At 42.3% G+C, this 118563-nt stretch overlaps 1 protein-coding gene and 2 long non-coding RNA genes across 4 annotated transcripts; all 3 read left to right on the top strand.

The window, feature by feature from the left end:
* The first annotated feature begins 22380 nt into the window (after positions 1 to 22380).
* On the top strand, positions 22381 to 95843 carry lhfpl4a (LHFPL tetraspan subfamily member 4a). Of its 2 annotated transcripts, XM_079681214.1 has the most exons (4): positions 22381 to 23593; positions 57595 to 57831; positions 58509 to 58525; positions 95705 to 95843. In XM_079681214.1, exons 1-4 carry the CDS (start codon positions 23188 to 23190, stop codon positions 95756 to 95758), a joined length of 714 nt encoding a protein of 237 aa, XP_079537340.1. In that variant the 5' UTR covers positions 22381 to 23187; the 3' UTR covers positions 95759 to 95843. The 2 variants fall into 2 exon arrangements, with proteins under 2 accessions (XP_079537340.1, XP_079537341.1); XM_079681215.1 differs by lacking the exon at positions 58509 to 58525 and having other exon boundaries at positions 95705 to 95826.
* Positions 95844 to 112169: 16326 nt separating this feature from the next.
* On the top strand, positions 112170 to 113593 carry LOC307039297. The gene is made up of 2 exons (XR_013808199.1): positions 112170 to 113369; positions 113458 to 113593. It is a non-coding gene; the product is annotated as an uncharacterized lncRNA (long non-coding RNA).
* A 758-nt stretch (positions 113594 to 114351) lies between these two features.
* On the top strand, positions 114352 to 116694 carry LOC307039296. The gene is made up of 3 exons (XR_013808198.1): positions 114352 to 115510; positions 116048 to 116204; positions 116310 to 116694. It is a non-coding gene; the product is annotated as an uncharacterized lncRNA (long non-coding RNA).
* The last annotated feature ends 1869 nt before the right edge of the window (positions 116695 to 118563 follow it).

The following is a 118563-nucleotide window of genomic DNA, read 5'->3' as shown; positions in this document are numbered from 1 at the left end:
TTAACCGCATGCAAAACATAGGTGTCATTATACCAGTTACTGAGCCCACAGACTGGGTCTCATCTATGGTGGCAGCACACAAAAAAGACAAGCAGGAAATAAGATTGTGTATCAATCCACAAGACCTCAACACAGCGCTGAAAAGACCACATCACCCTATGAGAACAGTAGAAGAAGTTGCAGCACAGATGTCAGGAGCAAAAGTGTTTTCTGTGCTAGATGCTAAAAGCTCCTTCTGGCAGATACGTCTCGACAAGAAATCCTCCATGTTGACGACCTTCAGTACTCCATTTGGGCGGTACAGATTCCTAAGGATGCCCTTCGGCATTAGCTCTGCTAGTGAGGTATTTCAACGCTCGATGGAACAGCTGCAGGTTACCCATGTTCTGTCATCGTTGACGACATCATCATTGGTGGCCGCGGAGTTGCTGAGCATGATGCCAACCTCAAGAAGGTGCTGGAACGAGTGAGAGAAGTCAACCTAAAGCTGAATCCAGCCAAGTGCAAGTTTCGCCTGGATCATGTAGGATATGTAGGTCACATTTTCACAAGTGAAGGCCTAAAGGCAGACCCTTCTAAGACAGATGCAATCACTAACATGCCAGTCCCCACAGACGTTGTCTCACTACAGCGTTTCCTCGGTATGGTTAACTACCTCGGCAAGTTCATCCCGAACTTCAGCGACATCGCAGCACCACTGAGAAAACTCATCCACAAGGACACTGCATGGTGTTGGTTCCAGCAGCATCAGGATGCATTTGACCTTCTTAGATCATGCTTATCAAGTCCACCTGTCCTGTCATACTATGATGTCAGAAGACCAGTCACGCTCACCTGTGATGCGTCGTGCTACGGACTTGGAGCAGCGTGCATGCAAGATGGCAGGCCAGTAGCGTTTGCATCACGCACCCTCACTGACACAGAGACAAGGTATGCACAAATTGAAAAAGAACTGCTAGCTGTCGTGTTTGCCTGTACAAAATTCAAAGACTATGTGTATGGAAAGCCTGTAGTGGTGGAGACTGACCACCAACCTTTAGTGACTATCTTAAAGAAGCCCATCCACACAGCCCCTGCCCGTCTGCAGAGAATGTTACTCCGGCTGCAGAGCTACGACATCAGTTTGGTGTACAAAAAGGGCAAGTATATGTATGTAGCAGACACACTTTCACGTGCCCCAACCACACAAACATCTCAAAGCCCTGCTGAAAATGATGCTTATGAAGTTATGTCTGTGAGCTACATCTCCACAGCCCGCTTGGAAGAACTCAGAAAGCACACAGCAGAGGACGAAGATCTGCAAGCCCTCAGTGCAGTCATTAATAGAGGATGGCCCATCCGACAGAATCAGCTCCAACCTGCTGTCCGTCTCTTCTTTCCCTACAGAGATGAAATGACAGTAGAAGAGGGAATTGTCATGAAAGGCCACAAAACTGTCATTCCTCAATCCCTGCACAGAGAGTACATCAAAATAGTGCACAGAGGGCACCCCGGCATTGAAGCAACCAAACGCAGAGCAAGAAGCATCATCTTTTGGCCAGAAATGTCTAGAGACATCACTGAGGAGTTGCTTTCATGTGCGGTGTGCAACAGCACCAGATCCCATCAGCAAAAGGAGCCCCTCCAGCTTCATCCTGTGCCAGATCTCCCATGGTCCACAGTGGCAACAGACATCTTTGAGTGGCATGGAAAACGGTATCAGGTGCTGGTTGACTCATACTCTGGCTGGTTTGAAATCGACCTTCTCCGGGTTGTGACCTCATCAACTGTGATAACTAAATTGAAGAGACATTTCTCTGTTTTCGGCACACCACACACACTCATCTCTGATAATGCTGGACAGTACGCCAGTCAGCATTTCAAGGACTTTGCAAAACAGTGGGACTTTGTTCACATCACCAGCAGTCCTGAATACCCACAGTCAAACAGACTAGCAGAGAGAGCAGTTCGCAGTGCAAAGCAGCTGATGGAACGTTCACACAGAGATGGCACAGATGTCTTCCTCAACCTGGTAAATCTCAGAAACATTCCCCGTGATCTGACGTTAGGCTCTCCTGCTGAACGCCTGATGTCGCGACAAACACGTGCAGCCATCCCTGTGAGCACCAAACTGTTACAGCCAAACCCAAAAGATGCACAACGAATCAGAACACAACTCCTCAACAAGCGGCTCATCTTAAAGCGCCACTATGACATCTCAAGTTCTCCTCTAAAACCCCTGGCAGAGGGACAAGTGATCAGGATGCAGACCCCAAAAGGATATGATCGGCTTGGCGTTGTCAAGGACGTGAGCGAGAAACCACGCTCTTACATAATCCAAGCCAACGGGACTTCATACAGACGGAATCGTCGTCACATCATTCCTGTTCTCGAGCCGTTGCTCCAGCAACAGCAGCCTCAAGATTTCGACCCTCAAAACACTGACCCCTCTATGATGGACTGTGTACCCCACACACCACAAACACCTGAGAGAAACAGCAGGCTGACACAGAACAGTTCCCCTTCACTACCAAGACACACATCAAATTTCCCTTGCAACAACAGTGACACACCATACATAACACGATCAGGTCGCACATGCAAACCAAACCCTAAATATGAGCAGTAACACTGTTGGACAATCTTGTTAAAGTGATATGTTTAGTCATTTCCTTTTCCTGTTACCTGGTAAGGTACTTAGTAATGGTTTATTATTTGTGTCACCAAATGCTAAAGGAATGTTCAATATCCTCTGCCTTAAATGTTATTTACTTTCAGATAGAAACATCAGCTAAAGAGAAGGGATGTAGATCATTCTCATATGATTAAGTTTGTCCGGTGACGTGTTCCGTAGATGGTGCGCCACCCGGTGACGTGTTAAGATAATAGGCATTCAGTTGTTAGTCGGCATGCAACGTACATGTTCACTGTTCATGCTGTGGTCATAAATAAAGCCACCACTTGCCTATGCATTGTGTATTCCTTGTACATACACACATGCATGTATTAAGAAGTATCGACAACTTCTACAATTAGGTACAGTAGAAGCCCTTTTTTTATCAGTAACGAATTTAGCAGTTGAACATAAAAGTCAACTAACTGAGGGTCACTTGCAATGACAGTGTTGTGTCAAACTGTAGGCCTAAGCTTGTCACTCAGAGTAACCTACCGTTAATTTAGCTGCTGGAGAAGAAAGATCAAGGGGGAAGGGGGGGAGAGAGCTGTGGTTGATGGGCCATTAGTTGTGTAAATACACAGCTGAGAGCTGCCGTTTCATTCAGACTGTTTAAAAAACTGTAACAACGGACTATTTTTCTTAGCGGATGCATGTGAATTTAAATCAATACATACAACTATTTTTTAAATCAATACATACAACTATTTTTTAAATCAATACAAAATAAAAATAATAAGTGTATTATGTTGTTACATCGTTTCAGATGTTATGTTTCAGTTGTGCTCTGTCTATGTTCAGTGATGCAAACTTGTCACCTTTCGGCGAAATTCGCCGTTTTGAATCCAAAATAAGTCGTTTGTGTGATTCATGTAGATCTGCAATACAAATATTTTTGGGGAATGCGGGGGGTTGGGACCCGGAGTAATCTGCGGCCGTGAGCTGTTATGTGCCATCATGACACGCATGGTGTTCTTTTTTTATATGTTCAGAGCAGAGCTCCCTGTCGGAGCGGCAGAGCGTGATGTGAACTGAAAAGTTTTTCTGTGGCAATATTATTTAAGGAATCGTTGAGCTAGCTAGCTAGCATACATTGTCACTATCTGCTAACGTTAGCTTTAGCCTTCTATTTCTAATAGTTTTTTTCATAGGCTATAAACAGAGGTGGTATAAGTATATAGTACTTGAGTAAAAGTAGAAGTACTCAGATCTTGTACTTGAGTAAAAGTAATAGTCCCAGAGTGTAGGAATACTCTGTTACAGTAAAAGTCCTGCATTCAAAATGTTCCTCAAGTAAAAGTAGAAAAGTATTATCATCAAAATATAGTGAAAGTAGCGACAGTAAAAGTAGTCATTGTGCAGATTGGTCCATTTCAGAATAATAGATATGATATGTTTTATAATGATTGATCATGAAAGTGTTCTCAAAGCTGCTAAAGGTGCAGCTAGTTTGAATGACTTTGTATACTGCAGGGTAGCTTGTGGATTTACTCCAGGTGGAACTAAAGTCTGATTTAACACTTGATTATATTTCACTTAATTAATCCAGATCTGTGAAGTAACTAAAGGTATTAAATACATGTAGTGGAGTCAAAGTACACCATGTACCTCTGAACTGTAGTGGAGTAGAAGAACAAAGTAGCAAAACATTGAAATACTTAAATAAAGTACAAGTATCTCAAAATTGTGCCCAAGTATAGTACTTGTTGAGTTTATGAACTTAGTTACTTTACACCATGTGGCTATAAAGATAAAAAGACTTAAGCCTTGCACAGAGGCCTGAAAATACATTTTCAAAATGCTCAACAGTGCTGCCAAAATTATAAACTGACTGCTCCACAATTTGAAATAAATGCTTTTATATATTTCTATTATGTGACTCTTTGGCATTTCTGTTATTATTAACACTGCTGCTTTAGTTGTTCTGACTGCTAAAATCCTCTGTCATTCCGTGGGGTGGGGGAGCCGGGGGCTCGGATCCTTGTCACCTTTTTCATACCTGATGAGTTTGCATCCCTGTATGTTAAAAAGCCTCAGTCACCTTAATTCATGTAATAAAAACATCTCAGGTCAGTAACACTCAAAGCTAAATGTGCAATACCATGTTCAGCTATGTTACTATTTATAATGTTATTGTTGTTACATCATTTATTTATTTTATTTTTTATTTAACCAGATAAAAAGCATTGAGATAAAATCTCATTTACAATGCTGACCTGGCCAAGAAGGCAGCAACGTTACACATAACACATAACACAAACATATAAAATACAGAGAACATAACTAAGAAAACAAAAGACGAAAAAAAGCAGTTACTACATTGTGCACATTAGGACAGTAAGAAAGGCACTACTTATTACTGCAAGAGCAGCTGGTGGTAAGGACTTCTGACAACTTCAATTTAAAACAGGCTATAGAAACAAGTGCCGTCAGTTTGAGGCGTGATTGAAGGTCATTCCAAGACCAAGGACCATAATAAAAGAGACTCCTTTTTCCAGCCTCAGTCCGCACAGCAGGAACCTGGAACCGTATCAAGGCACTGGATCTGAGGTTGTAAAAGTCACAAACTGGAGCAAATCTGGCACATATGTAGAGTGGAAGATTTCCTAAAATGGCTTTATACATTAATAAAAACCAATGCTGCATCCTACGCATAGTGAGTGAGGACCATCCAGTTAGGCTATACAGTGTGCAATGATGAGTCCTATAGGGTGCATTTGATATATAACGCAGTGTAGCATGGTAGAGTGGGTCAAGTTTGGCCAAGACAGTGGGACAGGCAAATCTATAAATGGTGTCACCGTAGTCCAGCTGGGACAGGAATAAGCCAGAGACCAACCTTTTACGGGATGAAGTTGAAAAACAACATTTAAGTCTGTAAAGGAAGCCAAGACTGAATTTCAATTTCTTTGTTAGAACTTCGATATGGTGTTTGAAGTTCAGATTACTGTCCAACCAAAAGCCAAGATATTTGTAGATATCAACAAACTCCACAGAGACGCCATCAAGGGTGTCAATGGAGAGGCAAGAGGACGCTGACGTGGGACCAAAAAGCATTGCTTTGGTTTTCTTACTGTTCAAAAGCAGTTTGGAATCAAGAAGTGCATGCTGCAGCGTGATAAAATCAGATTTTAAATTGGAAACGGCCATGTCCAGAGAAGGAGCACATGAATATACAATAGTGTCATCAGCATACATATGATAGGTAGAAAATTGCATCTGATTACAAATATTGTTTACATATAATAAAAAGAGCAAAGGCCCCAAAATAGAGCCCTGTGGAACGCCCTTCTCCAAGGTGACAGGGTCAGAGACAGTGCTACCCAACCTGACGCATTGAGTACGGTCGGTTAGATAACTCTGAAACCAACAAATGACATTATGACCGAAACGAGACACCAACATAACATTAGACATAATGTGGTGATCTACAGTATCAAATGCTTTGGCTAGGTCAATAAACAATGCAACACAAACAGATTTGTTATCCAAAGCAGCCTTGATATCATCTAAGACTTTCAGACTGGCAGTCACAGTACTGTGCTTTGATCTGAATCCAGATTGCATAGGGTTAAGGATGTTGTGTGAATTTAAAAAAAGTTTTAGCTGAGTAGAAACTAGGGACTCAAGAATCTTTGATAACACAGAAAGATTTGAGATAGGAAGATAATTATTTAACTCAGTGGGATCACCAGCTTTCAAGAGGGGCGATACCAGAGCTTGCTTCCACAGAGCTGGCAGTGTGTGAGTGGACAGGGAGAGATTCAAAATATCAGTTACTGGTTGTGCTATAATCTGAGCTGCAATTTTTAAAAAGAATGGGTCGAGGCCGTCAGGCCCGGCAGACTTTTTAGGATCAATTGAGTGCAAACCCTGTAAGACTTCAGAGACCGAGAAAGAAGCAAAATCAAAAACAGGGGAGCTCATCTCTTGACTAGGGCTGTGAGTACGACCATTTAGAGAGTCATGACTTTGCTCATCAAAAATGTGACCAGCCTTTTTGAAGTGAGCATTGAAAGCATTAGACATACCATCTGAATCTGAAATAAAATAATCACTGACCTTCAGTTTTTGTGGGAAACTAGAAACTTTCTTGTTCTGAAGTGGTTTAATTGTTTTCCAGAACTTAGAATGGTCATTAAAACAATCAGTGGTTAAGCTCAGATAGTAATCAGTTTTAGCTTTTTTAATAAGGGCTGAACATTTATTTCTGAGGACACGAAAAAGAAGCCAGTCATCACTAGTGTTAGACTTTCTAGCTAAAGACCATCGCTTATTTCGATCATGAATTAGATCAGATAGTTCTCTAGTAAACCATGGAGTGTTCCTATTCTTGACTCTGAATTTTCTAAGGGGGGCATGTCTATTAATAATCGATAAAAAGTGATCAATAAAAAATTGGACGGCAACATCAACAGATGGAATTAACGCTATGAAGTGCCATTTAACCTCCGCCAGATCGTGTAGGAAAGCCTGCTCAGAGAAGTGTTTGAAGCAGTGCCTGAGGACAATAAGGCCCTTGGCTTTGGGCAACTTAGTGCTCCTAACGCAAGCAATAGTGCAATGGTCACTGATATCATTAGGAAAAACACCAACAGACACATACTTATGAGCTGCATTTGTTAGAATGACATCTATAAGGGTATCGTTATTGGGTTTGGCAGGGTTTATTCTAGTGGGACTATCAATAAGCTGAGTTAAGTTCAAAGAATCACAAACCTGCTTAAACTGTGAAGATTTATCACTCAACCAGTCCCAATTTAAATCACCCATTAATATGATTTCAGAAGAAAACATAGACAACAATTCAGTAAGGCTAGTAGTTGCATCCATGATGGCCGATGGAGGCCTATAACAGCCAATAACAGTGAGAGGAGCATTTGCTATAGTTATTTGGACTGCTAGCAACTCAAATTGCCTTGGAATTGAAATAGAGTGAAGGACTGAGCACTGTAGTTTCTCAGCAGTGTATATTGCAACACCACCAGCTCTGCCCTTACGATCCGTTCTGAATACATTATATCCATCAATGTGAATAACAGTGTCAGTGACAGACGGTTTTAACCAGGTTTCAGAAACTACAACAATATCAGGTTTAGCAACTAAAAACCAGGTCTTGAAAACATCTAATTTGGGCATAGGCTTCTAGCATTAACATGCAGAAAACCCAATCCTTGCCTACAGCTAAACTCATTCGGAGTTGGCAAATTATGCAAGGAAGCAGAGAAACACTCAGGACCAGGGTTAATGTTAACGTTACCAGAGAGTAGTAGCAGTAACAATATTAACAGTCTGGAAGATGATTTTTTCACATGGGCTCTGGACGCGTCGCTCCTCGGGGGGGCGGGGCTGCTCCAATCCTTCGATATTAGCGAGTCCAGAGTAAATAGGGCAAACGGGAGAGCGCATTTCGTGCCATGAAACATCAGCTTTTGGTAAAAACTATCCGATGGAGTCAGCGCTCCAGAGGTTCCACCATCTGAAAGTCCGAAGTGAATAGAGATATTGCTGGGAGGCAACCCGTCAGTTTTGCCGACATGCGGTCTGACAATTAATCCCAGGAAGAAAGCGAACACAAGGGTAGCTTTAGGCAACATAGTGCCTTAACACACCCAATTCAGGATCCGCAGCTCAGGTGAATCCGCAGCTCAGGTGCATCAGCCCCCGACAGCACGGCAGGACAGACAGCGATCCAGAGTCCGAAGGAGCGAAAGCTCAGGCAGAGAGCAAACAATCCAGTCACAGCGAGGCACCCGGCACAAAACAGCCCAAAAACTCAAGCTTTTAAAACGTTTTTAAAAGCGCAGCAGACCAATTTAAAAACGGGTCTAAAAAGCTAAATGAAAATTATAAAATGTCAGTATGCACAAGAAGAACGAGGATGAGACAAACACTAACAGAGACAGAAAACAAATCAACGTGCTGTCATCTTGGGAGGCGTGGCCACATTGCACTGATTCCCTGAAATCAGAAGAAGATGTACATATTGAAATGATTTCTTAATTTACAGTAGGCTATTTTTTACAATGTGTGTTGGAAGGATTTATTAAATTACAATGAATATTGTCATTGTTGAAGGCTTTTAGAGAAGGGTGAAATATAAGCCTGAATTACATAAAATGTTAAACCTAAAAACATAAAAGCCACAATAAATAAGTCACAATTATTGTAGTTATTTTTACCTCCCGTATTGCTTTCAACCCACCAGCTTTTATGGTGTTGTTACGTCACTAACTGTAAGCTTGTCACATACAGATGGTCACTCAGAGTAACCTACTGTTCATTTAACTGCTGGAGAAGAAAGATCCGGGGGGGAGGGGGGGAGAGAGCTGTGGTTGATGGGCCATTAGTTGTGTAAATACACAGCTGAGAGCTGCCGTTTCATTCAGACTGTTTAAAAAACGGTAACAACGGACTATTTTTCTTAGCGGATGCATGTGAATTTAAATCAATACATACAACTATTTTTTAAATCAATAATTTTTTTTTCTAAATCCATAAAAGCATTTCAATTAATATTGGGAGTCATGTCGTTACTTTGTTGAGAATGTGGCCATGTAATAAGCGGGATAATTTGCAGCGACTTGTTCTTTATGGGGAAAATAACACCCTTCATCCAGATGAGGATCCCTCCGCTACACTTTGGGATCCTGATCGACCGACGAAACTCCATTAAAATATACATATTTTTGGTGAATTACTGAGTTTAGGCACGTTAATAACGTTTTAATGAAGTTGAATACAGTATATTCATATGTGTCAGTGATTTCATGTCAATTCGGCGAACATAAATGATCGTGGTGAAGATGATGATTAAATTAGGATTAAAAATCGAGAGCCGGGCTGCATTTCCTGCCGTTCGTTTTTTTCGAATAACAAAATTATTTTATTAAATAACAACATGTTGATGTTTTGTAAATGATTACATGTGTCTTATTTAGCACAGAGTATGATATCCGTGACATATGGATCTTAACAAAGTTCCGCTGTACATCCAGCGTACTGTATCTGACTTTATTTCACATGAGCTCCAGTGTGGAACCCCACTGCACCTCCTGGTGGATCAATGATCCATTGCAGCTGGCTTCATTATAAATACATTTATCTATCACGGGGGCGGTCTCAAGTCAAGCTGGAGGTTTTCCCTTGAGCGAGGGCAGATCACGTACCAATCACGGCCCTCGCGTTTCAAACTGTCCTAAATGAATCGCTCCATCTGTACGGTCATAATAACCCATGAGCGCCTGTATAACGCCTCATGGGGACAGCACTGCACACACCTCCACTCATCCCCTGAGCGTGTACACTAGAGATGTTAAGATTCACCAATTCGCATCGGTGCACCGGCATAAACGTTCAAGATGCGAGTGCACCCGTTGAAAGAGTGTACATCGGCTACAGTTTGGGTTGAACCGGGTTGAACTCGCGATGCATCGATTGCGTAGCGTCTTTGCATCGGTAAAAAAACGATTCATTCATATAAAATCCCCTCATCTTGTCAACGCTCAGCAGAGATGATCTTTGATATTTGCTTCACCACTACGGAGAACGAGAGTCTCAGTTATCAACACACACAGAAGTTGAGGAGAAAGAGAAACAAAGCGCACCGAAAAATACCTACAAATCAAACGTTTGGCAACACTTCGGATTGTTCAAGAAAGACGGTGTAATAGTCATTTATGCTATATAGTTGACCACAGGTCATGGAGAGTAATAAGGAATCCGTAGACCTTTGTATGAGGTATCTTTATTACTTAACAGGTCTACAGCCATGATACATATCCGTCCTAGATGCGGACTTGCATACACACAGTATCACTCTGCAGCCGCACCCCATCAGTAACGTCCTGATGGTATATGTGCGCGGCACCAGTGCTTGAATTGGGCCGGTACTCACCGGTACGCAGTACCGGCACTTCTGATTTTTACCCTTGTGGTACCGGCACTTCTTACTGAGTACCGGCAAGGTGCCGGTACTCAGTAAAATGCCGGTACTCAGCCGCCGGCAATATACGTATATATTGTAAACGCAACGCAGCGCAAATGTGGGTCTGACTCTGCCTCACAGAGGGTGACTGGCTGTCTACATGACGTGGCCTGCCGACATTGCCACTTTCATACAGATCATACTAATGCCCTCGATTGGTCTCTGTGTGTCAGTCAAGCTCGGGAGGGTGTGTGTTGGTGTATGTGTGGTTACACCGGTTACGTGTATTGTTGTTAGCATCTGGTGCTAGCTAGCTGCGCTAACGGATATAAGGACAGGGGTGAAAGTGGTTTGAAATTCTTGCAGGTACTATAATGCTACCCCGACCTTCATTGGTTCATATTGTTCTCCTCCCGCCCCCAGCTTCATGCATCCCTGAACACAAACTTCACATTTTTAATGTCTTTATGGGGTAGAAATTAGAAACACTTGACAATATGTATAGTCAATTATTTATTTTCAATTGTGCATACAACTTGTGTCAAAACTTAACAGACCATTAGCAAGGCATGTTGAGGGAGGTAAACTACACACTTTTCCACATTTTCCACAGAGGGCTGAAGTAGCTCTCCTTTTCTGTGTACCGGCGAGCCATGCAACTTGTTGAGTGGGTTGCTCTTCTTCCTTTGCCCAGCCAGGTCTTCACATAAGGCAGTGGATCCCACTGTCTGCATGGTGGTCCCACAGAGCTGATGAAGAGGAGATTTGCTGCATTTTTTGTTGTAGGTTTGCTCCTATACTCAGTTATGATGTTATTCATTGTGCTGAACCCCCGTTCACAGTCAGCATTGCTTGGAGACAGTGCCACTGCCATGAGCAACTTCTTCATTTTGTTGGGAATGTTTCTTCCTCCACTGGCCTTGTATTCTGTGAATCCAAGATGGGCCTATTGTTGGTTCACATGTAGGACATCACACAAAGCCCTCACCTCATTATCTCCAAATCGAGGATTGTCATGGTCCCAGTTGTCAGGGTTGAGGACTGCCATTTGATTGATAAGGCTGTTATAAGCCTCTTTTCGGTTGGCTGCAACACTGGCCTGTGCTCTGTTTGCTGTGGTTGTGAAGAGTCTTTCTTTCATATTGTCTGCCACTGCTTGGATGAACTGAGCAGAGTCAATGATGGGAGACCTGCCAACTCTTAAATCCTCTCCCTTGAATTCCATCACTTCCTCTGCCTGACTGGCATCAACTGCATGTTGTCCTGGGTAGCGATTGAAACTTTCTATGCGTTTGACATACGTCGTCATGATGTCATGGGCCTTTGGGAGTGTGGTCTTCCTGTTCTGAAGAATTTCTGACAAGTTCTTAAGTTCAGTCAGAACATCTGCCATCAGTGCAAGACTTTTCAGGAAGTTGATGCACCACAACTTAGAAAGCAGACCTTTGAATTTGGCCCTCTCTCTGCTGTCCCTTGTATCATCCTCTGATGCCTCACGGAAATGTTGTGCCAAGGCTGGATAAGACTGCCAAACTGCAGAGACTGCCCTCCATGAAGAAGCTACCCAGCGAACACTGAACACTTTTCCAATCCTCCTGAGGGCGATGTCCAGGTTGTGAGCAAATTCACTCAGCTGCCGCATGTTTTTTGGTGACTGGCTATATAATGAATCTAGGCTGTCCATGAATGCCTGGAAGTCCTTTGTTCCCCCTGTCACATCCAGTGCCTGGTCAACAGCAAGCTCCAGTCTGTGATTAAGGCAGTGCCATAGTATGATGCCTGGGAAGTCATCCTGGAGCAACTTCCCAACACCTGACTTCACTCCCAGTATGACACTGGCCCCATCACTGCAAAATCCAATGAGGATTTCTCTCAGCAACTCAACAGTGAAGCCATTTTTAAGCAAGCAACCCATAATCTGTTCCTTGATATGAGCAGCAGACATACTATCCAGCTCAACCAGGTCCAACGGAAAGGCAATGGGCTCCATGTCTCCATCAACACTAGCCTTCAGGAACACAATTAGTGTTGATTTGTGCCCAACACTGGTTGACTCATCAGCCAATACTGTGATTTTGCTCTTGGTCTCTATTATCTTTTTTAGAAGTTCCTTTTTCATCTGTGATGACACATGCTCAATTATGTCAACACAGACAGTTTTGCTATGCAAAACACGCCCCAAATCAGCAGAATTTGCATGCTGCAGGTCAATCAGAATCTCAAAGTCTGTGAAAGGCTTGTTGTTCTTGCCCACATAATAGGTTGTCATGAATACCTTGGCAGTAGACTCAAACACAGACTCCTGACTACTCGCGTTCATGTTCAGAAGATTATCTTTATTTGCTGTCTGAATAATCTTGACTGCTTCATTATGGGCTGCAGAGTTCTTGTGTTCACAGATTTTTTTGCGCCTGGGAGCGCCTTGGGATCCCCCAGTCAGAGCTGGTTGATGTGGCCAGGGAAAATAAAGTTTGGGGCTCTCTGCTGGAACTGCTACCTCCGCGACCCGACCACGGATAAGCGGGAGAAGATGGATGGATGGTGATGAAAGCTGGACATCCCTTGATGGACCAGCTGGGATTATCTTTCCATCAGCCCACTGAATAGCAATATTAACACCACGGGAGGCCATGACACCCAGATCCTTCACATCATGGCATGGGGTACAGCCTAGCCTTCCATTGTGAGCATACATCCATTCATCGTTCTGTTTGAACTGTTCATATTGTTCTTCTTTCCATATAGAAGGGTATGCAGTAGGGCTAGCATCACCTGTGGTGGCTTCTGAGGGACCTGCTGCCACTTCTTCTGGCTGAGTCTCCTCTTCCTCCCTCTGGGCCTCAACTGTTATAAATTAGAATAAAGATGTATAACTAAATTCAGCAGACAGTCAAAAATGTACAAGTCTCTGTCTTTCTTTGAATTTTCAGAATATTTGTTACATAAATTAAAATACTAATAAAATAAAATGTATGCCACAATGTGCAGATTAAAATAGAAGATATCAAAGCAAAATATTTAATGTTAAAATAGTATGGTGTGAACATGTTGTGTTCTGAGTAAGATAGCCATTGACTATATAGAGCAGGGGGGCCCAACCTTTTTTGAACCAAGACGGCGGCGATCGTTGACGGGGGGGGGGGGGTTATTAACTATAGTTATTTGACCACAATATTTGAACACAATTACAGTTTATTTTATTTTCAACTATATTCTTCTTCTTCTTCTTCTTCATATTACTACTACTACTATTATTATTATTATTATTATTATTGTTATTGTATATGTAATATTTTTCACTCCCTTCTCTTTTTCAAGTGAGGGTGCTTAACATTCAACTGGGACCCTTATGCACCCCCGTAGAACCGGGCCTGGAGGTGGCCAAACTACGGCCCGCGGGCCGCATGCGCCCCGTTGATGTGTTTAATGTGGCCCGTCCAATATTGGTATAAATGAGCCAGGGTTCCCGCGCTGATCTTAAAAAGCCTTAAAGTCTAAAATACAACGATCCAATTTTTATTTATGTTATCCCCCACACGCGCCGCGAAAAGTCCCTTCCTCCCTGGTCGTCGCAGCTGCGCGTGGACGTCACCCCTCGCGCGGGAGAATGAGATTAAAACAACCCTCAGCCCGACATGAATCAAGACGGAACCAAACAATGCCCCCCGGCCCGGCTGTCACATTGATACATCATTGTGGCTCCTGAGCCAAAAGGTTTGGCCACCCCTGTTGTAGGACATTAACGATAAAACAGAATATTGTTGTTCTACTTTTAGACATCTCGAGATCGACTGGGGATCGACTGGTTGGGCACCCCATATAGAGATATACAGTTTGCTAGTTAGCTAACTTATTATATTCATCATGGCCATGTTCATGTCCATTCTCTGGGCTAAATAAGCATCATCACCTGTGTCATCTGTGGGCGTTGTTTTTCAAATTTTAAGCACATTCTGAGTTTCTTCATCTCTCTCCTTTCTCTTAAACATCTGAAGAGTCGTCGTTTGCATTTTTGCTTTAATTACCACGTAGCCTAATTTTCTAGCTGTCATTCAGTCACTCCATTCCATGTCAGTATTCCACATGCTGACGATCAAACAGGTGCTGGAATGTTTTCACCAGGACGACTGGTTCACTTCCACCTGAAGGATGCATACTTCCACGTACCCATCATCCCGAAACACAGGAAATTCCTGCGTTTTCCATTCAGGGAATATCAGACCAGACAATCGTCTGCCGTTCGGATATTTCCTGGCTCCTCGCATTTGTCTAGAGAAGGCTGGAGCCACTACACAGAGGAGGGATGAGAGTGTGGTTTTCCTCTGGACGACCTGCTATTTGCTGGCTCGCCCCAGGGAGGAAGTCGCTTTAAAGACGGTACATCTCGTATCGCATCTGTCAAAGCCTGGGTTTCATAATAAATTGGAAGAAGAGCTGTCCTCTTCCCTCTCAGACGATCGTTTATCTGGGAGTGGAGTTAAACTCAGCCAGCATGAGAGCGCGACTCTCGCGGCAGCGAGGGGAAGAACTGACAGCTCTCCTCCGGCGTGTCACAACCCACACAGCCCTCTCCGTGACGCAGCTGCTCGGCGTCGGCGTCAGCTGGTCACGTGATGATCCCCCTGAGTCTCTTCCAACAGGGGGACACTCCAGAGGTGGTTCATTCGCTGCAGAAGCCTGCTGTTTTAACCTATTGGTTTATAAACTGCAGAACGGCATTCCTCTGTCCCAGATATGCCTCCTACACACGGTCATAATAACCACGAGCACCGTTATAACGCCTCGTGTGGACAGCATGCACACACCTCTCATCCCCTGGGCGTGTACGCGCCTCATGAGGAGAGACGGAGTGAAAGGCAGCGTGTGGAAACTCCCTCGCAGCCCTTTTGCCTCACGGGCAGCGGCGGCGATGGCGTGGCTCGTCACCATGAAGACCATTACGGCACTTCACAGAGAAGCCTCTCCCCCCAGCAGTTCCATGGGATACAAGAAACACTCCTGTCATCCCAGGAACAGTGTCTTGCGCGGTTTTTACCCCCGCTATTTTTCTAAATCTCCTCTGTCCGGTGCGCGCGCTGTCCTGCTATGTGGCGCGCACGGCGGCCTGGCGCCGTTCTCAGCGCCTGTTCGTGCACTATAGAGAGAGCTTGATCGGGCAACCTCTGTCTGCACAACGGCTGTCACACTGGCTGTGTGAGGCTGTGTCACAGGCATATGTCTCCTCTGGGGTGGAGCCCCCGGAGAACATCAATGCGCACTCCACCAGAGGAATTTCCTCCTCCACGGCTTTGCACGGAGGAATGTCAGTGGAAGATATTTGCACGGCTGCATCTTGGTCTTCCCCCTGTTCATTTATTCATTTTTATTTGAGGGATGTCTCCCATTCCTCTCTGACACACCCTGTACTGGGTGTCCTGTCGGGGTGAGTGACGTCAGGGAGCCAGCTGTGCGCCTCTCTCCTGCCTTTTGGCACGCGGAGAGCGGCCCATTTCCCCTCTTATAGGAGGGATGTTCCTTTTTCCTCTAACACACTTTGTACGGAGTGCCTGGTCAGAGTGAGTGACGTCAGGGATCCAGCTGTGCGCTCTCCTGCCTGTCTGCACGCAGAGAGCTGCTGTTCCCCCACTACGATCGCAGGACGAGGTGGGACTTTCGTCTCTACTTTCTCACAGCGGCCGGTATGTATTGTTCCCAGCCTTCACCCCGTCGGGAAGATAGGCATGTTTTGCTATGTTCCAGGTACGGTGATGAGCCATTACGCATGGCACAACAGGCATGGGGTGTTATTGAGCAGGTATGTCTGTGCTTCTAGTGCCGGGCGGACCCAGTGGGGCGCAGACTACATCATGCTTCGCCCTTAACCCAATAGCGATAGCCTTAGAGGGCGAAGCCATATACGAAATAGAACTAAGGTTACCTACTGTAACCCCAGCCTCTATGAGTAAATGGCGCAGCCCTCTAAGTGTGGAGCCCCACTGGCTCTACGAATAGCTGAAGAAAAGTTATGTTGTATGGGAGCAGATTGCCGGGCCACCTTCCTATTTATACCGGAAGGAGGCCCGAGGGTGGGGCCCACCTTGCGGGTGGGCGTGGACTAAAAGTGTTTCAGTGCTGCGCGGGGGCGCAGGGGGATTACCCAATAGCGATAGCCTTAGAGGGCTGCGCCATTTACTCATAGAAGCTGGGGTTACAGTAGGTAACCTCAGTTCCCACTACTGACTGTAGTGAATGAGTGCGCTCCCGCTCACCGGAGACTGCTCGCGCTCCGCAGCAAACAGCTGTGGGGCGATTTTAAAGTACGTTATGCTGGCCGGGGTGTCTAACCACTAGGTGTCCCTTTATATCAGCTGTGCACAGTTATGGTGTAAATACAGCCTATCTACCAATTGACCTTTCGCAAAGCCACGCCCCCTCTTGGTTACTGTTGCTAGTCCGACAAGCTGAGAGCCAGATGCGTTAAACAAAGCCATAATGGAGGGTCTCCGTAACGTCGGAGTCGCCTTAACAGACTCCTTTTGGAGCAATAACGCAGCAATATCCTCCAGGTCCCGACAAAAGGGGCTACAATACGCTATGGAGGGTTATAGCCACAGTATAAACATTAGAAAAGAGGGAGGCACAACATCAATAGAGGCACTTGCATACAGTTCGCAGTGCAAGAGTGAAAAACCACATGAGCTGTATGTCAAATTCGACGGAATTATTATTATTATTTTGGAATAAAACAATACAATCACAAGAGGCATTAAATGTTGTAGTTTGTCTAAAGTTACCTACCATTTCCTTGGTGGCTTTCTGCATCCACCTTGTTGTTCCTTTGTGGGGGTCGGGGTGCCCACTTGTGCAGCAGGATTAGGGAAGTCGGCAGTAGGCTTTCCATTAACAAAATGCTACAAAGATTAAAGCAAAATATAAATGAATGATTGCCTGTTGGCTTTCTTGTTTGTACTTTGACCACAGGTAGACTAATAACGGAGCTCAGCTGTTCAGACATTATTATGCATCAAGTGATATACATGCTCAAAACGACCTATAAGCACACAGCTTACAGCTGTAGCCGTGTGACTTTAGCTAACGTTAGTTAGTGAAATTAGTTAATTAAATTAGTTAGTTAATTTGTGAATGTAATCTTTGCTAGCTAGCTAGCTACGTTAGCACGTATTTACCTTGGAGCAAACGTATTTGTGTTTGTTGATATTCGCCATATTCAGCTGGGCATGGGGCCTGCCGCATTTCTTTATCCACTGGCGGCATCTCTCCTCTCAGGTTTTGGGTTTAGGAAACGGGTAAAATATCACCCCCCCCCCCCTTCTAAGCTTATGGGATATCTGCTATCCGATTTGCAAAGAACATAAGCACAACGCTTCACCATTTTCGCAATGAATTTGAACGCTAAGCTTGTCGGACTTCCACAGGGAGCCGCGCACGTGATCGAATATGATTGGACAACGGGCATTTAGGGGCGTGACTTTGCGAAAGGTCAATTGGATCAAATATAAAAGTCAGCTGAATTAGTGTTGATATTGCAAGGAGACGTATTGTGTGAAAAGAAATGTAAGATGTTGTTTAATTGCTGATATATTTATGATCCACGTCACGTTTTCAGTTCCTCATGTTTGTCTAGAAGTCTTCTCATCAGGGCTCTATAAATAGAGAACTACAGCAGATATGTAATATTTAATGCAGCCGAACCGTGTATTACAATTCCGTTATGTGCCTCATTGCCCTTACAACTACAATAAGCATTTAAATTTTAATCTACAGCTCCGGCGATCCACTAGCACCGGAGTCTCCACCTGCAGACAACTACTGTAGTGTCACCTTGGATACGAGTCCAAACAACTCACAGACACACAGGCCAGGGCGCTGACAGGGCGCCCTTTGAGCATCAGATCTGACGACGCTGATTGGCTGAAATTATGTTTCGGCGGCATAGTTTAAAGATAGCATCAGTCAGCTTGTTGGCTGCTGCTGCTCTGGCTGAGGGCTCCTTTCTACCGCCCGGACGAGAGAGGATGATACACGCTGCGGCCAGCCAGGAAACATGTGACTTATCAGTAACTTAGACATCGTACAACAATTTTAAACGAGATTTTATTGTAGATTATACATTTTACTGATACCAACTATATAATATTTACCTTGTTCTTTAAAAAAAAAAAATATATATATATATATTTTTTAAATATATATATTTTTATTTATTTTTAATTTTTAATGACAATCAAACATGTGGGAAGAGGGGGGGCGGCCCTATGGGCCGGTCGCCACTGGTGATGACTTTCAAAGAGAAAAGCAAGCACACTCGGAATAAAGTATTATTTATTTATTTTTTAAATGTTTTCTGTCTGTTTCCGGTATTTGTTTATGACGATGTGATATTTGAGACTCAATTTGTGTCTGTCTGGGTTAGTATCTATGCCACAATTTTTGATGCGGATTTTGTTGAGCTAATACGTTTGCGCGGGGAAGGGGGTAGCAATAAAGATAACACCATTAAACAATCACACAACATAACAGAAATAATATAGATAGCAGCGTCCCTAGCAACCACAATGAACAACAATGAACAATGAAAACGTTGTATGGACACAATTTCCTGAAGTAATCTTCGTAATAACTAGCAAACTAAAGATCATGTGCATCCACTGCACACATAATCTGAAATAACAACTCATATTTCTCGCATCAAATGACATCAAAACGCATTTTAATGGCCAAACTAACTTCAAAATAGGCAGTTTTTGTAGAAATACTACGTCCTACGTTGTGGACCAACGTAGTTATTACACGTTTTTTTGTGAGACTGGGTTGGAACACCAAAACAGATATAATAGGACTTGTTTAACATAGTCGGACATGATAACCTGTGTAGCCCATGTAGGCTATTGATTCCATCTGATAGCTGCTATAATGCAAAAAAAACGTCTGCCTGCTCTCCACAATGATCAATAACAGCGAACGGATGGTCAAAGTAAGATACAAATAGGCTATACAGAATCACACGAAGCCTGGTTAGTGTTGCCTGACTTTATAAAGTGTGTGGTCGCGTTCTTCAGCTTTGCTCAGCGCTACTGCTTGATACAACTTGTATTTGCCGTACTCGCGATTAACTGTTATTGCTCAGGTTAATCTCGCCCCCCTCCGACGTAAACGTGACGTGAAGCGCTGCGGTGGAAACAGGAAGGCCCATTCCCAAACCGCCCCCTACACCCTACACCAGGGGTACTCAAATACAAATGTTAAAGGTCCAAAAAAATGTTTTTAATAAGACAAAGGTCCGATGATTACGGTCATTCAACATTTTAAACAATTGCAACAAGATTCTTAACACGAGGTTGCAAAAACAAAAATAATCTGTGTGCAGCAGTTTTCATTGTTATTGCGTCTGTGCTTGATCCCTCAGAGTCGCAGAGCTGCACAGTTATGAATAAAGGCAGCCGCACCCTCTTTCATTCAGCATTCCCATCATTGCTTTATAAGTGTCTTGCCCCCTTGTGTGTCCACTGAGGTTCGTCAGGCCCAACACATCTTCAACAAACTCCCCCTTTGCCTCATCATAAAAACTCACAAACACCAGCAACTGAGCATTGTCAGTGGTGCCAGTGGACTCATCCACAGCTAAGGAAATGCACTGTGCATTTTGTATTCCATCACAAAGCTGATTAATCAAATCACCAGCCAGTATTTATGTTCTTCTGGTTGCTGTGGAATCTGAGAGGGGGATTTGCTTTATTTGACCTGTCATTTCCTCTTTTTGTTTGCCTTCAAACATGGTCTCCATCACTTCAGTCATGCATTATTTTATACTTCAGTTATTATCCAGTGGAAAGTCCTTACCTACTGGCCTAGTTAAAAAAAAGTGGTTACTTTTTTTTGGCTGGGCAGTGTAGTTTTACACACCGTCTTATTTGACTTTCTCAGGACTTAGAACAGTTTTTTGGGGGCAGACCCCCACAAAGAAAAAACTCGTAAGGTCATCATCTTAACAGTTTTGTATGCTCATCCCGTGAGCAGAGCATCATCTCTATTACAGCTGAATGCCGCGATTACCATTTTGTTCAGCAAAACGCCTCACCAAATTAGTAAGATCCAAAGCTTTAGTGCGTTTTGATTTAATGAACAGCCATTGATTCAATGTACAGCCAAACTTGACAGTCTCTTCTCTGTCATTGTAGACCGCAAATACCTCATTCCTTCAGTACTTAGGTCCGAATCAGTCTATGGTCCGAATGCTTCTCGTTTTGCGCCGTACCGTTCAAATGAAATCGCCGCCAATCATATTTCAACGCTCGCGCCATGGGTTGACGTGCGTTACAAGACGTGTGTCTTGTGCTGCATTCACTTGCACTCGGACATTAGAGACGTTCTCTCATAAATGTCCGATGAGCCACAACTTTTCTTTCAAAACAAAGCTGCCAACTGGGGTGGCAAGGCCTATTTTTAGGGTGGCAGTTGCCACCCCATGCCGCCCCGGGGTCCCCGGTAGGTGAAACTAGGCTGCTAGCTACAGTACAGATGCAACTAGATGAGCTGTTAACTCTCGCTCTGACTTTTTTTTTTTTAAACACACATTTTTCCCACCCGCATTCCGCGAAGACCCGCCCTACTGTGCCTCTGATTCGCAGAGTGTTGGTGGGGGGGAAAAAACGCTGACGGGATGCTGAATGTGATTGGACCAATGCGTTGACAGACACACACAGACACACACAGACAGACAGACAGACAGATAGAGCGCTGTTTGTACACAGCGGAGAATTTTGACTCGTTGCGTTGTCTCAAAAATAACACAGATAATACAGATAATACATATGAAAAGTATAATTTCGCTCAGAGTCCAGAGACAGTTGTCGTTCGGTCCGGATCCGGACCGGAGTCCGGACTTTGAGGATGCCTGCCCTACACCCTACACCCTACCCCTCCGTTTCCATATTGAGGGCTGTTCCAAACCAATGAGTGTGGAGCGGTGTGGGCTATCAAGCCCTCAAACAGCGAGTCCGCAGCGGTGCTGACTTGAGACCGGTCTCTACCTGACCGGAGTCACGCTACGTGTGTCCGTCAGGAAACAAGCTGTTTACAAGTAGTTCAAGCAAACATCCACTGATAAACTGCGATGTTAACAACCTCATGATAACCTCATAATGTTTTAATTTAGGATCATACCTGTGTTTAGTCTAGAAAAAGGTAAATGTGTGCATTTTATTATAAAGTTGTGTATATTTACAGACTGTTGCAAAAACTAAGAAGCTTATAAACATCAGGTTTAAAATTAAAGAGCTTTACAAAAAAGTAACACAATGAAATATGTTTGGAGTTTTATTTGAGTTATTAATTTACATTTTTTGTCAAAGAGATGCTGATTTGAAACCGTTGTTACATACAGTAACGGCATTTCCTTTTTCTGCCGGAGAGAGGGGAGTCCGTCCCAAAGCTTGCTGCTGTATTTACTCTCTCCATCTGACAGGAGGGAGCCTCGTTGAGCTGCGAGTGTGGCTACAGACGGAGTTCACTCCGTCACGGAGGGGTAGGGTCGAGGGAGTGGTTTGGGATTAGGCCGAAGAACCAGAACTAAATCAGGCTTTAACCCGGAACTGGCCCTGGAACCGGTTTGGTGGAAAAGGGGCAATAATGTAGATTTTAATAAAAGGGGATCTTTCAGTTTGCATTATTATAAATAAATAGGCTAGTAGGCCTATCTTTTTTTTTATTGTATTTATTATATATATCATTGTATAAAATGATATATCATAAATACATTTTAAATAAACAATATATGCCTATACTCTTTAAACTATTGGGGAAATCACTTAAAATAAATGAAATAAACCGAACTTTTTCCTTTTATGAACTATTGAGAAAATAGTCAAATTCCATGCAGCAGTATATATTTTATTTTGTCTAATTGCAAAACTTTGTGCCTACGTTACCCAAAATGCATCTCATTCTCGGAGGGATTGAGACGGGGTCCAGCTGCAGCCTCACAGCAGAGAGAGAGAGAGAGGGCTGTGGAGGTGCTCTGTTGGAGGACTGATTTATATTTTGTATTTTTCATCCGTAGACGGAATTCCGTTGAACATAATGTGGTGTTTGTTTGTTTTTTAAGTTGAACTGCTGAGGGAAGCATGTCAGAGGCTGATTCAGTGTCTGTGTGCATTTCTGTTGGATTTTAATTAGCGAAGGATTCCTCATCATCTCCGGAAGAGTGGACCTCTGAATGTTTCTGTATGCAGGTCAGAGCGGACACCGAGCGGCGGAGGTGAAGAGAGGCACGCTGCTGCTGTCCACCGGCCGCTGGATCCGGCTCCGGGAGCTCCGCGGGATCTTTACGCGCTGAGCGGATCACGCTTCGCCACAGAATGCTTGACTGATCTTATGGGAGGACAGAGGGGGAGGTGGGAGCATTTGGATGTGAGACTACTGTTAAAAACGCAGGATCCAGGTCTTGAGCTACAGGGGGAGAGGGGGGACAAATCACGGGACTTTGTTGATCCTTTTTATATCTATTATTTTCTTAGTATGACATCCTTTCCTGACGATAGAGGAGGATAGACGAGAGGATAAGGGACAGGTTGCTGTGCAGGGGGGATCCGGGGGTGAGAGAAAAAAAATGCTGCCTTCGCAAGAAGCGTCCAAAATCTACCATGACAACTACATGCGAAACTCCAGCGCCATCGGGGTCCTGTGGGCCATATTCACCATCTGCCTGGCCATCATCAGTGTGGTGGTGCTCTTCCAGCCTTACTGGATCGGAGACAGCATCAACACCCCCCAGGCCGGACACTTCGGCTTGTTCCACTACTGCGTGGGCATCGGGAACTCCGACCGGGAGCTCATGTGCCAGGGCAGCATCTCCGACTTCAGCTCCATCCCGTCCGGAGCCTTCAAGGCGGCCTCGGTGTTCGTGCTGCTGTCCATGGTGCTCATCCTCGGCTGCATCGGTTGCTTCGCCCTCTTCTTCTTCTGCAACACCGCCTCTGTGTACAAGACGTGCGCCTGGATGCAGCTGCTCTGCGGTAAGGACTTGTTGGATGGAAGGTACCTTGGTGTGTTTTTTGGGTAAGGGGTTGATGAATAAGGGGTCTTTCCTAACAGTTTTTGGTGGAGGGACACCTTAAAGAGGAGCATCAGTAGTGTTAGGCTATGTATCTCTGTATACACTGTTCTACAGAGGTTAAAGAAGTACTCAGATTATTTACTAAAGCAAAAGTAACAGTACCACAGTGTAAAGTAGGTATTAATATCAAAACGTACTTTAGGTACCAAAAGTAAAGTAACTCATTGTAATGCATAATGGCACATTTAAACTCAAATTATATTTAAAAGGTTTTTTATTTTTAAATTATTGGTGTATATGCATTACATTAATGCACACAATGTTCAGCTGCTTACTGCACATATTTCTCATTTCACATTTCATATTTTATATGCTATAATTCACTCATAATTAATTTAGCTGTAAATTACTGCTATATTTTATTGCTATCTAACTATATTTTATTACAGTGTCCTTAAAGATTTTTTGTTTTAGAGTTTTGGTTTATATTTTATGTATGCACCATGACATTAAGTCAAATTCCTCGTATGTGTGAACCTACCTGGAAACAAACCCGTTTCTGATTCTGATTAATGTGTTCATCACTTCAATGTTGCACTTGGTCAAGGTGGGGTTTATGTGAATTATGTTATGGACTACTGTATAGCTTAAACTGTAATAAATTATGATAATATATGTATACTTTGTATTAACCTAAATCTGCCAAATAACTAGTAACTAAATATGTAAAATAAATGTAGTGGAGTAAGGTACAACATGTATTATGGAGTAAAAGCATAAATGAAAATACTCAAGTAAAGTACAGTTACCTCCATTTTTTACTTAATACAGTACTTAAGTAAATGTAGTTAAATTACACCACTGCTGGTTTATCATCGCTAACCCAAAGAACAAAGAAAAGTCCCAAAATATATCCTGAAGTCCCGTGGTGCAGTCAGGATCATCTCGTGAGAGTTTGGTGACCTGCATCAGTAGTTATAATGATACTGTTTCCATCACATTAGTATGCATAAAAAAGTGACAGGTCACACCTCCCCCAATTATGCAAATGAGCTAAGTCCCACCTCCCCTTTGTTCAAGGTGTGAGATCCCAAGTAGGTGTGATATCCCAGGTAGGTGTGAGATCCGTCGATAGGAGGGGGGTGATGTGTATTCACAGGTGTGAAAAGCCCCCACTGTTGCGCCTTATGGTGTATAATAAAAAATGTTTCAATCACATTAGTATGCATAAAAAGTGACAGGTGGGCCCGCCCCCAAGTCTAATAAAACAAAATGCCGCTTCCATCATATTAGTATGCATAAAAAGTGACAGAAGGGTCCGCCCCAATTATGTGATGTCAGAAGACCCAGGGGGTGGAGTTAGATAAAAAAGAAATCCGTGCAGATAAAAAGCCAGTCATTTCCACTCATCAAGTCACCTTTCCAAAAAGAAAAAATGGCCAAGAAACGCCTCGATATGGGTTTAATCAGCGAGACGCCTGTGACAACTTACATCCATCCGGGGGGAGCGCCAATCAAGAAACGGATGCAATGTGCCGGGTTCAAACCAGTGCTTGAATTGGAATAAAAAAGGTGCCAGTACTCTAAATCAGCAACAAGTATTTGGCACAAAGTCATAGTATATCCTATAATGCTGGTGGGTTTGTCTCTTTACTGTATATTTTAGAAAGGCTCACTGTACTTAAACAAAATGACTCAGGGTGCATCTGAGATTAGAGGGGGTGCAGTGGTAAAGTGCTATTTTTATAAGTGGGGAGTGGACCTGACACCCTCTAGTCTAGGGGGGTCCGGGGGCATGCTCCCCCGGGAACATTTTCTTTTAAATATTGAAGTTAGATGCATCAATCTGGTGCAATTTGAGAGAAAAATGAAGAGATATATGGATACCTCTCAACATCCATAATGAAACAACTGTAAACAGATTTACTTTTTCTTTATGGATATAAAAGAAAGTAAAGCTTGACTCCTACTGGCTGGTTAAATGACTCCTCGTCCCTGAGGCCACTACCAGTTTTTTGTGCCATTTTGCTGGATTTATTTGTCAATAGCGTTGCTGCACAAAGTGATAGCAAGAAACATATGGAGATGGGTTACTATTTAAAAAAAATTGCAAATCTATTTGGGAACAGTGGAGCCGGGCCTCAAATCCTATAGGGGGGTCCGGGGGCATGCTCCCCCGGTAAGATTTTTTTTTAAATGTTGGACTTAAATGCATCAATCTGGTGCACTTTGAGGGGGAAATAAAGAGACTACACCCATATGAAACAAAAATGTATACATTTAAATAATCATAAAATCATAAGTACATGGCCATAACCAATAACATACAATATTCAATATGAAAAAACATTGAAACTTGTTTATTTATTTGTTTTTGGTTCATTTATAGTTGTGAGTGTGTCTGGGCTCCTGAATCGGCCTCTCCTGTCTCCCTCCTCTCCCCCCTGCTCCTCTTTGAGGCAACAGCAAAGACTAGTTTTAGCTCTCAACAAGTTTATCTTACCTTTTTTCACCTAGTTAACATTTTGTTTGTATTATTCATGCATATTTTACTAATCACTACCCCCTCAAATGGAAATATGTGTTTACATAAATGGAGACCGAACCGTTTGAGACCCACTGAGATAACTTAAACTAAGTTAACTATCTAAAGACTCAGAGAGTAATTTACCTCACCAGAGCTGTAGTTATCAGCCTCTCAGTCTGACAGCAAAGGACCCTCCTTCCACCTTGTTGTTGAAACAGCTCCTTATACAGTGTTGAAAGTGTGCCGGTCCTACCCGGTCCTTAGTACCGGTAAGAGATTTCCAGGCGGTCCGGAGGACCAGGAAGAATTGACAGCTCCACCCGTGGAATTTATACTACGAAGGGCAGATATTTTGGTTTGGATTACTGGTCTGGGGGAAGCTCGCGAGTGTGTGTGTGTGTGTGTATACGTGTGTGTGTTTGTGTATTTTTGCGTTTGAGCGTATTGTGTTTGTGTCCCGGGGAAAACACTAACGAGAAACACCGGCTGCTGTTATGCCTGCTGTGACCTCAATTTACTCCGTTCTCCGCTTGTAATTATGCCGTTACAAGCTTCTAAGTTGTATTTATCATCTGAATTTGCCGAAACAAGTTTCATATTCTGAAAGCCAAGACTTTGTTTATTTAAAATCAAACAAAACACCCGAACCCCGAAAAACTATTTTTTTACGCAAATCCACGTTTATTTTGAAATGAGCCGTTGCGACTTCCGACTGATTTCGATAGAGCGGGTCACATATTAGCTTTTTCCTACTTGATCAGAACAGCGGGAGGAGAAAAGAATGGAGTGACTGAATGACAGCTAGAAAATTAGGCTACGTGGTAATTAAAGCAAAAATGCAAACGACGACTCTTCAGATGTTTAAGAGAAAGGAGAGAGATGAAGAAACTCAGAATGTGCTTAAAATTTGAAAAACAACGCCCACAGATGACACAGGTGATGATGCTTATTTAGCCCAGAGAATGGACATGAACATGGCCATGATGAATATAATAAGTTAGCTAACTAGCAAACTGTATATCTCTATATGGGGTGCCCAACCAGTCGATCCCCAGTCGATCTCGAGATGTCTAAAAGTAGAACAACAATATTCTGTTTTATCGTTAATGTCCTACAACAGGGGTGGCCAAACTTTTTGGCTCAGGGGCCACAATGATGTATCAATGTGACAGCCGGGCCGGGGGGCATTGTTTGGTTCCGTCTTGATTCATGTCGGGCTGAGGGTTGTTTTAATCTCATTCTCCCGCGCGAGGGGTGACGTCCACGCGCAGCTGCGACGACCAGGGAGGAAGGGACTTTTCGCGGCGCGTGTGGACAGTGGGGGATAACATAAATAAAAATTGGATCGTTGTATTTTAGACTTTAAGGCTTTTTAAGATCAGCGCGGGAACCCTGGCTCATTTATACCAATATTGGACGGGCCACATTAAACACATCAACGGGGCGCATGCGGCCCGCGGGCCGTAGTTTGGCCACCTCCAGGCCCGGTTCTACGGGGGTGCATAAGGGTCCCAGTTGAATGTTAAGCACCCTCACTTGAAAAAGAGAAGGGAGTGAAAAATATTACATATACAATAACAATAATAATAATAATAATAATAATAGTAGTAGTAGTAATATGATGAAGAAGAAGAAGAAGAATATAGTTGAAAATAAAATAAACTGTAATTGTGTTCAAATATTGTGGTCAAATAACTATAGTTAATAACCCCCCCCCCCCGTCAACGATCGCCGCCGTCTTGGTTCAAAAAAGGTTGGGCCCCCCTGCTCTATATAGTCAATGGCTATCTTACTCAGAACACAACATGTACACAGCATACTATTTTAACATTAAATATTTTGCTTTGATATCTTCTATTTTAATCTGCACATTGTGGCATACATTTTATTTTATTAGTATTTTAATTTATGTAACCAATATTCTGAAAATTCAAAGAAAGACAGAGACTTGTACATTTTTGACTGTCTGCTGAATTTAGTTATACATCTTTATTCTAATTTATAACAGTTGAGGCCCAGAGGGAGGAAGAGGAGACTCAGCCAGAAGAAGTGGCAGCAGGTCCCTCAGAAGCCACCACAGGTGATGCTAGCCCTACTGCATACCCTTCTATATGGAAAGAAGAACAATATGAACAGTTCAAACAGAAAAATGAATGGATGTATGCTCACAATGGAAGGCTAGGCTGTACCCCATGCCATGATGTGAAGGATCTGGGTGTCATGGCCTCCCGTGGTGTTAATATTGCTATTCAGTGGGCTGATGGAAAGATAATCCCAGCTGGTCCATCAAGGGATGTCCAGCTTTCATCACCATCCATCCATCTTCTCCCGCTTATCCGTGGTCGGGTCGCGGAGGTAGCAGTTCCAGCAGAGAGCCCCAAACTTTCTTTTCCCTGGCCACATCAACCAGCTCTGACTGGGGGATCCCAAGGCGCTCCCAGGCGCAAAAAAATCTGTGAACACAAGAACTCTGCAGCACATAATGAAGCAGTCAAGATTATTCAGACAGCAAATAAAGATAATCTTCTGAACATGAACGCGAGTAGTCAGGAGTCTGTGTTTGAGTCTACTGCCAAGGTATTCATGACAACCTATTATGTGGGCAAGAACAACAAGCCTTTCACAGACTTTGAGATTCTGATTGACCTGCAGCATGCAAATTCTGCTGATTTGGGGCGTGTTTTGCATAGCAAAACTGTCTGTGTTGACATAATTGAGCATGTGTCATCACAGATGAAAAAGGAACTTCTAAAAAAGATAATAGAGACCAAGAGCAAAATCACAGTATTGGCTGATGAGTCAACCAGTTTTGGGCACAAATCAACACTAATTGTGTTCCTGAAGGCTAGTGTTGATGGAGACATGGAGCCCATTGCCTTTCCGTTGGACCTGGTTGAGCTGGATAGTATGTCTGCTGCTCATATCAAGGAACAGATTATGGGTTGCTTGCTTAAAAATGGCTTCACTGTTGAGTTGCTGAGAGAAATCCTCATTGGATTTTGCAGTGATGGGGCCAGTGTCATGCTGGTAGTGAAGTCAGGTGTTGGGAAGTTGCTCCAGGATGACTTCCCAGGCATCATACTATGGCACTGCCTTAATCACAGACTGGAGCTTGCTGTTGACCAGGCACTGGATGTGACAGGGGGAACAAAGGACTTCCAGGCATTCATGGACAGCCTAGATTCATTATATAGCCAGTCACCAAAAAACATGCGGCAGCTGAGTGAATTTGCTCACAACCTGGACATCGCCCTCAGGAGGATTGGAAAAGTGTTCAGTGTTCGCTGGGTAGCTTCTTCATGGAGGGCAGTCTCTGCAGTTTGGCAGTCTTATCCAGCCTTGGCACAACATTTCCGTGAGGCATCAGAGGATGATACAAGGGACAGCAGAGAGAGGGCCAAATTCAAAGGTCTGCTTTCTAAGTTGTGGTGCATCAACTTCCTGAAAAGTCTTGCACTGATGGCAGATGTTCTGACTGAACTTAAGAACTTGTCAGAAATTCTTCAGAACAGGAAGACCACACTCCCAAAGGCCCATGACATCATGACGACGTATGTCAAACGCATAGAAAGTTTCAATCGCTACCCAGGACAACATGCAGTTGATGCCAGTCAGGCAGAGGAAGTGATGGAATTCAAGGGAGAGGATTTAAGAGTTGGCAGGTCTCCCATCATTGACTCTGCTCAGTTCATCCAAGCAGTGGCAGACAATATGAAAGAAAGACTCTTCACAACCACAGCAAACAGAGCACAGGCCAGTGTTGCAGCCAACCGAAAAGAGGCTTATAACAGCCTTATCAATCAAATGGCAGTCCTCAACCCTGACAACTGGGACCATGACAATCCTCGATTTGGAGATAATGAGGTGAGGGCTTTGTGTGATGTCCTACATGTGAACCAACAATAGGCCCATCTTGGATTCACAGAATACAAGGCCAGTGGAGGAAGAAACATTCCCAACAAAATGAAGAAGTTGCTCATGGCAGTGGCACTGTCTCCAAGCAATGCTGACTGTGAACGGGGGTTCAGCACAATGAATAACATCATAACTGAGTATAGGAGCAAACCTACAACAAAAAATGCAGCAAATCTCCTCTTCATCAGCTCTGTGGGACCACCATGCAGACAGTGGGATCCACTGCCTTATGTGAAGACCTGGCTGGGCAAAGGAAGAAGAGCAACCCACTCAACAAGTTGCATGGCTCGCCGGTACACAGAAGAGGAGAGCTACTTCAGCCCTCTGTGGAAAATGTGGAAAAGTGTGTAGTTTACCTCCCTCAACATGCCTTGCTAATGGTCTGTTAAGTTTTGACACAAGTTGTATGCACAATTGAAAATAAATAATTGACTATACATATTGTCAAGTGTTTCTAATTTCTACCCCATAAAGACATTAAAAATGTGAAGTTTGTGTTCAGGGATGCATGAAGCTGGGGGCGGGAGGAGAACAATATGAACCAATGAAGGTCGGGGTAGCATTATAGTACCTGCAAGAATTTCAAACCACTTTCACCCCTGTCCTTATATCCGTTAGCGCAGCTAGCTAGCACCAGATGCTAACAACAATACACGTAACCGGTGTAACCACACATACACCAACACACACCCTCCCGAGCTTGACTGACACACAGAGACCAATCGAGGGCATTAGTATGATCTGTATGAAAGTGGCAATGTCGGCAGGCCACGTCATGTAGACAGCCAGTCACCCTCTGTGAGGCAGAGTCAGACCCACATTTGCGCTGCGTTGCGTTTACAATATATACGTATATTGCCGGCGGCTGAGTACCGGCATTTTACTGAGTACCGGCACCTTGCCGGTACTCAGTAACCATTGTACTATACCATTGTACTATACCATTACTGTATCCACGCAACCATTGTATCGGAAGAAGTAGTGCATCAAGAAACCACCGTGGAACCATTGGTGTACAAGATATGTGCAACAAAAAGCAAAGAAACACAAACAGAAAGCGTGATCAAAGAAGAGTTTTCACCGCTACCCCTCGATGTGGAGGAAAAAGAAGGAAATATCCCCCCGCCGCCAGAAGTGAGAAGAGTCCTGACAAGCACCGTCTGGGAAACTAAAAGCGGACCATCTGGGCGATGGTATTACTGCGCAAGCCGTTTGATGACGCGGGGGAAGGACCCCTCTGATGATTTTGTTCTGGAGTATTTCAACTCTACATGTGGGGTTTTTCAAACATCCTTGCGGGTGCCTCTGACTGCTTGGCTGAAAATGATTGATGAGAAATCTACAAAGCTTAAAGAACATTTTTAACAGAGTCAGACAGCGATGGACATTATACAAGTGAAAAAGACTCTTGGGAATAAAGACTTGGTTTTCACCAATATGTGCAGTGGGAGTAAGAGGGATTTGAAATCTGATGAAGGTTTTCAGTTTTCTAATTATTTTTGGTAAACCTTCATATCGCTTCCTTTCTACAGTCATAGAAGTGTGTTATGGTTAGTGCCTACAGGGGTAAACGCGATACAACGGTCCAAAACACTTCCATTAGGAGAAACGCGTTGCAGTTTAAAAAAAACGATGCAAATATTACAAAAATAAATCATAAATGTGTAAAAAAACATGCAAATGAAGAAACAGCTTCACCAACTTGACAACAGAGGATCAGCATTCAGAAAACATTTGCCAAATGTGTGAAGCATGTAACAGTTTGCCAGTTTCATAACTGTAAGTGTTTCGACAGTATATTTGAAATGACTAGGTTAGCTAGATTAGCTAGCTAGCTATCAGCAGTTCTGCAACTTTATCCCAAGGAATCATGTGATCACATTGTTGGCTAATCAAACTTACATTTGAGTTCATTTAAAGTGACAGTTGGCCAACTTTATAATCCCAAACGTAAACAAGCGCTCCGGTCACAGCTGTGTGCGTCACTCTTTAGTGTCCCCAGGAATCCTTTGAGTGGCAGCGCTTTGTGTTTTTAAAGCATTTTGTTTATGCAACGCTTTTTTGTAAACGCTGCTCATGTTTCGTCAAGCTGGTGAAGATGTGCGTGTGTTTTGGCACATTTGTGTTTATTTATTTGCATCGTTTTTAAAAGGGCAACTTGTTTCTCCTTATGGGAGTGTTTCGGCAGTTGTAACACATTTGTAACTGTAGGCCACCTTAGTTTCCTGTCTCTGTGTGTAATTCCCGTCACTGAAACAGATTGTATCAGTTCAGGTGGAAGAGCTCAGTGACATCAAAGAATGCCCAGCGGATTCCTTATCACACAAACTGCTAATTATCTAGACGTGATGCACATGAGACTGCTAAAAGGTGCAGAGCGTGCTTTTCAATATTTAAATATGACATTTGATATGCCTTTTTGTTGAGTTTTCCCTCTGTACTCAGCAGAATTATCACAAATCATCGCTCCACTGTTCTCTCTGGCAGGCTCCACAGTTGCGTGCAGGGAGGGTAAAATGAGCATTGGTGTGGAAGCGCTGACATTATCTAAGAGGAAGTTTTAGGATTATCCATTCCTACGAGGACACAGAACAGAGAGAGGCAAGAAAATAAGAGACAATGCAAAGAGACGGATGGGCTGAAATAAGAAATAAGGAAGTATGGAATAAGGGAAGCAAAGACAAAATAAAAGGATGATACACAGGTTTCCTCTTTCCAAACACAGCATGTGACCAACCCAACCTGGTCTCACCAGAATACGTGACTCCACCACGTGGGATGCAAGGAAGAAACAGCAGCCTATGGTAATGCTTATCAAGTCTTTACACAAAATAAGCTCAGGTAGTGACAAAGTGTCCCAAAACATCAACCAACCGAGGTAAAATCACAGACGCCCCCCTTTAGCTATGTAGTTCTAGGATGAAATCTGAAACGTTCCTTAGCGGTTAGCGTTTAATGTTAATAGGCATAGATAATAAAAAATGTTTTTTTGATCAAGGAAGCACATGGCTGCACTCCTCCATGTTGGATAAAGCTCCTCTCGACATAGTCAATAACAGGGAGGAGGTTCTAATAGCATGAACATGGAGAGAAAATCACTATGCTGTTTCTTCTGAATAATATCTTTCCAGACCCCTGTGATAATTTGCTAATTCTGGGTTATATTCAACAGCATTTCCATATTGCTGAATTCAATTACAAAGTATAATTTGATTAGTTTGATTAATGGACTGTAGGAGAAATGCACCGCAGCAGCTGCTGTGGTGAGATGAGAGGGATCCAACCTTGCGGAGTGAAGCTATGTTCTTGATATTAAACGTGGGGTAGGTAATTTTGGAGAAACCAGCTCGAGTGCGCTAGAATTTGAATATACACAACCGGAAAAAATCTGCCACTTCCTTACAGAGCCCCTCCTCCAACACACACGAACGCGCACATGACCAATGAGGGTACGAGATAAGTTTGTGCACAGATGGAAGGCTGACAGGCAGGTAGGCCATCTAGTTATTTTAGCCGGGCCGGCTCAAATGATTGGTCGTGCTTTTTACAGCGCTACGACTTCCACAGATGAATTTTTTTTATGGATTTATTGTCAAAGCATTTAATTCATTGCTATCGGGATGTTAAGAGCATTCCATGGAATATAACAAAAAGTGTTTCTAAAATAAATTACATACCCTACCTTTAAGTGTATTAATATTTCATACTTTAACTTAAGGCTGAAGGAAAGTGACAGTTGTGTTGCCACATTTAGTTTGACAGCACTAAGAGAAATCATGTTATGTTGTTGTTATGTTTGGTCCAACTTTTTATCGTACACAGATCTGCATGCAAAGTGAAATGTAGTCATTGAATTTAACCCATCCAAGTATTAGGAGCATTGGGCAGCTACTCTACAGCACCCAGGAGGCAGTGTGGGGGTGTAGTCCCTTGCTCAAGGGCACGTCGGCAGTGCCCAGGAGGCAAACTGGCTTCAAGTACAATTTTGCATCTAAAATAAACTTTAGACAGAATAGTACATTATGCTCAGTCTGTCCTAAGAGAGTTATAGTAATAGATGTTGAGCCGCACCACTCACTCATTGTGATGGCTCTCCTGGTAGTGATAGATCTGCAGGAAACATTCTCTTATCTCTCCACTTGCAGACTTTATTTCAGCTGCTCGTCTTTGGTCAGTCCCTCCACCATAAGCATCTTTTTCAGCAGGCAGCTGTCTCTGGGGAAAAAAACCTGCAAAGCCTCTGTCCACTTCCTGCCCTGCAGCAAACAGAGACAGAGACACAGACAGAGACAGAGACACAGACTTAGGCTCATGATGAAGACTCAGGCTCCTGATGTAGACTCAGGCTCATGATGAAGACTCAGGCTCACGATGAAGACTCATGCTCATGATGAAGACATGATGAAGACTCAGGCTCATGATGAAGACTCAGGTTCATGATGTCGACTCAGGCTCATGATGAAGACTCAGGCTCATCATGAACTCAGGCTCATGATGAAGACTCGATGAAGACTCCGGCTCATGATGAAGACATGATGAAGACTCAGGCTCATGATGACGACTCAGGCTCACGATGAAGACATGATGAAGACTCAGGCTCATGATGAAGACTCAGGCTCACGATGAAGACTCGATGAAGACTCCGGCTCATGATGAAGACATGATGAAGACTCAGGCTCATGATGAAGACTCAGGCTCACGATGAAGACTCGATGAAGACTCCGGCTCATGATGAAGACATGATGAAGACTCAGGCTCATGATGACGACTCAGGCTCACGATGAAGACTCAGGCTCACGATGAAGACTCAGGCTCACGATGAAGACTCAGGCTCATGATGAAGACTCAGGCTCATGATGAAGACTCAGGCTCACGATGAAGACTCAGGCTCATAATGAAGACATGATGAAGACTCAGGCTCATGATGAAGACTCAGGCTCATGATGAAGACTCAGGCTCACGATGAAGACTCAGGCTCACGATGAAGACTCAGGCTCATGATGAAGACTCAGGCTCATAATGAAGACATGATGAAGACTCAGGCTCATGATGAAGACTCAGGCTCATGATGAAGACTCAGGCTCACGATGAAGACTCAGGCTCACGATGAAGACTCAGGCTCATGATGAAGACTCAGGCTCATAATGAAGACATGATGAAGACTCAGGCTCATGATGTAGACTCAGGGTCATGATGAAGACTCAGGCTCATGATGAAGACTCAGGCTCATGATGAAGACTCAGGCTCATGATGAAGACTCAGGCTCATGATGTAGACTCAGGCTCATGATGAAGACTCAGGCTCATGATGAAGACTCAGGCTCATGATGAAGACATGATGAAGACTCAGGCTCATGATGAAGACTCAGGCTCATGATGAAGACTCAGGCTCATGATGAAGACTCAGGTTCATCATGAACTCAGGCCCATGATGAAGACTCAGGCTTATGATGAAGACTCAGGCTCATGATGAAGACTCAGGCTCATGATGAAGACTCAGGCTCACGATGAAGACTCAGGCTCATGATGAAGAGATGATGAAGACTCAGGCTCATGATTCAGACTCAGACTCATGGTGAAGACATGATGAAGACTCAGGCTTATGATGAAGACTCAGGCTCATTATGAAGACTCAGGCTCATGATGAAGACTCAGGCTCATCATGAACTCAGGCTCATGATGAAGACTCAGGCTTATGATGAAGACTCAGGCTCATGATGAAGACTCAGGCTCCTGATGAAGACTCAGGCTCACGATGAAGACTCAGGCTCATGATGAAGAGATGATGAAGACTCAGGCTCATGATGAAGACTCAGGCTCATGATGAAGACTCAGGCTCATGATGAAGACTCAGGCTCATGATGAAGACATGATGAAGACTCAGGCTCATGATGAGGACTCAGGCTCATGACGAAGACATGATGAAGACTCAGGCTCACGATGAAGACATGATGAAGACTCAGGCTCATGATGAAGACTCAATCAATCAATCAATCAATCAATCAATCAATCAATCAATCAATCAATCAATCAATCAATCAATCAATCAATGTTTATTTATATAGCCCAATATCACAAATGTTACATTTGTCTCAGTAGTTTTCACAGTGTGTAAAGAATATCAGTATGACAATACGACACCCTCTGTCCTTAGACCCTCACATCGTACAAGGAATACCTTCCAGACAAAACCCCACAGTTTAAAGGGGAAAATGGGAGAAACCTCAGGGAGAGCAACAGAGGAGGGATCCCTCTCCCAGGACGGACAGACGTGCAATAGATGCCGTGTGTAAATCGAAAAGATAATACATTTACAACATAGGTAGTCCAAATGTTTGGAAATGCATATGTCTATAATAAGAACATGAATCCACGAGGATGTCAGCAATCTTGTGGCAGTCATCAGGGAAGTAGTATGGTGAGAGTCTGGCAGGACCGCAGAGACAGGTTCATCCACGACTCGAAGTCCAGGACTCAGATCCAGTGCTCAGGATAGAGGATCCAGGACACACGACCACAGCAACAGGATTAGCCTCGACTCAGGATCCCGGCGTAGATATGGACACAAAAAAGAGATTTGGGGGAAACTGGGTTAATCGGAACATGAGAGTACACAGGCAGGGGCGTAGCTGGGGGGGGGAGGTTAGGATGATTCCAAGGGCCCAGCAATGGGGGGGGGGGCCCAGAGAACACTATTATTATCTTTTTATTAATATGGTTTTATTATTATCCTAAAGTAAGTTAATGTAAATGACTCAAAAGTATAATTGCCTGTATTAAAAAAAAACGTCCCAAAAGAAACAAACAGGTGCTTGTTACTCTGTTTGACAGAATGAGCACCCCTCCCTTCATTCATTGCATGGTATGGGCGCCTGAGCAATGGAGCAAGCGGAGCAGGTGCATCCCCACAATTGACCTTGGGGGAGCAAATTTGTGCTTTTGCACCCCCACTTTTTGATCATATGAAAAATATGACATTTCCCCCCCAATATATCACTGTAAACATAAGTGTGTAATTTCAATCGAATTAATAATACGCAATGAAAGAACTTGTGCTGATTATAGACACTTAATAGCGAGTTTTTAAGTTTCCGAAGATTGTGACCCCCCCCCGCATTTCGCTCACAATGGTTTGATCAACTGCCTCCCACCCACAGCAGTCCTGATGCAGGTAGGCTGAGTGTAAATCACCGCGAACAGTCTGTCATTGGTGGCAGACCTTTTCAGTAAGTTGTTCAAACAAAGAATATGTTAGACATGTCTTTACTTCTACCACTCAATACAATAAAACACATTTATAATCATCACCTTCTCTTCATTTTCGCTGCATTGAATTACAGGTCACTCTTTATGTTAGCTAGCGGTTAGCTGACGTTTGCTAGCTAGCTAGTAACATCAACCAGTGTGTGTGTTTGACTAGCTAGCTACCTGGTAGATCGAAGCCCATTAGAGTTTGAGTTTATTAGGATCCCCATTAGCTGTTGCATGACAACAACTAGTCTTCCTGGGGTCCACACAAAACATAAAACATTGCATTCGACAAGACTTTTACAGAACAGTAAATACAAAATAAAAAACTTTTCCGAAGTCCATTTTCCTTCAAGCATTGACTTTCATATTTTCCATCATATACCACTTATTTTCTGATTTCATTTCATTGGAAAGAAAATAATGATAATAAAATAAGAATAAAGTACTTATATCTATCTGCATTTACAGATGCCAGCCTTCAATTCTCTTAAGGTACAACTACCTGAAATGAAAATAAAAGAAGAATGAATTATAGAATGATAGAAGATAATATGATAGAAGCCCATCTCCTACTGTAACTAACCTGCACACTGTGTGTGTGTGTGTGTGTGTGTGTGTGTGTGTGTGTGTGTGTGTGTGTGTGTGTGTGTGTGTGTGTGTGTGTGTGTGTGTGTGTGTGTGTGTGTGTGTGTGTGTGTGTGTGTGTGTGTGTGTAGCCAGCCAGCCAACCAGGTAGAACATGGCATAAAAAATAAAAAATCATGTATTCAACCCAGTTCAGTGTATTCATACGTGTATTGCTCTCCTGTGTAGAATGATGTGGTAGTGACAGTGCAGACTCAGGGAGGAGGCAGAGAAGGAGAGAAAGAGACACAAGAGTTACAGGTAATGGAAATATCAGTCAGCTTAAAGTGTAGGATAACATAACAAATTAAGACACAAATACTTGGATAATATATTCCCCCCTCTCTCCCTTTCTTTACAGAGTAGCATAAAGATTGTGTATTCAAACCAGTTCAGTGTACTCATAAGTGTATTGCTCTCCTTAATGTAGAATGATGTGGTGACTGTGCAGACTCAGGGAGGAGGCAGAGGAAGTGAGAAAGAGACCTAGGATAACATCCCTAGTCAAAAAATGCTATAGGAATCTCTATACGTTTTTGGAACCCTATAGGAATCCTTTAGGATCCCATAGGATTTTGAGACAGTTCTGTGCTCTATATTGCAGGAAATTGCACGTACAGGTGTTCATTAAATTAAAACAATTCTGCCATGGAGGTGGTCGTGCCTGACCCACTCCAAACCACCCCTTGCCTGCCAGTTACTAATCTTGCACCCCCACTTTCAACTATAACTAGGCGGCACAGCAGTGCACCAGCAGCTTGCAGCTTGAACAGACTGACAGGAAAATGTCCTCTACAGCTCATGAATCAGGAGCTCAGAAACGAAAGAAAAAACGTCAGCAAGAGGAAAATAATAAAAGAGGTCGACAGATAGTCACCAAGTATTTTCACAAGAAAGGTATTTATTCACAGAACTTGTTTTGAAGCCCATAACAGCTTAGCCAACATTTTGTGGCTGACGTTAGCTATCTGTTGCTATCAAAAATTAGATGAGTGTCGATGAGCCCAGTGAATTTGTATCCAGCAGCTATGCCCTTTTGCTATGGCTAGCTAACCTAACCTGTATAATGTTACATGCTAATCACATCTGCTCTAATGCACAGATGCGGCTTCAGGATCAGTACCCCTTCCCTCAGGCCGGTTCCCAGTTGAAGGAGAGGGAGGTAAAGCAGCAGGGCTTGGGGTTAACAAACAGATTTTAAATATGCTTACCATGCATTGAATACAACTTTAGGTAATATTCACATTTAGTTACTCTAGTTCTTCCAGTAATTGCAATACCATTGACCACTGGCACATTAAATTGAGGTTGTTACAGTAGCTATAGCTTTTTTAGATTTGAGCAATTGAAAAATATCTATACAAATGATTATTATTATTATTATTATTATTATTATTATTATTATTATAACAATTAAGAGATAGCTCGAGCTGTACTGTGTTATTACTATTATAGGGCATTTTATAAATTATGTACACTATGGATACTCTAGAGCCAGGGCCTTCGAGCAAGGCAGCCAACGAGGAGAGCAGAGGTGAAGAGGCAGAGGTACCAGTACAAGAAGAGGTCGAGGACCATGAAAGCAGCACAGATGAGGAGGAAGCAGCTATGGACAGTCAATGTCAGGGACAAAGTGAGGCTCCGACACAGGATGCCACAGATACTGAGCCACCTGTAGTGGTGTCTGAGGTAGAAGATCTGCTATCACTTGACCCAGGGTTGTTCCCAGCTAGGATGAGTGACAAGGACAGGGCAACTATTGTAAAGAAATTAGCAATGCGAGAAACAGATCAAGAAATTCCACATGATTCAAAGGGAAAGAGATTTCCAGATTACTTGAAATACACCAAAGCAGATAAGGGTAGGGGAAAAGTGAAAAGGGACTGGTTGATTCACAGTGAAAGTGCAAATGCACTGTTCTGCATACCATGTGTTCTTTTCTCCAAGGAGCAAAAAATACCCTCTCTTAGTGCTTTGAGTAGTGACCAGGGATACAAGATGTGTGACGTCGAGTGGCGTCGCATGTATGATAAATTCCCAAGCCATGAAACAAGTAGGAATCACAGGGACTGTTATTTGCGATGGAAACACCTACAGTGTTCGGTTATGACTGCATGTGGCGTTGATCATCAGTTGCAGAGAGAGCTACAGTCTGAAATTGAGAAAAACAAAGCTATCTTGCAGAGACTCCTTGATGTCACTCTGCACTTGGCAACGAGGAATTTAGCTTTCCGAGGTAAAACGCATGCTTTGGGCGATGTCCACAATGGAAATTTTGTAGGTACGCTACAACTTTTGTCACGATATGATCCACTCTTGAAAGACCACTTAGACAAAATCAGGACATCCAAAAAAGGAAGCCAGCTAACTCATTATCTGAGCCCAGACATCCAGAACGAGTTTATTGAATTGTGTGGGGGAAAGGTTTTAAAAACCATTCTGACGGAAAGGGAGGATGCCATATACTATGGAATCATTTGTGATGCAACGCCTGACATTTCCCACACCGACCAAATTTTGTGCTCATAAGATATGTACATTATAATGAAGACACAGGCGAATGGGAGATCACTGAAAGATTTATTGAATTCAAAGATTTCAACGGAAAAACAGGATGTGAAATAGCAGGCATGATGGAGAGTGTGCTTCTGGATCTAGGGATAGACATTAGTGATTGCAGGGGGCAAGGGTATGATAATGGGGCGAATATGTCAGGGAAAATCAAGGGAGTCCAAGCACAAATACTGAAAAAGAATAATCTTGCTACTTTCTCACCTTGTGCCTCCCACACGTTGAATCTGGTAGGCGTGCATGCTGCAGAATCGAGCCCTGAAGTATCCAACTTTTTTGGTTACATTAACCGCCTCTACACATTTGTAAGTGCCAGTCCATCTCGTTGGTCTATATACAAAAAGAAAACAGGTTGCTCTGTACATAGGCTATCTGACACTCGCTGGAGTGCGAGAATTGATGCTGTGAAACCTGTAGCAAAGCACCTACCTGGTGTCATTGAAGCCCTTGCTACCATACTGAGCTCATGCAGTCTCACAGGTGAGGCCAGATCTGAAGCTGTTGGTCTGAGGAACTACCTCATGTCATTTGATGCCATTGTCCTTCTCACCATTTGGGTGAAAGTATTGCAATCTATTGATGACAGAAATGTGATACTCCAGTCAGGGAAAATCTCAATAGAGGTGGAGGCAGGTAATGTTGCTGCACTAAGAGATGAGATGCAGACTCTCAGAAATGGATGGGATGCTATTCTGTCTGAGGCATCAATGGTAGCTAAGGAAATGGAGGTTCCACCTCATTTCAAAAAAGAACTTTGCCGTGAGAGGAGGAGGAAGAGGTTTCATGATGAAACTGCTGAAGGAACAAGTCAGGAGGATAGGCCAGAAACAACATTCCGTAACACTGTGTTTCTCACTGCCATGGACCAGATCATAAGTGACTTGGACACTCGGTTCCAAACAACAGCAAATATTGTTGAAGAATTTGCTGCAATACTTAAAATTGGGAAGTTGAGTGACAGTGTCATGGCTTCTGTGTGTCAGCCACTGAGGGAGAAATACTCACAGGATCTCACAGATCAGTTTGAGAGTGAGATAAGGCATCTCAATAAAATATTTTCTGCCACTTTCCCCCCTGATTGTAGCTCTCTTGATCTACTGAATGCAATATACAAGATGGAACTCCAGAGCATTTTTGGAGACGTTTGCATTGCCCTCAGAATTTTCTTGACGCTCCCAGTTACCGTAGCTGGTGGTGAAAGATCATTTAGTAAGTTGAAACTTATCAAGAGCTATTTAAGATCTACCATGTCGCAAGAGAGGTTGAACAGCCTTGCAATGTTATCGATTGAAAGCAAGCTGGCTCTGTCACTTGATTTCAAAGAGCTCGTAAAAGATTTTGCCACCAAGAAGGTCCGGCGATTGGCGTTCGGGATTTAGGAATAAAAATCCAGTCTATGACAGGATTGTGGGATGTTTCCCTATAGTAAGCTGACAGGCTACAGCCCACATTGTGAACAATTACTATCTGATGCATAGTCCTCTCGCACTACATTTTTCATTGTTTGCTGTAAGTGTGTTCATGTCCTGAGAGTTTATTGTTTTATAATTATGTTCAAATCTTCAGTTAATTTATACTTTTGTCCTTGTGTTGTTCAAATCTTAATTTAATAAGTCAAAGAATGTTGAGATTTTTTGTTTGTTCATTCCTGTATTGGGTGTAATTTTCAATTAAATAGACAGAAGATAAAGTTGATAGTCAGTGCATGTTGATTTCTTGCAGTCCATTACAGTTCATTAACTTCAACAGGGTTTTCGAGGTTGGGTTTCATCGTGTCGTTTTGGGGGTGGACGCAAGGTTCTGACCCCACCAGTATCCAAGAATCCTGAATTGTCCCCACCAATAACTCAACACTTGTCACTCGCGCCTCCTCGAATTACTTGCGCGTGTAACAGGTAGGGCTTTAGCACTCTGCTGAGAAAGGCAGCAACCCGGCCGCTACAGCAAAAAAGCTAGTGCTCTGCCCGCAACAGTTCAAAATCTGCTTCGTAAAAGGTATATCCAAGCAGGGAACGATTGTATACTACAGAGCACATCAAAATGTAAGTGTCTGTCAACCTAATAGTGTGCTTGAGTAGACTATTTGTGTTGGAGATGGGATTACAGAGAGACAGGACAAGTAACAGCTTTTGTATGTTGAGTATCAGAAAACATTGTCACAAGAATAGGGGAAAATATGCCTAGCTAGTGCAACTCAAGGTTGTTTGGTAGACTATTGCATTGGTCCATTCATTGAAGATGAACGCAATGCGACATCCTGAACTGGTGCTGAACTGCTGATCCGAATGTATAGGTAAAAACCATATTATGCGTTTTCATCAATAAATAAATGGCCACATTTTTTTTAGCGTGCGCGCTAATGCGCACTCGCATGGATTGGGGGCCCACAAATAGATTCTTTCATGGGGCCCAGAATTTCCAGCTACGCCCCTGTACACAGGTACAAACAGCCAGAAAGACGGAGTAAGGTGCCCCCCCCAACAGTCCAAGCCTATAGCGGCTAAACTAACGTGTCTACATACATGCACTCCCTTAGGATAGGTTGAGGGAAAAGGGTAGCAAGTAAGAAGTAGGAAACAGAGGTGGAGAGGCACACACAGGGAAAAAGGTCCCCATTGGAACCTGAATTTTTCAGAGGTAGGAGTTGGTCAGTGACTACGTTCCACACTCCCCGGCCGGACTAGGCGTTCTCTGCAACCTGTTACCCTCTAATAAACCTCGAGAGGTCATAGAGGGGAAAGGTTTGGATAAAGTTTTAAATATAAGATCTAAGTTTTTAGGATTTAAGTGAAAGAGTAAGAACTAAAATGTATAGGTGAAGAGGCAAAGCGTATCTACGTCAATGCACTCTTAAGACTCAGGCTCACGATGAAGACATGATGAAGACTCAGGCTCACGATGAAGACTCAGGCTCATGATGAAGACATGATGAAGACTCAGGCTCACGATGAAGACTCAGGCTCATGGTGGACACTCATGGATGGAAACGTTGTTGTCAGATATATCTGGTGCAGCAGTGTTTCCTGAACAGCCTCTGGCTCCGGGAACATCTTTTCCCCCTGATGATTTCAAACACTGTTAACAAAACGCGCGTGTCCCCTGAGATGCAGAATCCCAGCATCACATCACTTACATTAACATGTGAGCTCTCTTTGTTGTTTGCTCCATATTCCATGAGTTAATGAGCGAGTATAGAGAATAAAAGATAGAGTTAAAAGGGAAATGAGAGAAACTACCATGCCACTAGGAGGTTGTAGTTATTTGTGTCTAATTAGCCCACTTTCAAAGAGATTTGACCATCACTCATTCTCTTTTTTTTCCATAACTATTGCACTTTGCACAAATTGCACAAACTTCTTAGCACAAATTGGCTTCGTTAATGATCATTTGTTTCAGTTTAGGTGAGCTGTGTTTGGTTCTGAATATTGAATAGTGCGTAAAAGGAGAAGAATAATGAGATAGAAATACCAAGTTCCCGACAGAGATTACTCAATATGCAGAAACATGCTGTCAGACAAATAAACAACAGAAGAAATTGTTCATTTGAAAAGCGGATCTGAAGAAGTCACAAACCAGCAAAGAATGATCTCCCACCCTGCAGTATGACTCGGCTCTACTGAGCGGTTTTCCTTGGTCCTCCTGCCCTGCTACAACATGGGTTCATTTCCAGCATCTGTTGTTTCACATAGGAACTTATGAAAAGCAGATTGTAAGCTTCCTATTACAACAGAAAAATAACAAGCTGCTGTGGAAAGTAGAACATCTAGCAGCTCACAAACAGTTTCTCAGTCTACAGAGCAGAAGATAATGAAATGATGTTCCATAGAAGAAGAAGAACATTCCTTTGTCAAATGGCAGATACCAAGAGAAATGTCCTCTGAGCAGAACACAGGCAGGGACATAATAATGAGAAGGACAAACAGAGATTCATTTTTAATGAGCAGATTATTATTGCTATTTGTTTTGTGGCTTTTCAAACATGTATATTGGTTTTAAGAGCGAGCTCACAGTCAGTTCTTTTCAACTACGTAAACATTATGAATTCCGAACATTTTATTAGTCAAATTCATATTATTTTTGATCTCGGCATCGTAAAGTGCCATTAAAATATCTTACACAGGTTCCTATGCTGCAATAATACCGCTGACAGCGCAGAAATGACATTAAACCAGAACATTATCAATACAGTTGAGACAACACTCGGCAGCAACAAATGGCTTTACATATGACAACAACAAAACAACAACACGCCTTCATACCCATGGAAACACTAAAGAATCATTATGTTGACATAAAAGTGGAATATGAAAACACCCGCCGTTTATGAATGAAGTGACCTTGACATTTGAGACTGTGGATCCTCATGTAGTGTTTGATCCGAAGCAGAGGATGAAACGTGAGCATGTGACTCGGTGTGTGTCTGCGCTCTTAGACACAGTTCACTGAACACAACCAAATCAAGACGTTACGTAAAGACACTCCACCTACAGATATGATGGCCTATTTGCTTCTCTGGAAGCATTTTGTATTTTATTTGTCTGTGACACAGACACTTTGTTTGTACTGAAGATGTAAAACTATTTAAAAAGGGGGTGTTGTTCAATGTGTTTTTTTTAAATCTCTGTAATGTCATTAAACAGCTAGTAAGTGTAGTTTTTATCAAACAGGACAACATCATAACATAAATGAAGAGTATTCACCAGCTATCATAAACTCTGCTGACAGAGGCAGGATCAGCAGCTTGGAGAGCGACAGATAGAACGGCCCCTCCCGACAAAGTGTTTGTGTTGGAGGTGAAGAATTGTGGTGCTGAAGTCTGCTGCTTGACTAATGTAGCATTTAAAAGTTATAGCCTATACAGAGGAGTGCACATGAAATGACTTAATGGTAAAAAGATAGTATCGACTAGATGAGATAATCAGTCTTAGGCTTCAGTAACTGTTGACTTAGGATTTGGTGAAATGGTGTGACGGTACTTTGTTTAGGCTTTGGCTCTAAAGGCCCTGACACACCAGGCCGATTTAGGCCGTTTTCGTTAGTCGGAAGACGAAGCGTATCCTGTCGCCCAAACTCAATTTGGTGTGTCCCGCACCATTGGCTGTGACACGCCTAATGCCCCTTTCACACCAACGCGTTTTCAGCTCCGGCTCGGAGCTGGAGCCTGAAAAGTACCGTTTTTTCCTGTTCACACCGCAGCGGCGCCGCCTCTTAGCTCCGGAATCCGGTTCACTTCCAGCTCCAAAAAATTGTCGCTCTAGAGGCAAGAGCTTCGGAGCTAAGAGGCGGCGTCGCTTACGTCGAGGCTTGCAGGAAACTAAACCCACCTCCCCTGAACATGGGTCGACTGAAGAGTCTCGTCATGCCCAGTGTTGCCAACTTGATGACTTTTTCGTTAAATTCGGCGGCTTTCCAAACCCTCCGGCTACTTATTTTTGTCAAAAGCGACTAATGACTAATCTAACGACTTGTAATGCTGTTATTAGGGACTTTTCTGATGTTTGGAGACTCACGTATTGTTCAGCAGTTAACGAGCCGTGGGTGCTGCCGTGAGCCCCTCTGCCCTCCCATAGTACTCACAGGCGCTAGTTGCCTCCCGCAGCAGCTCTGCTGCAGTCAGAGCAGAGAGGAGACAGCCACACCCTCCCACGTCGAGACTGTAAATGAATTGCGCATGCGCCAAGCCGTCCTGGTTTTGAGCGGGATTTAAATGTAAATGTTTCTTCACTGTCACACTATAATAGATAACTGCCTTTGCTTTGCTTTGACTCGCACAGCCTCAGTCACTTAATCACCTCGTCCACTTTGTGTGTGTGCCTCTTTGTGACAAGCTAAACATTCACGTTGGCCATCATGTCACAGTCTAACCTGTATTCACAAAAGTACAGAAAGGGGTGGGAATCAAACCCTGAGTTTAAAGGATGGTTGAAGCCATTTATTGGAGATGACACACGGGCATACTGCCTTAATTGTAAGGGAGATTTCTACTAAAAACTATTAAAAATATTTCTACTTTCTACTTTGTCTAATAGAGACATTTCTGATCTACTGTCGTCTGGATTTACTCTGGTGGTTTTGAGTTTTGATCCTTGAAGGGGGTGGAACGTTTTTTTACCGCCATTACATGATATGCAAATTAGGCGATGACTTCATTTAGGGACTTCTGGTGACTTTTCGGACAGCCAATAGCTACTTTCCTTACTATGGAGTTGGCAACACTGGTCATGCCTACCTACAAGCAGTAGTGCTGAGCAAAGGGACTAGAAGGCAACCACACATTTATAAAAAAAATAAACACTTTATAAAGTCAGGCAACACTAACCAGGCTTCGTGTGATTCTGTTTGTTAAGTTTAAGTATTAATATGTCTGCATGTAACTGCACTATAACTGTTCCACAGTAAGAGGGCGCTATAGGCGCAAGGAGGCGCAGCTATTGTAGCTGACGTCAGGTATCAGATATAAGGGATTGTTCCCTCCCCTTCTCTCTCTCTCTCTCTAGCTCTCATGGAGAGCAGGTCAAGTGGTGCAATGCACATATGAAAATAAACCACGCCAGTTAAGGCTAAAGAATACCTCGTCGTCATGACCAGTTTATTGCTATACATGTGACTCTGTCAACAGGTTATGGGCCCAGATCACGGAAGAGCGTAATAACGATAGCTAGTTAGCTGAAAAGTTTAGGCTAGTTTAGCGGCGGGAAAACCGCGGGACGCTAAAGCTAAGCTAAGGGGCAGCTAAGCTAAGCTACAATCAAAAGATGGCGACCAGAGGCAGAAGCAAGTGGCCCACGTTTGACGGAAGGGCAGAAGAATACGAGCTCTGGGAAGAGCGGATGTTGTGCTGTATGCACGGAGTGGGGCTGAAAGAGACAATTTTGACGGGCCTCACGGAAGAAATAACGGAGGCTGCGCGAGCCCTGGATACTAAGCTGAACACCGACGCATACTGCGAGCTAGCACCACTCCTAGACAACACGAGCTTGGGGCTGATATTCCGGGACACAAAGGGCAAAGGCCGAGAGAGTCTAAAAGTGTTAAGAGAACACTACATCGGCAGAGGTAGGCCCCGGATTGTATCCCTGTATATAACATTGACCGCGCTGAAGAAAGCTAACACAGAGACGGTGACTGAATACGTCATCAGGGCGGAGCAGATCATCATCACGGCGCTCAAAAGTGCAGGAGAAGCACCGAGCGATGGATTAATGATGGCGATGGTTATGAGGGGACTACCGGAGATGTATAAACCGTTCACACTGTTGGTGACGCACGGTTCAGCGGACATGTCGCTGGGGGAGTTCAAGGCCAAGTTGCGGAACTACGAGGCCTCAGAAGACTCAGACCTGGTCGCCGAGGAGGCGGGAGAAAGGGTAATGAAGGCCCGGGAAGCGCCAAAGAAAAAGACCGGACCCCTGACGGAGATGGCGTGTTGGCGATGTGGAGAAAAGGGTCACCGAAAAGATAATTGCACAAAAACTGTTTGGTGTAGTTTCTGTAAAACTTTGGGACACGCAGACAGAGTGTGTAGAAAGAAGCGCGAACAGAGCACTCGGTACGCGCGCGTGCAAGATGGCGGCTGTGGACAAGATGGCGGCAGCGGTGGACGTGAGGCGAGTCGAGACGACGCCCGGAGAGCAGCAGGAAGAGAGGACTTCACCTTCGGGGCGCAGAAAGCATACGCCAGCTGGTCAGCGCAGCAGCAGCAAGCCAAAAGGAAGGGACTGATCGTGGACACAGGTGCGTCGTCCCACATTATCAATGACAGGAACCGATTCAAGAACTTTGACAGCACCTTCGAGCCGGAGAGACACAGCATGGAGCTGGCAGATGGGAAGCGCACTTTCGGGTTAGCGCACGGGAGAGGAGACGCACAGGTATGCCTCATAGACAGTGAAGGGCGCCGGTGTACAGTGACATTGAAGAACGCCCTCTACATACCCTCGTTCCCCCAAGAACTATTTTCTGTAAAATCTGCTACTGCAAATGGTGCCAAGGTGTTCTTCAATGAAGGTAACAATGTTCTTGTTGAGCCTGACAGTACGAGATTTAACATTGAGGTGTACAAGAGAATGTATTATCTACAAACAGAATGTAATGAAAATGATGTGTGTGATGTCAGTCATGATATTCAGACATGGCATGAGATCATGGGTCATTGTAATTACGAGGATATACTGAAGCTGCAGGCGGTAACAGTAGGCATGCACATTAACGGTGAAAAGCATAGATCTAACAAAGAATGTGATGTGTGTATAAAGGGAAAGTTCACTCAAACAAGGAACAAAGGTCCCACAGAAAAAGACACCACTTGAGCTAGTTAACACAGATCTAGCCGGTCCAGTAACTAATGAGTCCATAGGTGGCTTTAAATATATGCAGTCTTTCACAGATGTGTGTACAGGGGCAGTGTTTGTTTACTTTCTCAAAGCAAAGAGTGACGCACTTCAGGCCACAGAGAAATTCCTTGCAGATGTAGCTCCGTATGGCAGCGTAAAATGCCTGAGGTCCGACAACGGAACAGAGTTTAGAAATAGAGAGTTTCAGTCACTGCTGAGAAGGAACAAGATCAGACACGAAACGTCCTGTCCTTACTCCCCGCACCAGAACGGGATAGCTGAGAGGGAAGGGCGCACTCTTTTCGAAATGGCTAGGTGTAAGCTAATAGACGGTAACTTACCTAAGAGTCTATGGCATTATGCGGTCCAAGAAGCAGCTTACACCAGAAATCGGTGTTTTAACAAGCACACGGGCACCACCCCATATACAGCACTGACAGGAAAAAGGTGTGATCTAGCCATGATGCACAAGTTTGGGTCAGTGGGTTATGCTTACCAACAGGACAGAGGAAAACTCGAGTCCAGGTGTGAGAAAGGACTTTTTGTAGGGCATGACAAAGGCAGCCCCGCTTTTCTAGTCTATTATCCCGGTAAGGGGAAAGTGCAAAAGCACAGGTTAGTAAAGTTTGTCACAAAGACAACATGTGAGAACGAGACACAGACACAGGAGCCAGAGCTGGACTCCAGAGTAGGGTGTGAGAAAAGAGAGACGACACAACCTAGTGTACTGAGCACAGACATGCAGACAGACGGTCAACAGCCACCGGAGGATGATGGCGAGAAGCACCCTAGGGTGACGTCACGTGCCTCATGCAGTGGGAGATATCCCCCCCTGGAACATAAACCCCCAAAGTATCTGAAAGACTATGCCCAGAGAGAAAGTGACGAGGATGACAGTACACTTACCAGCATAGATTACTGCTACAGAGTAGTGAGTGGTGTACCTCAGACCTTTAAAGAGGCCATGATATCCCCTGAATCAGGAAAATGGGAGAGAGCGATGGATGAGGAGATGAGGTCCCTGGAGGACAATCATACTTTTACTCTAACAAAATTACCCGAGGGTAGACAGACAGTGGGAGGCAAGTGGGTGTACTCAATCAAGGAGGGTATTGAAGGGCACGACAGGTACAAGGCCAGGTTTGTAGCTAAAGGCTACAGTCAGAGGGAAGGAATAGACTACGGTGAGACATTCTCCCCTACAGCTAATCTGACCAGTGTACGAGTAGTTATGCAGAAGGCAGCCGAAGACGACTTGATTTTACACCAGATGGATGTGAAGACAACCTACCTGCACGCACCCATTGATAGGGACATATATATGGAACAACCTGAAGGTTACGAGAAGAAAGGAGAGAAGCTAGTGTGCAAGCTAGAAAAATCCATTTACGGCCTGAAACAGTCTGGGCGAAAGTGGAATGAGATGCTTCATACATGTCTAATTGAAGACCACTTCATACAGAACCCAGTAGACCCTTGTGTTTACACAAAGGAGTCAAAAGAGTCAGGGAAAGTGATAATTGTGATTTGGGTGGATGATTTGATCATCGCAGCAGACAACACTAGAAACCTAGAGCAGGTGAAAGATATGCTCTCCACCAGATTCAAGATGAAGGACCTGGGCAGGTTAAAACATTTTCTTGGCATGGACTTCGAACAGTCTGCTAGTTGTGTAAAAATATCCCAGAAGAGATATGTGGAAAAGACCCTGAATCGTTTTGACATGCAGGAGTGTAGAACTAGGGAAACACCATGTGATCAAAAGCTAGACTACAATGAGGATGCACAAAAATTGACGGATGTAAAAATGTATAGAGAAGCTGTAGGCGGCCTCATTTATTTGACAACATGTACTCGCCCTGACCTATGTTTTGTAGTGAGTAAGTTATCACAGCATTTTGCTGATCCCACAGAAGAGCACTGGATTACAGCAAAACATGTTTTCCGTTATCTTAACCCTCCTGTTGTCCTGGGGTCATTTTTGACCCCAAAAGGAAATCTATTGCTGTCAAAAATAGGTTTTTAATTCATCAAATGGTCTGAAAATTATAGGGGTGGTTCAATATTATGCTCTTAACGAGTAAAATACATTTGAAGTAATTTCATTGAATTATGGGTGTTTTATTGTATTTTATAACACCTTGAGCCCTCTGGGGTCAAAAATGACCCCGCAGGACAAAGTGGAGCAATGGGGCACATTTTTTCAGCATAATGCTGCAACAACCCCCTGCCTGCTCCTCGGAGCACACACACACACACACACACACACACACACACACACACACACACACACACACACACACACACACACACACACACACACACACACACACACACACACACACACACACACACACACACACACTTTTGATGTATAGGATCAAGCAATTTTTAGATCAACAAAAATCATAAACAAAAAAGATAAACGAAAAACAAACAGGCCTTTTCTCACGGTTGCTGTGGCATTTCACCTTTTAGTCCCTCCCTCCTTACGACACACACACACACACACACACACACACACACACACACACACACACACACACACACACACACACACACACACACACACACACACACACACACACACACACACACACACACACACACACACACAATGTATTCTTTGATGTATTGGATCAATCAATTGTCAAGTCAAAAACAAACGGGCCTTTTCTCACAAATGTTGGGGCATTTCACATTTTATTCTGAGAGAGACAGGCAGCAAAATGAGGAGGCAGAAACATTTGACTGTGGAGGAGGTTCATGAGCTAATCTTTAACCGTGTTATGGAGGAAAAATCAACCGATGAGGAGGATTCAGGGTCAGAAGAGGAGGAAACTCATGAAGAGGTGATCGATGTAAGTTACAGACCAAATTCTTCCTCTGAAGAAGCCCCCACATCGCCCACTTCTGAAATGGAAGAAGGTTTTTAAATGGAGGAAAATGAATATGAAGAGGTAGAATCAGAAATGGAAGAAATTTCAGAAGTGGAGGACCGCACTTATTTTGAGGAAGTGGAAGAATCCACTGATGAGGAAGAATCTGAGGAAGAGGACCCAGCTGAGATGGAAGAATATTTCCAATCTAAGAATGAAAAAATGATCTGGTCTTCCATCCCTCCCATTGACGGACGTCGCATGGTAACAGCAGAGAAAGCAGAGAGAGAGAGACAAGTCGCCAGGGTCCAACCCTGTATGCAAGGTCTCGTATTGAGGACATAAAGTCCGCTTTTTATCTGTTTCTGCCCAAGGCCATCGAAGAGTCAGTGCTGAACATGACTAACAAGGAGGGGCAGCGTGTTTATGGGAAAAAACGGAGAAAGATGGATCAAATGGACCTGCAGGCATACGTGGGTTTGTTGGTTCTAGCTGGAGTGTACCGATCCAGCAAAGAAGCTACAGCAAGTCTATGGAATGCAGAGTCTGGTAGGGCAATTTTCCGTGCTACCATGACACTTAAAATGTTTCATAAAATCTCCAGAGTCATAAGATTTGATGACAAAGACACAAGAAAAGATCGCCGGGCACGAGACAAACTTGCTCCAATTCGAGACGTTTGGGACACGTGGATGTCTCTCCTGCCAAAGATGTACAATCCAGGCACTAATGTGACTGTCGATGAGCGCCTGGTCCCATTCAGAGGTCGCTGTCCATTCAAACAGTATATCCCAAGCAAACCAGGGAAATATGGGATACAAATATGGGCAGCATGCGATGCCAGGTCAAGCTACGCATGGCATATGCAGATATACACTGGCAAACCTGCTGGTGAGACGTCAGAAAAAAATCAGGGCATGCGAGTTGTCCTTGACATGACAGAAGGCCTCCAGGGAAAAACGATAACCTGTGACAACTTCTTTACTTCACATACCCTTGGCCTGGCGCTGCTGAAAAGAAAGCTGTTCATGGTGGGAACAGTAAGGAGAAATAAACCTGAGCTTCCCCCTGCACTGGTGTCAAAAGCTGACAGGGCTCGTTTCTCATCAAAGTTTGCTTTCACCGAGACCCATGCTCTGGTGTCCTATCTCCCCAAAAAACAGAGAAATGTTCTTCTGATGAGCAATCTGCATCGGGATGCAGTTGTGAGCGACAGGGATGACAAAAAGCCCAAAATCATCGAAGATTACAATCACAACAAAGGAGGTGTCGATAACCTTGACAAGGTTACCAGTGTGTACACGTGCAAAAGAATGACAGCCCGTTGGCCCCTAGTTGTCTTCTTCAACATTCTCGACGTGTCTGCATACAATTCCTTTGTCCTGTGGTCTGAGATCAACCCAGCCTGGAATCAGAAATGCGTGAAGTTTCCACTTTAAATTCTTGAAATAAGAGTCAAGCAAGACGGGGTCAAAAAGGACCCCAAAGGGCACAAGGTGTGATTATGTGTTGTCATTAAAAATATATAAATTATTCAAAAAGGGCATCCTGACTAAACTTTGACATATACCAGCCTCTGATAAGACAAATAGTCACAATATGATATGTTCAAATTATGAAATAGTTTCATTTATTTTTTAACTCAGAAAACGGTAACATTTCATATAAAAAAGGTATTTTGGCCCTAAATTCCAAAACAAAGGGAAAAATGTGTGGTATTGAGTTGGACTGAAGCAAAACTAAAGGTGTAACACAAAATGGATTCACATTTCATACTTTATGCTTGAAATAAGAGTCAAGCAAGACGGGGTCAAAAATGACCCCAGAGGGCACAAGGTGTGATTATGTGTTGTTATTAAAAATATATAAATTATTCAAAAAGGGCATCCTTACTAAACTTTGACATATACCAGTCTCTGATAAGACAAATAGTCACAACACAATATGGTCAAATTAATTCATTGTTTCACTTTTTTTTTTTATCAGAAAATGGTATAATTTCATATAAACAAGGGTCTATCGGCACTAAATTCCAAAACTGAGGGAGAAATGTGTGGTAATGGGTTGTACTGAAGTAGAACTAAAGGTGTAACAAAACATTTATTCACATTTTATACTTTATGCGTTAAATATCAAACAAGCAAGATGGGGTCATTTTTGACCCCAGAGGGCACAAGGTGCATAGTAATCGGGAGGACATTACGAGGGTTTTAAAGGTACAGCAGATAAACAGCTTTGTTACAGAAAGAGCAGCGAGGGCTTAGGGCTTCAACCCTATAGTGACGCAGATTGGGCGGCAGACGCCACAGACAGGAGAAGTACCACAGGGTATTGTGTGAGTATGGGTACAGACAGCTCACTGGTTTCATGGAAAACAAAGAAACAGCCCACAGTGGCACTATCAACTTGTGAAGCCGAATATATGGCTCTAGCCTTGACAATACAGGAATGTATTTATCTGGAACAACTGCTCGAAGGAATGGATACCTATGTATATAAGAAAACTGTTGTTTATGAAGACAACCAGGGAACCATTGCACTTGCCAGAAACCCTTTGTGCCAACAGAGGTGTAAACATGTGGATATAAAATATCACTTCATTAGATCTGTCATCAGAGAAGGAAAGATGACACTGGTTTACTGTCCTACAGATGACATGGTTGCAGACGCTATGACCAAGCCTGTCTCCAAACTGAAATTAAAAGAATTTGCAGGGGTCATGTTCGGTGTGTAAAATATTGCCTACTATGTAATATTGACTGCCATGTTCTTTTGATGTTTTGAACTGTTATTTTTCTTGGAAAAGTTGTACAGTATACACGTCATTCATAAGTGGGAGTGTTAAGTTTAAGTATTAATATGTCTGCATGTAACTGCACTATAACTGTTCCACAGTAAGAGGGCGCTATAGGCGTAAGGAGGCGCAGCTATTGTAGCTGACGTCAGATATCAGATATAAGGGATTGTTCCCTCCCCTTCTATCTCTCTCTCTCTAGCTCTCATGGAGAGCAGGTCAAGTGGTGCAATGCACATATGAAAATAAACCACGCCAGTTAAGGCTAAAGAATACCTCGTCGTCATGACCAGTTTATTGCTATACATGTGACTCTGTCAACACTGTTTATTTGCACCTTACTTTGACCATCCGTTTGCTGTTATTGATCATTGTGGAGAGAGGCAGACCTTTTGTTTTGTATTATAGCATCTATCGGATGGAATCAATACATTGGCTGCACAGGTTGTCATGTCCGACTATCACAAGTAGAATCATAATGAAAAATACGCCGGTAAAATGTGCCTGTAGAAAACGGCTTATGCCACAATAGGATAGCAATAGCAAGTAGTCAGTTTAGCTTCGGTTGCTATGCTAACATTACCCATTTTATACCAGAGACACTTTAATAACAGCGTTGTGAGGCCAAACAGCGTCAATTCAGACTGACACACATTCACTTAAGGGGAATTGGGGATATGTTTCAGCTGCTTGTGTGACAGTCAGACAGCAAATACTTTAGAGAGGCCGCTCTAAAGTATTAGCTAACCCGGAGCTAACGGGAGAATAAACTCCAGTGGACGAGAAGCACTGCAGCGGTCGGTAAATGCCGCCGAAACACATTAATAAACAATGAACCACGGCACTCTGGAGAAAAGTATAAGCTTGGAGATATCGTTATTTTATTTAATCTGACTTATCATTAAAAGCAACACGATCATCGAACCGACGCAGTCCCCGTTGTTGTTGTTGTTGTTGTTGTTGTTGTTGTTGTGAGCGCCGTTGGGGAGCAAATCAGCGATGTAAACGGTGACGTCATGACGCAGCAGCGGCTGCACCAGTCGGGCTCTGGGAGGTGTGAACATAGCGGGAGCAGAAAAGGGAAACCGGAGCCGAACCAGAAAAGCTCTAGCTCGGACTTAGAAAGGGAAAAGCGCTGGTGTGAAAGCCGCATTAGGGACCACGATAACCAGGGACGTGCACAGTCATTTGGAGGGGCTATTGCTCTAAACTGGAAAAAGGGCCTCCCCCCGATAAAAAACACAAGACCTTTTGAAAATCGTAATTTGTTTTTAATGTAAAAGGAACCAAACGATTATTACATCAACTAAATTGAAGAGTAATTCACATCTCATTACAAAATAAGCTAAAGCGACTACTACTTGCATTCGGTGACTTGATTTTAAAAATGAAAACCAGGGAAAAAAAATGTTTGCGGTCCATATCTCATTAAAATATCTAATTTGAGTAACTATTAAAGACAAAGATGAGACAACTCAAAATCAAGTTTCCAAAATCCGACACTGAGGTGGTCTTAACGCACCGGCAGATGACAGCGCTGACAAAGTGTGTTTCCCGCTGCGAGACGCTACAATACTAATTGTGGGCTCATCATGTTGATTCGGCCACAACAGAAAAAAGAAAAACAAACTCCCGCTCTCTCCAGAGGGGCAGGTCAGCCAAAAAGGCCAAACGGGCCGTTGCCCGGGCAACATTAGCCCGTACCTGTGCACGTCCCTGACGATAACCATGTTTCTATTCGTTGGTATTTGTGTGTGTGTGTGTGTGTGTGTGTGTGTGTGTGTGTGTGTGTGTGTGTGTGTGTGTGTGTGTGTGCGTGCGTGCGTGTGTGCGTGCGTGCGTGCGTGTGTGCATGCGTGTGTGCACTTTAACACAGGGGTATCTCCTCTTGCACTTTAGTTAGCTCTTGTATCTCCTCTTGCACTTTATATGTCATGCTATATTGTATTACCATGTCATAAATACTTGTGTATGCTGCCCTTGCTCTCTTGCACTTTCTGCATAACATGTATTTTGTTTTTACAATGTTTGTAAAATGTAAATTTCTTAAATGGTTTTATGTGGAACGCATGACTGCGGATGGAAATGAGCTGAAAGCTAAATCTGGCACTGTTACGCTTGAAACATTTTAATGTTTTAAGTGTTCATTACCGTGCATTGTCCCTGCCAAATAAACGATTAAATAAATCTGCTCTGTGCTCGTTCTCTACAGTAGCAGCGGTGCAGGTAATGATGCATTCAGGGACCCATCTGTTAGGGCCCAGCCTGGCCTCAGCTGGACCCTCTGTCACACACACACACACACACACACACACACACACACACACACACACACACACACACACACACACACACACACCCCCACACACACACACACACACACACGCACGCACGCACGCACGCACGCACGCACGCACGCACGCACGCACACACACACACACACACACACACACACACACACACACATAAAACACTTCCGTTTGAATCATCTAGATGAACAACTACATTTAAAATCTCTGGTTCTTTGATAAGGTGGCAGGTAGATGTCTGAGGAATGTATCATGGAAAGGATTTTGGTTAATCATTATGAATGAGATGTGCCTATCACATGAACACACTGCTCTGCACATTATTACATAACCTGTCTGACAAAATGTCAAATCACATGCTTTTGCAACTTAAAATCAATTTAAGTTTAGAGACTGAGGATGACACAATATTTGTTGTGTTAGTCGTCTTAAAGACCTCGCTTGCAAAGCTCTTGTGAGCGAGAAGTGAGAACCATCCAGAGTAACAAACAGCTTTTTAGAGAGTTCAAAGACAGTGCGACATCCTGTCGTATAACAGCCCTGGACCAGGTAATGCTCTAAATCACTAAAACACATGACATTATACACTGAAGGGAATTTCCCTGAGGTGTCTTTAAGACCCCAGGTCAATTTTTGTTTGTCTTCCCACGGACCCTCATCTTGCAGTGTTATTGGATGACAATACTCAATAAAGGTTCCATTTCAAACATGCATAAACCTCTTTGTTCTGTCTCCATCCCTCCTCTCTTCCTGCTCAGCCACGTGTCTGGTGATCGGCTGCGTGGTCTTCCCTAACGGCTGGGACTCGGAGATGGTGCGGGACATGTGTGGGGAGGACACGGGGAAGTACAGCCTGGGAAACTGCTCGGTGCGCTGGGCCTACATCCTGGCCATCATTGGCATCCTGGACGCCCTCATCCTCTCCTTCCTGGCCTTCGTGCTCGGAAACCGGCAGACTGACTTCCTGCAGGAGGAGCTGAGGGCCGAGAGCAAAGGTGGACTGTTATCTGCTTTTGAATAATACTACAGGGGGCAGACTGGGCAAAAAAAAGCCTGTTTCAACAGTGCATTAAATCGTTTGCTTCTAAAGTTACAGACAGCATAAACACTGTAGTGATCACATTCACAAAAATATAGACAGAACTAAACAATAATTGAAACTAATACATCAACACCAAAATGCTCTGCACACACACACTGGTGTTTCCAGTTGTTCAGTGTCATCACACTTCACTTCGCTCAATTTGGTTGCAGTTATGCTGGGTATTATTTGAGGGCTCCAACGTTAAATACTGTAATAATGAAAGTACTTGTGGTCGAAGCTGTCCTTCCTGTGGAGGAGTCAGTTAAGGACAGCAATGAATGAACAATGGGGCTACATCCATCACGCCAATGTAATACAATAATAAATGAGTACTTATTATGCCTTAGATCCTTTGAATAGTAAAATGTATCACATCCTCTTCAGTCATTCCACTTTCCTCCAGTCGTGGGTATATTGGATGGAGCTTTGAATCCAACGGGACAATATAGTATTTAGTATGTACTAAGTATAGTAGTATAGTATTGTATATATAATATTCCGCTATAAGGCCTGTATCAATAAACATGAGAGTCAGCTGACATGTAAATAAAATGAAAAGTATGAATTCACTTTTTTTCTTTTTTACAGATTTTGCTGTGTCAAGGGTAAGTTCACATTGTTGTGTTTGAGTGTCTGTGTGCGCTAATGCATTTCATTTTTGAGTGCCACAAAACTCAGAGTTTGATCTATTAGGACAAAAAGTATTTTTCTTTTAAAAATGGAATGCATTATACTGTATGTGCGGGGAATCAGCAGCAAGTGACTAATGCTCAAAAAATAGTAAACCAAATGTTTTAAATGTTTCAGTAAGCAACTTTCATGCAAACAATTTTGCATGAATTTTGGAAAATATATTCCATACATCCATGGAGTACTTTATTAGAAGTGTTTTCCCACCTTTAGTTATTACCGGGGGGGTCATAGCCTAGATTACCAGTCCATGTGCTGAAAAGGCACACTGCCCAGATGCCAGAGTGTGGGTTTGAACCGGTGACAATGTGCAGCACTGAGTCACTTAAAATAGCAAAAACGCTTTAAGACCAACTTTGATTAAAAAAAATGAATAAAGCATGATGATCTTATTTGAAACTGCTTCCTCTCTTCAGCTTCATCATGGCTGGGTCAATATCACTATAAAGTAACTTTGGTGTCTCCATCAGAATCACTCAGTTATCATGAAAATGTAGCAGAATAATTAAACTCTGAGGTCTTATTATAAAAGGCCAAACATTTACACACATATCAGTACAATGATAAGTCTCTTGAAATGTGTTTTCTTCATTTTATACCTTATTTTTTCATTGGATGTACGTGATTTTGGCATGTCCCAAACACTGCTCTGCTAACCATGTATGTATGTGTAATAAGTGGTTAAATGATACTACATTTACAACGAGTTATTTGATAAAACGAGTAATTTTGATCATGTATATTCTATTTTCCTAATAATTTTGAACATTTTGCATGTGTCCCTGGCATTTGCTGTCCACCCTGTCATTAAGGGGGTAACTGCCCCATACAAAACCCTCTGATGTTTTCAGTGACATCACTACCACCATTTTTTCTTTCCTCAATGGAGGCTGAGACATTGGCTAGTTGCAGAGTACGTTTTTTAACTTATATTTCGAAATTTGAATCATATTATGTGTGTAGTTGGATGTTCTCAAGCTTAACATGTCCACTCTGTCATAGTGAAATGTCAATTAATATAAAAACCTTTCAGAAATTCGAAATATATCTGTTAAGGCCCTGACACACCAGGCCGAAATCGGTCGTTTTCGTTAGTCGGACGACGAAGCGTGCCCTATCACCCAAACTCAATTTGGTGTGTCCCGCACCATCGGCCGTGACACGCCTTATTTGGCCTTTTATGGCTGACGGGCCATTTTTTCGATGGACGAGAGTGAAAATGGAACGCAGTCTGTTCTTCTTCTCTGTCTTCCGGTTGTTGCCTCTTTTGAATGACGAATACACACTACCGCCGCCTGCTGGTAAGGAGAGTTATTGCCACTCACACATGCGCAGTTCGTACGTGCTCGGCTGAAGTCTTTGCGTTGTGTTCCAGTCGGTTCCAGTGCGACACATGGCCAAGACGCAGGAGATTACGGCGACGCAACAGTCAGCGTCGGCGAGTTCTCTGGTGACTGCTTGGTGTGTCAGGGCCTTTAAACAGTACACAGTCACCTTGCTAACTGAATCATGTTGCTAACTGCTAGATTTTCCCCTTCGATTCGGAAAAAAAATGTTTTTCAGAGTTTAGGATGGCCGAAGACATACACTACCCAGAATCCTCAGCTATCGTTCCGCTTTACTCGACAAACCCCGTAATTAGTCCTCAAGCTCTGTGATTGGTTGACCTCCAACTGCAGTCCATACGGAGAAAAATGTTTCGTAAAAGATAAAATCATACTTTATTCAGCAGTACTTGCTTTACTCTTTGACAGTCATCACATGAATGCATTGTAATAAATGGTTTGGCTGCATTAAATATTACACTTCTGTCGTAGTTCTTTATTTATCTACAGAGATCGGGCCTCAGAATAGACCGGAAACTATTATTTTACCGTTCTGTTTTAGTTTCACAATAAAGTTAGTAGTAATAATTTGTTTTGATATTATTGTTTTTTATTAACTACTAGACCGCTGGGTCATGTTAAGACCATCTTTTCTGTGTTGCTGTGGGTTTTTTCCATCGCTGTTGTGTTAAGGCCCTGACACACCAAGCAGTCACCAGAGAACTCGCCGATACCGACGCTGACTGTTGCGTCGGCGAGTTCTCCTGCGTCTTGGCCATGTTTCGCACTGGAACACACCGCAAAGACTTCAGCCGAGCACGTACGAACTGCGCATGCGTGAGTGGCAATAACTCTCCTTACCAGCAGGCGGCGGTAATGTGTATAAGTCATTCAAAAGAGGCAACAAACGGAAGACAGAGAAGAAGAACAAACTACGTGATATAAACAAACAAAAAATAGCGTCTGCGTTCCATTTTCACTCTCGGCCATCGAAAACATGTTTTTCGTGCCGGACTGGAGCTATCAGCCATTGGAATGTTGCTTGTGGAAGACATTCTCAAGCAACCGTTTCGCTTCTCATGCACTGATTCGCTAGCTGAACAGCCAATCAGACTGATTTCTTTGTCCGACTGCCTGTGGCCGACGCATGGCCGATTCAACATGTTGAATCGGCCGTGTTTCGGCCATGAAAGGCCAAATAAGGCGTGTCACGGCCGACAGTGCGGGACACACCAAATTGGGTTTGGGCGACAGGGCACGCTTCGTCGTCCGACTAACGAAAACGGCCGATTTCGGCCTGGTGTGTCAGGGCCTTTACAAATATCAAAACAATAACAAAATATATCCGTCGTAAACTAAACCGGAAACAGCAGTATATTTTATTTTTTTAAAACTGTAAACTTGACAGCTTTTTAACCCAAAACACCTACTGGTGAAAGCACGTTATTACACGTTTAGAGTGATTGCAATGCAGGTACAGATGTAGCGATTCATTTCAGAAAGTTTGAAACGCGAGGGCCGTGATTGGTACGTGATCTGCCCTCGCTCAAGGGAAAACCTCCAGCTTGACTTGAGACCGCCCCCGTGATAGATAAATGTAATTATAATGAAGCCAGCTGCAATGGATCATTGATCCACCAGGGGGTGCAGTGGGGTTCCACACTGGAGCTCATGTGAAATAAAGTGAGATACAGTATGCTGGATGTACAGCAGAACTTTGTTAAGATCCATATGTCACGGATATCATACCACTGTGCTAAATAAGAAACATGTAATCATTTACAAAACATCACCATGTTGTTATTTAACAAAATAATTTTGTTATTCGAAAAAAACGAACAGGAGGAAATGCAGCCCGGCTTTCGATTTTTAATCCTAATTGAATCATCATCTTCACAACGATCATTTATGTTTATGTTCGCCGAATTGACATGAAATCACTGACACATATGAATAAACTGTATTCAACTTCATTAAAATGTTATTAATGTGCCTAAACTCAGTAATTCACCAAAAATATGTATATTTTAATGGAGCTTCGTCGGTCGATCAGGATCCCAAAGTGTAGCGGAGGGATCCTCATCTGGATGAAGGGTGTTATTTTCCCCATAAGGAACAAGTCGCTGCAAATTATCCCGCTTATTACATGGCCACATTCTCAACAAAGTAACGACATGACTCCCAATATTAATTGAAATGCTTTTATGGATTTAGAAAATGTTTTTATTGATTTAAAAAATAGTTGTATGTATTGATTTAAATTGACATGCATCCGCTAAGAAAAATAGTCCGTTGTTACCGTTTTTTAAACAGTCTGAATGAAACGGCAGCTCTCAGCTGTGTATTTACACAACTAATGGCCCATCAACCACAGCTGTCTCCCCCCCTCCCCCCCCTGATCTTTCTTCTCCAGCAGCTAAATTAACAGTAGGTTACTCTGAGTGACCATAGACTGTATGTGACAAGCTTACAGTTAGTGACGTAACAACACCATAAAAGCTGGTGGGTTGAAAGCAATACGGGAGGTAAAAATAACTAGAATAATTGTGATTTATTTATTGTGGCTTTTATGTTTTTAGGTATAAAATGTTATGTAATTCATGCTTATAGTTCACCCTTCTCTAAAAGCCTTCAACAATGACAATATTCATTGTAATTGAATAAATCCTTCCAACACACATTGTAAAAAATAGCCTACTGTAAGTTAAGAAATCATTTCAATATGTACATCTTCTGATGTAACAACAATAACATTATAAATAGTAACATAGCTGAACATGGTATTGCACATTTAGCTTTGAGTGTTACTGACCTGAGATGTTTTTATTACATGAATTAAAGTGACTGAGGCTTTTTAACATAGAGGGATGCAAACTCATCAGGTATGAAAAAGATGACAAGGATCCGAGCCCCCGGCTCCCCCACCCCACAGAATATCGGCTTTAAAATGAGGAATAACAGAGGATATTAGCAGAACAACTAAAGCAGCAGTGTTAATAATAACAGAAACGCCAAAGAGTCACATCTAATAGAAAGATATAAAAGCATTTATTTTAAATTGTGGAGCAGTCAGTTTATAATTTTGGCAGCACTGTTGAGCATTTTGAAAATGTATTTTCATGCCTCTGTGCAAGGCTTAAGTCTTTTTATCTTTATAGCCACATGATGTAAAGTAACTAAGTTCATAAACTCAACAAGTACTATACTTGGGCACAATTTTGAGATACTTGTACTTTATTTAAGTATTTCAATGTTTTGCAACTTTGTTCTTCTACTCCACTACAGTTCAGAGGTACATGGTGTACTTTGACTCCACTACATGTATTTAATACCTTTAGTTACTTCACAGATCTGGATTAATTAAGTGAAATATAATCAAGTGTTAAATCAGACTTTAGTTCCACCTGGAGTAAATCCACAAGCTACCCTGCAGTATACAAAGTCATTCAAACTAGCTGCACCTTTACCAGCTTTGAGAACACTTTCATGATCAATAATTATAAAACATATCATATCTATTATTCTGAAATGGACCAATCTGCACAATGACTACTTTTACTGTCGCTACTTTCACTATATTTTGATGATAATACTTTTTTTACTTTTACTTGAGGAACATTTTGAATGCAGGACTTTTACTGTAACAGAGTATTCCTACACTCTGGGACTATTACTTTTACTCAAGTACAAGATCTGAGTACTTCTACTTTTACTCAAGTACAAGACCTGAGTACTTCTACTTTTACTCTAGTACAAGATCTGTGTTTCTACTTTTACTCAAGTACAAGACCTGAGTGCTTCTACTTTTACTCAAGTACAAGATTTGAGTACTTCTACTTTTACTCTAGTACATGATCTGTGTGCTTCTACTTTTACTCAAGTACAAGATTTGAGTACTTCTACTTTTACTCTAGTACAAGATCTGTGTGCTTCTACTTTTACTCAAGTACAAGATCTGAGTACTGTTGGAGATTTGGAGGATGTTTAAAACCAACCTCGTCTCCGCGTGTTGTTTGATAAGCTGGGTAAATTCGTAAAAAGGAAGGGATTAAGAAACACCAGAATGCAAGTTAAACAATAATCTTGTTTTAATGATACAAGGTAACAATACAAATACAAAGGAATCACGAAGCACTCTGCAGAGTACTCCGGGTTCAGGTTCTACCACGTGTGAGACAGGTCTCAGGAACGGCCGGTCAAAAACAAGAGCCCGAACCAAAGGAAAACACAGGCTTTCATACTAAAACACAGGAGGAGGTGTGTGCGTGCTTTCCCCCAGAGGTTACTTATTGGGAGAGACCAACACATGGCCTGTCGCACCCAATCAGTGCGACACAGCAGAAGAAACCCGGAAACAAAAAGTCTCTTTCAGTTTGACGAAAACCAGACACCTTTTGGTGTCTGGTACGAACCTGCTCTAAACAACAAGTTTCCTTATCTTATTTCACATCTTGCAGCCAGCACACACACATCTCCTCTATGGCTCTTTGTCCCTGTGGCCATCTTCCCCCCTCAGGTTACCACACACAAGTTAAAAGTATGTTTTAAGATATAGTTGTTATAGTTGGCTAAATATACGTAATACATGTAAATCACTTTCATATCAATAATAACGAAGAACACATTACCTATGCTCTTAAGCAGTATTAGAGATGCTTTTCAAATAGTCAGACTTCACACAGGCCTAATATAGAGAACACACTCATTTGTCCTACAGCCCTTCCATTTGTTTGAGCTATTGTTCACATCTTTACTTCAAATAAAAGGTTTCACATTGTATATTTCCAGCTTCCTTTACACATACTGTTATTATTAATACAAAGTAATTAACCACACACATCTATTTAAAACAAGTAGATTTCCCTGATAATTGACATGCTGAAAATCTTAAGAAGAATGTCCCCTCCCCCAGCTCTCTCGTCCCTGTCATAAAAGCTGCTTCCATTTCCTATAGAGTAATAAAACATGTTTAAGCTAATTTCTCCACAATGTTTGTAGCCATTTAGTACCCGCACATGAAAGAATAAAAACAGAGGTATAGTTGAACAGTAATCATGCAGCACATATATTTACTGCAATGAAAACACATATATTTGCCCTAAGCATGTGTAACGCACCCTCTTCTTTTATGAGGGAAACATTCCAGAGTTTTGGAGCTATCCCCAAATTAGGATGTCCCCTGCTTGCATCCCTCTCTAAACACAAAGACTTCACCTCAATATATTGGGGAGGGAAAATATACTTTGTCCCTTCAAATTTAACACACATGAATATATATAAGGTGACATTAAAATGAATATACCAGATTTAACTTTCCTGCCATAACACGTTACTTTAATACTTCAAATAATTCAAATAATCCTTCAATTCCCCCTTTTTGGTCTCGCCTGACGAGACCAACACACATAAGACATTTGAAACAAAACTACTTTCATTCTTTGATATTGTGTCTGTCCCCCTTCATTAAACCTTTGGGAACAGAAAACAACCTCCAATGACAGTGAAGAAACTATCAGAGTGAGAGCCTGAGTGCCCCCCCCCCCCCCTCCCCCGGAATACGCCAACAAGGGCAGCTGACAGGGAGGGGGAGATGCGGCCTTTCCTTCAAAGGTGGAACTGATGAATCTGATCAGAGAGAAGTAGACTCCTCTGCTGCCTCGAGAAGTCCCCCAGCCCGCTGACGCCTGCTTCCAAGTCGTCTGCTGTAGGGATGTCCGCGAGGTCCTTCTCCTCCAGTCCGCTGATGCCTGCTTCCAAGTCGTCTGCTGTAGGTATGTCCGCGTTGATGATAGCCAGGTCCGTCCGGATGTCGTCGTTGGGTCCTTCCAGGTGATTTCCCCGCTGCACACTGGCTCCAGTAGTACCAGATGTCCCCCTTTGCTCCTCGGCGGACGGCATGAGATGTCCTCTGGGTCACTCTGTAGAGGCCGGAGAACCTGGGGTTGAGTCACGTAGGCCTGACGAGCTTCAGCCAGACGAACTCCGCTGTGTCGGCCTCCTGTTCCTCGGGTCCCCCTTTTGGCGTCAGCAACCTGTGTGGAGAAATCTGATACCTACCCCTCAAGTCTACGCTCAGTGCTTCTGGGCCCTCAGGTGTTTGACCCACCACTGGTAGGCCGCTTCAGAATTCTAATACTTGGCCTGTGTCAACAAAATAAACCCCAACATCTTCAGGTGAACTAAATAACATATCTCAATAGCTCTGAATTTCTGACAAGCATCTGTGTTATTATAAATGAAATCCTTGAGATCCCATTTCAAATCTAAATATAATATGAACTGCTAATGTTTCTGGTAATGGAACACACTAATGTTATGGATTAAAAACAACTAAAATCATGATACTGACGAAGTGAATAATTTCCAGGCGAGACTGCTTCTACCTGTCACTGCTTGGATATTATCAAGCTGAAAAATGAATACAGAAATCCAACATACTGTCATCAAATGTCTTTCTATTATGACTTTAAATTAAATGTACATCCCCATAATGATCTAAAGAGTCTATGGCTTTTACTTCTTTACCAGGCTAGTTACAAGATGTTGTCTAAATTAAATTCTATCTCATTACATTACTATGTTTTAACTTAGCTGTAATATGTTCTTTCTACATTTCAAACCTCAGTTACTTTAATACCTGTTGAAATATTACAAAATTGTTTTCATTATCACAGTTCACCTTCTCATTCTCATTCTGGAATGACATCTCTCTCAGTAGCCCCTTGGCCACTGATTCTGCATCTGTGTTACCTGTTATAACTCAATCAATATTAGAAACATGTCAACATTAATCAAACATTATCTTATCCCCAGATATGGAGCAGGTTAAATCTAAAACTGTCAATCAATGGTCAGATTGAACATCTGAGTTGGGGCGGCAGGTTTCTTCCAGTCCCTAAATGAAAATATCCCACACTCCCCCTTTTTACACATGTACACATGTGCAACAAACTTCTGTATGGGAAGAAAACCTTCAGGTAATCAGTGGGTACAAGAAAATACCAAACATCATTCACAAAAGTACATCCATCATTTTTCACAGTAAACACTCCAGGGAAAATAAGTGTTCATTTCCAGCTGGCAGTCCTAAAAGAAACAGAATCTTCTAGATTTTAGTTTGAGTTTTACATTTGCAAACCGCCAACTCCTGTTGGAATTAAAAACGGGTCACATGTGCGTTTTTCCAAATGTGTGGAATTGTAGGAAACCTGTGTTTCCCATGGAGCTCCAAAATAATGTGTTAGTCTAAAAACATGCTTGGTTAGTTATTGTTTTCTAATCATGCAGTTGCACTGATCACATGCAGAAATTCATTCACACTCACACTGTCAGGTTGTAAAGTCAAGTTTGGTCAGCCCCAGAGTCAGTCATTGATAGTGCTGTTCTCAAGTCACACTGTCAGTCAGGGTCAAAGGTCATTTGGTCTCAGTTTCATTGGCCATGTGTCGTGCTCTGCAGAGACTTTGATATTTCAGCAAAGGCCAGTATCCTCTGTCTACAAAAATTAGTCATATATGGAGCGCCATCATTTATCAATTCACGATTACCACTTTAAGTCAGATATCTCTAACTTGTCATCGGGACGGCTGCTTCCCACATTTCCTGCAACTTGGTACAAAACTCACTTCATAATAGTACTACTACTACTGCAATTTATTTACAACTAAGTAGTATTAAAATGTCTAATAAATCTAATTCAGAAACTTGTGTACATAACTATTATCTTAAGTCAAAACATTACTAGGATCTGTGTAGCTCTGCATTTCATAGCTCATTATACTCATTTATCTTCAATTCTGGTCTACTTAAAAACAATGTTAAACTCTTTAGCAGTGTGTGGAACCTTGGGTGTCCGAACATGCAACCATCACCCTTTACTTTATCAAGGATTAAAAACTGTTTCCATCCTAAAGCCCTCCTATGGTAATAACTATGCCACAATGGTGAAATCAATATTGTAACAAATGAGATCACTACTTTATTCACACATGAATAAAAATCTCTTGAAGAATGATTTATTAATATGATGGAAAGATTGAAGAATATGGTTCTACACTGTGCTACTCCAAAACACCCCCTGCTTAAAGTGTAGTGCATATTTCCCTCATGTCTCCCCCTTTAACCCTCAGTGTGTTTTTAGGATGATTTTCTCATTTTACTTTAATAGTTTCCTCTTTACTGCTATTTTGAATTTACCAATAGATTAATTCATGGTTAATACCTCTTTTTATCTTTACTTATTTATCAAGTCAATTCAAGTTCTTTAAATGTGGTGTCTTCTATGTGCGTTTTGTGAACAAGTGTGTTTATGTGTAAACTCACTCATTCCCGTTCTCCTTTTCTCCTCCCCTGGTTGTCTTAAGCCGTGACCCCGACCTCCTCACTTCAAATCGACTATGCCAACTCCTCTGATTCTGTCTTCTCTTCAGTCCATCAGCTCTTGAATCCATCCGCTGTAACTGTTTTAGGCAGCCTTTGGCCCAGTCACATCGGCAGCCCACATCATGCCACTGTTCTTTGCACTGCTTTGCATTTCATCTCCTCCTTTACAGTCTCTCTGCTGCTTTATGGAGGGCGGATTCTGCTCTCATGTCCTCCACTCTGCTCCTGTGCCAAATCTCGTGGCTCAGCTTCATGCCCTGTCTGAGGGACTGATGAGAGTATTTCTGTATGTCAGCAAGCGGTTTGGTTCTGGATGCCTCAGGTGGAGACGGTTCAGCTCCGGTTCTCTGTCTGTTTGATGGAGAAGGAGGAGCCTCCTGTTGGGTTAGGTCTTTTGTCTGCTTGGAGGGTCGGGGTCGTAGCCTTTCTAACTCTGAGGGCGAGTCCAGGTCCCGGGACGCATTATCCATAAGAAGTCTAGCACACTGAGATTAAATCAATCCAACCCTTTCCACTCTGTCTCTTTCTAATCATACTATCTGTCTTAGTTGCTAAATGCCATCTAAACAACACCATTAATGTCTACTAATGATATTACAAAAACTCCCTCTATAAATTGTTTCGTCCATTGTTACATATCTACCCAACCTGACTCTTTCAGGAAACCATTTTCTTCCATAAATTGAAATACCTGTTTCAAGCATCACATATTTCACACACTACGAAAGAACATCTCCATACTTTCTCCAATATTTGAAATCCCACTGTTACTTAGAACAATAGTAAACCTGCAGAGCACACTGATCAGATCACAGTAATATAATTTGACTCAAGTGTAGGCCTATGTCTACTTTCCATTATACTTATTACTTTTGGTGAATATTTATTTATATTGTCTAAATTCCTTGTCTATGATGTGCAAACAGTTAGAGTATAAAAATGTGTTTTTCTCAATGTATTTACACTCCACGGATTCTTGAGTTTACTCATCTCCTAGTGTTGTCGTTCCTAAAAATGTTAGCAAACACAAAACTCCCACTACAACATTTATAGATAAATTGATCTAGCAAAATGAACTCTTTTCTAATTCAAAATGTGACAAAAGAACAATGATTTGTCTTTCACAAGATGGTGGTCTAACAGAATGACTCTTGACCTCATGGGGTCAAATAGATTTAGCCATGAGGCGGCTGACTTTAAAATGAACTGGGACAAAGAAACCACATGCATGTGGGTACATTATAGTTAAGACAAATACCATGAAATTCACAACGCAATGCAACGGTATCAATCAGTTCTCAAAGACTATATTTAAATAACAGCAAATCATTGTTTATTTATTTCAATATATCTACCACTTCAAATCACACCTTGATCTTTTAATTTTCTATGTATTTCCTTCCAACTTCAGATCACTAGAGAAAAAAGCAAGCAGACACACTCCGGGCTGCTGCCGCTGCTCTCGAGAGGAAAAAGGGTGGGGGGAACTCTCACAGACAAATACTGACACCCCCTTCTCTTTCCCCTGCTGTAGCTCTCAGCCTCCTTTGGAAAAGGGGGGCTTCCTTCAACAATTAACACTTCTGCTATCCTTTTATTCAATTTTTCTGCTTGAACCCACTGTCCTCGTAAGCTCTTAACTCACGCTCCTCTCGTTCAAATTCTCCCTTCATTATGACTTCGTATCTATTGATCTGACTTACTGTCTTTGTTACCAGTAAATATTCACAGACTTCATATCTATTGATTTGACTTACTGTCCTTGTTACCAGTACATATTCACAGAAAAAATTCCCCGTACAGTCTATTCAGCTTTTATTGTCCGATGTTTATTCCAACAAGTTTAACAAGCCTCTCAGCGCGCTTCAACACCGTCTTTCAACAATGTGACGCTGACATGGAGTCGTAACCCAGGCCTACAGAACTCTTTATCGTGACGTTTGGCTTTATAGATTCAACCCCACAGAACAAAGCATTAATGAGGTCCGGTCACTTCAAAATTGCTTTTTGAAGGTTGCGTTACTCTCCCTTGGATGTACTTATAACTCAACTTCGATTCCTATGAACCTAAGAATTGTTATTCAGATTCGTCTCCTGGATGCCGTCTGAAAACGATCACTGGACGTCCCCCAACGAGTCTTCAGCCGTCTCCTTTCTGAAAAAAGTACGGGGCCTTTCACCTTCGTCTTACATACCTCGTTGATTCACTTTTATGTTATATAACTTTCCTACCTATCTAAAATATGTATTTGTATATTCCACCGCAACAACTATGACACCGGAATATGTCTCTGACAACTCTAAAATTTAGTTTAGCCAATTACAGACCTTCGATAGAAACGGGCTTGTCTGCTCACCTTTCAATTGTAGGATCCTCGTTTTAGTTGTCAGAGATTATTCTAGGCCTCTTCTCCGGACCATTCGTCCGCTTGCTGCTGGTGGTCTCTTCCCCGAAAACACCCCACTCAGACACGTCGGGTCACCATTTGTTGGAGATTTGGAGGATGTTTAAAACCAACCTAGTCTCCGCGTGTCGTTTGATAAGCTGGGTAAATTCGTAAAAAGGAAGGGATTAAGAAACACCAGAATGCAAGTGAAACAATAATCTTGTTTTAATGATACAAGGTAACAATACAAATACAAAGGAATCACGAAGCACTCTGCAGAGTACTCCGGGCTCAGGTTCTACCACGTGTGAGACAGGTCTCAGGAACGGCCGGTCAAAAACAAGAGCCCGAACCAAAGGAAAACACAGGCTTTCATACTAAAACATAGGAGGAGGTGTGTGCGTGCTTTCCCCCAGAGGTTACTTATTGGGAGAGACCAACACATGGCCTGTCGCACCCAATCAGTGCGACACAGCAGAAGAAACCCGGAAACAAAAAGTCTCTTTCAGTTTGACGAAGACCAGACACCTTTTGGTGTCTGGTACGAACCTGCTCTAAACAACAAGTTTCCTTATCTTATTTCACATCTTGCAGCCAGCACACACACATCTCCTCTATGGCTCTTTGTCCCTGTGGCCATCTTCCCCCCTCAGGTTACCACACACAAGTTAAAAGTATGTTTTAAGATATAGTTGTTATAGTTGGCTAAATATACGTAATACATGTAAATCACTTTCATATCAATAATAACGAGGAACACATTACCTATGCTCTTAAGCAGTATTAGAGATGCTTTTCAAATAGTCAGACTTCACACAGGCCTAATATAGAGAACACACTCATTTGTCCTACAGCCCTTCCATTTGTTTGAGCTATTGTTCACATCTTTACTTCAAATAAAAGGTTTCACATTGTATATTTCCAGCTTCCTTTACACATACTGTTATTATTAATACAAAGTAATTAACCACACACATCTATTTAAAACAAGTAGATTTCCCTGATAATTGACATGCTGAAAATCTTAAGAAGAATGTCCCCTCCCCCAGCTCTCTCGTCCCTGTCATAAAAGCTGCTTCCATTTCCTATAGAGTAATAAAACATGTTTAAGCTAATTTCTCCACAATGTTTGTAGCCATTTAGTACCCGCACATGAAAGAATAAAAACAGAGGTATAGTTAAACAGTAATCATGCAGCACATATATTTACTGCAATGAAAACACATACATTTGCCCTAAGCATGTGTAACGCACCCTCTTCTTTTATGAGGGAAACATTCCAGAGTTTTGGAGCTATCCCCAAATTAGGATGTCCCCTGCTTGCATCCCTCTCTAAACACAAAGACTTCACCTCAATATATTGGGGAGGGAAAATATACTTTGTCCCTTCAAATTTAACACACATGAATATATATAAGGTGACATTAAAATGAATATACCAGATTTAACTTTCCTGCCATAACACGTTACTTTAATACTTCAAATAATTCAAATAATCCTTCAGTACTTCTACTTTTACTCAAGTACAAGACCTGAGTACTTCTACTTTTACTCAAGTACAAGATCTGAGTACTTCTACTTTTACTCAAGTACAATATATATATACTTATACCACCTCTGTTTATAGCCTATGAAAAAAACTATTAGAAATAGAAGGCTAAAGCTAACGTTAGCAGATAGTGACAATGTATGCTAGCTAGCTAGCTCAACGATTCCTTAAATAATATTGCCACAGAAAAACTTTTCAGTTCACATCACGCTCTGCCGCTCCGACAGGGAGCTCTGCTCTGAACACCTGAACAGCCCGTTCTAACAGCTGTTCACCAGCGGTCCAGTCTGTGCCACAGTGACTCCGGACGCACAGTTAATATTAACGAACGCACCCGTAGGCAGTGGTGTAGTCTACTTTTTTGTAGTGGGTGTACTGTAATAATTGTATTCATCCATCCTAGAGCGACGCATCGCGGAGCGACATCTGTCTCGAAGCAACACCTCATGAACACCATCACACTTACTAATGCATAGACTAGTCTTGAGACTGGTTATGTGTTATCAACATGTCAATGTATTATAAGCATTTTTATGTGACTTTTAACTGCCAGTGAAATGAACAATAAACAAATAAAAGAATGAACAATGATGGAAAAAGCCCACTTATCTTCTAGGGTTGAACAATTAATCGACATTTTTATCAAAATCTCAATATGGCCTACTGCAAACACTGTCTCTGACACAGCTCTCACCAAATTTCCAACTAAATCCTGTCCACCCTTCTCCGTGAGCTCCTGGGCTATTTTGTGTGCTCTGGACGTCTCATGTCGTCTAATCTTGTTTCTCAAAGAGGCCAAAGATGTTGACCCACTCCTCAGACATAGACACTCGTTGTTCTGTGAGGACACCTACTGATTTTGTAGCGCTGCAAAGGAAATAAACAAAACCATGACTAATTAGCATAATACAAGTTTTTACCAATAACAACTGCAGAAAAGAGCCAAGATTTACTCAAAAGTATTTAATAAACTGCTTACAATATTTACATTATGGCTAACAAATGCATGAAAAGCAGATAAAAGGAGAAAAATGTTCCACTTTTTCAATAGCTAATTATTTGACAACTACTGATAACTAACATATAGTAATGTAATGGTGCAAATGTTTTAAATGCACTTTTAACATGACCATGAATTAACTCTCATTTGCATAGTCATTGACTTTTTGAATTTCTGTTGTTTAGATCAGCTTTCCTTTGCATGTGTGCTGACATTTCCCTAACTTTCTGTCCCTCCACCCCAACCAAGGATGCCTGTTCTTAAATTCCATTGCCTAACTTTCAGTCCACAAGGCTGGCCAGGAGCTCTCATCTGTGTCCGAAACAAGGAGATAATATAAACATTGTGTTCTGTTTATGACTGCACACACACACACACACACACACACACACACACACACACACACACACACACACACACACACACACACACACACACACACACACACACACACACACACACACACACACACACACACACACACACACACACACACACTATCTCGCTCCCTTTCTCTTCCATTGATCCACCACACTAACGTTGATCAAATTAGCTAGCAAGTTAGCTAGTTAGCTACTGTTACGTTAATCATAACCATGCTAATTTCACTTACTGGGTAAATTTGCGGTAGCGCCGGACTCGTTCTCTGTCACCTTTAGGACAGCCGCCTGACCTGGCTCTTCTTCTGTACTGGTAATAGGGGAAAACTTCGGAAAACATTAAAATATTATCGTCTGTTTTCGTTTCATGTTTGCTTCCTGTTTAGCGCTCCGCGAACTTGAATGATGGAAGGATCAAATTCTGATAACGTTAGAGAAACGTGGGGTTTGTCAGAGCCGAACAAAGTGTGTTGCTGTTGCTTAGCAACAGGCCAAAGGCGACGGAAGCCCCAGACGTCCAAAAGTATTAACACAGAAGGGGGCGAAAGCGTGAAAGCGAAGTCACAAAATGATGTTGTTACGTATCATCGCTCATTTTTAAGAGGGCATACGGAAATCACTGGCATTTTCTAGTGGGTATACAGCGTATACCAGCGTATCACGTAGACTACACCACTGCCCGTAGGTAATGTAGCTGCTGAAGCTAGACCATCATCTCGGAGCAGCAGAGCCTTATTATACATCCATGCAGTAGGGCCTGGCTCATTTCGTGGCATCTGCAGGCAGTGGCAAGTACTTCCGGCATCTGCCACAGAGGCCGCTACTCCGTGGTATCTGTGGCAAGTATATGCCACAGATGTGGTATCTGTGGCAAGTATATGCCACAGATGCCACAACTTGCCATGGCAAGTATATGCCACAACCATGCCACAACTTGCCGTGGCAAGTATATGCCACAACTTATATATGCCACAACTTGCCGTGGCAAGTATATGCCACAACTTGCCGTGGCAAGTAAAGGCCACAAGTTAAGAGTTAAGAGAAGGTTTACGGTAGCTGCCACTCGCCTTCCGTGGCAAATGCTGATATTTAAACCAGTATTTATCGCGTAAAATGTCGCTGTTTTGGCATGACTTTATCGGACTGATCTGTACACAATAGAGATGTTAAGATTCACCGATTCACATCGGTGCACCGGCATAAACGTTCAAGATGCGAGTGCACCAGTTGAAAGAGTGCACATCGGCTACAGTTTGGGTTGAACCGAGTTGAACTCGCGATGCATCGATTGCGTAGCGTCTTTGCATCGGTAAAAAAACGATTCATTCATATAAAATCCCCTCATCTTGTCAACGCTCAGCAGAGACGATCTTTGATATTTGCTTCGCCACTACGGAGGCCGAGAGTCTCAGTTATCAACACACACGGAGGTTGAGGAGAAAGAGAAACACAGCGCACCGAAAAATACCTACAAATCAAACGTTTGGCAAAACTTCGGATTGTTCAAGAAAGACGGTGTAAAAGTCCTTTATGCTATATAGTTGACCGCAGGTCATGGAGAGTAATAAGGTATCCGTAGACCTTTGTATGAGGTATCTTTATTACTTAACAGGTCTACAGCCATGATACATATGTAACCGGCTGTGTCTGACTCTGCGTTGTGTTGTGTAGAAAGACGACGACCCAGACGTGTAGCTTCATTCAGGATGTACATTTATTTTCACTCCTGACGAAACAGCGACAGAAAGAAAACATTTCTCCAGTCAGTACTCTCTTTAACGTGCCCCTATACAAATTAAACAACACAGAAATACATTGTGAACACCCGTGAGACACTACAACAAAAATAAGTAATAAAAAGTAACTTAAATTGCATAAAGTCGACACTAAAACAAGGAAATTGCTTCTGGCTGAAGAGCCGCCTACCTCTCCCACAGAGATCAGTATCAAAAGGGGAGAACGATGCATGAACCCCGCGAAAAAAAGGGGAACAGTGTCACATACATAAGGAACGTAGGGGTACACGCTAAAATTATAGTTCCACATACTGATGTGAGTCCTACTGCGTCAGGTATTAACACAAGATGAAACAAGAATAAACACAGATTTTGTGTAATTATATAGACATATTTACATAATATATTATATACAAATGAGACATAACTGTCCCTGTTACACTCACCCCGCTAGAATTATGCAAAATTCTGGGTCGCAAAACAATCCACATATAAACACACTGGCCATTACAACAAGCAACAAAACCATATGAAACAGCAATAAGAGCTTCCTACCTAAAGGATAAGAGAATGAGGGACTCGCTTGGGCCCAGCAAGAACCCACAGTACTCTACAGACAAGGTGAGGTGCAGTTTACACCCCACACCCTGGCCAAACGATGTGGATGAGCGAAAAATAAAAAAAGGCTCAATACAGCAGTATATCACCAGAGCACAAATAATGGCTAACACGCCACATTTCACACATTAATAACAGCACGCGGCCTTATCTCAACCCTCAAGAAGGGACTCAAGTTGTGCCATGGACTCAATGAAGCGGCGCACAGGTCTAATGACTCTGCCGAATCGTGAGGTAACCTGGCCATCTACATGTGATGCTTGACGCTTATTGGCAGGGGGCCGTTGTGGCAGAGGAGCTGGGAAAGCCATTGGGGTCTCTACAGCAGTTGCAGGGTCACTAGAAACGGGGGTGACCAACACAGAAGGAGGTGGTGGGTGGTCTGGATGAACAGAGTCATCAAAAGGGGACTGCTCAAGGACCCATGAGGCGGTGCGGCCATCCTCCCCGTCAACATCCGAGAGGGAACCAGCTAGGGATGGCCCAGCTGTTGCAGCTGCTGTGTCTAACTCGGACACCTCTGTCCCATGCCAATCAGATGCCGGAGCGGTATCGGTCATGCTAGGGGTAGGTGCGGGCACAGGAGCATCATCTTCACCATCCGAGGCCTCCTCCAGCGGAAGGAAGTTGACTTGCAGCAGCAGGTTTCGGTGAACAACACGCTCATGTCCCTCTGGATCCCTGATCCGGTAGATATGGAGGGCTGGTTTTGAGGCCACCACAGTGTGCACAACAGGCATCCACTTGTCAGAAAGCTTGCATTTTCCCTTGGCGCCTTTGTTCGCCAGCAGCACCTGGTCACCGACAGACAGAGGTTGGCCCCTGACCCGTTTGTTATACTGGTCACTCTGATGTCTCTGCTCCGCTGTGCAGTTTTTCTGGGCCAGTGCCATGGCACAGTGCAGGTCTTCCAAGAGGGATTTCACGTAGGCATTGTAGTCACACACAGTCACATCATGAAGTACATTCCTGAACAGAAGGTCCACTGGCAGCCTTGGGATTCTCCCGAACATCAAATAGAAGGGCGCGAACCCAGTGGTCTCATGGACAGTGCAATTGTACACGAAAGTCATTGTCTGTATTATCTGCGGCCACTTCTGTTTGGAGCGAAGTGGTAGAGACCTCAACATGTTGCCCAGGGTGCGGTTGAACCTCTCTGTGCCGCCGTTCCCCATAGGGTGGTAAGGTGTGGTGTGGGACTTGTCAACCCCTGACAACTGCAAGAGCTCAGCAATCAGCTCACTTTCAAAGTTTGCTCCCTGGTCAGAATGAAGGCGCTGAGGGAAGCCATAAACACAGAAAAAGTTGTCCCACAGCTTCTTGGCTACTCTCTTAGCTGTCTGATCCTGGCAGGGGAAAGCATGTGCCAACTTTGTATAGTGATCGGTGATCACAAGAACATCCACAGACTTGTTGTGACGGTCTTCAGCTGACCAGAAGTCGATGCACACAAGCTCCAGAGGGGCAGAGGTCTTAATGCTCTCCAGTGGGGCTCTTGCGGAAGGTTCAGGAGTCTTGCTGAGAACACATCTGTGGCAGTGCTTCACATGATTGCGGACATCCTTCTCCATGTCGTACCAGAAGAAACGCTGGCGGGCCAGAGACAGTGTGCGGGGCTGACCTTGATGGCCAGCATGGTCGTGAACACCAGATAATGCATCTGCCTTTAGCGACTCCGGCACCACGAACTGGGACCTCTTCTGTCTAGTCAAGGGATCTTTCGTGACCCTGTAGAGGACGCCATTCAGAAGAGTCAGTTTTTCCCACTGCTTCAAGACTCTCAGAGTCGGCTGACTCTCATTGTAGCGTTCCCGTCTGGAAGGCCTGCGCTTCCTGTCGACATAGAGAGCGACCCTGGAAATTACTGGGTCCTGTTGCTGGTGTGACTGCAGCTCAGAAAGAGATAGGGAATGCAACGTGTCCTGGCCAGGTGGTTCAAAGGTGGTGAGGTGATCAACCAGGGAGGCTGCACGCTGCCTAGGAGCAGAGTCCCACTCGTCCAAGGAGGAAAGAAGAGAAGAGACCTCATCCTCAGACATTGAACCTTCAATGGCGTCAGAGTGAGATGGACCCTCCAGTGACTGTGGTTGGCAGGTGAGGCGGAAGGCATCTTGCACAGACCCATCACTGACGTCACAGACCTGGTCCAGTAGCTCCAAGTAGGGTTCACGCAGCAACCGTTCCCTCAAAGGTTTCACGAAAGGGTCTCTGCTGAGGGCATCCGCCACCACGTTCAACCTACCGGGAATATGTTTGATTTCGAAGGAATACGGAGCCAACTTAGCAACCCACCGCTGCTCACAGGCGTCAAGTTTCGGCTTGGTCATGACATATGTGAGAGGATTGTTATCTGACCAGACGGTGAATCTGTGACCCTTGAGCCAGTGGCTAAACTTCTCACAAACCGCCCACTTTAGAGCCAAGAACTCCAGTCTGTGTGCAGGATAATTGAGCTGGCTGCGACTGAGAGTTTTGCTTGCAAAGGCGATGGGTCTTGCCTTCTCCTCACCAGCAGAAATTTGGGACAGTACAGCACCCAGACCATCAAGGGAAGCATCGGTGGAGAGGATGAAAGGCCTATCAAAGTCTGGGTGTGCCAGCACCACGCTGTTGAGGAGTGCGTGTCTCAGATCATCAAATGCCTTCTCACAGGCAGGGGTCCAATCCTGAGGAGTCAGTTCTCGAAAGGTGCCAGCTCTTCTCCGACCGAAAGAGCCCTTGGCTTTCCTCTTCTGCCCTGCAGTTAAGGCGTAGAGTGGCTTTGCGATGGAAGAACAGCCAGGAATGAAGTGTTGATAATACAGCACCATCCCGAGGAAAGACCTGACCTTCCGCTGAGATGGGGTGCAACCGTCGTCGTTCATGAGATCCTCCTTCCCGAAAGCTGAGATGACCCTCACCTTCTCTTGGTCGACTGAGACGCCACTGCTGTCTATCACGTGACCCAGAAACCCCACAGTCCTGCGAAGGAAGTAGCACTTCTTCTGAGACAGCTTCAGGTTGTTGGCTCTGAGCCGCGAGAAGACAGTCTCCAGCCGTTTCAGGGCTTCCTCCTCGGATGGAGCAAAGACAAGCAGGTCGTCCAAATAACAGAGGAGGCTGGAGAAGTTCAAATCACCAAACACACTCATCATCATCCGCATAAAGGACGCGGGACTGTTGCAAAGACCTTGGGGAAGTCTGTTGTACTCATACAGGCCTAAGGGTGTTGTGAATGCCGAGTACTTCCTGTCAGACTCATGGAGGGGGATGTTGTAGAACCCCGATGTGAGATCCATGGTGCTGAAAAAGGCGTTTCCACCAAGGGCAGCAAGACAGTCGGCCTGGTGAGGCAGCGGGTGGGCGTCCTTGACGGTCTTGGCATTAAGCCAGCGAAAGTCAGTGCAGATCCTTAACTCTCCTGACTTCTTCCAGACAAGGACCAGCGGCGATGCATACTCACTGACTGATTTACTGATGATGCCTTTCAACTCCATCTCAGACAGCACCTCTCTCAGTTTGTGATAGTGTGCTGGAGGGACACGGCGATAGGGTAGCCTGAAGGGGTGATCATCAGTGAGATGAATCCGGTGGACGAACTCTTTCGCTTCCCCACAGTCCAGCTTGTCTTTGGAGAAGACATCCTGGTAAGTGAGCAACAGTTCAGAGAGTCTCTTTTTCCATTCATCTGACACCGCACAGCCTTCGAGGTCGATGTCTGCCAATCCACAGTCTTTAAGCTGCTGAGTGTGGGTAGAGCTGGCATCTGAGTTGGGAGGAGGGTCAGCTGCCTGACTGGTCTGTGGCCTATTCACACCCTGAGAGAGGGGAAGGTCTTCCATCGCGACACAAGTAAACACATCGGCCACTTTAGCATTGCGGCGTAGTGTCACGGGACTCTTGGTTGGGTTAAGGACCTTCATAGGGACCCAACGATCTCCCCACATGGGTGCCACAACCCGTCCCACAATAATGTCTTTGGGGGCTGAACGGGAGGAGGTGGGCTCCACAATGACAGTGCTCCCAGGGGACACAGGAACACTGCCAGGTAGCTTTCCCCACACCAGATACTCCTTCTGTGGTGCTAGAGTGATAGCTTGCCGTAGCTTGACCGTGCCAACCTTGTCAGGCAGTTCAGGACCAGACCAACGAGTGATGCAGCTGAGCAACTGAAGAAACTGCTCACAGTCGGGGTCTGAGGTGTTGGACTGGATGAGCTCCCAGTACTTCTCATCAGACTTCATCCTCTGTAATATGGGCCTGATGACGTTGCTACCAATAATGAGTTCGTCTCTCTGCCCTGGGACAAGGAAAGTTGGCACAATGAATTTAGAACCGTAAACCTCAATCTCCAGGTCATAGATACATCTGGGTTGTGTCATAAGGCCACCACAGCCAACTAGGACCACCTTCTCTGGCACAGGCTGAGGACAAGGGAGGACACCAGCAGCTCTAAGATTGGACTCTGCCTCTTCGCTGAGTGTGCATGACATGCTCCCTGAATCAAGCATCCCCCTTAAAGTTGACTGACCCCCTACTAACACTGGGGTATAAAACAAGTCATTGGCTCCTTCAACTCTATGTGAACCCACAGCAATCACAGTTTTGTCATCAGGAAGATTACTACAGCAGTTCACATATGTTGATCTTAAGTCATTTTCCTCACTGAGGGTGTCACTAGTGCCGCCCATGCTATCCCTCTCACTGCACGGGCGGGCTAGTTTAAACCAGCATTGGAGGGAGAAGGTGGCATGGCTGAGGAAGGAGAGGCCTGTGGGCACTGATTTCTTATGTGACCAGGACTGAAGCAGTTAAGGCATAATCTGTAAAGCCTGCAGTGTGCATGGGTTGAATGGTCCCTGGAGCCACAAACCTTGCATGGAAAGGACTCAGATGCCTGCTGGTAACGGGGTCGACCATTCTGACGGTGGACTTGTTGGTGGTTGCCTGGCTGACCATTCTGACGGTGGGCTTGTTGGTGGTTACCTGGCTGATGGTAGTCTGGCCTTTGACTGGTTGTAAGGGAAGCGTTGCACATAGCCAGAACTCTGTCAAACATTGCAACTACCTGTTGAACACCAGCGTCGGTAGTAGGTGGGTTGACGGTGGTAGGGGCTGGGTCAGAGACAGCAGAGAGAGGCAGGGATAAGGGGGACACTTGGGGACTCACCCTAGCATGGTCTGGCTGAGGCTGACTGTAAGCAAGGGCAGTGGCCGGTAGAGAGTTGGGAGGGGGGTCTGGTTGGTGCGCTAATGAGGCCTGAGACATCCCCAGATTGACAGGGCGAAAAGAATCAGTCACAGGGCTCTGACTATAAACTGACAGACCCACCACATTATGAGACTGCGCTGCTGTTTTTCTCACATTTCTCATATGGGCGTCCAGACGCTCCTGAACCTCAGCCGTGGTCCACCGCTCAGGTGCCTTCAGTTGGAATGATATGGCGAGACTGGGGTCAGGACAGTGATTAATGAACATCAAGACCACTTCTGCACTGGGGTCATCTACACATTTACCTCGCCTCCGGAGGCACTCGTCCGCAGCATCTATTGACTTGTTAAGGCGTATCCAATAGTCCATAGCACTTTCACCAGCACGTGGAACAGTGCCGTAAAAATCTTTCATGGGCAAGTTAGAGTATGACAGCTCACTAAAGTTACCCTTTAATATGTCAAACACAGCTGTGGGCAGGTCGGTCGCACTCAAGTCAGGTCGGCTGCGGATTGACACTTTCACCACATCCCTGGCTTTACCTGTTAGTCTTGACATAATCAGATCAAACCTTTCTACGTGAGTGTCACATTTCACTCTATTCAGGTAACATCTCATCATGTCCTCCCATTCATGAATAGAAAATACATCAGCACGATCACCCCTGAAGTAAGGCGGAGCCTTGGTGTCTGACTGCACCACAACCTTCAATTGAGACAAATCAGCCTGGTGGGACGGGTGTGGATTGGTGGGAAACTGAGGCTGGGCAGCACTGGGCTGGTGCATGGTGCTTGATATGTTCTCACCTATCTGTTTAGCCAAACTTGTTATCATTTCCCCAAAAGCTTCAACAGATACTACTTGTGTAAGTTTACGGTCTGGCTGCATAATAGGTGTGGAGCTTGCAGCAGGTGTTAATGTCGGGTTGAAATCACTAGCGAACCCAAATCTTTCACTACCTTTAAGTCGCTGGCCCCTCCCCAACCCAAATGTGACATCATGCCCACTAACATCCATATTGTTAATGACAACAACAAAAAAATCCCACAAAGCAATCAAAACACAGTTTAAAGCCACCCACAAGAGATAAAACACTAAAATAAAATAAAATGATAAAACACAGATAGACAGATATACTCAGTGATAAGTGTCCTCTCAGACTCAGTGCATCTCTCAATTTGAATATGTACACTGTCCCTTTAACGCACCTGCCGTCGCAGCAAGAGAGGGGGAAAAAAAAAAAAAAAAAAGAGGAAAAAAAAACACACACTCCAGTCTTTCCTTCTTCCCGCCGGTGGGCAGCAGCTTTACCCCGGGGACCAGACGGCGCTGGTCGCGGATACAACGGGTCGTCACGGCACCAAGTGTAACCGGCTGTGTCTGACTCTGCGTTGTGTTGTGTAGAAAGACGACGACCCAGACGTGTAGCTTCATTCAGGATGTACATTTATTTTCACTCCTGACGAAACAGCGACAGAAAGAAAACATTTCTCCAGTCAGTACTCTCTTTAACGTGCCCCTATACAAATTAAACAACACAGAAATACATTGTGAACACCCGTGAGACACTACAACAAAAATAAGTAATAAAAAGTAACTTAAATTGCATAAAGTCGACACTAAAACAAGGAAATTGCTTCTGGCTGAAGAGCCGCCTACCTCTCCCACAGAGATCAGTATCAAAAGGGGAGAACGATGCATGAACCCCGCGAAAAAAAGGGGAACAGTGTCACATACATAAGGAACGTAGGGGTACACGCTAAAATTATAGTTCCACATACTGATGTGAGTCCTACTGCGTCAGGTATTAACACAAGATGAAACAAGAATAAACACAGATTTTGTGTAATTATATAGACATATTTACATAATATATTATATACAAATGAGACATAACTGTCCCTGTTACACATAGATCCGTCCTAGATGCGGACTTGCATACACACAGTATCACTCCGCAGCTGCACCCCATCATTAACGTCCTGATGGTATATGTGCGCGGCACTATTTACTACAGACGGTCAACTTGAAAAATCACTCGCAAATTGTTAACGATGCCGAGCCGCTTTAAAGTACACAAGTAGTTCGAGGAACTTAGCGACGCACATAAAGAGGCGACGTGGGGTCTGCGGCTGAAAAGAGAAACCTGAAAGTTAGACATATGAGTTAAATCACTCAGTGAGGTGTTCTGTCAGAGAGAGTGGTGTTTAGTTTACAGCAGCCTGTGGCCAATAATAATTTAAATGTCTTCCTTACTGTAAGCAGTTATGAAATACCTGTTTGTGAAAGGTTATTTGTATTCTTTATTGTTCATATAGAAACCACTGCTTTCTGCTCACTGGTGAGTTAGCCTCTGAGTGTTAAGCACATCAGGCTGGCAGCTGTATGGGCATTGCTCTATGGTAGCTGTTATTTGCACATTGTTAATCATGAGCAATGCATCCTTACATTGTTTAACTGTGAGGTGTTATACAATCGTACTGTACTCTGGAGAGCTTTTAAAGGTAAAAGAATAAACGGCATGATGGGATGTGCACTACCAAATATGTAAAGCACTTTTTTGTTAATGTATGATTTGCTGCATATCAGGAATAAAACAAAAATCCTCTGTCGTACCATATTGAAGTATCATTATTTTTGCATCGTGTTGAATCGTATCGTATCGCCCCGAATCGCATAATGTTGAATCAAATCGTATCGAACTGTATCGCAACAGGGGTGAATCGTATCGTATCGCATCGCCTGGTGTTTCACATGTATCGTTAATGTATCGTATCGTGGCAACGTATCGAGATGCGCATCGCATCGGCCTCAGTGATGGAGATGCACATCCCTAGTACACAAGACTGATGATCTGTTACTGATGGTCCGATCTCTATTTTTCAAAAAGATTAAACATTATATGTTCTATAGATTTTACTTGGAGAACGTGGTTTGTTAAAAATAAATAAACGTGCTATTTTTATGATAATACTTAAGATATATTATTATAAAACATCATCCTTAAAATTCTTTTTTTAAATGTATTTTTAAATGTTCTAAATTTGAAAAAACTAGATAAAAATAAACTAAAGTTAAAATCTTTTTTTTCATGCCCCAAGAGCAATAAAAACACCTGGTAAAAAAATCCTGAGTGAGGCTTTCATAATTCATGCATGAAAGGGTTAAGAAAGACAAATATATGTTTCTATTGTTTTTAGTAAGATGGTTTATTATAGTGTATTCTTACATATTCAGTAGGCTATATTGTTTATTCTTTAGATACTCTGTAGGTAAATATCTACTAATAATGTGAATAAATTATTTCCTGTTTCTTTTTATTATTATTATTTTATGTTTCCTATCCCTTATCACTGTTGTAACGCAAAGATTTCAACATTTTAGATAAATAAAGTAAATACAACGTATCATATCAAAATCTGTTTATGTTAATTAGCAACACAATGATTTGATATTTGCATGCATGACATATAACCTTTTTACTGATGCAGCAAAAAGTTTTAACAAGGGTGTAATTATATTACATTGTAACTCTTTCCTCAACATATTAAATCAACTTTATACGGTTAAATGAGGATTGCTTGGAGTATCATGCTTAAGAGAACATTCTTCATGTTTATTTAAGTATTTATCATTCTCATGGTGCTGCCCTAAGTCTGTAGCCAAGTCTAATAACACCATTGTACACGTTGCTGTGTGAATACAGATATTTATTTTTTAATTATTTGTCTTTACTAGTAAGAATACACCTGGTTATCGTAGCAAGCATTGGAAACTCCCCTCAAGAAGCGACAATTGCCAAGGGCTTTCGTTGCAACGCTCACTTGCCAATATTTCTTTTTTTATTACAATATAGGCCTATGTTTAGCCTACTATCATAGATATAGCACGTTTGTTTATTTTAGCAAACCACGTAGGCTATTCCAATTAAAATTGAATATAAATGATAATTTATTATGTTTTTGAAAAATAGAGATCGCACATCAGTCCTGTGTACAGATCAGTCCGATAAAGTCATGCCTAAACAGCGACATTTTACACGATAAATACGAGTTTAAATATCAGCATTTGCCACGGAAGGCGAGTGGCAGCTACTGTAAAACTTCTCTTAACTCTGGCATCTTGTGGCAACTCCCGTTCAGCATGCGCAAATGCCACGGCAAGTTGTGGCGTATACTTGCTACGGCAAGTTGTGGCATATGCTTGCCACGGCAAGTTGTGGCATCTGTGGCATTTACTTGCCACGGCAAGTTGTGGCATATACTTGCCACGGCAAGTTGTGGCATCTGTGGCATATACTTGCCACAGATGCCACAGAGTAGTGGCCTGTGTGGGAGATGCCACAAATGCCAAGGCACATGCCACGGCGATTAGTGGCAACACTCATTGTGTTCTAGTATGATAAATAAAATAACATTGTACCTTGAAAATCAATGCATTCGTTCATTTGACACGTTGGTGGTTTTAGGTAGGCTATACAGTGACCCCTGGCGGTTCTAGTGTGAAGTAAAAGTAGAAGTAGCCAACCTAAATGTTGGAATACTCTGTTACAAGCAGTGGTGTAGTCTACGTGATACGCTGGTATACGCCGTATACCCACTAGAAAATGCCAGTGATTTCCGTATGCCCTCTTAAAAATGAGCGATGATACGTAACAACATCATTTTGTGACTTCGCTTTCACGCTTTCGCCCCCTTCTGTGTTAATACTTTTGGACATCTGGGGCTTCCGTCGCCTTTGGCCTGTTGCTAAGCAACAGCAACACACTTTGTTCGGCTCTGACAAACCCCACGTTTCTCTAACGTTATCAGAATTTGATCCTTCCATCATTCAAGTTCGCGGAGCGCTAAACAGGAAGCAAACATGAAACGAAAACAGACGAAAATATTTTAATGTTTTCCGAAGTTTTCCCCTATTACCACTACAGAAGAAGAGCCAGGTCAGGCGGCTGTCCTAAAGGTGACAGAGAACAAGCCCGGCGCTACCGCAAATTTACCCGGTAAGTGGAATTAGCATGGTTATCATTAACGTAACAGTAGCTGGAATGTAAGAACAGGCATCCTTGGTTAGAGTGGAGGGACAGAAAGTTAGGTAAATGTCAGCACACATGCAAAGGAAAGCTGATCTAAACAACAGAAATTCATAAAGTCAATGACTATGCAAATGAGAGTTAATTCATGGTCATGTTAAAAGTGCATTTAAAACATTTGCACCATTATATTACTATATGTTAGTTATCAGTAGTTGTCAAATAATTAGCTATTGAAAAAGTGGAACATTGTTCTCCTTTTATCTGCTTTTCATGCATTTGTTAGCCATGATGTAAATATTGTAAGCAGTTTATTAAATACTTTTGAGTAAATCTTGGCTCTTTTCTGCAGATATTATTGGTAAAAACTTGTATTATGCTAATTAGTCATGGTTTTGTTTATTTCCAGGTTGTGCTCTTTGCAGCGCTACAAAATCAACAGGTGTCCTCACAGAACAACGAGTGTCTATGTCTAAGGAGTGGGTGCACTTTAAGATCCAGTCCTCAGATACAAGCAGATCAACATCTCTGGCCTCTTTGAGAAACAAGATTAGACGACATGAGACGTCCAGAGCACACAAAATAGCCCAGGAGCTCACGGAGAAGGGTGGACAGGATTTAGTTGGAAATTTGGTGAGAGCTGTGTCAGAGACAGTGTTTGCAGTAGGCCATATTGAGATTTTGATAAAAATGTCGATTAATTGTTCAACCCTAGAAGATAAGTGGGCTTTTTCCATCATTGTTCATTCTTTTATTTGTTTATTGTTCATTTCACTGGCAGTTAAAAGTCACATAAAAATGCTTATAATACATTGACATGTTGATAACACATAACCAGTCTCAAGACTAGTCTATGCATTAGTAAGTGTGATGGTGTTCATGAGGTGTTGCTTCGAGACAGGATGAATACAATTATTACAGTATACCCACTACAAAAAAGTAGACTACACCACTGGTTACAAGTAAAAGTCATGCATTAAAATGTTACTCAAGTAAAAGCGCAAAATGATTAGCATAACAATATACTTAAAGTGCATATTACATGTTTTCATTATAATGATTGATCATGAAAGTGTTCTCAAAGCTGGTAAAGGTGCAGCTAGTTTTAATGACTTTGTATACTGTAGTAGGGTATCTTGTGAATTTACTCCAGGAGTAACTATAAAGTCTGATTTAAGACTTGATTATATGTATCATCATTAATCAGAATCTGTAGTAAGTAACTAAAGGTAGCGTATTAAATAAATGTAGGGGAGTAGGCTACAATTACACAATTTACCTCTGAATTGTAGTGGGGTAAGTAGCCTACTACGTAACATACCATTTACATACTCAACTAAAGTACAAGTAGGCTATTTCTAAATCACAAGTACAGTACTTGAGTATACAAGTTAGCCTATTTCCCACCTCTGGTCAACAATGTTAGATCTTTATGTCAACTTACTAATAATAGGCCTATATCTTGAGTATTATCATAAAAATAGCACGTTTATTTATTTTAACAAACCACGTTCTCCAAGTAAAATCTATAGAACATATAATGTTTAATCTTTTTGAAAAATATGATCGGACCATCAGTAACAGATCATCAGTCTTGTGTACAGATCAGTCCGATAAAGTCATGCCAAAACAGCGATATTTTACGCGATAAATACGGGTTTAAATATCAGCATTTGCCACGGAAGGCGAGTGGCAGCTACCGTAAACCTTCTCTTAACTCTTAACTTGTGGCATTTACTTGCCACGGCAAGTTGTGGCATATACTTGCCACGGCAAGTTGTGGCATGGTTGTGGCATATATAAGTTATGGCATATACTTGCCACGGCAAGTTGTGGCATGGTTGTGGCATATACTTGCCACGGCAAGTTGTGGCATCTGTGGCATATACTTGCCACAGATACCACATCTGTGGCATATACTTGCCACAGATACCACGGAGTAGCAGCCTCTGTGGCAGATGCCGGAAGTACTTGCCACTGCCCGCAGATGCCACGAAATGCGCTTGCTGTCTCTCCATCCATGAGCAGAGCCGACAGGCAGGAAGACTCGAGCACACAGCTCGTACTTCATTATAATATATAAAAAAAGAACACCATGCATGTCATGATGGCACATAACAGCTCACGGCCGCAGATTACTCCGGGTCCCAGCCCCCCCCATACCCCAAAAATATTTGTATTGCAGATCTACATGAATCACACAAACGACTTATTTTGGATTCAAAACTACGAATTTCGCCGAAAGGTGACAAGTTTGCATCACTGAACATAGACAGAGCACAACTGAAACATAACATCTGAAACGATGTAACAACATAATACACTTGTGGGGATGCTTGGGATGTGAGGAGTGAGGGACACGGCTTAGAACGGGCGTGTCGCCTGGCAGGACAGGAGAGTGTGTGCACCAGTCTGCCTTGATCTATGAATTCATGTCCGTGACACTCACTGCTGCCCACAGCTGTTTTATAGAAGGACATTCCTTCACTTCATGAAAGTGTTTTAACCACACACACCTCTACACACACATGACGGGTGTTATTTTCCCCATAAGGAACAAGTCGCTGAAAATTATCCCGCTTATTACACGGCCACATTCTCAACAAAGTAACGACATGACAATGACATGTCATTGCAAGTGACCCTCGTTACTGATAAAAAAAAGGGCTTCCACTGTACCTAATTACCTTAACACTAGAACCGCCAGAGGTTTTTGTATAGGCCTACCTAAACCCGTCAAATCCCGCTATTAGAATGCAATTTTTAACAACATAGGGTGCTACATAACACACTTTCAGGAAAAGTCACGGACTGGGAGACTTTAATATTTTATTGAAAAAAAGTTACATTTCACACACACAACACACATCACACAAATTGACCTGATTGGCGGTTCTAGTGTTAAATAAAGTCACTAATTAATTAAACCAGTTCAATACGCATTATTCTTATTCTTATCATTCTTTATGAGCGCAGAAATAGTCTTAAAATCAGATCTTTTTTTTAAATGAAATCTGACGGCAGGCAGTTAGCTCTGATCACCTATGATAAATGCGCCGCACCTAATCGCTGGCCATTCAGCCACAGACACTGTTCGAAATGGGGGGGAGCTAGGGGGAGCTTGGCTCCCCCGAAGAGGGAGGGAGCTCCCCTGAAGGCTGACTTTGAGATAAATAGGGGGAGCCCAAAACAATCGTGCATATTTGTGTCACACAGATTAGAAATGTTGAGTTTCTGTAAATAACAGTTCTTGAAATAAATAATAGTTATTGTTCATTACAGTTTCTGAATATTTGTTTTATATTTGTGAATATGTCTGGGTGTTGCCATCTGTATGTGGCGGCGCTGCATTCTTACTTACGTTGCTATGGTTATGGCGGTGATGCCGGCACGGTATTTGAAATGTTCATATTGATATTTTTTTAACTCTGGCTGTGTAATAAAAAAATATGGCAAAACGAAAACAGCCAAGCGTCACAGCTTTTGGATTCACAAGCAAAGAAGCGAAGGAGTCTAAAAATGACAACGTGAACGGAAAACAACTTTTAGTTGGCCGGCTGTAAGCGGCGTTAGGGTCGAGTTTGACAGCTCCACACCGAGGGAGAGGCCTGCCGATGCGGAGCCTGAAGAGGCTTCAACAACGGCCACATCCGCCGGCATAGTGACACCGTCTGTATTAGTAGAAGAGTGTTTTTATAGCAATTGATCGCATCCGCGCTGCTGCGCCAGTCAACAGAGCGTGCGTGTGACATATTTAGTAGCAGGATGTGCTCTGAAAAATAGGGCTCCCCGAAAGCAAATGGGTAATTCGAAAACTGACAGAGCTCCCTCTATACAAATCAAACTGTAGACGGTGTGAAAGCACCTATTGTTTTAAATAATGGTCGGAATGTGACCTGTGAGCCTTCTGAATTACCGTGGGACAGCACATTCTAAACTAAAACGTTTAATCAATAAAGTAACATCTTATCTTATCTTAATAATATCTTCATATTAATAATAATAATAAATCATACAGTATGTGTCCGAAAGGGAGCAGGAGGAAGCAAACACAAAAATATACTGCATATTAAAGCAAACGATTGTAAAGGTTAAAGTATGAGCATAACAAATAAAGAAGTGTAATGTAAACATTTACATTATAATTATGATTATTTAATATATAAAGACTATATATTATTGAATTACAAGAATAGATATACTTTAGTTGATCTAAAATATTGATGTGTTCAAATGCTCTTCAAAACACAGCTGAAACTCCATGAAACTTGTCTTTCTGTATTTGTGAATGAAGCGCCATCTCCTGGTTAAAACCTGAAATTGAAAATCTGGCAACGCCCTCTTGGAAAATAGTGGGAGGGCTTAACATTCCTCTATACTGGTCTTTGGCAGGTCGTAGGCAGGAAGCTGTAAGCTGGAGTCCGAAATTCAGTGCTACATCTGTAGATTGTGTTGCTTTTTAATGACTGTTTAAAATGCCTTTTTCTTAATGTCTTTCATTTTTGTAAAGCACTTTTGAATGTGTTATATTTGATGAAAACATTTAAATATTAAGAGTACATACAAAATGGTGGGAAAGTAGAAGGTCAATGATATACATATAGAATAGAACATATCAAGAAGATACTGTAAATCAGGGCTTCTCAAACTCCGGACCAAGGTCCGGATCCGGACCGAACTGCAAATCAATCCGGACCGAACTCTGTTTAACATTATAAAAAAAATCTGATTCTGATGTAAATTAATGTATATTTTCTTGTGTCTGACGCGTTGTGAGAATGAACGTGCATATTTACTTGTGTGCGCGAGCGTGTCACACGCATTGCAGACCGCAAGTTAACCGCAAGTTTACCTTGACTTTCTAATGCTTCTAATGCCTTTTTTTGCTGAGGTTCAAGGCATTGGCTACAGACAAACAGTGCCATTTCTCCCACTAGTTCAAGCCATCATACTGTATGTATGTATTGAATGTGTGTGTGTATACAGGGGCGCCGTTTGCCGACAGGCAAGGCAGGCAAGTGCTTGGACCAGAAGGGGGCCCCCAAAGAAGGTAGATTAAGAGAAGGTCCACAGCAACGACAACATGAAACACCCTTTAATTTACTGCAACGACATTTTGGGAAACCCCCCCAAGGGGGGCCCATGCATAGCTTGCTGAAACTGCTTCTTAATTTCAGTTTCGGCATTGATCAGGACCAGTGACCTTGTATAAAATTCACAAGTGGACCTTTAACAAAACAGTTTGAGTACCCCTGCTGTAAGTGATCTCTACAATAAAACAGTTTAGTGCCTGTTATTAAGAAAGATATTAATAGGAGGATGTGCAAAACAGACAAACTAATAAGGCTTTATTTAAACATTAAGAAAAAACATTAAGAAAAAAGCTTTGGGGGTATCTACAGATAAATATTAAGTCTGACAAAGTACATAAAGTCTAATATATTGCATGGTTTGTTTTGGAACTTGACAATCAACTTTCCTGCAATGTTAACTATGTTGAAGCACTTATTTTAACCAATATTATACATATTTATTCTACTCTTATAAGATGTATGTAGATAGAATAAGAAATGTGCAGAATACGACAGTTTAACGGTGGAAGTACAGACACATATTGATAGATGTCTTGTAATGCACTGTTGAGGAACCTATGACCCAAGTTTGTCATCATTGCATAACTACACCGTAGTTGTGTATGATATGTGAATTAACCTTAGAAAATCTTGAAATCTTGAAAGGGATGTGCAAAATAGCCATTATATACAGTCTTTCTCAAGCACCAACTATCTAATATCTCTCCTGATTGTTGGCACTTGACAATCACCTTCACTGAATTTTACTCAGGTGTAACTAAAGTCTGATTTAAGGGTTGTTTATATTTCACATCATTAATCCAAATCTGTAAAGTAACTAAAAGAAATGTAGTGGAGTAAAAATACCACGTTAACCTTAAAGAAAGCCCTCAGGATTATAAAAGACCCCCATCATCCCAGCCATAAACTGTTCTGTCTGCTGCCGTCTGGCAGGCGGTACCGCAGCATCCGGACTAAAACCACCAGATTCAGGGACAGCTTCATCCCACAGGCCATAAGACTATTAAACACCTGAACTTTGAAACAACATCCATAACATTCATCTGGCTGCTACTTAGAAATTATTTATCTAATATATCATATATTCCAATCAGTTGTATATAGACTATTATTGCACTATTTCACTTTTTACTATTTTTCTTTTCGTATTTAGCCTCTGACCTAAGGGGGGGGGGTAGGACACGTTCGATTCCTGGTTTGGATAGTGTGCCGTCGATTGGTTTCATTCCATTTCAAAGTGCTGTTTGATGCTCGTCGTAAACTTTGCACACTGCCACTCCAACATCCAATCACAGAGCTTGAGGATTAATCACGGGGTTTGTCAAGCAAAGCACATGGTGAAGTCCCAAACGATAGCTGAGGATTCTGTGTAGTGTAGTGTCTTCTACCATCCTAAACTCAGAAAAAATATTTGTTTCTCTGAATCGAAGGGGAAAAATACAAAAGCATTGTACAAAATGTAAACCAATCAATGTTGTGTAATTAACAAAGGTAATCTGGTGTTTTTTAGTTGATGAGTAGTGGAGATATCACTGTCAAATCAATCGACAGTAAGGAGAATACTTACTTCCGGATTTACAATTCTCCGTTATCCAATGGGAATGGACGCTCACATTGCCTTTAAGAGCTGCCGACATAAACGGGTGCGATGCTTCCCTGAGCGTCAAATACCGCCGCCGATGGGAATATTGCAATCAGTTGAAAGCTCTTTGCGTCCGTTTATGAAGCTGAAGGAGCCTCGGCGCGTCCCAACTGCAAGCCAAAGGACCCTGACCAAGCGTCGCTATTGGACTATCAGGGAGTGAGACTGTGTTGACCCTGTCAGCAAGCCTTCCATAAATAATATAAAATGTAAATTTTCAGAAAGCTACAGTCCCTTTACTTTTTCCATTAACTGAAATATATTGTTGAGAAAGGGACTATAGCTTTCTGAAAATGTACATTTTATAATCACTATGTAATTACAATGTATTTATTCTTTGAATTTTGTCCATTACATGGTGGATACATTTTGCTTTTTGCATGTACTTGCAGTTAATTTATAAAAAGTGTGGGAGCTTGACCAACATCCATTTCTTTTTGTGACCAACTTTATTTTTTTGAAAAAAAAATGTTGCCCTCACAAAGGTACAGATACAAATTATATAGACAATATAGACAATACAAAAAGAAAAAGAAAAGACAAAGAAAGAAAGAAAAAATATAGGAAATCCCTTTCCCATGCCACCCCGTCCCTCCCCCTTCCCACCCATCTTGCCATTTCACAGAAAATCCTACCTGATGTTTGTTAGCAATCGTCTGAGTTAATCTATCTATTATATTATATATATTATTTATATTATTGCAAAACAATTTATCCACATAAAATACATTCATACCTTTTTTTTCCACATAACATTTCATCTGTTTAAGCTTAATTGAGATTCAATCCTAATAATCTACAATTGAACAAAGATGTGCATATATGTACAATCATAATTTACATGAATGATATTACCAGATCAGCAGCTCTTTGATTAGCCTCTAATGTTTCCCCCTTAGCCTTATTAGCAGAAGCAATTGACAGCTCTGAGATTAGTAGGTCATGGAAGGATGATATCCATTGCTTAATAAATAAAGTATGTGGGGGTTTCCATCGTATTACAATTACTTTTTTTATCAACATCCATTTCTAACAGCATAACGTATATTTGATACAATGAATATGAAGTTTAATGGAAAATCTCAGATTATTTTTTTTGTTAATGGGGAAGTCCCAAATGTATGTATGTATGGTGATATTGACCCGGCTACTCACTACGAATGGAACGAGTAAGAGCAACATTAGTGTGTGTGACGTGTGGACAGCATGTCTCCCTGCATGCTCTCAGAACAGTCCTCTGTGAGACACTGGTGGTGTCCTCTGTCTGTTTTAAAAGGACAGTGCACTGTGAACCCCTTTGCCCTTCTGTGTGTTGGATTCCACCCATTGTAACATGTAGTTATTTGTGATTTATGCCACTGATGGAATTACATTCGGGTTAACTTTATTCTTTTATTCATTTAACAGGGAAAGTGCACACTAATAAAAATGTCTGTAAATGTGCCAGAGTTAGCCAAGAGGCTATCTTTCATCTGTAGTCCATGGGCAGATGTTGCAAGTCACCCTAAAAGTACATTTCATAAAATAAAAAAAAAGTAAATACATGCAACGTACAATACTGAACTTCATTTAGAAAGAGGGAGGAGAAGAGGCAATGAACCATCATTCATGTTAGGACATGCCGTTGTATGCTTCAAACATAAAGGCACGTGTCCTCATCACATGTTTAACTGCAGTAGGCCTAATGGAGTTGTTGGAAGGGAAAAGGAAAATCTTAGGGAACATGTATTGTAAAGGTGTGACCGTTCAAGCTCATTGCATTAATGTATCTCTTTATGCTTTTCACCGTGCACTGACTCATGTCAGAGCCCTCTCAGATGAGCTGAGAAAACTATCCACAATGACAAACTATAAATGATGATGGTGTGATGACATGGCGGATGTCTTTTAGTTTTTCCAGAGTCAGACATTAGCCAAAGCTGAACCCTGTCAAAAAAAGCATGGATCGTCTTTTTATATCACAATTCATCTGTATGGCCATAATATCAACATATGCTCATACTCAAACTCCTTGACCTTAATGGAGTTGTGCAGTGATGCCGGATATTAGCATCGCAAGAGCTTCCTTAACAAAGGAAAAGGGAATTTTCCATCGGGTTTTGGCCAAAACATGTTTATGCTGCCTCGGCAGGATAATCCACACATCACACTACTTTATGTTGTTTTTAAGAATTTTGCGCAATTGCAAACTGCCTGAATTAAAAGCTAACGTGAGGCTATAAAGAAACTACATCAGATGGACATGGCAGCACATCACCACCGCTAAGCTAAAGGCGGCTAATGTTGAGCGTGATGACGTTTAGTTGTCTCATTTAGAGACTTGTTTTTATGACATAAATGGCTTCACATCAGTGTTTTATTAGTGACATAATTTATGTTGTAGAGACTTACAACAAAACACTAAAATCTCTACAGCTAGCGTTAACCACAGGCTTCCAACCAGAAACACGTTCCAAAAACCAGGAAACCAGAAGTGGTAAAGTGCTGACTCATTTCAGGACTAATTCCTGCAACACTCTATGCAGTTTTTCCAGTGTTTTTAAATGTAAAGCCAGCTTCATATACTACATAATTGATGAGACACAGCTCAGTTGAATGAGTCCTGTTTCCTCTGTCCCGTCCCGTGGCCCCCTCTGCTCTCCTCCTGATCCCCCTCCCCCCCTCTTCCCTAACACGTCCCTTTCTTTTGCCCAGCCTCAGTGCTGCAGCAGCCGTCCTGACACTGTCTCTCTTCTCTCTCTATCTCTCTGTTCCTCCTGCAGATTGAAATCAGGGACACCAGAGATCCACGATTTGGAGTCCAGCAGTTTCACTGAGATTTAATAAAACGTCGTCCTCCCCCCTCTCTCCACCCTGCTCCTGCTCCACTCTTCAGGCAAAACCCTTCACCTGGAGGCCCAACCCAGTCTCACAAAAAACGTGTAATAACTACGTTGGTCCACAACGTAGGACGTAGTATTTCTACAAAAACGCCTCTGAAATTGTAAGATCCCTACGTTTTTTTTCACCATCCATTCCAATGGCTGGCGTCTATGTCTCGTGATCTTCACATTTCTCCCTACAGAAAAAAAAACATGGCCGAACTTCGTTTTATTCTCGGTGGAAAATGCCTATTTTAAAGTTAGTTTTTCCATTAAAATGCGTTTTGATGTCATTTGATGCGAGAAATATGAGTTGTTATTTCAGATTATGTGTGCAGTGGATGTACATGATCTTTAGTTTGCTAGTTATTAAGAAGATTACTTCAGGAAATTGTGTCCATACAACATTTTCATTGTTACCAAGGTGGTTGCTAGGGACGCTGCTATCAACATTATTTCTCTTATGTTGTGTAACTGTTTAATGGTGTTATCTTTATTGCTACCCCCTTCCCCGTCAATGTATAGTGTTGGTCCACAGCGCAAACGTATTAGTTTAGTTAACAAAATCCGCATCTAAAATTGTAGCATAGATACGTTATTTTCCCCTGTGCAACTCCAGTCTCACATCTCACATCACATCGTCATTAACAAATACCGGAAACAGACCGAATTTTTTTTTTAAATTAGATAATACTTTATTCCGAGTGTGCTTGCTTTTCTCTTTGAAAGTCATCACATAACGGCATTGTAATACACGGTTCGGCTGCATTTAATATTACATATCTGCCGTAGTTCTCTATTTATAGAGCCCTGATGAGAAGACTAATCTTGACAAACATGAGGAACTGCCGCCAACACTGAAAACGTGACGTGGATCATAAATATATCAGCAATTAAGCAACAACTTTCTTTTCACACAACACGTCTCCTCGCAGGATCAACACTAATTCGGCTGATTTTTATATTTGATCCAATTGGTAGATAGGCTGTATTTACACCATAACTGTGCACAGCTGATATAAAGGGACAACTAGCAGTTAAAGCATGTTATTGAATTTCATTATTTTTATTATTGATATTAATAGGATCCCTATAAAGTATATTCATTACTCGTTATTCTCTACTAATAGTTAATTAAAAACTGTATATAATGACTATTTCACACATCCTTTTCAAGATTTCAAGATTTTCTAAGGTTTATTGACATATCATATTCACAAACGGTGTAGTTATGCAATGAATGAAAAACTCGGGTCGCAGGTTCCTCAACAGTGCATTACAAGACATCTATCAATATTTGTGCATACTGTACCTCCAGCAATGTTAACTATGTTGAAGCACTTATCTTAACTGATATTATACATATGTATTATACTCTTATAAGATGTATGTAGATATTTCATCTCCGGCCTTGTCAGGTATTGAACAATCAATAAATAAAGAACACAGAATTATTAAATATAAAACACAGAATTTATGTGATTATAGTAAATGATTTACAAATAAACAATGGACCCGTTCAAATCCAGTTTTGGAGAGTCTGCCGTGGTTCCATCCCATTTCAAGTCCTGTTCGACGCTCGGCGTAACCCTCGGAGCACACTCTCCAATCACAGAGCTTGAGGACTATCACGGGGTTTGTCAAGCGAAGCGGAGAGAATACTTACTTCCGGGTGTAATATTCTCTAAAGCAAATGAGCTGCTCCGACCCTCGGTCCTGACGGACTCCAAACTTGTGTTTATTAATCCAACAAATAAATAAACACAAGGATAATTATGTGTTATTGTTGAGTAAATGGAGAACTGCACAGGGGAAAATAACGTATCTATGCCACAATTTTAGATGCGGATTTTGTTAAACTAATACGTTTGCGCAGTGGACCAACACTATAAATTGATGGGGAAGGGGGTAGCAATAAAGATAACACCATTAAACAGTTACACAACATAACAGAAATAATATCGATAGCAGCGTCCCTAGCAACGACCTTGGTAACAATGAAAACGTTGTATAGACACAATTTCCTGAAGTAATCTTCGTAATAACTAGCAAACTAAAGATCATGTACATCCACTGCACACATAATCTGAAATAACAACTCATATTTCTCGCATCAAATGACATCAAAACGCATTTTAATAGCCAAACTAACTTTAAAATAGGCATTTTCAACCGAGAATAAGACGAAGTTCCGCCATGTTTTTTTTTTCTGCAGGGAGAAATGTGAAGATCACGTGACATAGAAGCCAGCCATTGGAATGAATGGTGAAAAAAAACGTAGGGATCTTATAATTTCAGAGGCGTTTTTGTAGAAATACTACGTCCCAAGTTGTGGACCAACATAGTTATTACACGTTTTTTATGAGACTGGGTTGGGAGGCCAAATCCTGGCAGTTTCTAAACCGACCTGCAGTGGAGTACCCTTGAGACTGAGGCTGTTGGAAGAGGAAACATCTTGTGAGCAAGTACCTCCAGGGGCCCCCGGGCACTGAGAGCTCAGGGCCCCTCAACCCACGTACCAACACGTAACAACACGCCTACCCAACATGACCAATATTTTATATTTTCAGTCAATCTGGCATGTCAATCGCACACCTATTTGTCAAAAGCAGGGACGCAAATACATTGTTCAATCAAAGTAGGCCTAGCCTTTTGCCCTTTCAGTCAAAAATCACAAGACAAGGATACAATGGATAAGATCTCAAGACAGTGAATGGCTCAAGAAGACCTAGGTAATATCACTCAAAACCTCAGAGCAGCACCCCACTTAAAATGCCAAAATATGACTGTCTGGCTGTACAAGTACTCGAGGAGTTATATTTGTCACAAACATTGAGAGTTAAGAAAGTAAAACATGTATTGAAAGTATTTGGTTGCTCAACTAAGTGGTCAGTATATTATGTGATGGAAGATATTATTGTGTGTGTGTGTGTGTGTGTGTGTGTGTGTGTGTGTGTGTGTGTGTGTGTGTGTGTGTGTGTGTGTGTGTGTGTGTGTGTGTGTGTGTGTGTATGCAAGCAAGAGAGATAATACAGTATATGTTTGTAAGACAATCCCTCAAACCAATGGATCTTACATTTTAGAAGTGTTTCTTCTTTGCAAAGTCTGTGATAAGTTCATCAAAATCCTAACATTGCTCACTAGTTCAACAACATCCTCCGTGACCGTGACTGTTCCTTGTGGTTGCTGGCCTAATTCGTCACTTTTAGCTTACCGGCACCATACATTTTTTCAGCTCACGTGACACAATGTTAATGTGACATGAATGTCCAATGTTCAACTGCTCTTTGTGATACAGTCTTAATATAGGATTACAAAAATGAAACACGTAGAGGTATCTATGGGAACTGGGTAAATAAAGACACTTTGAAACGTTGAAAATGTTTTTCCCCAAACATCAAACTTCCCTGTGAACTGTGCAATATTAAAAAACTTCCATTCAATTCATCCATCTTAAAAAATAGTTAGTGTGTGACTTTGAGCCTCCGTCTTCCTCCGGTCACAGCGAGGTCCCTCCTGTCCTCAGCTTTTTCAGTCATTCACATTTCACTAGATTCCGTTTTTTAGAATCAGACTCTGACTCTTATCAGTTCGGCTCTGATTTAACACAGGACCCCTCTATGGAGAGAGTAGTGCTCTGAAATACATAGACTTAAATATAATCATAGGCGGAGTTTGACATTTGCGCTTGGGGGGGCCAACCTTTTTTACTGATGTCAATATACAGTCCCAACTATTGCATGGGGTGCTACGGATACAGTAGCAATAAAGCCAGCGCTCACCGCACTGAGTATGACTCTTCCACATACGAATACAACTCGTCCCGTCATGCACGCCTCATGCCCGCCGTACACACACACTCATATGGAAGGGGCGGTCTCTCCCCCCAACAACACTGCATTACATAAATGTAAAACTTATCATAAATGTGCACATCTTATACTTATTTGATAACTACTATATCCCTTGGTTACTTGAACACGCTACAATATTATTAACCAGTGTCCTACCGTAGTGCAGAAGTAGACGCCTTTTTTACGTTCCGCATGTCCACTATCCCCTCAGGTGACAGCTGTGTGGTTATGTCGTCCTCAATGTGAAGAACCACAAGTGAGGAAAATCTTGTTCCTCCCATCGTTGACCGCAGTCAGTTCCGAATTCTCCTCATTGCAGAAAAACTTCTCTCAGAGGTGGCAGATCTGATAGGCAGAGTCAGTGCCAACTGGAGCATCTTGTCCCATTCCTTGTGTCTATGGATTAAGGACTTCCTGTCTGATCTCCCCCAGAGAGGGAGGATAGGCACCCACACCTCCACGTCCCTCAGTCTCAGCACCGGGTCACCACAGGGCTGCGGGCTGAGCCCCTACAATACGCCCTCTACACCTATGATCTCGTCCCCACCCACACCAGCAACTCCATCATAAAGTTCGCTGATGATACCACCGTGGTGGGCTGCATCTCAGGGGGTGACGAGACCGCGTACATGGACGAGGTGGAGCAACTGCTAGCGTTGTGTAAAGTAAACAACCTGCAGCAGAACAAGCTGAAAACCCAGGGAATGATCATTGACTTTAGGAGGAAGAAGACCGACATGCAGCCCCGGTACATTGATGGAGGCTGTGTGGAGAGAGTCTCAGTGATCAAATTCCTGGGCGTTCACCTGGCGGAGGACCTGTCCTGGAGGACCAACACCACGGCAACCGTCAAGAGGGCACAGCAGAGACTCTGCTTCCTGAGAATACTCAGGAATGACCACCTCAGACAGGACCTGCTTGTGTCCTTCTATCGCTGCGCTTTTTATATTGTCTTGTTGTTTTTATATTGTCTTGTTGTTGCGTGTTGGCACCTTGAGTTCATTGTAATTTCGTTGTACCTGTGCAATGACAAATTAAAGATCTACCTACACTGAACAAAAATATAAATGCAACACTTTCGTTTTTGCTCCCATTTTTCATGAGATGAACTCAAAGATCTAAAACATTTTCTATATACACAAAATAACCATTTCTCTCAAATATTGTTCACAAATCTGAAAAAATATGTGATAGTGAGCACTTCTCCTTTGCCGAGATAGTCCATCCCACCTCACAGGTGTGGCATATCAAGATGCTGATTAGACAGCATGATTATTGCACAGGTGTGCCTTAGGCTGGCCACAATAAAAGGCCACTCTGAAACGTGCAGTTTTGCTTTATTGGGGGGGTCTGGGGGGGTCCGAAAACCAGTCAGTATCTGGTGTGACCACCATTTGCCTCACGCAGTGCAACACATCTCCTTCGCATAGAGTTGATCAGGTTGTTGATTGTGGCCTGTGGAATGTTGGTCCACTCCTCTTCAATGGCTGTGCGAAGTTGCTGGATATTGGCAGGAACTGGAACACGCTGTCGTATACGCCGATCCAGAGCATCCCAAACATGCTCAATGGGTGACATGTTAGGGTTAGGGTTAGGGTTAGGGTTAGGGTTAGGGTTAAACTGACTGGTTGGTTCCAGGTTGATGTTGTGACGTAACGCCGCGTCAATGCTTGCGTAATGCGGAAGTGGCATCTAAACTGGGTTCGAAAAACGATAGACGCCCACGGCATCAACAAACCACCGCAGCCCGGACTTGTATCGGAGCAGCGGAGGAGTGATGAGGTATCTAGAGATCTGAGTCCAGCGGGCTGTGTTTCTGTTCCTCGCAGGACATCATATGACCAGCAGATCCTGTGTGAACGCTCTACGTTAGTCAGTGGACGTCCGACAACATGCACACTAACTTATATTGCAGCTATAGGCTATACTTTGGTTTAAATAGCGTGAATAAACTAGATAGAGAGCTAAAGTTAATTACATTCATCAAATGTCAGAAGGATGACCTTTTAACAAACGTTGTAATGCTTTTCTTTCATTTCAATTTGAGTAAAACATTGGAGGTATAACATTGTATTGTTTTCTTTTTACACTGACTCAGCTATAAGGACAAGACTACGTCAGTCGAAGCTCAGCTTTGGTAAGGAAGAGACAGGACAGGCAGAGAGAAAGAGAAAGTGATGGAAGTCAGGGAGGAACTGCAGGTACAGTCACACAAAAATAATGTAGGCTTAATAACCCCATCTATCTATCTATCTATATATCTATAACAATAGTCTTCATTAACAATAGGCATCATTTTTAAACAACATACATCGATTGCAGTTATGATGTCATAATAACGTACAATTGTATAAAACACAATTAGCTTACATCTTTGTTCTCTTTTGAGAATCAAACAAAACAGATTTAAATAAAAAAAAGAATGCAAACAAATAAGTAAAATGGCTGAATTGCTTTTAATTCACTGGCAGGAGCGACATGCCAGAGCAAAAAGTAAACAACGAGGGAGAGATTGAACAAAGAGGAAGAGTAGAGGACAGAGAGAGTAGTGAACAGGAAGAAGACTCAAGCCTCATCCCAATACCCCTCCTCGACTCCTCCTTTCCCTCACTCGCGTCCCTTCCTTGCATCTTAGCTCCGCCTCCGTAAGATGCGAGCGAGAGACACAAGGAGGTGACGCGAGGACAGAGGAGTCCTCAGGTATTAATTGGGATGTCCTCGTTCACTCAAACGTCACTCTTAGACGACGTCTGTTAATGATGACATGCGAACAGCTGTATCCCCTCTCATCGGGCTTAACTGAATAACCCCTTAGAACCGGCCCATTTCTGGTTAAATATTTATTTAAATTAATGAATCTTTCTCTTGTTAGTCAAGGAATTCAATGTATGATGGTTGGTCCTGCTTTTGTGCTCCGTGTTGGTGTAAAATGTAGCCTACATTTAAATAAAAATATAATTATAGTAATGTGAAGCCTTTTAGAAATGAATTGCACATAATAATTCCCACGGAGCTGTGAGCACTTATAGATTTATGTGACTGTGTTTGTAACTGTAAAACTGTCTGAAACTGTGCTGTTACCATTCTTGGGCCAGGACTCTCTTGAAAAAGAGATTTTTAATCTCAATGAGACCTATCCTGGTTAAATAAAGGTTAAAAGAAAAAAAAAAGAAAAAAAAAAAGAAAAAATTATGTGATGCTTTTCCACTCATCTTCCAGTTGTCGGTTTTCCTCTGTTGAAATGGACCAGCTGTGAAGGTGGGGGCGGGGCTTTTATACGCGAGTAGTGAAAACACTTCCGCGTAGTCTGCTCGCGTGTATCCTCCCTTTCGTCTCCTCCCGCACCCCTCCTCCCTCACCCCTCCTCGACTCCTACGTGTGCATTTCAGCTTTTGGGACGTCCTTCAAAATGGCGTGTCTTGATCGATTTCCGGGTCAAGTCCCGTAGGAGGGGAAGAGAGGAGTTGAGGAAGGGTATTGGGAGGAGGCTAGAGAGACTAAAGAAGATGGAAGAGAGGCTGCAGGTTAAAAGGAGAGAGACATGGAAAATGAATGTTGACAATGTTTTGTGATCATTTTAGCTCTTCTGCATGTCCAGATCATTAATTGTAACAATCAACCGATTCTTATGCATTACACTTTCAAAAATAATTTATGCTGCAGCCCACTGACATGGTTTGAAATCAATATATTATCCAATGTGTGACCCCCCACAGGACTTAAAAAGCACCTAAGTAGATCATGAAAATCCCAAGAACCTCGGGGGGTATCCCCCGAACCCCCCTAACATATTTGGACCTCGGTATTTAGGAAATCCTGAATTCGGCCCTAGACTAAAATCATTAGTCAAAGGTTCCTGCATCTGTTAATGCTATAGCCAAATTTAAGAAAGAGATTCCATCAATACTTAACTCGATAGCATGTCTGCATGTAGGGGAGGAAACTTATACAAAATGTACACCACCCCAAATTGATCATGTGGTTGATAGTGCTACAGATGCGCTGCGAATAAAATTAGACTCTGTTGCTCCTTTGAAAAAGAAGAAAATAAAACAACATAGATTAGCTCCATGGCATAATGCCGAAACCCGCAAAATAAAGCAAAAGTTGAGACAACTTGAAAGGATATGGTGTCCCACTAAACTTGAAGAATCTCGTTTAATTTGGCATATTACTCTCAATGAATATAAGAAAGCACTGCGTAAAGCGAGAGCAGCCTACTACTCTTCATTAATAGATGAGAATAAGAATAATGCAAGATTTATTTTCCTCACTGTAGCCAGGCTGACAGAGAGCCACAGCTCGATTGAGCCTTCTATTCCCATAGCACTCAGTAGTAATGATTTTATGTGCTTTTTTAATGATAAAATTGTTACTCTTAGAAACAAAATTAATGACCTCTTGCCTTTGACCAGTATAGTGTTATCAACAGCTCCCGTTCTAATAATACACTAGATAGTAAATTAGAATGCTTTTCAGCCATAAACCTTGAACAATTTAATTCTATGATTCTTTCTTCTAAACCAGAGGTGCCCAGTACGTCGACCGCGGTCGACCGGTCGACCGCGGGGGCAATGCTGGTAGATCGCGAGTCATTCATAAAAAAAAAAATCCAGCTCCGTTAAAATAGACAAAACAGGTTTTGATCCCTCCCCCCTTGGCCTCCCTGCCACTTAATTCAGGAGTTTACTTGATTGACAGAAAAAGCGACCTATTGCTTTCCAGTCTGTTAACCCAGAATGCAAAGCGATACAAAATCAGTCAAGTGCCGGGAGAGACAAACAACAAAATGAGTGCGGGAACGAGCAAAAAGCTAAAGACATACCACTTCCACACAGAATGGGAGGGAGAATCTTTTTTTGTGATGTCACATTCAAAGGTTATTTGCCTTATTTGTAAAGCAAGCGTCGCTCTGCCAAAGAAAGGTAACGTGGAGAGGCATTATTGGAGTGTTCACAAGGCATATGACAGCGACTTCCCTCCGAGTAGCGAGTTGAGAAAGAGAAAGGTCATGTATTATTGCTACACAAACATTATCTCTTAGTCTTAGTGTCGCCAACTCGTTTCTAACATGCAAAAAGACAAACAAATGCATCTATGGTCGGTGTATTTTCTATCTTTCCAATCCAGAAGAGATCTCTCTCCCCCGTCTGTTTGCAAGGGGGCGGGGCAGTTTACACACACGCAGCTGCTACATGCAGCAACACACGGAGGAGATGGTGGAGAGAAGCGCTCCAAGGTGTGGTTACATGTTACCCGTCTTGAGGTGGACAATGCTCGTCACCAAAAGTGTTTAGCATGTAAGGGCGGTAACACGAGCAATTTGTCTAAACATTTAGCAAAAGTGCACCACATTCAGACGGAGGAATGCACCGGGTTCGACTGTCTTTCTAGTAGCTCTGTAGCCCCATCCACGAGTAACGTTTCCACGTCAGGTGTTATGTATGCTAGCAGCAACACACGGAGTTAACTACATTATACAAACATGGGTTAATGATTAGAGGTAACTGAGTTATTTATTTTGTTAAAGTTTCAGCTATTCTGTTTACAGTTCTGTCATCAGATTATTATTAATAAGATTTGTTAAAACATTGTTGTTTCTTTTGATGTGAAATATTATTTATTTAATTCAAATAAAAAGCAATGTTAATTTTGTTCACAATTTGTTAAGTTAATTTAATAATGTATGTATTTTTGAATCAAGTATTCATCTTTATTGTCTTCATTGTTAGTTTCCACATGCCTAAAACAATCTCAAACTAAATCTAAAAGTTGATGGCTAAATAAGAGCGTTTGAGAAATTGTGCAAGGCACACAGTAGTAGTCCGAATAGTCGATTAATCGTTTCATCAATCTATAGATTAATCGATAATCAAATTAGTCGTTTGTTGCAGCCCTATTGTAGTTATCCCATGTAAAAATAAAACGTGTTATTCAGCAACCCTTGCAATTTGGGATTTTATTTTTAGTTGGTAGACCTCGGTTAGCTGGTCATTTCAAAAGTAGCTCACCAGCCAAAAAAGTGTGGGCACCCCTGTTCTAAACCATCAACGCAGTGGCGGCTGGTGGAAATTATTTTAGGTGGGGCTATTGTAATGGTGAAAAAACCACACGGGGAACATTTTGAGAAATTACCCCTTAAATTAAATTGGCTACACTATTTCATCGTTGCTGTTGTATGATTGGTGTTTAGCTACGGTATTTAGCGTCTACAGCACCTCCGCTTTTAGGGTTGACGTAGACCCAAACGTCGCCCGGAGGTCCCCCGGTGTTGTTGCGGGAGCTGCTGCACTAGCTAACGCTCCACTAGCTAACGCTGCACTAGCAAAACAAACGCTTATTTCTTTTGCAAATGGTGCGGCGGGCTTCAAACACGTTCCCCTCCACTGGTTTCAACCAAGCACTAAATTAGATGTTTTCCAACCAAATACGGTTGAACTGACACTTCCCCATATTAATTTGTAAGTAGATTCGAAGATACATGAGTTTCTGACTGCCGTAAGCTGAAGCTTGGTTGCTAGGTTACTAGCTGGGTGTTCTCCAATAAGGGGCCGGGGGAAACAAAGTTAGTGATTACTGATTCCATGTTGATTTAATTCAATACAAATTGTTGGGGGGAACTGAAAGGCTATTACCGTACTGGTTACTTTGCAGCCCGGACATTTCCCCCAAAACACATTTAGACGCTATCGCAACACAGAAGTACCTTTCAAATCCGATCATTTTTAAGACCATCTAAATCATATTTAAGACCTTTCTTATTTTTTTGCTCATATTTAAGACCTTTTTAAGGCCTTACATTCAGATTATCAAATGTAAGACTTTTTAAGACCCCGCGGGATCCCTGAGGAGACTAAATACGAACATTATATGCAGACACAGACGTGGTTCAGAAACACAGAAATATTAGAAAAAAGACCATTAAGGCAACACATCTAGTTTGATGGATGCTGTCAAAACTCAACTACAATAATATGTGTGTTTTGTGTGTGTGTGTGTGTGTGTGTGTGTGTGTGTGTGTGTGTGTGTGTGTGTGTGTGTGTGTGTGTGTGTGTGTGTGTGTGTGTGTGTGTGTGTGTGTGTGTGTGTGTGTGTGTGTGTGTGTGTGTTTATTTAGCACGGGCACATAGTATCTGTCCCGGCTGTTTGAAGAGCAAGCATGGGAAACAAAAGACAGTGTTTACCTCTTTGCATCCAGCTAGTCACACACACAGTTACAATCACACTCCCTGTAATTTACATAATTAATAGATAGTTTAGCTTCTCACCATCATTTGCTGTGGCCCACTGATGTTAACGATCGTAACTGAAAGGCTGCCTGTCAAACGTAAACATTCAGCCACGTGACTCGCAAACTCTCGCGAGAGTTTTACACAAGACGGATCCTTTCTAGCCACAACGCTGCACCGGGCGCTGACATTGGCGCCCAGTGATCATCAGATTTGACGACGCTGATTGGCTGAAATTATGTTTCGGAGCCATAGCTTACAGATAGCAACAGTAAGCTGCTAGTGGCTGCTGCTGCACTGGTTGAGGGCTCCTCTCTTAGCGCCCAGACGAGAGAGGGTAATGATACACGGGCAAGGCCAGGCAGGAAACATGTGACTTATCAGTAACTTTAGACATCGTAACACCATTTTAAACGAGATTTTATTGTAGATTATGCATTTTACTGATACCAATTATATAATATTTACCTTGTTCATAAAAAATAAAAATAAAAAATATATATTTAAAAAAATATATATTTAAAAAGAAATAATAATAATTTAATTTAAACTTTTTTAATTTTAATTTGTAATGTGGGAAGAGGTGGGGCGGCGCCCCTAGCGCCCCTATGGGCCAGCCGCCACTGATCAACGTGTATCTTAGACCCAATGGTGCAAAATGCGAGAGCGTGTAAAACCTGATGTGAGCACTTGCAGAAAAGAAATCTGAACTTGTGTGCATACATTTACACTTGTATAAAATATCTGCGTAACTGTGAACCAAATTTACACTTGTATAAAATATCCACGTAACTGTGAACCAAATTTGAAGTCACAAAAGAAAAAAAAAAGTGTTGTAGCTTGTAGAAAAAAAATGAACTTAGTGATGAAATGTTCACTTGCAGAAAAATACATATTTTTTAAACATATTTTCCATTACAAGTGCAACTTGGTTATTACAAACTCTCAAATCAGTCATTACAACTTGACGAATCTGCTCTGTGGCAGTATAAATCGACGAATCTGCGGTCTTGACTTTTGCTACACTTCTTGCGATAAATGTGTCGCAAAAGTAATTTTCACCTTTAGATCAGCTGTAGATGTGGGGGAGGGAGAGGGGTTGGAGCGAAGGGGCGGAGCTATCAGAACGACGAGGCTTGACTGCGGGGCTGACGGTTCGTGTCGCTACCAGTCTGCTGACATGGTGCGTCAATCAACGGTAAGTTTTGCCCATTACTTGCCCAGTATTACTTTGAATATTATTATTGTGATTGAGGATTAAATCCGCTTTGAAGACCACCGTTTTATATTGTGCAGTTTAGCGGCAAAATAACGTCAGTTAGCCAGCTAACGCTACCTTTGTTGAGTTTATGCTAGCTAAACAAGTAGTGGTTGTAGTCTACAGCAGTAATTAATATATTGTAGCCTACTGCTTTGGCACTAACGGTTGATAACCGTTTATGAAAATAAAACCAATTGAACTGTACTGAAATAATTACACGTTTTATAATTTACTTGGGCTCCTGCTGTGTTTTTAAAGCCTTTGTAAATTATCCATGCTATTTTCTAGAACGAAGACTTCAGAATCTTAAAATCCCTTGACGTTTGTATGCAATTGTGCTAAATTCAACTCTGGAATCAAGCAAATATTAATATGTTTGCATGACATTAGTTATTTATATTTTGCCATCACTTAATTATACGTTTAATACATTCAAGTCAAGCTAAGGTACATGTGATGGTAGCTAGTTAGTGCTCTTACCTGTGAGGCCTCCTCCAAACAGCATAATAACCAGACAATAAAACTAAGTACCAGTTCTAGATCCTTGACTTTAGACAAACAATTCAAGAGACAACATGTATTTAAAGACCAATCTTTATTTGAATGTTCCTCTTAACCTGATATATTAGTTATACATTAATAGTATTGACAATCTAAAAAAACTGAGCAACACAACTGTCAACTTTATATTTCTTAATGTCTAAAGCATTAATTATTTGCTTATTATTTTTTCCCGTCATATTCAGTGTGGACGGATTGAGACAACGTGGTATCCATAGAGCTGCAGAGACTTCAGGGAGAAACCTCTGTGTGATGGACGTCCTGTCTGTTGGTTTGGAGAAGACTGAGGGTCTTTCATCAGCGAGGAGGTCCAGGCCTGATGGAGGAGCCCATGCTGGGCAAAGCTGATACCATCTGCACAGGCCTAGTCTGTCACGTTATTTGACTAAATGTGTTTACTTATACATTTAATAGGCCTTACACCTTCTGTCCATATGTGCTTTTTATTTAAAACAACTTTTGGTTCACATTTCAATAAATTGTATTTATATTTGCACTCTTTTCGTCCATTATTCTTAATGAAAATAGATTACACATTCACATCTGACTGAAGATTGGCCCCATTTATTTGTGACGTTACAAACTCTGCGGTACAAGGCACAAGTGTTGTGAAGCTCATAAAGTGAGGCAAATAGAAATAATCAGCTGATGGAGTGTAGATGTGGAAATAGATGCATCCCATCAGCTGACTATGTTTTTCGCCACACTTTATAAGCCCGACTATAACCACCCCTTGTCTGAGGTGCAGGCAGCGTCACAAACAAATGATGGTCCTGATAGACTACAAAAATATTCGGTGTGCAGATCTTTGTTTTCACAATAAAAGTAGTTTCTTAGTGAATGTCCTGTACTGGTCTTAACATCTCATAAAATCAGCTTTTAATTTTCCTCTTGGATGTTCTTCTTGACCCTCAGAGAAAGAGGGGATGTCTTTCAGGCATGTCCTTTCCTAACAAAAATGACAGGAAACATAAAACATATTATTGCAGAACAAGTGTGTTATTTATGAAAGCGGTGTGTTTGTGTGTTTAGGGGCTGTAGATATAATTATTTTGTAATTGTAATCAGATTATGAATGAACAGTATGAAATTCATCAACATTGAAATATATTTTATTATCAAAATAATATTTAACTGTTACAAAACGTAGTGTAACTGTAGAAGCTTGCTCTGTTGTCTCACTGAAAGAATAACTTTTAGCACGTTTTTACAGACAATATTGAGAGATAAATAGTAGCAGTTCTCACTATGTGATAAATATCTTTGCCTTCAATACATTAAATTAGAAAGCTGACAAAATCATATTGCTTGTTAACATCTAAATGTAACTTTTTGCATGGAAAAAACCCTCAACTTCACTGATGTGTAGGTGATTTAGTATTGTTTAATGGTATGTATATCAGTGTATTAAAGTCAATACTTCATTTATGTAAACCAATATATTTCTTGATTCTTTGTACAGTATGAAAAAATAGTATTTGTACCTGTGCTGAAGTTCACTGCTGTGAGGAATCCAGTTATGTGTCTCACTCTCTGGTCCAGCCTGTCTGCATCACCTGGACACCTTAAACAAACAAATATATATATATATGTAAAATACCATGTGTACAAACAATATAACTGATTATCTTCTGTTGAACATGTTGGATTGTGTATAGTCCGAGTCAGAGTCCTTCTTATTTTACTGTAACTTTGGAAGTTGTGTTACCAATGCTTACTGTTTATTTGATACCCATTTGGTAATGCAATTAATAAAAACAACAAGGTTTGGGTTTGTTCTTCAGATATGACTGACGTAAACGAGTAAGCTCAATAATGAACTCCAGCTCAACCAACGATATTGTAATATCTAAGTAATCATCTTGAAATATGACATTAATAATTGTAATATACACACATCTTATTGTGAGGTTGATTTCACATACACTACTTCAACGTTAGCTAAATAGAAAATAGCATGGATAATTTACAAAGGCTTTAAAAACACCACCGTTAGTACCAAAGCAGTAGGCTATAATATATTAATTACTGCTGTAGACTACAACCACTACTTGTTTAGCTAGCATAAACTCAACAAAGCTAGCGTTAGCTGGCTATCTGACGTTATTTTGCCGCGAAACTGCACAATATAAAACGGTGGTCTTCAAAGCGGATTTAATCCTCAATCACAATAATAATATTCAAAGTAATACTGGGCATGTAATGGGCAAAACTTACCGTTGATTGACGCGCCATGTCAGCGGACTGGTAGCGACCATAGCGACACGAACCGTTAAGGCCCAGATACACCGGCCAGTCACCTGAGAAGTCGCCGACGCCGACACCGACTGTTGCGTCGCCGGACTCTCCTGCGTATTTGCCGAATTCGTACACTGGAACACACTGCAAATCCGAGCCGAGCACATATGAACTGCGCTTGCGTGAGTGGCAATAACTCTCCTTACCAGCAGGCGGCGGTAGTGTGTATTCATCATTCAAAAGAGGCAACAACCGGAAGACAGAGAAGAAGAACAGACTCCGTGATATAAACAAACAACAAATAGCGTTTTTCTTTCCATTTTCACTCTCGTCCATTGAAAACATGAACGAACAGGAGCTCTATAAACCGATGAGGGGAAATAGCCGTCCGTGTGTGTTCCATCTTCCATCTTAAATCATTTGTTTACCTCCCTCACTTCCGTTAACGCTTCTCATGCACTGATTCGCTAGCTGAACAGCCAATCAGTGTTATCCCTTTGTCCGACTTCCGGTGGTGTTCCCGACGCCGATTCAACATGTTGAATCGGCAAGAAAATGCGTCAGGTCGGCAGAACTGACCCGACGGTGTGGCGCACACCACTCCGAATAGGGCGTGCCCACGCTTATGTTCGGCCCGACTCCCATTTACTGCCGATTTCGGGCCGGTGTATCAGGGCCTTTAGCCCCGCAGTCAAGCCTCGTCGTTCTGATAGCTCCGCCCCTTTGCTCCAACCCCCTCCCTCCCCCTACATCTACAGCTGATCTAAAGGTGAAAATTACTTTTGCGACACATTTATCGCAAGAAGTGTAGCAAAAGTCAAGACCGCAGATTCGTCGATTTATACTGCCACAGACCAGATTCGTCAAGTTGTAATGACTGATTTGAGAGGTTGTAATAACCAAGTTGCAGTTGTAATGGAAAATATATTTAAAAAATATGTATTTTTCTGCAAGTGAATATTTCAGCACTAAGTTCATTTTTTTTCTACAAGCTAAAACACTTTTTTTTTTCTTCTGTGACTTCAAATTTGGTTCACAGTTACGTGGATATTTTATACAAGTGTAAATTTGGTTCACAGTTACGTGGATATGTTATACAAGTGTAAATGTATGCACACAAGCTCAGATTTTTTTTCTCATTTTTTTTCTCTTTTTGCTCACATCAGGTTTTACACGCTCTCACATTTTGCACCATATCTACCTTCATATGGCGTTATATTTGTGCCTCTATCCTGAGCACGCAATGAAACATGTTGCGCATAGAAAATGCGATTGAGCGCACACTTGAACATTTTTGAGCACAGAGAAATATATTTTCTTTCATAAAACTCCTGCTCCGTGCGCAAGCAGACCGCTGCACGCGCTCTCTCTCCCCCGCTCGCTCGACCTCTCCACCCTGTGCGCGCTCAGCTTTGCCTGTGCTCGCTCAAGTTGTCACAGCGTTACAAATGTGCCACAAAACCAACCAATCGGAGAACTCGAGAAGGTCAATTGTGATTGGCTGGTCGTCTCCAATCATATCTTGTATCTGAGATGAGAGAGGGATTTTCGGTTGCCATCAGGCTGTTGACGTTCTTATTACACATCCGTCGTTGACATTACAGGACATGACAGACTCGAATGAAGAGAATAGCACACCACAGTGTCAGGTGAGTTATACATTTCTAGTTTTCTGATATCACGTTATTGTTTGCAATGCCTGAGTTTGCTAGCCGGCAACATAGCTATAGGGGTAGTTTAAGCAAACAGCTAACAAACCGTAGCCTACATGTACGCCATGAACCCTTCTGTATTGATTACTTGCTGTAAGCATTAGAGGTGGCAGAATGACAAACATGTTTCTCTCTCTATCACAATTTTGGGTTGACCAGAACCTGGACCAACTTCTGTTTCCTGTTCTACAATGGGCATAGAGCTTGCGTTAATTTTCAACCGGACAACTAAACAGATTAGGCTAGGACCGGATAAAGTTAGCAACACACGTTAACCATGAACAGCCTATTAATCCGTTCTCTTAATGTTTATTCCGTCCAACGTTGTGGAATTAGAGAGAAAGGGCTTCTTAACGTGCTTTTATCCGGGGTGGAGGAAGTTAAATATAACATTGGGGCGTGTGATTGTAGTGGGTGGAGGTGGTGAAATGAGGATATCCATTTTGGAGTTCAAGCTAGCATAATATAGTTAACGTTGCACACTAATAAGGAAGAGAGCTATTTTTGTGATACATTGCTATTGATATGGATTTAGAGTGGATATTTGAGACAAGTAAACAAAAACGTAATTTATGGGTGAGTGTTTTTAGCAGAGTCATATTATGTCCTTGTGATTCTGTTGATTATTACCTTTCTGTATTATGTTGCAGCTCAGCTGATTTTGGATTGATGGCAAAGGGAGAGGGACTTAAGTTAGAGTGAAAATACAAGGTAAGTTTAAAATAGGTCAGCCATTTCCCATCCTATAGGTTGCGAGATGTATCTAACCCTTTCTCCTGTCTTTGTCTCTCTCTCTCAGCACAAGAACTCCAGGGGGATTCAATGGAGCCTGAAGACCTGCAATGAGAACCTCACCCTGAGCCTGAGTCTCAACTCCCAGAGTTTTGCAAGCCTCTCCCTGTTCCTTATTTTTGATTAAAAAGACATTAAGCCTCCCAATGGTGTGGTCTTCGTTTTGTGAAAAATATGATTACCTCACATATTTTGTTGCTGTTGTTGTCTTTTGTGATAGTTAAAAGGCTCCTGCTGACTTGAGCCAGCCATTCTTTCCTCCTCTCTGTGTCAGTGGGGAAGCTGTACATGTGTACTTCTTTCTATGAGTGATTGGAGCATCCCCCAGCAGCACAGCAAACCATGGGGGAGACTATATGCCAGGACAACACAGAGGAAAAGGCACAGACAAACTGCACGCATGCTATTGAATGTTTATTGAATTCCATTTATTTACAATGGATGTTCCTAAAACAACACATTTAACATCATCATGCTGCTGCTGCTGCTGCTAGTGCTTTGACTCATTTTGCTGTCAGTTGACAATCATTGATAGGCACCTGTCGGTCTCCTGTCCTTTCTGAAAGTCATAAAGATTACATTAGTCATTTAGATGACTTATGTCCTCAATTACCAGAGGATTACTGAAACCACCATGAATTAAAGAAATGGTAGAAACGATTCTAATCAGAATTTTGAAACCTTCCTTCCCTCCCTCTAAATATATCAATAAGGATGTGATGTTCTTGACTCATACAAGTTTAAGAAGATAATATTTGTTTTAAAGAATTAAAAGCAATAAACAACAGGAACTGGATCTGTAACCAAGGCAACGTTAGCCTAACATGTATGTTAACAGGTAAGATAGCTGTTCACACTATCCATGTATATTTTCAACTTTTTGCAATGCTATATATTCTATTTAAGATGTTTACATTTTCGATTGTTTAATTCTAGTCTTTTAACTGTCTAATGTACAATGCCTTGTCTTTTGCTGCTGCCGCGTTAACATTTCCCCAATTGGTATCAATAAAGTACTTCTTATTTTGTCTTAATCCTCAAATATTAGCACATTTTACTTAAAAAACAAACAAACACATTGATGTAACTACATACACATATCGATATGTTGTATACATATTGTAAATCAAAACCTTGATTGACCAATAACTACCAAAAATTGCATTTCTATCCTGTTATTAATGCATTCAAATCGTGATTCAAATGGCCCGCCACAAACTTCCGGGAACTTTCTGAGTCTCTCTGAACCACGTGACAATCAAGCATTTTGGACTTCCGCTGTCGCAACTCTTCTCTCTACATGGTGCTGGACCAGCCAATCAGAATTGATCTTTTCGAGTTCTCCGATTGGTTGGTTTCGTGGCACATTTGTAACGCTGTGACAACTTGAGCGAGCAGGCAGGCAAAGCTGAGCGCGCACAGGGTGGAGAGGTCGAGCGAGCGAGGGAGAGAGAGCGCGTGCAGCGGTCTGCTTGCGCACGGAGCAGGAGTTTTATGAGAGAAAATATATTTCTCTGTGCTCAAAAATGTTCAAGTGTGCGCTCAATCGCATTTTCTAGGCTCAACATGTTTCATTGCGTGCTCAGGATAGAGGCACAAATATAACGCCATACCTTCATACCAAGTCTCACCCTTTGAGAGTGAGAGTCACGCAATTTAACCTCTTCACACGCCTCACGCCACACTTGCCATTTCACACGCTTTTTTCCCCCTCTCACTACTTTATAATTATATTTTTTATTAAATGATATATTTCCATAACTTGTTGCTTGAGGCCTGCCGTAGTTCGAGTCAGGGACAGGGTGAGCCCGCCCTATTATGCCCCCGATTGGCTGACCGAGATATGTGATAACCAATCATCAGCCCTCGAGGCTAAATCTAACCAACCCAACGAAAGGCACCACGTATACAAACCAATCAGAGTCATTGCGTCTCTATCCACAGACAACTCTATGAGAACAACACTTATGGCGGAGAAATCGAAAAGTAAACGTGAGATGTTTGTCAGCGCCTCAATAATGCCGTGACTGACATTTTCATCTGAAGCGGGAGATCAGGCGGTAGGTAACCACTTCATTTTTACAAACACATTATTTTTACAAATATCTTTATTTTGATGAAGTCAACGGTGGGTCTGACTAAGTGAGACTTAACGTCACACAGGCTGCTGGTGAGCAGTGTGGCAGGTTGCTGCGGTGGGTTTAACAACAAACAACCGTGACTAATAGCAGTGTTAGTTAAATCATCACGTATTTGCGTGTGTGAGCTAATGGATATTTACTATGAGCTAAGGGAATTTACAGTGCTGTACCTGTGCTGTTTGCATTTCTGTCTAATAAAATATTCAATCAATCAAACAGTAACATGTAGCTATCTTTTGAGACTGGATCATTCATTCCTTAACTTTATACTTCGATTTCTGTCTGATGTTTGTTTGTTAGTTTGAAAGTCTGAAAGATGTCGGGTAGACTCTTGGCTCTTGTCACATTTTCTTAACATTTTCTTAATAGATTGTACATTTTAATGACCACATCTGAAAAACAACCCGTTTCAGCTACATTACTTTACCAGATCAGTGCACATTGTGTTCTTTTTAGTTTTCCTAAACTTCTCCCATACAACGGACCTGACGAGCGTGACAAACTGAGCGAGGAGTTTCTGGACTACCAGTCCATGGACATTGCCATCCCCGAAGACCCAGACACGTTCGACATTGAGAGCTTTTGGGGGAACATGGCATCAATGAAGAATAAGGTACGAATTATTCTGCACCCTTTGAAATACCCATTGACGTAATCAACTTAATGCTATACAAAAATACTTGAGAGTAATTAGGCTTCCTATGTACATTTTTCAAAGGTGACCGGTATGAGCAGATTTGGGAGGCTCTCTCGTATCGCCAAGTTGGTGTTGGTACTTCCACATTCAAATGCTGATGCTGAACGAGTGTTCTCTGTGGTGGGACTGAACAAAACCGAAACAGTTTGGCTCTTGATGGAACTCTATCATCCATCATGACTGTGAAGATGGCAAACCTTGAGCCACAGTGTTTCAAATAGGAGCCCACTCCCTCTGTCATCAAGGCATCAAAATCTGCCACAAACACCTACAACATGAGACATGTCATGTAAACCAAAACACACAAACAAAGAAATGCACTTTTTTTATAATATATATTATATATATATTATTCTGGTTCTATTTATATTGACATTTTATAAATAAATGTATTTTATTTGTCAAACTTTTTCTTGTTACAATTGCTTTAATTTCTACTTGTGCTGGTCAATTATTAACAATATATAAGCATGAGGAGGCCGACAGTGCAGGGAGAGCAGCTGGCATGGGGCTGAAGAGACATCACAACAGTCTTAATGTTAATTTAAATTGAGATATTCCTCTAAATCGACGTTAAAAAAGGCCCAAAAAATTTCGCCGCCGACCTTTGGTCGGTGGCCGAACGCATCTTCCCCCGAAAGTCTCACTCCTACTTTTTACTGAAACTTGGCAGCCCTGGTTTAGTCCCTCCCTCCAGGGAAGCATGGAGGGACACAAGGAAACCACGAGAAGCAGGGAAATGAGTTTTAAGAGCAATGGGACGTCCTTTCCTCCGGAGCATCACGTGAAGCGACGTCCGTTTGTGATGACGCCGCACAGCTGTTCGTCTGACAGCAGCTCTGTCCCCGTTATTTTCACATACACCCCTGCCACACATTTACTGACACAAACATTTGTATCATCTGTTGTAGACCCCAATAAATAAAATCAAATAAGAACTCATTCTCAAAAAAGATAAACGCCATTCTTAAAATGTATAAACGAACAATAGTTTGATTAATATTGATTAGAGTGTACAATAGAAATAAAATAATTGAGAGAAGAAAAAGATATATATTATCTATCAAAACCCAGTTATATTAACATTCATTGGATTGCACACTTTGTTTGTTTGTGTGGATATGTAGCACATTAACATTTTAATAGCACTTAATGACTGACTGAATGGAAATGACAGTAAATGAAAATATAAAACGAAAAAAGCGATCATGAAAATGTTTCCAATAAATGAATAAAAACATTTTTGACCACTTTATTGTTCAGATATATCACATATGTTTAACTAAATGATACATGAATTGAAACAAAACACAGTTTAAACTGAGGAGTGACTCTCGTGAGTTTCATTTATTTTCTTCACTCCGCTGGGGTACTGCTCTCATGTTAAGAACAAGAAGCATGAGATCAGTGCATGCACTGCATCGTCCAATCAGTGAGCGATACACAGTAAGGGGGCAGGGCGAGTATCTGAGGATTTCATCGGAGGATGGACTGGTGGTTCCTCGTTTATCTCTCCTCCATTATCGCTCCTCAATCCTCGGTCCTCCGGCAGAAATAAGAGCCATGGGACGGTACTCAAGATGGCGCAAACAAATCAACTTCCGGTGAGACAGAGGAGCGAGGAAATGAAAATAGTCGACCTGAGACAGGGCCCAAATCCCCCTCCTCGACTCCTCGACTCCTCGTTCCTCCGGTAGTGACCCGGAAATGAATTTCAGCACGCCATGTTGAAGGACATCTAATTTCTCTGTCGAGGGTTGCGTTCGGATAGTTTAAAAATCAGCTCCTAAGTTCTAACCCTATCTCCTATTCCTTGACCTCTGAGTGAAACGTCACAGGGTTAAGGGATAGTGGATAGGATAATTCAAAAGGACTTAGGAGAAGAGACTGCGGTACTTTAGAGAATCCGAATGCACTTTCACTATCCGATGTGTTTATGATGCACCAGCGGACGTCATTGTGTGCGTCTGCTGCTGTGGGGAAACTATGGAAACTACAGTTTTCTATACAATGGACAACATGGATGTTTAATAAGAACGAGCGACTCATCTAGAGACTCTGCACCGTGCTCTGATGCTGTTGCTTTATGCTTTATGAACAACAGAGAAACATATTCTTCATGACCAAAATTGGAATTGAAATAAAAATGAAAGTGAAACTTATGCTCGTCTCTCCCTCCGGTCCACATTAATACAAATGATCCCAATCCGTATGATTGTATGAAAATATCTTAAAATCAATACAAATGTGTTTATTATAAACGTTAGTCTTTAAT

The sequence above is a fragment of the Notothenia rossii genome (assembly GCF_949606895.1).
Source record: "Notothenia rossii genome assembly, chromosome: 5".
In the NCBI taxonomy this organism is placed as follows: domain Eukaryota; kingdom Metazoa; phylum Chordata; class Actinopteri; order Perciformes; family Nototheniidae; genus Notothenia; species Notothenia rossii.
The sequence above is the reverse complement of the archived record's forward strand: the minus strand, read 5'-3'. Positions and strand labels throughout refer to the sequence as shown.

Excerpts from the sequence above, each read along its gene's own strand:
- lhfpl4a (XM_079681214.1), top strand. The coding sequence starts at position 23,188 with ATGCTGCCTTCGCAAGAAGCGTCCAAAATCTACCATGACAACTACATG. Across the intron at positions 23,594-57,594 it reads CTGGATGCAGCTGCTCTGCG|CCACGTGTCTGGTGATCGGC; the intron begins GTAAGGACTTGT and ends CTTCCTGCTCAG.